The 113771-nt window shown below is 49.5% G+C and overlaps 1 protein-coding gene and 2 long non-coding RNA genes across 5 annotated transcripts; 1 reads left to right on the forward strand and 2 right to left on the reverse strand.

Moving 5' to 3' along the window:
• Positions 1-8631: 8631 nt before the first annotated feature.
• On the reverse strand, positions 8632-13701 carry LOC121139266. The gene is made up of 2 exons (XR_005876169.1): positions 13584-13701; positions 8632-10048 (listed from the first exon to the last, which is right to left on the reverse strand). It is a non-coding gene; the product is annotated as an uncharacterized LOC121139266 (long non-coding RNA).
• Positions 13702-28688: 14987 nt separating this feature from the next.
• LOC121139267 lies at positions 28689-43259 on the reverse strand. The gene is made up of 3 exons (XR_005876170.1): positions 43107-43259; positions 40389-40451; positions 28689-29696 (listed from the first exon to the last, which is right to left on the reverse strand). It is a non-coding gene; the product is annotated as an uncharacterized LOC121139267 (long non-coding RNA).
• Positions 43260-63449: 20190 nt separating this feature from the next.
• Positions 63450-113570, forward strand: Prima1 (proline rich membrane anchor 1). Of its 3 annotated transcripts, XR_001196356.3 has the most exons (6): positions 63450-63900; positions 64668-64791; positions 70217-70352; positions 106004-106133; positions 107864-108030; positions 110634-113570. XR_001196356.3 is itself a non-coding variant. In XM_013112068.3 (5 exons), the coding sequence occupies exons 2-5, from the start codon at positions 64699-64701 to the stop codon at positions 110734-110736; spliced, it is 462 nt and encodes a 153-aa protein (XP_012967522.1). In that variant the 5' UTR covers positions 63457-63900; positions 64668-64698; the 3' UTR covers positions 110737-113570. The 3 variants fall into 3 exon arrangements, 2 of the variants coding, with proteins under 2 accessions (XP_012967522.1, XP_005068429.1); XM_013112068.3 differs by lacking the exon at positions 107864-108030 and having other exon boundaries at positions 63457-63900; XM_005068372.4 differs by lacking the exons at positions 63450-63900; positions 107864-108030 and adding an exon at positions 63943-64058.
• The last annotated feature ends 201 nt before the right edge of the window (positions 113571-113771 follow it).

The raw sequence follows: 113771 nt of genomic DNA on the forward strand, positions 1-113771 counted from the left end.
TTCTTCCTTTTAGTGCGCTCGTCATCCACCACGCCTCCACCGCAGCCCCTTTCACACACGCTGTAGCTGTAAAGTAGGTCCAAAGGTCTCTCCACACTCCTTACTGTGGGAAGTGGAGACTAAGACCTTTCCCTTGGCGTGGATTGAGCGACTCCCTTCTACTGAAACTTTATTAGAAGGAAAAGCGATTGTGTGGGTGAGCGTGTAAGCGTGTGGAGATGGGCAGATGGGCAGACAGGTGAACGGGCAAATATATGTATGCATGTGTGGATGGATGGATGGATGGATGGATGCATGGATGGATGCATGGATGCATGGATGGATGGATGGATGGATGGATGGATGGATGGAGTGGGGTATGTGAATGGACGAATGAGCAGTTGGATGGATGGGTGGGCAGACATTTAAAACTTCTGGGTTCCTCAGAAGCAGCGAGTTTGGAATGACTAATTGAGTGGTGGAGGCTTTCTGTCTGTGAGGTTGCCACACACGGGGATGCCTCTTCAACCACCCTTTAGTTCCCATCTTGTCTTCTTACCTGCTCCCTACTGTGTACTGTAAACTCCTTTTTCAACGGACACTGTGGTCCACAGGTGGAGGGACCTGGGGGTTCATGACAAGCACCAAGGGTTGGGGAGGGGCTTCTGGAGTCACACACATGGTTGCGGGTCTTCCGAGCCTCTGCCAGGCTGTGGCTCCCTGCCCTGCCCTAAGAGGACATAAGGAAAGGTATACCAGTGCTTGTCCCGGGTTGGATTGGCTCTGCCGCCCACCAGAGCAATGCATCTCACCCCACCATTGATTTGATAAGGATGCGGGCCAGGGGATTGTGTGGTTAGCTCTAAGCAACTTGGAGGACTGACAGCTGGGATCTTAGCTCTAAGACCCACTCCTGCCTTCCCTCCCCCCAATTGAAAATAGATTTTTTCCATACAATATACTGTGATTACAGTTTCCTGACCCCCAAAACTCCAGCATCATCTCCACTTCCCTTCCCAAATCTGCACCCTTTCTGTCTCCCCCTAGAAAACAAGCGGGCATCGAAATAACAAAATGTGATAACCCCTTTCTTCTGAGCCCATCTTCAGCCTTCTCTTTTGTGCGCTCAGCCTTCACTAGCCACAAGGGGGCGCCAGGGACCCACTCGGGTTTTCTATCCATCCACCTGCAAGCTCAGGGCTTGCCAGGCCAGCAGCCAGTCAACCCCTTCTCAGAATCATGACAAGAGTCCCCTTCCCCTGAGCGCTTTCATGATACCTAAAGCTTGTCCCCCAATTTTCCTTCCTTACCTCAACTCTTGGTCCTTTAACACTCCCCCCCCCAATTCTTCTTCTTTTCCTGAGCACAATTGGGATCATTGAAAAGTCCTTTTTGTTTTGGTCAAGCATGTGGCTCACACTTGCATGCATAGCTACTTGCTCCAGGGCAACAGAATGTCGCTGAGTACCTACCTTTACTCCACCCATCTATTCCAAAAGCATGGGCTCCACCTCTGGAGACATGGAGAAGAGGGGAGGGGTTAAGGATGCATCAGACAGCCTTGCCTTTACAGAAAAGCGTGGTGTGGCAGGAGATGGCACGGCTATCACCGGCTAGGCTTGGTATTGCAGGGTGGCAATCCCAACTACTTGGAAGGCTGGGACAGGGGGATGGAAGATTCCAGGTCTGCCCGTCTCCGAATAAAAAGGAAGAAGCAGGGTATAACTCAGTGGGAGAGTTCCTGCCTAGCATGAGGGAAGCCCTAGGTTAGATCCCCAGCAACAGGACAAGATAACAACAAAATAATTAACCACTTATTTCTGTGTTGCTTGGAAGCAGGAAAAGGGCCTGAGAGTGGAAGGCTCAGGGCCTGTTCTGAAAGCTGTGGACCCTGAGTTGAGCCCTAAAGGATGCCAAGCGGCTGGCCAGGCAGGGAGGACCTGCAGTTTCTTCTAAGCAACCACAGGAGAGGGAGACCTTTGCTTACAGGTCCTCACCTCTAAACTCAACTCCTCCTGGCATCGCTGAGGTGACCAGACCTAGCCAGCAGCCAGTAGAGGGCACTGTGACCTTTCTAAGCATAGCCTTGAGGCTGCAGACTAAGGAGTTGGTCAAAGTCATTCTGGGTGACTCTGGGTAGGAGAGCCCCATTCTCCTGGCCCCAAGATGGAAAGGAAGACAAGGAGGGGAAGGACACAGCTCCTGGGGGAGTGAGACCAGGATGCAGTAGTAGGGGCTGGTACAGCAGAGGAGGAAGACCAAAGAAGATACCCAGGGATGGGTCAGCATCGGCTACGTAGACGAGATAGAGCATGGTCACCCTCTTCCCACAGAAGCCCAAACAGACTACAGTGTTGCTCTTGTGCAATCTCTACCCCGGTCCCCGGAGAGGGAGTTACACAGGGAACATGTTAAGCCCCTAGGCCACCTTGGGACTGTAGGGCAGCTCCAGCATTTCAGCGGCATGGCAGCACCCCGGTGTTCAAGGCCAGGGACAGAAAAACTGCTTGGTGAAAACCAGGTTCTTCAGATGCCACAGTGAGCACAGCGTGCTCGTCATGACTATAAGCAACTTAGGTCACTCTTCCTGTCCCCCTTGATTCACAGACAGGAAACTATGAGGTCCTAGCCTTGTCACCCAGGCAGATGGGGTGGTGTCTTCCTCTTGAGGCTATGCAAGGTCTGAGTTTGGCTCAGAGCTCAGAACTCAGATGACCATGGCCATAGCCACAGGGAGTCCAGAAACGTGCCTGGTTTTAGGCAGGCACTCAGTGACTTCTTGGTCATTATTGCTGTGAAGAGACACCATGGCCAAGGTAGCTCTTATAAAAGAAAGCGTTTAATTGGGGGTTTGCTTACAGTTGCAGAGGTTTAGTTCCCTGTCGTCGTGGCGGGAACATGGCAGCAGGCAGGCGTGGTGTTGGAGAAATAGCTGAGAGCTACATCCTGATTAGCAAGCAGAGTGAGGAACGAGGCTAGGCATGGGCTTTCAAGATCTCAACGCCCACCCCCAGCCACACATTTCCCCAGGCACACCTCTTATCCTTCTAATATTTCTAAATAGTGCCACTTCTTGGTGACTTCCTTCAAATACATCAGCCTATGGGGCCAATCCTGATTCAAGACAGCATAATGGCTCTTGGCTAGATTAACAACAACTCAAACTTACTGGGCACCTACTGTATGCCTCAGACTCAATATACAGGGTCCTAAGGTGGGCAACTTGGGCACCAGCTGGTTGTTCCTAGTGTCAGGTGGGTCCACCAGATGGGACAGCCTTTGGGAGGGTGTGGGGACACCAGACCTTGAGCAGAGACCCACTTCCCCTTTGGCCTGGGAGCAGGCAGCTGTGAGATAATGTTTACTGAAAACAATTCAGTGCTATAAAGCTCTTGATAGGGCTCAGATAAGGGCTCGCTCACTGAAACACCATGACTTTGACACCCCCTAAGGCTAGACTCTTCTTCCTGTTCCCCCTGCTGTTTCTCTCCGATTCTGGGGCCGGATTTTAAACCACCAGCCAGGAGGGTGAGAAGTCTGGGAAGAATTGTATGTAGATGGATGGCAGAAGTCCTTAAAAAGAGAAGCGGGGGTTTTTTTTTTCTTGGTGAGCTCCTCCTAAGCTGACTTGGGAAGCATAAAGTTTTCTTAAAGCAACCGACCGGTCTCTGTGTCATCTATCCCGACCACCTCGCTACATTCTCGGATGCAGGCTGCACAGCAGGTGCAACAGGAGGGTGTTGATTCTTCCAGGGTGGCCCCTCTTGAGAGAGCAGGGTAGGATGGTTTGTTTCAACTGACCTTAATATTAGAGCAACCTGGGTAGAATTCTATCATCAAAGGCAGGCAGGGGTGCTCGGTCACCTGGGAAGATTACATATTGAGTCTGGGCACCCTGGAAAGAGAACGGAGGGTGAGCCAGTAAGGGGGTTGGAGGGTGGGCTCTGAGGAGCAGGGCTGAGCACAGGTCTGGGTGGAATGGGATCTGTTAGAACTCGGAGGAGGCTCCTGGGTGACACAGGCACTAGCGGTGGGGAGGGTCCTGAGGTTGGTGGAGGGGCTGGGTCCTGCCTTCCCTCTTGCAAGCCCCGATGCTTCTGAGCTGCCTGGCCCTATCATTGGGCCTTTTTCCTGTAGCCTCAATATGGCGTGCATGAAACCCAGAATTTTCCCACCTGTCTGGATAGACAGGCCCCAAGCTAGGAGACTCTCCTAGGTGCGGACTGAAAAGGACACACAGTGGCTCAGGGACTGTCCTCAAAAGATGCAAGGGGCAGACCACTTGGGTACCTGCCTCCCCCATCAGACTCACAGCCATCTCCTTATCACAGCCTCCAGGGAAGATGTGTGTTCGGAGCCCAGGAGTGCCGGGGAGGCCCAAGACGGCCATCTGCTTCCAGCCAGGGTTGCCCAACTGAGGTCACACATGAGCTGGAGGCACACGGGGCTGCAAGCCATGCCTATCATGTGTTGTGGGTGACATGGGCCACTTTTATCTGCTTAATTAAGGACAATTTGCTCCTTTTGGTTGGCTTGGATTTGATCTCTTCACAGCAAGAAGGACCTGGGGGTTGGCAAAGACGCATGGAACCCAGGGGTCAGAGTCACTTCTGGGCTGGCCATTCACAGCGCCCCTGGCCTAAAGTATGAGCCCCACATAGAACTTGAAGACTGGACCCTCCAACAGTCTCTCTGGCCATGAGTCAGTCTCTGTCTGTCTCTGTCTCTCTGTCTTTCTGTCTCTCTCCCCCCTCACACATGAAGAGTTATTTTCTCTAGGTCCACTCACTTCTGCTCCTGCCTCCTGGTTCTTCCTCACAGTCAGTCCCTGATGCCAGCTCTGAGGCTTCTTCTAGGAAGACTGGGAAAGGCCCTGAAGGCTGGGATGTCTCTGACCACTTCCAGCTGGTACATGTTTGCACACACGTGGGACACACACCTCTGAGAACAGCTGTGTGACGGCTTCTGAGTTTGTTCCCACAATCAACCAGCCCATCGATGGTCTTTACTCGAAGAGACAGGCTCTTAGAGTGTCCGACTCAGGTCACTTTAAATGCCCACAAGTCTGTTTGTTCGGACTTGTATCATAACACTGAGGACAGCACTTTAACATCAAAGTCTGTGATGAGTCATCTTTTCCCCCTGAATGATTAACAAAAGATTTAAAGTTATTTTGATCCCAAGAACAAACATTTTAGGAATCTTCTTAATGTCATGTAAAAGAAACAGTCCAGGCTGTGGTGAAGAAAGGAAGGATCATATTGGTTCTTAAAAACCGAGATGTCCAGTATAGCATTGGTTGCAGGAGTGGCTGGCTCCGGAATTCAGTGTCTCCAGGACCAGCCTACTGCCTGACTCCCACATGCCAGCCCTCTGCAGGCTAAAGTCCCAGGGTTCACAGGGAACACTGATGGGGGAAGTCCTGTGTATATGTCAATAAAACATTGTTGGCCAATAGGGAAGCAAGATAGGTGGGACTAGGAGTCCAGGAGGACTCTGGGTAGGAGAAACACAGGGAGTCAAGATGTAACCGCCATAGGGATAAGGAGCCTGGAAACTTCTCCGGTAAGAGAAATATTTAGATTAACAATTATGGGATAAATACTTAAGTCAGAGCTAGCCAGTAAGAAACAAGCAAGGCCAACAGCTTCATAATTAATATAGCCTCCTGTGTATTATTTGGGGACTACAACGCGGCAGAGCCCAGGCTACTGGTGAGAAAAAAAAGCAGCCAGCAAGAAAAAGGTTCTCTCTACAGAACACCATGAGCCACCAGTTCTATTCCTAATATTTAGGTTTAGGGGATAAAGATGAGTTTCTTTCCCAGGATCCCAAGGGTAAACCTCCCTGTTAGTTCAGCCAGGCTAAGCTGCTGCGATGCCTAGTCTTCAAAATTATGTCTCTCTGGCTCAAACCCTAACCCTGAATTTTACAGCCAAGGGAAGTGCCATGTGAGTGTTCTTGCCACCTTCCCAGGAAGCTAGCTGTCCAAGGAGGGCTATCTGACAACCCTATGTGGGTCCACTGCTCTGGGCCCAGGGCCTGCACACTCTCTGTGGAGGCGACATGCTAAACATTTAGGGTTTTGAGACGACTTTCTCCTCCTCCCTTTCCTTCACCACCCTTTATTTTTGTTTGCTTGTTTTTTTGCTTTTGTTTGTTGTTGTTTTCCAACACAGGGTTTCTCAGTGTAGATTGTAGACCAGGCTGTCCTGGAACTCACAGAGATCCGCCTGCCTCTGCCTCCCAAGTGCTGGGATTAAAGGCGTGCACCACCAATGCACGACTCTCCTTCACCACCCCTTAAAAAGCATTCTTAGCCTGCAGGTCAGGGAAATAGCACTACAGGACTTAGCCTTGCTGCCCTTGCCTTGGGGTCTTGATACTGTCTATGGCACATGGAGTCTGGGGCAGGGAAAAGGAAAACAGGTCCCTCACCCACTCCTCAAGAGCCGTGCCCTTGCTGTGGCTACAGCACACCCACCCCTACGCCTTGAAGTGGGCTTCAGATCCATTGTATCCGGACTCCAGCCTGGGAAAGAAAGGTGCATGGGAACACACCGGAACGCTCTGTCACAGCTCAGAGCAGTGTGAACTGTCCTTTCCCGTCCAGCCCTCTCTGTAGTCGCCAAGTTCCCCTGAAAATAAGGAGGAAAACCAGACAGAACTCAGAGTAGCAGCTGCCCGGCATTCCTGGCATTTGAGAGGAGTCTGAGTCTTGCCTTTGCCTGAGTGGCTCAGTGTGGGAAAGTTTATTGACTTCTTCTGGGGCACCCCTGAGTGAGGTTTCCTGCCTTCAACTCTTAGGAGCCTCTGTGCCGACCTCACCCCCGAGAACATCTTTGGGGCTGAGCTACTGAGCGGGTTACAGGTTACAGGTAACATAACTGTGTTACCACAGGAGCCAAGACACGGGGTCTGACTGGGGTGTATGCAGCATGCCCACCACCTCTTATTTGGGTCCAGTATGATTTAGGCCCATGGAAGATGCCAGAATCAACTCGCCTCCACCACCTGTTTGTGCCCTGTGAAGCAGGAGACAAGATCGGTATCAGGGGTCTTTCCCCAAGTGACAAAGCTCGGACATGCAAAAGAGTGATCTTAGCCGTGTGGAGTTGTTTGTCCCTGTTGTGAAATGAAAGGTTTTCAGAACCGAGAGGGTTCTCAGAGACTCAGTCCCTCTACTACCTAGAAGCGTGGAAACAAAGATCAGCAAAGCCCTAAGTTGCTTGGAGCCAAACCAGCCTTGATTGGACAATTCTAGATTTCTAAACATTGATCACATGGAACGGGCCCCTAAAATTGTTAACCTCTCTGTGAATCTGCGTCTACCATAAATAAAGTGGGTTTACCTTTGCCCACAGACTGCTGTGCCAGGGGTCTCACGGTTTGGCCTTCTGCCTGTAGTTCCCAGCACATCCACCAGGTGGCCCAGACATCTCTTCCAGATGTGAGGAAATGGAGAGAGCGCTTGTCTCATGCCCACTCATTTCCCACTCAAAGTGGAGAACAGCACAGGAGTCCTAGGTCCCAGCCTGGCAGGATCCTGCTTCTCTCGGCTGCCTATCCTGGGAGGGCCAGAGCAATGTCTCTGTGACACCCACCCCAGGGGCCCCATTGTCTACCGTCAGGTACACCCCTGCCTAGGAAGAGGGGCACAGCACCCACTGGGGCAGTGGCTGTGGTGGGGTGTGTGATGAGGCACTTTTTACCGATGCTGACGGCTGGAGGACGGTACACAAGCATGGTTCACCCATAGAAGAACAGATTTCAGGCCATTCCCGTATAAACATCCTTTTCATCCAGTCGACAGTCTTTCTAGGATGTTCTGGGCTGGGGTTGGGACAACCCCAGAAAGAGCTGCGAGCAGATGTCCCCACGGAACTCCTTAGGGCAGCAGAGAGGGCTGTGGGTTTTTTCTCTGTATTAAGACCACTCTGAGTGCCAGGAGCAATTCCTGGATGGGGCACCGGTGCCTCCTCAAGGACGAGGAAAGGGCAGCAGGTGGAGGTGGAGGGAGAAGAGGCTGCAGAGCTGAGACAAGCACATCTGTGCACAGCTGGCAGAACAGGTGTCACACTGGGCCAAACACAGGAGTTCGTCAGGGGCCTGGAAGTCCAAGGACTTTCCAAACCACTCTAAATGGGTGAGATTGTCCACAGAGATCCACAGGGGCCATCCTTGCCAGGGCAGGAACCAGGAACAAGTGACCATTGCTGCCACCCGGGGGAGACTGGGAGTCCCTAGCAGAGAGAATGACCACAGAGGTAGGAATAATGCCAGATGCCTGATGTGTCTGGGGTGTGGGATCCTCGGGACACGGAGTCACAGTGGCAGGTGGGCAGGCTCTGCAGGCGTGGGCTGAGTGCACAGAACTCTGGAACACACTCTTGGAAGGCGAATTGGGATGTGTGGGTAGAGCATGTGGCTCACGGGGAACCCTAGGTATTGACCTGTGGTGTGACTGGAAGGGGTGAGGTACAGGTGGGGGTGACAGTCCACGAGTGGAGGTGATGGCTGGACCATGTGATTGACATCACAGGCAGATCATGAATGCCTCCAGGCCACAGAGGGTACCCATAGGCCTTCCACAATGACATCACCATTACAAAGCTAATAAGGACTACTTCTGACTTCCGGATACGCCCAGGACAGTGTTTGAGAGTTCATGTTATGCCATTTTCAGCCAGGAGTGCGTACTACCCACTGTAAGACCCCTCCTCTAGTCTAGAGTGTGACGGAACTGTACAAAGCTACTGTTCTACCAAAATCTTCCTGGCTCCTCCAGGACGCAGAGCACCTGGATGGCCTTTTTCCCTGAAGGTGACGGGGAGAATGGCAAGCCATGTGCCAGAGCTCCAGGATGCTCAACTGTGCAACCTTCCTGTTCCCCAGGCTCCTCCTGGCTTCCCCCTCCGTGTGGTAAAACTGAGAAGCAGCTGAGATGGTCCAGTCCTCCCAGCATCCAGCTGAGATGGTCCACATCCTCCCAGCATCCAGCTGAGATGATCCAGTCCTCCCAGCATCCCCAGGAGACTCATTCCCAGCACCAACCACTTCCTCTTGACCATGGCCATGACCCAAGCTTTGTGGCAAACTCAGGTGCTAGGTCAACATTAAGTGTCTGGGCTGGGCTGACCCCCCCACCCCGCCATGCACCTGACAGCAGCATGGTTCATGTTCAAAGCATCCAGTCTTTTTAAATCCCACTAGGATAAAGCTGGATTTGTCTCCAGGGTGGCAGACAGGACAGTCTTCATCTGTCCGATCTCCTGGCAGTTGGAGAGGTCTGGCGAGGGTCATCACCTTGGAAAGGATAGGTCCCCCACACTGGACACTTAACAAAATAAGCAGCAGGTCCTCTGCAGTCTATGTAGCCCTTTCCATGCTCACTGAGTCATTCAACAAACCCTGAGAGCAAGCACTGAGCTGGTCATCAGGGAGATGGATTTGATCCTGCTCTAGGTTTCCGCAAAATTTCTTCCTGAGGGTGTGGGGAGATGGCTCGATGGGCCAAATGCCCGCTGTATACACACAAGGGCCTGAGCTCAGATCCTCCATACACATGTCAAAAGCTAGCTGTGGAGGCAAGTGTAGCTAACACTCCAGCACACCGCATACCCCTGGAGTTTTGTGTCTTCTCTGCCCACCATGGACAGCAATGGTGACAGCATGGTTTCCCAGTGGGCATAACCCACACGCTCCCAAGTCTTCCCTTCCAGTGCCTCAGTTTCCCCTTGTACATCCAGAACACCCCCCTCTAACATAGACATGGACCAATCTGATGACTCCAGATCTGCTGTGGACTCAGTAAACTGAAGAGTTCAGCCCCCAGCTCCAGTAGGCAGGTCCAGAGCCCTGAATCAGGATGGACACAGCTAGACTGGCTGACCAGGCATGAGGCACTGGACCAAGGTTGAGATACATACACAGCTCATCCAGCACACACTATTGCAACCCGAGCTCTTGCTGTCCATCACCGGTGATGTCTGCATCCTGGAGCCCAGTCCCGGCTGTAACTGAGGTTTCATCTCTCCCCATGCAGAGCCCGTTATTGTAAATCAGGTGCCTGTGGGTGAGAGGAGGGCAGGAGGGCAGTGACAGGCTGAACCCCAGCATCAGCACTCAGATGGCAGGACCACTGACCTCTTACACAACGGCAGGACTCCAGGTCCTGTCCATGTGCTCCATGACCCTCACTCAGACCCTCCACACATTGCATGAGGATGAGCCGGACGCAAAGGGATCCCGGCTCTGCTCAAGTAGTTTCCGTTTGTCCTCCAACCCTATCTGGCTTCCCATATTGCTCTGTGTCCCAGAAGGAAGGTCTCCGGATGGGTACTCAAGGAAACCTTGGCTCTGGCTCTCCTGGGCTGTCACAGGGAGACCTGGGTGCAAAGCTGGAGGGTGAGGGGAGGCTAAGCTGGGGTCTCATCCCTGCTCTCTTTCCTTTTTGGATGGCAGCCCCACAAGTCTGTGCTCTTCTGGACCTCGAGGGTTGACGGCCACTCCTGCTCTTGTTCTGAGAGCTGTCATCAGCCTGCATCCTAACACCTGACACCCAATGCTATGGCAGTCCTTTTGTAATGCCATAAATACTCCAGTCTGTGGGTGGATGTCTGTATTAGAAAGCCCCACTGTCCCGTGTCCCGAGGAAGAATAAGTCACTGCCACAACAGATCCATAAGCTGTGATGTGATGATTCCTGTCGCTTTCAACCCTTTTCAGGGTGTGTGAGTATTGAGGGGGTTGCATGTGTGTAGTTTCCTCTGTGTGTGTGTGTGTGTGTGCATGCACGCATGTGTGTGTGCGTATGTGTGTGTAAAACTGAAAGCTGAGGCCAGTTGGTGTCAGGAATCATTCTCAATCATTCTCCCACCTTATTCTTTGAGGCAGGGTCTTGCAAGCAAACCAGAGCACACTAATATGGATAGCCTTGCTAGCCAGTTCACCTTATCTCTACCTTGTGAGACCAGAATTACAGGTGGCCCGCCATGTCTACCCAGAACTTACAGGGGGGCTGGTGGATCTGCACTCTGGTCCTCACACTTTGCTGAGCAAGCACTTAACTGGTGCGCTGTCTCCTCAGAACCCCATGGCGTTCCCTTCTTATTTTGTGTTTATCAAGAGAGAGTCTTCGAGCATGTTTATATTCAGTTTAGTTTTGTTTTGTTTTTAATTGCATGCTACCTCTATGCACAAAAAAGGGAACTATGAGCAAAATAAATGAGTAAGGATCTTCCCCAAATGTCTTCACAGTCGGAGTTCATCTTTTCCAAACTCTTATCTTTGGGGCCATTCATTTCCATGTTGATTTGAGAGGAGTTGTGTCCAGATCACCTTCAGCATTACTGCAGGAGGTCCTCTGTTGGCTCCAGATGGTGCCATGTTTTATATATATATATATATATCAACTTTATCATTACTATCACCTGTAACCACTAACCATAAGGCACACCACCAAGTTAGAGATGACACAGCAAAATCATCATCATCATCATCATCATCATCTAGACACTGACTTCATGCCTTTAAGGAAAAGTAACTCAAAAGACACCAAGTAGGTCTGTGAAAGGGCTCAGCAAGTAGCACATTGAACCTAATGACAGTGCCCCTCCCCCATAGGCTCATATATATAAATACTTGGTTTCCATTCCGTGGACCTGTATGGGAAGGATTTGGAGGTGTGGCCTCGATGGAGGAGGCGTGTCAGTTTTGAGGTTTCAACAACTCATGCAGTTCCCGGTTCACTCACTGCCTTGTGTTTGGGGATCAAGATATGAGTCTCAGTTACTGCTCCAGATGCCTAGTTCTGTGCCCTTGCTCTGCTGCCATCACAAACCCTAACCTCTAGAACTATAAACCCAACTAAATTCTTTCTTTTATAAGTTGGCTTGGTCATGATGTCTTATCATAGCAATAGAAAAAATATAGATAAGACACAGTATGAAGTATAAATGTGCTCTTACAACCTAGCATATAAAAGTGTCCCTTTCTATCTCACCTGTCCCTTATTATCACTGGCAGAAATGAAGCTATTTTAAAGAGAGTCCTGTATCCCTCAATTTAAATATCAGATGATTAAAACAATGATTCCCAAAGAAATGGAATTTTTCTCAAAGAAACTTGGGCTGCGAGAAGGAAATGCCCCAGCCAGAGGGGAAAGTTGTCTCCTAGAAAGAGATTTCACACCATTTGGAAGATTCATGAGACCATCTCATGAGACAAGACAAGCCCAGACAATGAGAGGTCAGTGGTGGGTGGGGCTATACCTAGACAGGATTGCTGAGATGCGCATAACCTTGGTCCTCTGTTTAAACCTCAGTCTCAGTTCAGAACCCCAAGGCAGATTTGGGGGGAGTGCCACTGGGTCTCTTTGTCTCTTCTCAATGTGGTCACATTGAATAGATTTCCTTTTTCTGATTTCCACTTTTAATTTTGTGTCGTTGATTGGCTTACTGAGCACAGGTAGCTGAACTTGGCTTGGGGTACAATATCTGACCCCCCAATGCCTTAGTCACTGTTCTATGGCTGTGAAGAGACCCCATGACCAAGGCAACTCTTATAATAGAAAGTATTTATCTAAGGGCTTGCTTACAGATTCAGAGGTTGGTCCATGATCATCATGGTGGGAAGCAGACAGGCATAGCTGGAGCAGTAGCTAAGAGCTCTACATCCTGATCCCCTGGCAGCAGGCAGAGAGAAGCCTGCTTGGGTTGGGTTTTTGAAACCTCAAAGTCCACTCCCCCCCAGTGACACACTTCCTCTAACAAGGCCACACCTCCCAGTTCTTCCCAAACAGTTCCACTAACTGGGGACCAAACATTAAAACATGAGCCTATAGAGACCATTCTCACTTGAATCACCACACCCAAGTTTGGCAATATCATCAGGAGGAATATTATTGAGCATCTACTGTGTGCTAAGTCCAGCAGGGAACAAGAGGAAGACCCCTCCTGAGATCTGCATGCTAATCACACAGTTACTCCTAAGTAAGTCAGTGAGTTAGTGTAACACATTATGGTTGACCAACAATATGTGCTGTAAAGACACTGCATGGGGTTCTTATGATAGATTAGAGATGGGGTTCAGACCAGTGGTACCTAGAACAGCGGCGGTGTAGGAGGGCTCTCTCTAAGGGTCACCTGAGCCAGGGCATTCAATAAAGAACCGGGAGAAAGGGGCACCTTAGCCCCGCCCATGCTTCCGTTTAGGGTCAGAGCATAGCAAGCAGGGGTGGGAGCGGATGAGGGTGGAGGGGCAGGCGGGACCAGGTAGGTGCTGGAGGATTAGGAAGCCTTAGAAAAGAGGTTGCAAACCTAGTGCAGGTGCACAGAACAAGCGCAGATGAAAGAGAGAGCGATCGTGCTCTTAAGACCACAGAAGCTTAGAAGCTGCAGAAAGAGTTCGAATCCCAGGTCCGTGAAGCCCTCGGTGATCGCCAGGGCCCAGCCACAAAACAGGAAACCCATAGGCGGTAAGCGGTCTGTTCCCAGAGGTAGGCAAGTATCTTAGCTGAGGAGAGGCCGAGCCTGGGAGGGAGGTTAGAGATTATTCTGTGAAATCCGCAGAGAAAAACATCCAAACTTGCTAATAATGCTTACCAGTGTTCCCAGTGGCGAAGGACCCACTTCAAACATTTTAGCAGCAACCTGCTGGGATCCCGGCAATCTCTGGAAATGATTTATTTACATATAAAACTGAGACAGCCCCTGGGGCGAGGCTCTCATTGGTCAGCGCCTCTCAGGGCTCAGGCCGTCCTCCCCACAGTCTAGGCAGGGGGCTGATTGCTCTCCCAGGGGAGGTGGGGGGCCTGCCAGCCAGCAGCCCTCAGGAGCATTTTAATGTGTGTCTGAACCTGAAGTGCAGTCAACATTTCATTCCAAGAATGCAAATGAGCTCCCGAAGGGCTCGCAAGAGGCAAACGCGCTGGCCCAGAACACCCTTCGGAAAGACTTGAGTTTGGCCCAGAAAAGTGTCACTTTCTCAGTCCAGACTTGGGAAACCGAGGCTGGGGACTTGGGACCCAAAGTCTCACTAGGAGGAAAGGGCAAGGCTGCCCTCTTTTAATCCTGTGGAATCCTCAGGGTTTCCTCTGTTGTTTGAAACACGGTCATCCTTCTGGGCGAGGATCCCTGGGAAGGAGAATGAAGGCTCATCTTTCTCACATGACCTGGGGGGAGGCGGGGGGGGGGGGGGAGGGGGAACACGGACGGACGGACGGGGACGGACGGGGACGGGGACGGGGGACGGGGACGGGGGACGGGGACACGCTCTGTCACAAGAGTCTGCTGAAGCTGTGCTGGCCTCGAATTGGTGGCCCACCAGAGAGGAAGAGGTCCAGTTCTGAGGGGCGCCATCAGGGCCAGTCAACCTGCTGTAGGGATGAGGGTTACTTTTATGAACACAAATCCCTGCAAAGACCCAGGCCGTCTTCTGGCCCACCCCACTGTGAGGCCAATTAACTGATCAGAGTTTTAATGACTATGGAGAGGTTGGGATGTTGCAGGTCCAAATCCTAATTTCAATTTATCCTGAACTATCTTCAGTCCCTGATAACCATTCTTGCTCACCTCTGTATTGAACCTAAAGTTCAGTGACTAACACTTGAGGCCTTTTGGATTTCACTAACTCCAGGCTAAGAGCTTCTGAGGCCTCGAACATAAAACCTGAAAATCAGGAGGAGAGAAGACCAAATACCATTGTCCAGTTGAAGCAAGCAGTATCTTGGGATGCACCTGGGACTGGCCAGCCGGGTGTCTCACCCTAAATCAGGATCTGAGAGAGCAGTCCCTGCCAGCATCCTAAGGTCCCTTTTATACAAGTGACAAGGTGTTGGCTGTTATACATTGTTAGAAATCTGCAATTTAAAAAAAAATGAAAGAAAGAAAGCTACGATTAAAGGAAAGGAACAAGGGTAAGGATATACATCTTGTAAATGGGGTCACAGGGTTAGTGCAGGTTGAAAAACATGTTTTGCAGTTTACATCAGATCTAAGAAATAGGAACTTATTCTTAATTACAAATAGAAACCTTAATTTGCAAGGATTCACAGAGGACAAGCAGGAACTTACTCTTAACTGTCTTGACTGCAAACAGAAACCTTAACCTGCAAGATAGCTTTTTCCTGTTTTGGTCTCCCATTAACTTGCAAGACAGCATTTGGTCTCACAAGAGCTGAAACTTCTCAGCTTTTCTAGAAACTGCCTGCCCAATGTTTTGAGCCACAGACTTGAAAACTATCTTGATTTATACTTTTCTTTGTTCCGCAAAAGCTCATAGATCGTTACCGCAGAGAAATATGGAATTTGGAACAGCCTAAACCTGTGTTTCCAAGCCCCAATCACTCACATTTGGCTGCAGAATAAACCATCGCTTGTCTCTTTCTGAAATGAGAGTTGCCTTTCTGAGCCAACACCCAGGACTCTGAGAGCAATCCTGAAGCTGTGCACAGCATCTCCACAGTTCTGGGGGATTAAAGACAATGGCTCTGCAAAGACTGAGTCCCCAAAGGTCAGAACAGGGGGCACAGAATGGTAGGTCACATCTGTCCGCCTCCTCCCTCCATCCCAACCACAGGAACACCATGTGACCCAATGCTAAACCAATGGGTCTGATCCCATCTTCAACTCAAACAAGCCACATCTCAGCGCCGAGCATCAGTTCCCTCAACTATGAAATACGGAAAACAAATTTCTGTCCTGCCCTCCTCCTGTTACCTGACTGAGGCCATCTGTTCACCACCCAAAGGCCAGTCAATATGCAGGAGGGAAGAGCCAGTGAGAAGGAAGGTGAGAAGATGGGAGTGGGGGTCACTGACACTCCAGAAACATCCTTGAGGATTCAGGTACGTCACAGGGCTTGTACAGGTTGGGAGGAAGCAGGGGGCACTGGACACAGACCTCTTTATGGGGGAGGGGCAGTATCATCCCGGGCATATGTCCTTTCCATTTTCTTTTTGTTTATAAAGATTTTTTTTATTTTTGTTTGTGTACACACAGCTGCCCTCAGAGGCCAAGAGAAAATATTAGATGCCCTGGGGCCAGAGTTAGAGGAGGTTGTGAGATCCCAGATGTGGGTGCTGGGAACCAACTCTGGTCTCCTGCAGGAGGAAGAAGTGTTCCTAACCACTAAGCCATCTCTCCAGCCTGTCTTTTCTTTTTCTATTCCTGACCTGGACATCAGTTCATTCTGACTTTCTGAGGCTAGGTCTTATAGGTCCTCCAACACATCAGTTTTCTACAAGTTAAACCTCACAGCAGCTTGCATGTTTTATATTAGATAATACTCAGTACTAAATAATAGGAGGGACATCACACCCATGATAATTATCTGAAAATTATTGGATGTTTTGGATTCTGGAAAATGAAGATTATTTCGCAACTAGCATCTTAGCATCTTTGGACAAGTTCCCATGTAGTCCACACTGTCTCAGATTCATTATGTAGCCGGGAATGACCTGGTACTCCTGCCTCCATCTCCCTAGTGTCAGGTCCAAATTCTGGAGTCAAAACAAAAGCCAGCACTCCTCTGGAACTTGTGAAGTCAGTTCTCCTCTCCCAAAGGAGCCTTTTCTTCCCTCTAGCAGAAGGGGTACATGGCTATCTGTGGTGCCCATTAGCATACTGTGCACGCTGGCCTCCAGGCTCCTTCATTATCTCAAGTACCTGTTACACACTTCAGAGTCCATGCTGGCATCCTGGCTCTTCTCACCTGACCTTTACCCTAAATTCCTCCAGCTCATGGGCTTCCCCCCCCCCCCGCATCAACTTCTCATTTGTCCTTATAACCCTATTATTTCAGCTATGCCCTCTTACCCCCATCTCAGTTGTAGTAGCTTGAATGTAATTGGATCCCATAATCTCATAGGGAGTGGCACTATTAGGAGGTGTGGCTTTGCTGGAGTAGTTGTGGCCTTGTTGGAGGAAGTGTGTCACTGTGGGGGCAGGCTTTGAGTTTTCCTATGCTCAGGATACTGCCCAGTGTCTCAGTCAACTTCCTGTTGCCTGCATGGTGTAACACTCTCAGCTCCAGCACCGCCTCTGCCTGCACACAGCCACGCTCCCTACCATAATGATAATGGACTGAACCTCTGAAACTGTAAGCGAGGTGCCCTGATTAAATGCTTCCTTTATAAGAGTTGCTGTGGTCATGGTGTGTTTTCACAGTGATAGAAACCCTAACTAAGACAGAAGTTGGTACCAGGGACTGGGGTATTGTTGTCATGGGCATGACCATGTTTTTGTTTGGAGTAACGTGGGCTTTGGGAGTTTGGGTTAGGAAAGCAGTGGAATGACGTAAGCAATGCTCATTGGGCCATTCTAGTAGGAGCATGGGTGACAGCGGTGCTGAATATGATTTGATGGACTGTGGGGATCAAGAGGTTTCAGAGGACAAGAAAGTATGTGGCCTAGAAACTGGTCTTGTGATATTTTGGTGAAGTAGCTGCTTTTTGCCCTTGTCTGGAGTCTACCTGAGGCTAAAGTGAAGCATTTTAGATTAATTCCATTGGCAGAGGAAACCTCAAAATAGCCTAGTATAGACTCTGTTAGGTGGATATTAGTGGTAACCCTAATGAAGATTTATAATGAAAAGGAGCAGGCTGAGCAGGGGTAAATTATAAAATGTGAATTTGTGGGGGGAAAGAGAACCGGGAAATGGAATGGGGGCTAATCCTGTGTTCTAGGAGATACACAGATTAAGAATTGGAATATAGGGAGTGATGACCTCAGGGCAAGAACCCACCCAGCTAAATTTCCAACTCGTGAAAAGGAATGAAATAGCTTAGAGCAGGTGTGGTGGCACACACCTTTGATTCCTGCACTGGGAAGGCAGAGGCAGATCTCTGAGTTTGAGGCTAGTTTGGTCTACAGAGCAAGTCGTAGGAAAGTCAAGCTTAAGCAGAGAAGGACAGAAAGCTGGTGAAGATGTAATTGAATGAAGTGGACATGTTTCATCCCCAGGAAGCAGCAGAACTTGGCAGCTTCAGCCGCTTGGTTCTGGCTTCAGAGTTAAGGACAGAAGAAACCGGATTATGGAATTTTCCTCCATGCCTGAAGAGAGCCGCTGAGGCCAGGCATGTGTCAATGGAGGCCATGGTGTGGAGCTGTGAAGGTGAAACTTAGATTGCCTTGTAGAACCCAAGATGTTAGAAATGCCAGCCCTGTGGATACCTGCCAAGGAGAGCTGCTACCCGGGATAGAACCAGCCCAAGAGAAAGAAGTGTGTTGCAGTCAACAAAGCTGGGTGGAGTTGAAGATATGGAGAGTATTTTGACATCAGACATAAAAATGCAGAGTTTGGAGTTTGCCCAGCTGGTTTTCAGTCTTGCTTTGGTTCAGTATTTCCTCACCATGCTCTCTTCTCTACACTTTGGAATAGTAATGTATATCCTATGCCGTTATATGTTGGAAGTATGTGATCTGTTTTTTTTATTTTTTATTTTTATTTTATTTTCCAGTTTAAATTTAGATAAGAAACAAGGTTGCTTCACAAGTCAATTCCAGGTCCCTCTCCCTTTCCCTCCCCTCCTCCCGTGCCCTCCCCCCAACCCCCCCCTTATCCCCTCATTCCCCCAGGGAGGGTGAGGCCCTCCATGGGGGTGTCCATAGTCTGTCATTTCATATAGGGCAGGGCCCAGACCCTTCCCCAAGAGTTCAGGGTGAGAGTGCACCTCACATTGTTCTCTGGGAGTCCAAAGTCCGTGTGTATACTTGGGATGGGTACTGATCTGCTGCCCAAGGCTCAATAGATTACCTAGGCCTCCTCACTGACACCCAGATTCAGGGGGTCTTGATCAATCTCATGCTGGATTCCCAGGCTGATGCCTGGGATTCAAGAGTTAACCTTTGTCTGGTCAGCTGTTTCTGGGGGTTAAACCAGCCCAGTCTTAATCCCTTTGATCATCAATCCTCCCTCTCTGTTACTGGCTTTCTTGAGTTCAGCTCAGTACTTAACCAAGGGAGTCTGCCTCTTCTTCGATTAGCCACTAAATGAAGTTTCTGTTTCCCAGACTCTCTGGCCATAGGATTGTAGGCTGGCACTCCCCAGATCTATGTCTAAAATCCATATATGAGAGAGTACATGCCATGTTTCTCTTTTTGTGACTGGGTTACCTCACTCAGGATGGTTTCTTCTAGTGTCATCCATTTGCCTGCGAATCTCATGATTCCATTACTTTTTTCTGCTGAATAGTACTCCATTGTGTAGATGTACCACATTTTCTCTATCCACTCTTCGGTTGAGGGACATCTAGGTTGCTTCCAAGTTCTGGCTATTACAAATAAATCTGCTATGAACATAGTGGAACAGACATCTTTGTTGTATGAATGGGCATCTTTTGGATATATGCCTAAGAGTGGAGTTGCTGTGTCTTGTGGTAGGTTTATTCCCATTTTTCTGAGGAATCTCCATACTGATTTCCAAAGTGGCTGAACCAGTTGGCACTCCCACCAGCAATGGAGGAGTGTCCCCCTTTCACCACATCCTCTCCAGCATAAATTGTCATTGGTGTTTTTGATTTTAGCCATTCTGACTGTGATCTGTTTTTTATAATTTGGTTTGTCCAGGTGATTACAGTTAAGAGATTGAATGAATCTAGGAAGAAACTTTGGACTTTGGACTTTAAAACATCCTTGAGACTGTGATAGGCTATGGGAACTTTTTAAGTTGGACTGAAAGTCGTTTTCATTATGATATTATTAACAAGCTTATGGGGCCAGGGAGTGGAATGTGGTAGCTTGAATGTAATTGGCCCCCATAATCTCATAGGGAGTGGCACTATTAGGAGGTGTGGCTTTGTTGGAGTGGGTATGGCCTTGTTGCAGGAAGTGTGTCACTGTGGGGGTGGGCTTTGAGGTTTCCTGTGCTCAGTGTCTCAGTCAACTTCCTGTTGCCTGCATGGTGTAACACTCTCAGCTCCAGCACCGCCTCTGTCTGCACACAGCCATGCTCCCACCATGATGACAATGGACTGAACCTCTGGAACTGTAAGCGAGGCGCCCCAACTAAATGCTTCCTTTCTAAGGGTTGCCATGGTCACGATGTCTCTTCAAAGCAGTAGAAATCACAACTAAGACACTCTTGGTTGATTCTTTCTCTTCCTTTCACGCTTTCTCCCTCCCTCTCCTCTCATGGCCAAGTCTAGTCCGCTGGCCGTGTTCAGTCTACCTTTCTTTCTCTACTCTGGACTCTTCCAGATGCCTCCAGCAGTTATTTCCCTCATATTTACGATAAAAAAAACCTCCCACTGAACCATGACTTTGAGCAGCCATGTCCTCGGTTTATGTATCTGGTGCCGAAACTCTCGGTTTATTTACCTGGGCCCGTAACTCTTTAAATGCTGCTTTTCTCAGAATTTAGACAGCTGGGCAAAGGGAGGGAGGCAATTCTGCCTACAGTGGATCACAAAGGCGCAGCCACTCTCCAGTCCCTGAGACTCTGTTAAGACTGAGGGAAAACACTCTCCAAAAATAAGCAACTATTTTTCTTTTTCTATTCCCAGCCTGGTGATGAAGGCCTGGGAAATCACTCAGGTAAAGTCCACACTCCCTCAGGAAGAATCTATGAAGGCAGACTGACACATAGGTTTTGTCTCAAACCTACTGTCCACGTCAAAGGTTTGTTCCCTCCGTTAGTTAAACGGAGTTAGTTGCCTCCCTCCAACCCGACAATGGAACCTACCAGACACTGGGAGTCTTGACATGGAGGGGTGGGACTCACCCGGCATAGCCTGTTGTACTGGGGCCCCCAAAGACTACCGTGGGGATGAGGGGAAAGGTAACAGGATAAAAGTCCATACACCCTAGAGAGATAAGGTGGCTGCATAGAGCAAAACAAGAAGCAGCTATAGGTCTTTCGTCCACCTTGCCTTTTATTGGGGTGTGATCAAAAACTGCATTCTGCCCAGGATGATGCAATCCTTGGATGGCGAACTAATGTTTTTCTTCACTTGGTCTAGGAGACAGGGTGCAGTTTTGAACCCAAAGATTGCACCAACCTGGTAAGAATTCAGTTTTCCAGCCTTACCTCACACCCTCTAGTCTGGGGCACCCACACCTACAGCTCTGTATCCCACAGCTCTGTGCTGTCTCCACAGTCGTCTGCCCTCAGACAGGGCATCTTCCTGTCTAGACACAGGCATTTATTGGCAGCACTGAGGGAGCCACCTGCTTCCTGCCCCACCTGCACCCCTGACAGATCAGATAAAGGCTTTAAACTGATTTAAGGTGAGCAGATGCAAGGACTAAGATTCAAGGCCAGGGCTGGATGAGCACAGATGTCTCAGGAACTCCTTGCTGGAGCAGTAAGGTGAAAGCTCCTGAGACTCCATGTTTTGTGTGTGTGTGTGTGTGTGTGTGTGTGTGTGTGTGTGTGTGTGTGTGACCCTTGTTTTTTAACCTTTCTGAGCAGCCATACGCTGCTGGACCAGGTGGCAGGGATCCAGGGTGGCTAAATAAAGCCACAGGGTTGAGTTTAGTTCTAGAAGAGGCGTCCAGCTCTAAATATATCAATAGTGTGAAAGGATTCAGTGGTGACACATGGTTGAGCCCCCAGCCTCAAGAACATGAGTCAGCTCTCCTCACTGGTCTCAGCATCCTTGTATTAAAACGAGACGAGGGCAGTTCCAAATGGAGGCATGGAATATCCTTTCTCCACTTCCTACCGCGTCTTCTTCCAGCGATCCCCTAGGTGTGGGGTGCTCTCCCGGTGCCTTCTGCTCTGTCAACCCACAGGGGCTGGCTTAAGGGACTGGTAGCAGCCATCAAGGACCAGCAACAACTCCACCTGGAACGTCCTTCTCTTGCAAGGCCCTTTCTCTGGGTCACCAGCGCTACTCTGAAAACAAATGTCCCACTCTATGCTCCCCTGAAGGCTCTGTCATAGTTGATCTGTTTGCAGACTCATGCCTAGGGTAGCTGCAGGGAAGAGGCTGAGACAGAAACCGAGGGGCAGGAACAGAGCACATGTTCAGCAATGTGTGCCTGTAAACTGCATGGCTGAGCTGGGAAGATGCCACTCTGTGATTGCTGTCATCTCGTCACCATCACATCCACGTGAGGCTGGGAACTGTTTCCCAGGATTCTTTTCTGTTGTGGGTTATATTTTGACCATTTAAAACGCAAGCCAAGCCTTCAGAATGAAGCCTTGTTTGGAAGAGGGTCTGTTTAGGAACAATGTTGTTATAAGGCAATGGTGTGGGTCCCACATGTAACCCATGTCCTTATATCTTAGTTAGGGTTTCTACTGCTGTGAAGAAAGTCTTATAAAGAAAAACATTTAATTGTGGGTATCTTGCAATTTAGAGGTTCAGTTCATTATCATCCTGATGGGACATAGAGGCATGCTAGCCTCCATGGAGAGGAGTTAAGAGATCTACATCTTGATCCACAGGCAACAGGAAGTTAATTGTGTCACTGAGCATAGCTTGAGCATAGGATACCTCAAAGCCCACCCCCACAGTGACACACTTTCTCCAACAAGGCCACACCTCTTAATAGTGCCACTCCCTATGGGAGTCATTTTCTTTCAAACCACCACACTTCATATGAAGGAGGTTTTAATATATAGGCACACATGCACCAAGATACAGGCAAAGGTCCAAGGATAGCCCAAGATTGTGGACAGACAGCAGAAGCTAGTTCTCTGATAGACCATTGACATCAAAAGTATGAGATGAAGTCTTAGTCTGAGTTCTGCTGCTGTAACAAAATATTTGGTACAGGGTAATTCATAAAGAACAGAAATTTATTTCTCACAACTCTGGACAGAGGCAAGAAATTCAATACAAAAGTTCTACAGGGTAATTCATAAAGAACAGATATTTATTTCTCACAACTCTGGACAGAGGCAAGAAATTCAATACAAAAGTTCTACAGGTTGGCCTGTGGTATAACGAGTGTTCCCCTCCTAAGGTGGCACCTTGAAGTTGTATCCCATGGGAGGGGGAGAGTGTTGTGGACCAGAGACAGAGAACAAGAGGGATTAATGCCCTCCTTCAGGCTCTTTGACAAGGACACTTAGTAATGCTCTACCCTCATTCTACCCCCATGACAGGATAACCTCCTGGGGACCTCAACTTCCAGCCCTTTGGAAATTAGGTTTCCATGTGACTTTTGGAGAGGTTGAGCATTCAAGGACCCCTCCCCCCACCCATGTGTGTGCAAACCACTAAGTCTGGAGTGCTTTCTAAGGACAGCTCTAGTTTAGGTCTTGTCTGTTTGAGAAACTCCTGCAAGGGTTAGAAGGCAGCTTCCTTGTCACCAGCCTCTGTGATGTTCTGCGGCAGGGCTCCCAAGACTTGTGACCTTCTGTTTACCTGGCATGTTGCTCGACTTTCCCAGAGGCCTCTGAAGCTGATTCATCCTTCAGTCTGCTGTTCCCCACCCTGGCCACCCCGTTCCTCCGGTGCTACAACACTGACAGCAGCCTTGTCACCTCAGCCTAGACAGATTCACTTCAAACATCATGCCGAAGGCCTTGCTGGGCCAGACACCTTCCAAGCATTGCCCCCATCCACTCTTAGTCTAAAAGCCAGTTGCTGCCAGCTGTAATGACTGACAGATCCGTGAAGTGGTTCACTCACAGTGACAATCACAGTGACAAGCGTGTGGGTGGATAGATTTTTGTCCTCTCAGCCGTTACAGTGACCCTTGTTTATACCCACCCAGGAGAGCCCAGCAGGAGGAGCAGAGGCTGTGTCCTGACACAGTGGCTTGATCTGCTGTTTACAAAGCCAGAGGGAACAATGACTTTTCTGGGATGCGTATGGCAGGTTGGCTTCTCCAGGGATCAGATGAAAATGCCACTTGAGCTTGAGGGCAGCATGTATGGCTGGTGCGCTCATCAGATAACAAGAGGACTCTGATGAAGAATGTTCCTAAGAAAGCACTGGGATAGTCTCCTGGTTCAGGAAGGCTGAGTGTTTTCAGTTTCCCAGTCAGATTCCAAGGCATGTCGATGAAGCATTTCATCCTGCAGAAACAACTCAGAATAGTTTCAGGAAGTCCCTGAAACTGACCAAGTTCACTAGGCGCCTCCCTGCCAAAGTAAGCAATAAAAGCTGAGAGTCCCTCTCAGACAAAAGGAAGCTCAGTTGCAAGGACTCTGAGAGCAGACCAGCTACTTGGGAGAAGCAGAAATCAGCCACGCTGCTTGGAACAGCTGAGGCACCTGGAAAAGACACTCTCCAGCTCACTGAGCTGCTTGCAGGCTATGCAGTGTGCTCTAGGTTCCCAGCTTTCTGAGCTGGGGCAGCTTTGGTGATGCAGTTGTCTGAGTCATTTCCACTCCTGAATGTGACCCATCACTCAGTAAGTAATTCCAATAAGAACTCATTGGCTTACCAAATTGGACTTTGGTAGTATCCGCATTTTGATCTGTTGTGGGTTCCCTATCTGGAGTGAATAGACGTGTATGTTGCATCTCCCCAGGAAAAACAACCACAAAGGACCAAATACCAGATGCACAAGGCATACAGACATCCTCAGAGTCTGAAGACATAGGCGTCCCCTGAACTGAGGACAGGCAAAGACCAAGCGCACTGGTGTCACCTCATCCTATTGTACCAAGAGGAACCTAGCACCGTTCCCACATTCTAGAGAGACACTGAGCCCTGCATGGGAGAGTGATGTGTCTCATATCCCACATGGAGGAGGAGGTGACTTGAGCATAGCCATCTGCTTTCAACTGAGGGCTGCAAGCTGAGTGGTAACAGATGGGGGTGTAGGATGCTGCCCCAGGGGCTTTGATGGATGCAGTGTGTCTCTCTTGAGGACTTAAGGGTGGGTGCATGCATCTGTTGTAGTGGCTCCATGACCCGTATCTGGTGGGTAGCCCCACTGGTTACTCCTCTTCACAGGCAAGTCATTTCCCCACTGTTCATCCTCTCCTGAGCCCACCCTCAGGAGTTTTTCCGTAATGCAAATCCCAAATCCCAGTTACTCCATGTGCCAGCTCTTCAACGTTAACTGTTTTTTCATCTGTAAAGTGGGAAAAAATGAAGGTTGCCTAGAGTTGTTATTCGTATAGATAGACATTTGCACAACCAACACCTGCACAAAAGCACTCAGTAAATATCTGTGAGCATTGTGGCCACATTGATGGTTATTGATGCTGCCGAGCCATTTCAAACATGTCTCATCTACATCATAAAATTCTCAACTCCTGAAGATCATAGAGCTTATTAGCACAGGCTGGAGTATGCAGTAGATACCCAATAAAGATTCATTAATGCATGCATAAATTATTAAGTCTGTAAGCAAGCAAGTCTCATAAGTAGTATCTAAAGAAATGATGATAATGATCACAGCACCAATACTAGAAGCTATAATGCTATTGATCACTTGTGGAGTGTTTAACATATTCAGGATTTGGGCTAAGCACTTTACAGAAATCATCTCACTTAACTGTCACAACAGTTAACCATGAAGTAGCCTGAGATCCAGTAGCTTGTCCCTGGTCCCAAAGGGCTGAAGAATGAAGTTGTTACACTGGAAATGTCTCCAGAGGAGGGACTCAGTGTGGCTCCTGAGTGTATTCCTGGTGCCAGGAAAAGGATGTCACATAAAGTGGATCCTCAAATGTGATTCACGGACGACTGGATGGGATGGACAGATGGATATAGGAGTGGGCGGGTGGAAGAATGGATGGGTGATGATTTGAGGAGATGGGTAGTATGATAAAGAGGTGGATGGACAGATGGGTGATAGAATGGAATGAAGATATGGACAGATGGAGGGTACATGGGTTGGTGAGTGGAGGGATGTTGGAGTGGCTGTGTCTTTGGAGGGTCACTGAATAAATGAATGACTATTTACATGGACATAGGTAGGTGGGTATTCGTGTGTGTAGACAGGAGAAAGAATGGGAAGATGTGCAGAAGATGAAGACCCGCTCCTTGTTACACTCCAGAGTATCATGTGAGGGATCCTCACACAGAGAAATGTTGGAACCGGATGTGCATGAGATAAAAGATTTGAGAAGATAGTTGTGGGCAGCCCTGTTCCTGGAAGGGAAGCAGAAGCAGGGGAGGTGCATCTGAGTTCCAGGAAGAGGCGGCCCCTTGTTCACATCTCTCTTCTGGAAGGGCTCAGGGCTGCACAGGGACGACACTAATTGGATCTTGTTAAAGTAAAATTGATGTCTTAGCACTGGAGGAGCTGGCGTGTTAACACGTGCTCTGCCAGCAGGTGGTAGAAAGGGGCTGCCAGGCTCATCCCACCTGGCTCAGGACCAGAGTACCCAGCCTGATGCAACGCTATCATCCTAGTGTCTGGTTCTCTGCCTCCAGAAACTCAGACTCGCAGCCTCAGTGGCTCAGAACCCCACAGCCTTGGGGCCCTCGATACCACACTGACAAAAAGCCGCTTCACCTGACCCATGGGAGTTCTGCATAGCATTCCTGTGCATCAGGCTAGGTATAGGGTCAGAGGCAGTCATGGCATGTCAGACCAAACCTGATGTATACACCCAGGACAGGACTAGCATCTCCTCTGCAGCACAGAAAGCTGCAGAATATCCCGGGAGTTCCTTGGCAAAGCATGAGAAAGGAAAATGGAGCTTGGGGGGGGGGGGGGGATTGGGGGGAGGTGGCATGTCTGGAAGAGAAAACTAAACCCTGCTTGTTGACTTCAGACTTCACATCTGAACCTGAGAGCGACCTGCCCCCCCCCCACCAACTCCTGGCTGATTCACAGGTCTTTCATAACCCACAGCCCTACAGAAGCACCTACTCGCCCCCTCCCCTGCCACTCCCCAACAGCCCCATCCTCCCTAGAAGATGGTCAAAGAGGTTTGATGGAGACCTCTGGATGTGACAGGTTGAACTCAGACATCTTTTAAATGCATCTTTTCAGTTGAGGCATCTGGCTCAGCTTCTAAGACCTGAATCTAAATCTTTTCCTTTTGGCTTCCTGGTCCAGGAAACACATTTCCAAGCATCCTGATCCTACTTGATCTTCAGGGTGACCCTGGAAGTTTGGCCGGGTAGGAGTGACTCCCCATCCCCCACTTCCGGACAGGCAGTAGGGTTAGGAGATTATATGACATGCAGGATGTAGATTAGAACCCATGTCTTCACTCAGGCCCACCCAGGTGTGTTATTCCTGGAGGAGGGGGAGCTGGGTGGGAAGACACGGACACAGCCCAGTCCTGATGGCTCTGGATTCTGCTGCCACTTGGCATCTGCTCGTGTTGTTTTTCTCTGTCAGGAACACTCCCTATCTTTTCATCAGACTATGCCCTCCCTAGATGACCTAGGCAAAAATCACAGGGTACTTGCAAGCAATCTAGGTATATGATTCCCCGGGTAGTTGCATTTCGTAGATTGTCTTTCTATGTTTCTGTTCACCTTTCTGTTTGGATCTTGAGCTTCTTGGGAGCAGAACCTCTGTCTTTTGTCTTCACCTCCTAGCAGGAAGCTCGTCCCACAAACGTACAAACTCTTTGACATTTGTGGGCTCAGTCAGCCAATCAGACGGTGATGCCGCACATGCTTATTATTCACAAAGCCCATCTGCATGGTCTTACCTACTCACCTAATTGTTTGCTGCTGCTCACAAAACACATTTGGGCTGTGATCAAGTCAAACTCCTTGACCCCAGTCCTTCCTGGAGCCCTACTGTTCCTCCCCATTCTTCCTCTGGAGGGAGTCACGTTGCCAGTTAGTGTGTCTTCTCCAGATCGTTAGCTATGTATGTGTCCATCCCGGTTTCTATCTACAAAGGAAGTGGAAGGCATGGCATCTCCAGTGCTCTTTTCCCACAACTGAGCCCCTTTAACAGCTGGTTGTTCACGACATGGCCGGGGCCAGGCTCCCTCTGCCTCTGAGAGATTATCACGTCTTTGTCTTCGCAGCTGAGCAGCTTTTATTCCTCACTGAGACTCATCTTGACTGATGTGTGTGTGGGGGGGTCCCCTTTCTTCTCCAACAAGTGATGAGGCAAAGCCCTCATCCAGACATTCGGTTTTCATGATTCTTGCAGGGCTCCAAGCGGTTTCTACCCTTTCCCCATACCCTACAGCCCATGTTCCCAGCAGGCACCTGAGCTCTGACCACACTGTCTGATCTGAGAGTGCTTTGGAGTCTTCAAGTTCTTAAGAACAGAGACACTAAACCCACCCCATCTGTGCCTTGCTGATGAGTCCCTGAGTCCCGGGAAGTGTGTCAGTCACTTTTGCAGCAAGCAAGCATAGGGAGTAGCTCAGCAGTCTGGGACTCCACTTGGACTGGATTATGAACAGCCCTTTCTTCTAATAACATATTTTGCAGCCTGAGTATGTACATGTATGTACATGCACCCCTCTCCAAACAATGTGCCTTGTAACTTTAGACCCCTGCCAGTACCTATCTATGCGCACGACTCTCTGAGCAGCGGGATAAATTTCTCCTCCTCTTGATGACTATCAAACTTGGACAGTTTCTGCTCAAACATGTTTCCCAATACATCCTGATCCAAGCATAGAAGGGTTTGGGGAACATACAATGAGACAACACTGTACTCAAATGAAGTTTTAGGGAAGACTTCCCTATTTATCATCTTATGCCTATGCATATAGTTGGGCATGCATATAACTAAAGCCAGATGCATTGTGGGGAAGGATATATACAGTGAGAAGATGGTTCTATATGAACTAACCTACCAACCGAAACAGAGAACCCCCCCCCTTTAGTAACAAAACTCTTTATGTCCCCTGAGGGAGGCCTCCACAGGGGTGGGCTCTTGAGTAGATTTTCTCCTGTGGCGATGCTCCCTCCCTAGTAGAGCATTCTGATCTTTTCTATCACATCTATGTATGCTTTTTACTTCAAGAACATGGGGCTGGAGAGATCGCTTAGTAGCTAAGAGCACTTGTTGCTCTTGCAGAGGATCCAAGTTTGGTTTCCACACCCACATTCGATGACCTCCAAACTGTCTGTAATCTGAGCTCTAGGGAATCCGATGCCCTCTTCTGAATTCTGTAAGTACTTTCACTCAGTAATAGCAAAATAAAACAACAACAGCAACAATAACAAGCATGAGGCCAGGAACCCAGAAACACTTGACCCTGCCTAGAATAGAGCTGGCTCCGCCCACAGGCCCGGCCACCAGAATCCATCCCAGCCTCACCACTGGTCAGCCCTTGCAAACTTAGCCCATCCTCCAGTCCTGCCTGCTTCATTTGCTGCCCTCATTCTGCCCTTTCTGATGACAGCTGAGAAGTGGTCTTTCAGTGTGTTTTGAAATATGAACTTAGTGGGTCCTTATGTAAGACGGGACTGGAAATCCTCCTGCCACTAAAGTTGCTGACAGTCTGTTCCAGAATCCAGAAGGCCTCAGAGCCTCCTCCCTCCCTCCAGCCTCCTGGCACTGTGGAGCAGAGGGTAGAGGAAAAGAAGACAGGTCAGCGAAGGATTTGCCAGGAATGAGGCACACAGGCGCTCGCCGTGGTGACAATGCAGTGTGGGCTCTTGGAAGCATTCACCAGGAGTCTCAAGACACCAAGGGATCTGACGCCCTGGCCAGAATTATAGGATCAGTGTCTTGAGCTAGGGTGGCAGCTGTGCCACTGAGGATCTCATGGCTCCACGGGGTGGTCAAGAGGGAGCCCTGGCATTGGTTGGCTTCAGCTTGTTGACCGTGGGATGTTGAGCGGTCCGTTTGCTTCTCCCTGGGTCTTGGTTTGTGCACTTGACACGGTAACAAGGCTGCTCCCCTTGCAGGTCGTTGCAGCCATGACTGTGAGAGAGGCAGAACAAATGTCAGGCTTCTCTAACAGGATCCTCGCAAACAGCCCACTCTAAAGGTCAAGGTGAGAGAAGGGATGTGCCCCAGGCTGGTCCCTGGCAGTGTTTGGTGAAGTCAGCGGGGCTCCGCACGTCCTTCATTCTGTGGCAGGCTGGCCCTGTCCCTCTGACTGCACCTCCCACCGGGACTTGGAAGAACATCCAGGAGCGACAGCACAGTCTTCCTCCTGCTTGCTGAGGAAGTACAGTCCCTGCACAGTACCCAGCCCTCAGATGCCCAAGGACTCCATCCATCCATGGCCCCCACTGGCATTATCCTGAGGAGCAGGGAGACAATGGCAAGAGGGGTTGGGGGGCAGAGAAACAAGAGGTGATGGAGAGAGCAGAGTAGGGGAGGGGATTGGGATGCTCAGAGATGCAGAAAAAAAACCTAGGAAGACAGAGAGGGGAGCAGGGCCATGACCAAAGCAGAATCCCCAGCATGGCCTTCCTCTGCAGGCCATTCCACAAGAAGTGAAGCAGAGGCCGGGAGTGTGGGAAGATACTTGGGTGGTGACAGAGGAGGGGAGAGATTAGGGTGCCAAACAAGAACCTCCCAGCATCCCCACAGGGTCAGGCCAGCACTGGAGGGGAGGCTGCTGCAGGAGACAAAAGGGAGAATCCAAACTCTGGGGCTCTAAAGGAAGCTGGGAGGTGGAAGTAGCTTATGGTGAAGGGGCAAGGACAAGGAGACAGATGGCTTACGGGAAGAGAGGGGCAGAAGAGAGGCCATGACAGAGCTAGGAGAGAGAAGCAGACAGATACCAGAAGGAAATGAGAGATGAGAGACACGAGCGGTCTCCACAGAGAGGAACTCAGAGGTGAGACAAGAGACAGAAGGATTGATTGGAGAAAGAGACAGGAGACTGGAGAGAGACTAGAGAGAGTTGGAGATGATAAAGACTCAGTGAAAAGAACGAGGCCAGGCAAGGGCCAGTCCAGAGGCAGAGGCAGGCAGTGAGAGGTGGAACAGCCTAGGCACTGAGACCCCTCAAGAAGAGAGTTTTGGGGCGGTGTGTCCTGAGTCAACACCCATGATGCTGGCCCAGGCCTGTGGTGGAATGCAGGATGAGCACTTGGCTCAGACACACCTCCTGTCTCAGCAGGCACAGGCGCCTGCCAAAGCCAGAGGACAAAGTCCCTGGGGAGACACACTCAATCTGCAGTACAAACAAATTAAGCAACCCTCAGAGGAAGGCTGGAAATCTGTCACCAAGAAGCAGACCCAAGTCCCCGTCATGTCCCCCCGACCCCCCCAAAGAAGCCAAGCGTCTACTTCTGGAGTACTCAAGACATACATCAGAGATTGCTACCCAGCCGCTGCTCGCCTTCTGGGGACAAGGCTAGAACTAAGCTCTTGGAGCCGCCGAGCTGTTTTTAAATGATTTGCCATTAATTCTACAGCTTAGCAAGAGCTTTCCAGATGAAAGGTCGGTTGGGGGACCCTGAGGCTGTATTTCATCAGTGTTAATGCTGACTCAATCCCACAGCCTGACACCTTCCTCAAATCCCTTGGACCAGACAGAGCCTTGACGCTTTCAGGGTCCTAGGGGACTTCTTCCGAAAAGCCTAAGTCTCCTCCCTGGCGGATCTATTTATATTTTATTGTTGTTGTTGTTGTTGTTCTTTGTGGTTCAAGCTGTCTGCAGTTCTGCTCCTGGAGTGATATGCTAGAAGATTCATGGTGGTCAAACATCTGTTGTATCCTTAGTTCCAGACTGACTGACTCAACTGGATGTCACCATCCATGGGGATCTCGCCAGAGCGCGGATATGAGGACTTCACCACTGTTCAAATGCCCCCCATGGCTCCTGCTTGCCACCCGACCCTACCCACCCGTCTCAGCCCTGGGGAGACATTCATGCAGGGTTCTTTATGGCCCCATCTGTGCTCTCAGACCAATTCACTGGGCCGGGGTCTCCCTGTTCCCAGCAAACTATGGATCTTTCCCCCGCGTTGGCGCGGCACTCTGCCTGGGCAGCTCGGCTCTGTGAATCACAGCTGGGTTGTCTCTGCTCCGCACCTTTCACTATGGTCTGTTTACACTCCGTTTTATCCGACATCCCCTTGATGTGACCAGCTGCCGTCCTGTTCACATGGCCTTCAGTACAGGGAGGCTCCTCCAGAAGATTGCTTGCCTTTTATCCCCCCTCCCTTGCTCCCACTTTGGAGAAAATGGGACTCAAGCTCCAAGATGAACCCCAAATCCCCAGATGCCTTCCTAGGATACCTTCTCCCTGCAACCCAGCATCCTACAGGGGTCTGTTTAACTTGCTACACTCAAAATCAAACTCATTAGCTCCTTCCCTCCTCAGCTCAGTCCCCTGCCCCCAGATCTGTACCAATGGAGTCCCACCTCCAGCTCAGAGAGCTGAGAGTCTCCTGGTTCCCCTGTCCCTCACTCCTCACACTGAGGTCACCAGTACCAGTCCCTTTTGCTTCAGACATGGCTCTCATGTCTTTCGTCTTCTTTCTTCCTCATGTAGGGACTCCCTACCTCCTGCTTGGCATGCTTCCAAAGCTCCTCCCTGCTGCTCTCCACCCATGTCCAAGCTATACCCTTCCTCTGAAAGCAACCACACCACGAACTCTACGCGGTCAGTTGGCCCAGAGTACCCTTTATGGCTGAATCCTTATCTCTGTAGTATTACTCCTCCTCTGCCAGATCAGGCCCTTTCTCGCCTCTAGACCTTTGCATGAGCAGTTCCCTCTGCCCACAACTGTGCTTTTGACTCACTGGGTTTCTAATTCCGTGTTAGTATTCATAGCGTTATACCCAAACATATCTGTGGGTTTCTCTTTCAACAATCTGGAACCTGTTTGAGATGGTAGCCCAGAGCCCAAATCATCATAATCATTCTCAATATTTTGTTGAATGAACACAAGGATGGATGGTGGACGGATAGATGAATTTAATGGTGTGTGTGTGTGTGTGTGTGTGTGTGTGTGTGTGTGTGTGTGTAGGTGGATGAGTGAGTGGGTGCATGGGTGAATAGAATGATATGTAGATAGGTGGATGGATGAATGGGTGGGAGAATGGATGAGTGGGCTCATAGATGGATGGGTAGGTGCTTGGATGGATGGGTGGGTTGGTAGATAGATGGGTGGGTGGATAGATGGATGGATGGACGAATGAGTAAATGGGTGGGTGTTAGCAAGTAGGGAGATTACCTGCCTTCCTTTTTCCTTAATTACCTAAGTGCCCAGTTTCCAAATATAGCCATATTCTGAGGCACTAGGCATTAGGATTTCAACATGCAGATTTGGAGGAACACTCTTTAGTCTCTAATGAGCCTGTATTTCTCAGCTTCCCCTGCAGCTAGGTATGACCAAGTCCAGTCCTTTCAAACATGCTGTGTGCATCTTCCAGGTCATCTCCCTACAGCACAGCTCTGCACTACCTTGACTTCCCTTCTTAGTGACTGGCCTGCTGCCTTGGGTAAGATGACAGAGTTGAAAGCTAAGCTAGGTCTTCAGGGAGTAGAGCTGTTTGCCCTCCTTTATTGTCCTGATCACGGTAACAAATCTCCATGGCATGAGACCATAGAACATGTAGCCTTAGAGACAAGGTGGAGGGTTTCACACCTTCTTTTCCTATCTTTCTAGACCATTAAGGCCAATCATGGGAGCCTCACCGTGACTGTTAATCTTGTCACCTTTATGGCATTTAAAGCCACCATGGAAACAAACCTCTGGGCTTATTATACACAAGGGACTAGCTTAGATGTGGGATGACCTGCCCTAAATGAAGGGAGCACCGTCCCATGGTCTGGGGGCTCACACTGAAGAAAAAGGAAAAAGTGAACTGAGTGCCAGCATTCAATGACTGGGGATGCCATGTGACTAGCCAGGTTCCAGCAGCCATACCTGCCTGGCCCATATGAACCTGTATCTCCTGGAACTGCTCCTAAACATGCCCCACCCACTTTAAGTTGCTTTTGTCGGGGATTTGTTGCAGCAAGGAGGCAAGTAACTAAGCCACTCATCTTTGTAACCTCATGGCATCTGAAAGGCCAGACTTAACAGTTCTCAGTAACTGTCATTAGTGATCAAGTTGCCAACTCAAGACAGACGTTCACCTGTGGTCTTCATACTAGTATCTGTTCTTGAACCCACAGGTATTTCAAGGCCAGTTTTTGCCATCTCAGAGGTCACCTGCCACAGGTGCTGGGCTTCTGAGCAAGGGATCTGCACTGGTCTCCAAGGCAGGACAAAGGATACTGCCTGTACTGCTGTGGGCAGAGGTAGACCCTGGGTGGAAGTTGCAGGATGTCCTTTCTCTGCTTTGAAACTCTTCAGTCTCTGCTCTGACTAACTTCCCACAGAAGGGTGTCTTAAAAAAAAGCAATTTGCAGACTTCTAGCTAGCGTTATAAAACAGAAGGTGGGGAGGGGGGTAGTGGAGGACGCAGAATAAGCAGTGGACCATTCTTCTGGAGATGTTTGATACACATTACCCCTATGTCTTACAGAAAACCGCAGTCAGCTGATGCTGCTTCCTGTAGGGCCTGGTCACGCTTCGTCCCCAAAGAGCCTGTTGACAACCCATTCTCAGTTTACAAGAAAAGAGACACCTTACTTCCTCTGCCCCTCGTTGATCTTCAGCTATGGTCAATGAGTGTATGCATGGTTTTTGGCCTCTGAGCTCCCGCTTATTTTGTGAGTTGTTGAAATGCAACGCTAAAATAATTAAAATGTCAGATTTTATGTCCTTTGCCCATTTTTATTACAACATTTGCCTTTTTCATATCAATTCACAGCACTGCTTTATACATTAAGGATATTAATCCTTGTAGTACAACACAGGCTTCAGGTACTATTTCCTCATTGTGCCTCGACATTTGGTTTTATTTATTGTGTTTTTGGTGTCAGGCTGTTCAATTTATAAGTGGTCAAATCTATTAATATTTTCTTTTATGTATTTGCTTTTGGTTTCATACTTAGAAAGTTTCTTCCCCAGGCCAAAATTAAACAAACCTTTATATTTTATTTATTCTCTGATTTTTTTTATATTCCCCAAAGTAACTTTTGCACTGAAATAAGGAATTTATTTGGTGATATAGTATAAAGTTAGAAATTATGGGATAATTTGATTTTACTTTGTAATTTATGGGGCCCCACTTTAACCTTTATTAAATTCAGATGGTAGTTAATAGGTAGATAAGATAGATAATACATTAGACAGACAGACAAACGGATAGAGATCTAGACTGTCTCTTTTATTCCATTAGCCTGTCTGATACATAGATTTATCATATCTTCTTAAAAATGAAAATTTCCCAGGGCCATCAGGACTTAGATTAGGGTGTGGCACAACATAATTAATTAACAAATATGTATTGAGCTGGTGACTGCTGGCACAGACCTCTCACTCCAGGAAGCTGAGCAGGATTGTAAATTCAAAGGCAACATTGTCTACAAGTGAGTTCACTGTTGGTCTGGGCAACCTTGTGAGACATTGTCTCAAATTAAAAAAAGAAGGTTGAGCATACAGCTCAATGGTGGAGCACTTGCCTGGCTCTGCACAGGGCGTTTTGCCCACAGCCCTGCAAACAAAAGAATTAAAGGAAAGGAATACACACCAAATGACTGAGTGGGCCTTTTCTGTACCAGAATATGTTCGGGTTTGGGTTTTCCTAAGTTGGTTGATTGTGGTCTGTGATTTACACGCAGCCAATTCTCCCTGCTTTTAGAGTCCAGTGTGGTGGTCACACAGTGGGAAAGTCATCCACGCAATTACTCTGGATACACAACAGTTTCTTTGCCCCAGGAAAGCTTTGTCTACTCAACTACTTTTATTTTAAACCAAACTTTTAAGAAACTTCATAAAATTTATCATCTTCACTACTTTTGTTTTCTTTTTTTGAAACAGAATTTCACATAGCCCAGGCTTGCCTGAACCTTGATAGGCAGCTGAGGTTGACCTTGAACTCTTGATCCTCCCAAAAAGTGGATTAGGCCTAGGCGACCATAGGACATTTAGACTGGGGATTGAACCTGGACCTCTGTGCGTGCCAGACGTCTTTGCCACCTCCACCTTATCCTTAGTTCCCCTTCTCCGCGTACAGCCGTGTTGGGTCCATCCGCAGGCTGATGCAGCAGCGGGGCAAGGCTTTCCATCTCGTAGATTGGACACTTCTAACTCTTCACAGTTCTCCACCCCCTTCCTGCAACCCCTGTAAAATGCCATTTATCTTCCAGTTTTGACAAATTTTGCTCCTTGAGGTACTGGGTATAAGAGCAATTGGTTATACTGTATGGTTGGCATTCCGCGGCTGAAATTATTGAGAGAAAAAGCAAAACTGCATCTGTGCTGAGATTTGCAGACTTTCCCTTGTCATTCTCTGAATACTGCAGGGGAAGTACTGATGTGTCATTGGCATGGTGCCAGGTATGGCAGCACAGAGAGAGATAGTTTAGAGTATGTAGCAGGGTACGGGTAAGTCATACAAGAATGCTTGTTTTCCTCAGAGGAAGCCAGCACCACAGAGAGTTCAGGTACTTGGGTCTTGGAACTTCAGGTGCTAGAGATCAAAATCCTTTGACTACAACCCCAAGACTCACCACACTGCAATGCTGAAAGATTTCTTTGGGGGGGGTGGTTATGTGCTTGTGTGCATGCACACGTGTGCACATGCAGATACACATGTGTGGGCACACTTGTACTTTCATGTTTGTGCATGTGGAGGCCAGAGATCAGCTTCAGGTGTCACGCCTCAGGAGTCAGCCACTGTGTTTTTTGAGACAGGTTCTCTCACTGGCTTGAGGCTCACCAATTAGGCTAGCTTGGCTGCCTGAGAGATGGGATCCTTCTGTCTCCACTTTCCCAGGACTGGGATTACAACTGTGTGCACAAAGCCTGGCTTTCTGTGTGGATTCTGGGGCTCAGGCGCAGGTTCCCAGGCTTATGTGGTTAACACTTTCAACAAATGAGCTGTTCCCCGTCCCTTCCTTTCCTCTTAAATGCTCCATTGTACCTGGCAGGCCCTTAGGTGTCCCCACTCCTACCTGCACTGGTCCTGATTGGTTTGCACTCTCTCTAGCTTTCCATCCTCGGAGGGCCGTGTGCACAACCAGCCCCTCCCATTGTGCAGGCTTCCAAGACTGGCTTTCACTTCCTGTACCGCATCAGAAGCTCATCCATGAAGTGGAGATGCGGTGTCCTTTCTTCTTGGGTCACATTTCATCGTACAGACACATCAGAGTTGATTTCTCCATTTCTCAGCTGGATATAAATTTGGGCTGTTCATGCTTTTGCCATTACTGCCTCATAATGCACTTTTTTCTTATAGTGAAACCATCTAATTCCAACCATAATAGCTCATCTTCCACTGCTGGGATAAAATTCTGAGGTTGGAGGATTTATTAAGACATGGAGTTTATTTAGATCTTGGGTTTAGGGACTAAATGTCCAAACAGCATGGCACTAGCTCTCCACAGGCTGCATTGCACTTGGCAAATGGTCTCACAGTAGGCATGTGCAACACCAGGAGATCCCATGTCTAGGCAGGAAACCAGAGAGAGGGAGAGGCCTGGCAGGCTTTTATAACAACTGGCTCTATGGAGCCAACCAAGTGCCCACCATGGACAGCACCTTCAATCACCCAGTTAACTTCCTATCAGGTCTCATCTCTTAAAGGCCCCACTACATCCCCACACAGTACAGGAGTCCTGGGGGCACAATCACACAATATGCAAACCACAGCAGTTTGCCATGCAGGTGCCAATTGCAGCCAGGGTTAGAGGAGAAGCAGACACCCCTAGAACATGGAGGACAGAGGGGAGGGACAACCTTCAGGCATGTCTGAGGAACCAGGTCTTACCAACAAAGCCAACCAACTAAACACCCCACCCGCCAGTCCCAGCCCCCACTATCACATACCCCTATCCCCACCCAACAAAAAACAAGTAAAACAGGGCTGGGGAGATGTCTCTGCTGATACAATGTTTGCTTCAAAGGCAGAGGGACCTGAGTTCAAGGCTGAGCACCCATGCTCTTAAACAAAGCTGTGCATGGTAGAACCCTCTTAGAATTCCAGTGCTGGAGAGGTGGAGATAGGCACACACTCACACACACACACACACACACACACACACACACACAGAGTCTCCTGTGACTTGGAAATATGTGAGTCAGACCCCAAGCTTCTTTGATGCCTCCACAGCACAGTAGAAAGCCCAGGGTCCACATCCCAGGCCCACTTCTTGCTCTCTGTGTAACTTTAGACAAGACCTTTGGCCCCTGAGAGTCCCAGTCCCCTTGTGTATAAAATGGAGCCAGGAATGTCTTCTTCATTAAGCTATGGAAGTGAATAAGATGCCATCTGTAAAGGGTCTAGCATGGTCTGTGATTAATACAAACCCTCAGTGGGTGTTATTCTTAGTGGCCCACTGAGGTGGCTTGACAGAAAATGGCCTCCAAAGGGAGTGGCCTATTAAGAGGTGTGGCTTTGTTGACATAGGTGTGGCCTTGTCTTAGGGTTTCTATTGCTGTGAAGAGACACCACAACCACAGCATGTCTTATAAAGGAAAAACATTTAATTGGGGTGGCTTACATTTTCACAGGTTTAGTCCATTGTCATCTTGGTGTGACATGGTGTCATGCCGGCAGACATGGCGCTGGAGAAGGAACTGAGGGTTCTACCTTGTGACCTGCAGGCAGCAGGAAGTGGTCTGAACTAGGAGTAGTGATGTGGGGATAATGTTCTTGTTCACTGTAAAGATTTGTCACTCGTATTGGTTGAATAAGATGCTGATTGGCCAGTAGCCAGGCAGGAAGCATAGCTGGGGCTACCAGACTAGGAGAATTCTGGGAAGAGGAAAGGCAGAGACATAATCTCCAGCCAGACACAGAGGAAGCAAGATGAGAGTGTCTTACTGAGAAAAGGTGCCAAGTCATGTGGCTAAACATGGATAAGAATTATGGGTTAATTTAAGTTGTAAGAGCTGGTTAGTAATAAGCCTGAGCAACAGGCCAAACAGTTTATATAACCTGTGTATTATTTGGGACTGCATAGCTACAAGACCGGGCAGAACAGAAACTTCTGTCTACAAGTAGACCTCAAAGCCCACGACCACAGTGACACACTACATTCTACAAGGCCACGCCTACTTCAAAAAAGCCACACCTCCTAAGAGTGCCACCCCCTTTAGGAACCATTTTCTTTCAGGCCACCAGAGGCCTTTTTGGAGGAAATGTGTCACTGTGGGGGTGAGCTTTGAGGTTTCCTATGCTCAAGCTATGCTCAGTGTAGAAAACAGTTTACTTCTTGTTGCCTGTGGATCAAGATGTAGAATTCTCAGCTCCTTCTCCAGTACCTCTGAACTGTATGCCAGCCTCAACTAAATATTTTCGTTTATAAGAGTTGTGTGGTCATGGTCTCTTTACAGCAATAGAAACCCTAACTAAGACACCCATCTTTGGCAAAACTGAGGTGCAGATTGCTGACCACCTGCTCCACACTGTTCCTGCTTCCCATGTAGGGGACACTGTGGTCCTGGCTGTGGCACCAGGATGGCTTCCTCTGCACCCCACCCCACCCTGGACATCTCTTGACTTCATCCTGCACATCCAGACATCCTACCTGAGCAGCTGGTGAAGAAATTACCAGGGAGTCACAGGAGTCCTCAGCCCCAGCGTATAGTTCCCACAGGGCCCAGCTCTGGCCCATCAATTTGCAGGAGCAGAGAGAAGACAAGCACCTGGGAAATTACAGCCCCATCAGGCCGCCATCAACTGCACTCTTAAAAGTGATCAACGGCCCTTTGGCTCTCATCTTAAAGATTGAGGGGAGGGATGACTCCTCCGAACTCCAGCCTGCGCAGCTGGCCACCTGGGAGCCAGAAACCATGATGGATGGAGTGCCTGGAACACAGCAAGAAAGCAAGCAAGCAAGCAAGCAAGCAAGCAAGCAAGAAAGAAAGAAAGAAAGAAAGAAAGAAAGAAAGAAAGAAAGAATCTCTACACATGGCAAGAGGAGGTTCTCGTGGGACGCAGGGAGGCACACGGTCACGTGTCTCCCAGACCCAACCACCAGAGCTCTAGTTGCAGGAGAGTGAGGGCCACAGCTGTTTGCTTCCACACATAGTAGATCCCAGGTAATAGGAGGTAGATGAATGAATGAAGGAATGAAGGAACCCATGTTCTAGCTTTCCTGCTGTTAGAGGAGCTTTGGCTTCCTTTGCTGTAAAATAGGACTGTGGGAAGCACTGAGTCTGTAGTCCAAGATGGTTGGAAGATGAAATATCAGTAAAGCAAAAGAGAGGTGGCAGGAAAAGACAGATCACAAGTTCAAGTCTGACAGGCAGCGGATTCACAGTGTAGCTGCCCCCCCCCACGCTGTCCGGTGACCTCTTTTGCCTGGCTTCCATCTGCCTTGGAGCAACCACCCAGAGTCAGGGCTCAGAGAGCAAGCCTTTTGTGTCCTTCCAGCATGTGGCATTCCTGTGGGAAGGGGGGATATTTAGTCAGGATGAAGGGACATCTGTGCTTTCCTGTGGCAGGTGCCCAGGGTGGGGTTGTGGGAACCTGGCCTTTGTGTGGGTGTGGTTCTCCAGAGACTAAAGTGAGGATGAAACATTTCATGAACAGGACAGTGGGAGCTATGGGAGTTCTGGAGCAGCAAACTGGTCACTCAGTCCTTACCTTTGTTAGACAGTTGGTGTTTTAATGTCTCCCCAGAAGGGATCTGCAGTTGGACACTGGTGCCTGGAGCAAAGGAACAAAGGAAATGGTAGGTCACTGTCCCATAAAGGAACAAAGGAAATGGTAGGTCACTGTCCCATAAAGGAACAAAGGAAATGGTAGGTCACTGTCCCACAAAGCAGCAGCCCTCTCCAGGCATGGGTGCAGGGAGTCCTTCAGTCCTTCAGTCCTTCAAGCCTTAGTCTGAATCCTGAGATGACATGGAAGGCTCCTGCTGGGAACCGCAGGGAGTAAGGCCAGGCTTGGGCTATAAGGCATCCACATGGTGAGACTTGGAAAGAGAAGCCACTGAGAAAAGGCCTTTGGGATCTGAAGTTAGGTCTCCATGACAGGCTCCGGTGCTGTTGAGATGACATGGATACTGTTTCTAATCCAGACACGAATGGGAGTTTCCTCACTTTCCCCCAGGATTCTCCTTCTCTGTCACCTTCCCCAAGCCACCGGGGTCCTGAGATGTGCACCCACAGGGCAATCATGAGGGAGAGAAGGGGTATCTTCTATGAAATGCAGGTGGGGGGTCCCAGAGTCCACGCACACTGCCACCCAAAAAACACATAACTCAGTCGTAGGGTCTACGTGTGTGTGAGGGCTGGAGTGACGACATACCAGGACATCCAGGTTTGTAAATTTATAGTTTATCCAGATCTAAGGCCATGCAGTCAAGTCCATGCATAAGCACATCAGTTCAGAGAGAGGCTTAGAGTAGATTTCCAAACAGAGATCAAGGAAGCCACTATTTAGTTTATTCAATTCTTCGGTTATTTGTTCTTGTGGTCAAAGCCTTCCTAAGGCCTTGTTGGGTTCCAGGACTTAGGCCCAACATGGCTCACATTGCTGAGGAAGACAGCCCTGGCACCATGAGGATATGGGGGAGATAGTGCCAAGTTGAGGGTAGGATGGAGGTCCTACTCCAGAGGGCAATAGTAGGTGGGTGGACAGGAGGTCACCCTAGAGGGCTCCCTAGAGGAAATGCTGTCTAGTGTGGCCATGACAGATAAGTAGGAGTTAGGAATTCCTGGGCTTTGGTGCGTATAGGGTCATTTTCAAATAAGGAAACTCAACCATTGCCGGGAAAGCGCAGGCAACCAGCCAGCAGGGTGGAAAGTAAAGCCACTTTCTCAGATCCCAGGCCAGTGTGCCTGGGGGTAACCTGGGAGACACATTAGTCAAAGAAAACAGTTTATTCCGTATAGAAGTCTGCCAGCATCAATGTCTTCATAAAACAGCACAGACAAAGACAGTCTATGCAGGACTAAATACAGATGTTTACTGCGGAAGGAGCTGTCCATCACTCCACTCAACCATCCATCCGTTTTCCCTTCCTTCCATCCATCAATCTATCATCCTTCCTTGTATACATCCATTCATCTCTCTACCTGGCCTCCCCCATACCCTTGATAGCATCTCCTGAACACCCCATGGGCATTTTTCTGGAGCAAACAAGAGGCTAAGCTGTTCTCATGGGAGCTTTGCAGAGAGTTTCCTGGAAAGTCACCATCTATGTTTGGGAGAAGACAATAGAATAGTTTGAAGATATGATAAAATTTATATTCCTACCTCCCTGAAATCCATTCTCATCATATCTTCACCTCCATCACCTCTGCAAGAAGGAAGAAGAGGGGCAGCAGCAGGAGGAGGGGGAGGAGGAAGGAGAAGGCATCTGATGGGAAGCTTGCTGGCAGCAGTATCAAACCATCTTTTCTATTGTAGCTAATCACTGCGTTGTGAAAGGAGGTACCCTACTCCTCAGTCCTCTGCAGGCAGGGGCAGCAGAGCCCACACAGTGATGAATCCTCCTAGCAGAGCCACAGTGGAGTCATCACTGATGAAGATCCTCTGGGCCCTACCCCCGGTGTGAAGTTAGGACAGCCTGTCATAACTGTTCTGGGCAGTTATAGGTCTCCATTCTTGGGCTCTCAGGAATGGAGCACCATCTGATCTGTAGATCTCCTTTCCAGGAAAGACAGTCTGGACCCAGGAGAGTGAGCAGCTTGAATGCAAGGTAACAACATTCACAACAGACACAGCAAGACAGACCACAGATCCTGACCCATTGATCCCCCACTCCAGGATGGGGAGCTATGACTCAGGATCAGGGCAGAAGTAACATCCAAATGAAGACTTCCTTTTATAGCCAGAGTGAGCACAGCCCAGTGAGGTTGAGATGCAAGGAAGGAGCAAGCCGAACCCAGGCTTGCATGGGGTAGGAGCTGGGAACGCCTCTCCTAACTCACAAAGTCTGAGAGTCTCCCTTAGTAGCAGCCTCGATCATCAGTTCAAAGAAGAAAGCATTCGTTCCAGCAGGCTGCCACCACCATTTCGTAATGAACTTTGTTTTTACAACCCCAAGCTTCTAATGACTAAGTGAAGAGAACTGCGGGAGGAGGGGGAGGAGGAGGAGGAGGCCCAGGCAAGTGGGCGGGGCATGCCTAGAGACCTATCACTCAGAGTAGGCTGATTCGTGACTGAGATGTGCATACATACCACACCCACATGAGCACGCACACACCTGCAGATATCACACGCACGTACACACACACACACACACACACACACACACACACACACACACCAGATTACCTCAAGTCCTCAGTACTAAAGATATAAGTTCCAATCGCAATTTCCTAAGCCTGTAAAGTGCATGGTTTCAATACTTACTCTCAGGTCCCTGGGGCAGAACCGAATCTCAGAGAAGGCCTCTGGTTCCACTTGAGATGAGTGAGACTCCTGTTCTTGGAGGTATGCAAGAAGCTGTGGCCAGTGCTCCCTGGGAATAAGTTCAGGGTCCCTTGGTCTTAGTAAAGGTTTCTACTGCTGTGATTAAACACCATGACCAAAAGTAGCTTGGGGAAGAAAGGGTTTCTTTAATCTTACAACTTACAATTCATCTGAGGGAAGGCAAGGCAAGTTCCTGGCACTCAAGCAGGCCAGGAGCCTGGAGACAGGAGCTGATGCAGAGGCCATGAAGGAGTGCTGCTTACTGGCCTGTTCTTATATCAAAGGATGGTACCACCCAGAGTGGGCTTGTCTCTCCTACATCGGCCGTCAATCAAGAAAATGCCCCCACAGACTTGCCCACAGATCAACTTTCTGGAGGCATTTTCTCAGTTGAGGCTCCCTCCTCAACTGAGACGGTAGCTGTGACAAAAACAACAGCAACAACAAAACAAAACAAGAACCAGCCCCCACACTATTGGTTCCCACTTCTAAAGCACTTCAGACTCCAAAGATCTGGGTCACATTCATGCACCCAAATGCTGAGGAGGAGACCAAGGCCTTACCCACCACCCACCTCAGGCTGCTCTGGAAGTAGGAGTCCTGCCCCCTCAGGCTTTCCTGGGGCCCCTTCCCAGGGGGTTCTCACTCACCAGGCTGAGTCAGGATCCATTTAGCCCTTCACTGTCACTGTTCCTGGAGAGGTAACCCCGCCCACAGCAGCCAACAGCCCCAGTAGCTCTGGAGGAGTAATTGCCTGCCCTGCCCACCTCCCCCTTCCCCCCCCCCCCGCCCCCAAGTGTCACATGCCACCATGGTGTGGAGGCACTGTTTCTTGGAGATTCCGAAGAAGAGAATGGCTCCCCAAGCCCTTCTGAGGTGGACTGCACCCCTGTCCTCTGAGTTAATCCTCCCTGCAGCCCCGTAGGAAGGACGATGAAATCCCCGCTTTAACACACAGGGAAACGAAGCCTGGGAGAGTTAAAACCACTCTTCCAAGATGCCTCAGCCTTCAGATGTCAGGGGCAAGATCCAAGTCCAAGAGGGTCTGACACAAAGTCTGGGCCCGCTTGCAACTCTGGCTCTTGATGACCAGCCTCTGGCTGCCAATGATCTAACCACACACCCCCTGCCTGAACTCTATGCTTTGGATTTCACTTGGCCATTGCTGGCAGCACTTGTAGGGGGGTGTGCAGGGTCATGGCCTCCAGCACAGGGCTCAGCCATCTGGTTATGTCAGGCCTCTCAATGAAAGACCAGTGTGCGTAGAGGGTCGGGGCAGGGTAACAATCAGAGAGCTGTCGCTGTGACCAGGAGGCAGGGCCTAAACCTTGCAGCTGAGAAGAAAAGGGTCTGGGTAGGGGAAGGCTGTACACCTCAGGCCAAGGAAGAAGCTGTGGCTGCCCTTGGCCTCAGGGAGCATCTAGGTACTCCTTCCGGGGCACAGGTTCATAGCTGGAAACAAACAACGATGAGGGTCTTGGGCAAATAAGGAACTTAGCTGCAGAGACGCAGGCTGCCCAGAGAGGGTGGGAACCAGTGCCAGCACGGGTTCACACTCCCGAGTAGCACTTCAGTCACTGGGGCACAGACGAGGGGGACAAGCAGAACTGTGGACTCGGGAATCAGCGGGAGTGTGGCTGTTAAGGTCCGGTCCCCCACACCCCAGACTCTTTACCTTGGACTCTGAGGTGCCTCCGGGAGACAAATACCCAGGTCTACCAGTTATTACCACAGGCTTGCTCATCTGCAGAGCTGTCCCAGTCCTTCTTTGTAGATGTGGGTCCCAACCCAGTCCACAGGGACCCCTGAGGTAGGGCAGTCTCGTTCTAGCTGAGGTGTGTTCTCAGTGGGGTGCCCCAGCTACCCCCAGAATGTAATAAAGGCAAGAGTTGTGTGGACTGTCTGTGGGTGTCCTGGAGAGCCCAAATATCAGGGGCTTGACCATACTGGGGTAGTCGTTTCCAGGGTTGCAGGGTTTTCTCCCCAGGCGACAGGTTGGAAGTGGCCTTTTCTCAGCTGTGTGGTCTTGAGCAACTCCTGGCCCTGCCCAGTTCACTTTTCTCTGGGAGTACAAAGGACAGAGGGTGACGTTATCCACTTGGGGAACCAAGATGAGTAGGGTGGTTAGGGCACCCTGCAGCTGGGGCGTGATTGGGCTGCGGTGAACACTTTCCCACATGGTCTTTCTACAGTAAGCACTATTTCCTCCGCATTGAGTCCCCAGAGGGAATGTGGGACTAGGCATCTGAGCATGTAAAGGACTTGAGGAGGGCACTGACAGCACACCGTCCAGCCACTTCCCAGGGATGATGGCTCCATTTGAGCCACCAGGCATCTAAGTCCTAGGCCCCTTGTCTCTGGGCATGTTACCATGCTACTATTTTTAAACTCACTCCTAATTTGACAGTAATGTCATTCTTGGAGTGACATTTTTTTTCATAAGCACATTAGTGAGTTGCTTTTTTTCATGTTGACTGACTTCTCTGGTGTATTTATAGCACCTCAGAGGTAAGTCTCATGAAATGATGGGCATAGGGCCCTCTGAGAACAAATGTGGAGTCAGTTTGCCCGACAGTTGGAATGACACAAAGAAGCAACAAGCCAGTAGGGGCTGGAGACATGACCCAGTTAGGAGAGCTCTTGCCTGGTATACATGGAGCCATGGGCTGCATCCCCAGCTAGCATAGACTGGAGTTAACGGCACATGCTTACAATCCAAACACTTGGGAGGCAGAGGCAGAAGGATCAGAGGCTCAAGATCATCCTTGGCTACAAAGTGAGTCCCAGGCTAGCCTGGGCTACATGAGACTTTATCTTTAAATGATAACAGTATCAACAAACAAACAAACAAAAGCCAATGCAGTGAGTTAGTGTTGTAAGCAGGGTATTGCTTCTTACACTTTAGTGGTTTTCCTTAGATTACACATTTTAAAGCCGACTTGACATAGGAATGGGCCATCGCCTCACACTTACATGCGCTCACACACGCGTGCACACACAAATGGCAATGAGGAACGGTACACAGTTATATCTCCACAGAGCTTGGTGGTGGCACCTATGAATTATTGAGTAATTTGATAACTAATTCATGACTTTCCTGCTACAAATGGTGTCATCAGAAAGTCATTGAGTAAAAATCTGATGAACCCTAGGCTTTCCTAAGCTGGAATATCCCAACTGTTTCCACAAATGTACATGTGTGTGAAAGACAGCGTGTGTGCTATGTATGTGTGTGTGCATGCCTGTGTATGTGTGTCTATGTGCTCTGTGTATGTGTGCATGCCTGTGTATGTGTGCCTATATGCTCTGTATATGTGTCTGTGTCTCAAAATGTTGTGTGTGTGTATGTGTGTGTGAATGCCTGTGTCTGGATGTGTACATGCCTCTGTGTGTTTGTATTTGTGCCCAAGCACACCCCTGACTGTTAGCCATGTTCACAAGCAACCCCATTATGTAACTGAGGATGTTCTTGAACTATTTATTTAGTTAATTTAATGTGTATGAGTGTTTTTCATGCATGTATGTATATGCACTATGTGTGCGCAGTACCTATAGAGGCCAAAAGACCCCTGCACCTGGAGTTACAGACTGTTATGACTGCCGTATGGGAGCTGGGAACTGAACTCAGCAAGTGTGCTTATCTGCTGAGCCATCTCTGCAGCCCCTTCTATCTTTTAGTTTACATATTCATCTGTTGATAGGCTCCCGGGCTGTTTTTATCTTTTGACTACAGTAAACAAGGTGTCCAAGGGTCTGAGTCCTTGCTGTCAATTCCATTAAATTAACTTGTTCTTTTAAAAGCATGAATTCTATGCTGCCTACCCATTTACTATGTTCTAAATATCTTATTGCACTGTGATAGCTTGGATGAGAGATGTCCTCCTCCGCTTTCAGGGAAACCCATCTAAAACAGCAAGCTTCTCCTTGGATCTGTTTTCAGCCCCTCATCTTCTCTGAGGCTTCTTTTTTATTCCACAGACACTTTAGAAGTGCTTGCAGCTGACACAGGGAAGCGAAGGAGGTCAGACATGACCTCAGCTCTCAAAGACCTTCAGCGACCTGCGAGACCAGACCAGACATAGGCGGGAGCCACCAGGGCCCTGTGTCCCAATGTGGGCCGTGACTGGAGACCAGAGCAAGGATCTTGAAACCAGACAGTGCTCTGGGAACATCTTAGATGCTGCTGCTACAGCCAAATCACCAAGGATGAAAAGTCACCCAAGAGACCAGGGACCAAGGTTGGTTTGGGTCAAGGAAGTGCATATCAACTCTTTTCTTCCCTCGTCCTCCCTCCCTCCCTGCTTCCCTCCCTCCCCCGTCTTCCCTCCCTCCCTCCTTCCCTCCCTCTCTCCCTCCCTCCCTCCCTCTTGTATTTGTGCATGTTCCTGGGGATGCACACGCCATGCACACTTGCGGAGGTCAGAGGAAAACTTTGGGTTTCTGCCCTTTGGGTGTCTTCCATCTTTTGATTTTTGAGACACAGTCTCTCACTGGCTTGCTATTTTGTCATGGTGATCACACTATTTGGGCCCCAAGCTTCCAGGGATCTCTCTGTCTCCTGTCTCATCGTTGCTGGGATTATAGACACAAAACACCTCACTCAGCTTTTTACGTGGGTTCTGGGGAGCTGAACTCAGGGATCCTCAACTGGGGGACTGCCCACCTCACACTAGCCTATGGGTGTGTCTGTAGAGAGATGAACTTCAGCGCTGACTGATGCACGAGGCCCCAGCCCATGGTGGGCCGTGCTATCCCTGTGGAATCGGGCATGGGCTGTGTGAGGTTGCTAGCTGACCATGCTCCAACAAACAGCACTTTCTGCTTTAAGTCCCCGCCTGAGCTCTTGCCACCACGTCCCTCCATGATGAGCTGTAGCCTGCAAGCTGAAACAAACCTTTCCTTCACTAAGTTGTTTTGGTCATGGGGTTTGCCAGAGGAAACCAAAACAGTACTATTCCGATTTCACAGGTGAGAAATGGCAGGACTCCTATTCAGCTATGGGTCAACTTGATTCCAGACCCTTAGGTCTGAGCTTCAGGAATTCATTTCCCTCCATAGGGCTCAGACACTGACAATGACAAATGACAGGAGACTCAATAAGGTGACAACTAGCTCAGATTTGGTATTTTCCAAACATAATTCTGACCATTGCTACAGCAGTCCCTTCGGTATCCCACAGTGGGAGAAGAAAAGACCTTGCTAGCTGTGTGGCCTGTGGGGTAAAGAGCAAGCAGCGCCCCCTTGAGGCTGGCATGGGAGTGGCATCAGGGATCTCACTACCATTTCCCTGCCTGGCTCTACACTCTGGTGAAGAAACTGTCCTCTGTTGCTAACTTTCAGGGGCTGAGGTTTCATTAAAGAAAGTAACGTTTCCTCTTGCTTCTCTCACTTGGAAACCCTAATAAGCATGGAGGGCTCTCAGGGCACAGTAATACCCACTACAACTAGTTTAGACTCATCCTGCTCTCATCCGGAACAATCTTAATTAAGTGGAAGGTACCAGTAACTACGAGAACTTACCAACTGTCTCCCAAAGTAACTCTGATTAATAGCAGAGGCACAAAAATGTCTCTATAACCAGGTCACATGATAGAATACAAATGACTGTCTGTTGCTATTTTTAAGTAATGTTTATTAGAATCCCTTGGCGCGTAATAAATTTAATTTACAGCTGCTTGCAGTCCAACTTACACACGGCCTCCTGTGGCTCATCTCATTAACACACTTGGGAAGAAATGAGTTTTCTCGTGAATTCTCCCATTCCGTTTCTCCTTCCTTATGAGGCCAGATTGCCAGACTCTTCAAGAGTGAACACCTGCCCTTGTCTCCAGCACAAATTGTCTTAAATGCTCAGAGTTTGCTAATTATCACACAGACACACAACACAAATTTGTGTTAGATAGCCTGAGGCAGAGAGTTGGAGAAAGACTGGGTGGGTGAGTCAGCCTTGTTCCTTCCAGCCATCATCCTCAGGAAGGATGAGACCGGGGAGGCCTGAAGACAACTTAGCTCCAATAACATTCCAGCTGGAGATTTGGAGGCCTCTGAAGGAATTCGTCACCAGATGCTTGGAGAATAGAAGTGTTCTAGCTTAGGAGACTAAAGACCTGAGTTCTAATCCCACTTCTGAGTTGGAGTTGGAAGATATCAGAGGACATTTGTCTTATGTCTTCCATTTGTTGGCCAGAGAGCCAACTCCAAAGATCAGACATTTCGATTGTACAGCTTGCTCTGTGGGGGTCCAGAGAGAATGCATTTAGAGTTATGCACACCAAGAGGTATTAATGAGAGATGATACGCATATCACATAATCTCCTAAGAACTTTGTGGGGCAGAGTGACTCCTAGTTCGTCGTGGGGTAGAACAAATTTCCACTCGTTCTTATTAAAGAAACTCAACATGTAATAGGAAGTTCAGAATTGGGTGGTTTGGGTTTGCTAATGAGAAGAAGATACAGCTTTTCGTTGTTGTTGTTCGGTTTTTCAAGACAGGGTTTTTCTGTGTAGCCTTGGCTATCCTGGAACTCACTCTATAGGCCAGGGCAGCCTCAAATTCACATAGATCCGCCTGCCTCTGCCCCCCAAGTGCTGGGGCTGAAGGTGTGCGCCACAACGCCCAACTGAAGACTATACATCTTTTGATGAGATACCATAGTCCCTTCCTTTGGGCTCAAAGGTATTTTTCTCCCAATCAGAATGAGAAAATAATGCCCTATGTTCTACCCATTCATAGCTCACGGACTGTGCAAGAGCAGGTAGGTGGTGGCTACACTTGGCCATGGGTCATAATTCAACAACAAGCATGAACTAGCTCTTGCAATATGGGGTGGGCTACTCTACCAGGCTTAGGATGCCGCAGCACACCAATGGTTATCTGAGTGAATGGGGGTCTTTTTTTTTTCAGCATTTAAAAAAGTTACTTATGTGAAAGGCATGAATATGCCTTGCCATAGGTGTGTGTGTGTGTGTGTGTGTGTGTGTGTGTGTGTACATCTTAGGGAAACAGTTTCCTCCTTCTTCCAGGAACCAAACTCAGGTCCCCAGGCTTGGCTGAAAGTGCCCCTCCCTGCTCAGCCATCTCACCAGCCAATCCCTTTCCATGTTCTCTTTGGTGAGCATTCTAAGGTTGCAAGCATGCTGTAGAGCCCCAGTGGTTGACAAGAAGAAATGCTCACTCTGACCTTGAGTCCATGAGATGACCTTGATTTTAACCAAGCTCCACGGGTCCCGGCAGGTTTGCTCATGACCAACAGTGGTTGCAGATCGCCTAAGAGGTTTTGAAGGTGCTGTCTGGGCTTGCTCACAGCTCATAGTTGCCTGGCTTCCATGGCCCTTTCGCCTCTGGCGGGCTAGCCAACATATTCTTCATCTGGTCACAGGCAGAGAAGCAGGAGCTAACAAGGCCAGCCACACAACACCCAGCACTAACTGGTTAAGTTCGAAGCAGGGGCATAGATTGTAAGTTGGAGTGAGGGTGGTCCTGGGCCACATGGCTCAACAGGTGGATATGGTGCAGGGGCTGCAGTAGTCCGTTCTGTGTTGCCATGAGACACCAGGAGCTTGGAAATGCAGAGAGAGGATATTTGGCCCACAGAACTGGTGGCTGGAAAGTCCAGGGAGCCCAGTGCCTGCGTCTGGCAAGGACCACTTTGCCCGCCTTACATGGGGGAAAACAAGCCAAACACATGGACTTCTTTGTCACAGCCTGCTCTGCTGAGGATCATTCATTCCTTCAGAATCTAATGCATCTGGGACTACGGAAACTGGTTCTTGAACCAATCGCCTTCTACCAGGCCCCGCCTCTTAAAGTCATAGTATCTCCATATTTACCTTACTGGGCTCCAAGCTTCTAGCAGATGAACCTCTGAGAGACACATCAGACACAGCAGGACACATGTAGGGCCACTGATTCAACCCCATCTATTTTATAGATCTGTGTAGTAACAGTCACTACCTATATCAGTGCCATGCCCCATATCCCATTAACAGCAAGTGCTGGCCATTGTTGTCTTGTGCACTGGCCCTGGACACTGGTGTCTTCTCTCTCATTGCCTAGATGGCACCCAAGGTTCACAAAGAAAGGTTTATTTCAGAGCTCTCTGTCACCTCACCAACTACCTGAGAACCATCTTATAACGAGGGAGGGTTCTCTTGGACTCGGCGTTTCCAAGCCTGATTGGCAGTTACTGTGACTCAGAAGCACATCATGGCAGGACTGTGTGGCGAAGCCATTCTACTTACAGCGGGATATAAGGGAGGAACAGAAGGAGGCTGTGGGTCCAGCGTCCCTTCAAGAGTATGAACCCAGAAGACTTCCTGGGAGGCCATACCTCTTGTAGAGTCCCTACACTTTATGGAAACCGACCTACAACACTCGATAGTACAAACGACTAGAATCTCTGATGGAAAATTTAGCCACCTGCTAGTCCCTCAATACCCACTTCTCCATTGCTCATTAGTGCTGACTCCCTGAATGCATGGCTGTGCTGATTAAGAAGTGTGCCTCACAGCCTCCCTTGCAGCTAGGTGTAGTCATGTGATTATGTCCAGGGCAATAGAGTGCAAGCAGAAATATCATGCGAGACTTCCAAAAGTGGCTTTTAGAAGGAAGAATGTATCTTTCTCTTTCTCTTCCTGATGTCAGGATTGGGGATGTGATGGCTCGAGTTCGAGCAGTCATCTTAAACCACAAGGTAAGAAGACTCCTACATCTAAAGACAGCTGCTCTTCCAGTTAAGAAGATGGATCTTGTTTCACGAGAAACTGTACTAATCCCTGCCCCCCCATGCCGTATTTCTTTTTCAGAGAGAAAATGAAATTCTACTGTGCTCAGGCTTCTCTGGACTTGCTGATCATATCTGGTATTTACATAGTACTTTTACATTTATAAAACCTATTCTCATTTATTTTTCTTATGATATTCTGAGGCAAAACAAATTACATTCTCATTTTACAGAATAAGAAACGGTGGCATAGGGGAGTTTAATCAGCTGCCCAAGATCAGTGTGTCAGGCAAAAACCTGAACTATGCGACTCGTGGGCTTAGCAGGATGCTGAGGACCTTGCTAGGCAGCATAGGGCAAAATCTTCATGGTATGAATACAGGACACATGTAAGGCAGAAACTGGAGCAGAATGTGAACAGGGAGCCATTGCGGACCAGGCCAGGGAGATGCGGAGAGTGCCAGGCTCTTCCCGTGCTTTGCTGCCTGTGTTCAGATGTGGACACACCATGCTATAGCCACCACTTTCTCTCCCGTTCTTTCTCACCCACTTGAGGCTCGTGGAGGGAAGGCAGGAACCCTGAGTCCAGCCATTCTGATTCCCAGGACTCAAGGCCTGATACAGAGCCTGCAATCCAGACATGCTTTTAGGAAGGCCTGAACAAGCGAAGGAGGCGGCAACAGGGTGTAAGGAACTGTGAGCTCAAACTTCATCAGACTCTGAGAAAAAGGCGCTCTTCAGAGAATCATCGGGAACAGCTGTGTGCCCTGCTGGCTGGCCAGGGCTCCTGTGAGCTGCGGGTCTCTGAGCTCTTGGGTGTTTCTGACATTTCTAAGTAAAGTAAATGGCAAAGCCCTCCCTCCCTGAAAGATCTACAAAGCCCGGAGCCAGACAGGTTTCCAGGCAGAAGCCATTCCCAGAAAATCCCACTGTAAACAAGAAGCTGTAGAATTCAGCGAGTTCCCCTTAGAGGAAAAGTTACCCAAACCTTTCCTCACAAAGCAAGACTCGAGTTACAGAACTTTGCGAATTGTCTCTTTCCAGTCATTCCCTCAGCAAACACAGGTGGGGCTGTGGTGAGTGAGCACCCTGAATCTGGAACCACTCCTGATGGGGAACATGGCGGCTGGCCTCCCAGTCCAAGGTCTCTCAAAGCAGAATGGAGGATAAGTCAAGGTGCCCGTGGTTCACATGGGAAGTGAGCCAGAAGGCAAGAGAGATGGGGTGAGCAGGCAGGAAGGGAAGTTGTGAGCCTCCACACAAGGGTCCTTGCAAAGAGCAGCACTTGCTCTCTCTCCTGCTAAAACCATTCATTTCTCTAGCCTGAGGCTGAGATTTTAAAAATTAAGATTGGTGAGGACCAAACAATAGACATCATCACATTGGGCTCTTGTATGAAACTCAGGAAGTCAGAACAGTGGGGGAAAAATCTTCATTTTGCATAATAACTTATTTTCACATAAGGCATCCCAGAATCCCTTTCAAGGGCAATGCTTGCAATGACCTAACTACCTCCCACTAGGCCCTGCCCCTTAAAGGCCCCACTGAGAGGTGAGCCCTGCACATGAGCCTGCATCAAACCCAAGTCACTTTTGCATGACTTGACTCCAATATGAAGTGTACCGTGCTAAGTCTGAGAAGGAGGGAAGAGGGGCGGGGGATGCTATCGGAATTAGCCGAGTTCCCAGGAAAAGAAGGGATTGTGGGCAGCAAGAGCAAAGACAAGGAGGTATACACCAGCAGACATGTGCTGGGAGCAGAAGAAACTTGTGGAGTGCATGTACAGTGAGCCTGAAGGGGAGGAGTCCTCCGGTGGAGGATCGTCAAAGGCTAGGATAGGGTGGCTTCTGGGCCATTGTAAGCAGGAAGGAAACATGGTCCCATTTGCAGTTTGGTGTTGCCCATGTTTTTCTTCTGTGAGAACAAGAGGATGCTGAGAGTAGGACTCTCTTTCTTTCTGTCTTCTAACTACTCCAGCTCACATTGGTGCCCAGCTCAACCCAGGCGATCGAGCTGGCTCGGTCTGTGGGTCTGGCATTTGGGCTCAACTGTCCCGGCCAAAGGAGTGGTCAGCCAAGTGGCCACGACCAAATGTTCTCTGGATCCCTTCTCTGTTTGGACTCTCTTTTGATGTAGAGATATGCTTCTGGGCCAGAGTGACAATCAACCATGCCCAGACATGAGAACTTTTCCAACTCTTGGCTCCTCCTCAGGGGTAAGAAAGGGCAATGAGAAGTCTGGAAATGTGACTTCATGGAAGAGAGTTTGTCTAGCACTCTTGAAGACCTGGGCTTGATGTCCAGCACTTCCACAAAAGTGTGTGTGTATGTCTGTTTGTCTGTCTCTCTGTGTGTATATGTATCTCTGTGTCTGTCTCTGTGTGTGTTTAGCTCCCTCCCTCCCTCCCTCCCTCCCTCCCTCTCCCTCTCTCTCTCTCTCTCTCTCTCTCTCTCTCTCTCTCTCTCTCTCTGTGTGTGTGTGTACAGGGAAGATATGGATAATTTTTTAATCAAGACTAAAAGTCTGGTATTCCTATTTCTTTATTCCCACTTCCACGTGTAAACATTTAATGTCAAAGATTTAGATTAAAGGTGGTATTGGAAAAAGAACAAAACTGCATTTTGAGATTGAGCAAACATGTGCACCACACACTACTAAGAACAGATTGCTTCTTAGCTTTTAGGTCATTGGCAGAGGATGGGGCAAGCCTCACAAGGACCAGTGATGTCTTTGGCAAAGCCCAAGAGAAACATGGGCCTCCCTTCCCTCATACCCAGTTAACTATTGAAACATCCTCTCTCCAGAGGCAGCACTGTCTTGTGAAATGTGCCATTGGCAGTCACACAGCTAATTGAACCGGAGGTAGTGAACAATTGGGATAATGTCAGTATCTTTGTAAATAACCGTGTTTATTTGCAGCATTTCAAAATGAAATGGAATTGCCTCATTTCCAAGTTCAATGATGAGCATCTCTTTGCCGGTCAAATGGGTTTCCATTGTTTTCTTTGTATTTTGCTCAAGAATATTCCTTATGCCAATTTACACTCTTGTAACACGTTTCCCTTTACCACTCAAAAATCATTACAGATAGTGTTTTCCCCTCCAACCAGCTGCTATTTGATAAGCTTCAAGAAGCATCTGTGTTAGCCGGGCGATGGTGGCGCACGCCTTTAATCTCAGCACTCAGGAGGCAGAGGCAGGCAGATCTCTGTGAGTTCAAGGCTGGGCTGGACCGACAGCCTCGAAAACAATACAGAGAAACCCTGTCTTGTAAAAACCAAAAAAAAAAAAAAAAGAACCATCTGTGTTAATTTTTCCAAAAACTCTGTGACTTAATTATGCCTAAATACTATTATAGTCCATAATGGAGAGAGGGGCCAGGTGTCAAGTTTTAGGAAATTCTTCAAAGATTGAGGTAGTGAAAATCAAGGTGCCTAATTTAAGAGCCTAGACATATGTGTTTGTCAGCCTGTTTGTTTTTTAGACAGTCTTGCTATGTAGCCCAGGCTAGCCTCAAACTCATGATCTTCGTATACACCACAATGCCTGGTGAGGGCCTAAAGAAAGCCATCTGCATACTTAAGAAGCCATTTCACGTGAGTCTATGCAGCCACACAGATGGTCCAGATATACAGTATCCTTGGTACTATTGTGTCTCACTTCATTTGATGTACATGACCATAACCTCTGCGACCCATCAAACCCCTTACTTTGGGGGCCTCAGAAGCTGTGGTCATATACATCAAAGCCAAGGAGGCTAAAGGAGAAGCTTCTTGTAACAGCCCATCATGGGTGTGCAGGCCAGGGAAGAGAGGAGAAAGAGCAAGAGGGGCAGGATAGAGAAGAGGACAACTTTGGATGTTGCTGAGCCAGCTGCAGTCTTGCCAGGGAACACAGCCAGCTGTTCAGTTGCACAAGACATTTTGGACTAAACCATAAGAAGCTGCAGATGAAGAAATGGAGATAAATCATCCATAGATCTTCCTGGACCTGGTCATTGATCAAAGTCTATCCCCTAGAGAGTTGACTCTCCAACACCTTTAAGTATATTCCTCAACCCATATTGACAGCTGGAGGGGAAAGCTGCTGCTGTTTCTAGTGGTGTAAGGTTGGTAAGACAAAGGTTCTGTGATTCCAGCCCATGTGGGGTTAGACATCTTTCCTGCAATTGCGTCTCCCATAGTAGGAGCCATGGCAGCCATGCTCAAGGTCAGCTGTCCATCTGCGAGACAGTGGGAGACGTCTGGTGATGGAACAATGGTGGCAACTTCTGCTCTCCCGGGAGAGAAAGTAGATCTGCCTTGCTTAAGCAGTCTGATATGGTCTAGCTAACATCCTTTTCCAAGTTTGCCTGGCTTGAATGCGGTTTGTCCCCACCAAAACACACCCTGAAGCTTACGGCCTCAATGCAGAGGTGTCAAGATGGTGAGACCTTTATGAGTGAATCAGGAAGTCTCCACCCACAGAGGTGCTCCTGAGTTCCCATGTGTGGCTTCCTATGAAAGCAAATTACCTTTGTCTAGCTGCCTTTCCTGATGCGTGGCTTTGCATAGAAGCCAGGAAGGTATTGGTGCCATGTTCTTGGGCTTCCAGAACCAGGAGCTAAGATCAGCTTCTTCCATTATGAATTCTTTAGACTTAAGGGTTCAGTGACATGAAATGGACTGAGACAGATGCGGCTCCTATCCTATGATATTTACATCTCATTTAAGGACAAAATTACCATCAATCTGAAAGTGAATCTTTGATGTGTTCAATTACGACTTCCTAAAAGAGATGGAAAAGATTAGTAGGCTAGGCTGGAGTTGTCCTCCTGCAGCTGTCCAGAGGCCATTATGACATCCACTATCTTTCCCTTACCCCCTCTCCCATTCTAGGCTTTCCCTCTGAGGTTCTTAACTTCAGGGTGTCTGGGTTTTGCAGTTGCCTGTAATAAAGATCTCAGGCTGCCAGGTGCCATAACAAAAACACCATGAGTTGGCTAGCTTGAGCAACAGGGATTGATTTTCTTACAGTGCCAAACGCTGAAAGTTCCAAATCAAAATTCAGCAGTCAGTCTCTGATGAAGTCGACAGCTTCTACCACTTTGTCCCAACCATGACCTTTCCTCTAGAGTGGAGGACAGTACTAGCTAGCTCTGGTTTTTCTTACTTTTTAAAAATGAGGTGGGATTGCCCCTACCCCCAACCATAGCCTTAGTTAAACTTAATCACTCCTGAATACACTGTCTCCAAATACAGCCACACTGAGAGTTAAAGCCTCCATGTATGCATTTGAGGAAACCAAATTCAGTTCATAGTACCAGGCACATTCTTCCTGTCCACACTGTGAGATAGTAACCCTCGATCCCATCCTTTCTAAAAGTCCCTCTTTCTCCTAGTCCATTGACCAGGTCACAGTCAGTGTCTAATTTAGTGGGACCCCTGCACTGATGGATGTTTCACGCTCTGGGATCCAGGACCAATAATTCTTTGAAGTTCAAGATTTCCGGGACAGGAGGCATAGCTACAGATTTTCCTCTCAGTAGCTGGACTCACAGGCCAAGCTGTCTCCTTTGCACATTCATTCCTAGACTTGCACATCTTAGTTGTTGGAAACACATCTGCTGGTTCTTACTACATCCTATGGAACAGTTCTCTAGTCCAGGAATGCTCATCTCTAAGCTGGATGACACAATTCCCTTTTCAATGGATTATTTCATTGCCCATGGAAGCACAGGGTAATCAATGAGAGAGGCTCTGCCATTCTGCCCAACTGATTGCTGACAGTCACATTGGCAATGGATGACCTCAAGTGAGAGATGTTCCTGCTTTTATGCTCTCTTCATGAATCTATCCATTCATTGTCTATAGACTCCCTACACCACTTGATTTTTAGTTGTGCTATTTCCACATTCTTAAACTATTATCCCAGTCATTTACCTCCCTCATAGGAAGCATCTCAAATCTACACATCAGGCTATCTCTCCCGTATTGCATCCCCACCCATGAACAGAGATGGTATGCAATGATAGTCTATGCCCAGCTAGCACCAATCTGTATCATCTGTATGTGGTTGAAGCTCTGGCTCTTTTTACTGCTATTGGACTTTCAGATGAACCTTCTGCTTAAGGTCTGAGATGCAAATAGAGGAAGAGCTCCAACAGATATTCCTGACAAGAGAATCTGCGCCAGTAGTCTAGCCGCTAAAGTGTTGTTTCTGAAGACACTCAAGACTGACCTTAAGTCACCCATTGTTGGGTTGCTGTTATTGTTGGTCATTAGGATGCTCAGCTGAATGGTTCTTTTTGTGTATGTGTAGGTATGTGTTCATATATGTGTAAATGTGCATGCATGTGGGTGTACATGTACACATGTGCATACACATAGGAATCTAACTCAGGTTCTTATGCCCCACAAGGCAAGCTCTTTACTGACTGAACCTTGTGTGTGTGTGTGTGTGTGTGTGTGTGTGTGTGTGTGTGTGTATGTGTAAAAGCAGGAAGATGACATGAGCTACTCTGGGGAGAAATCTAAGTCATTCAGAATACAAAAGGGAGGCGGAGCTTCTTTGAAGAAGGATCACGTGGGTGTGGGAGACAGCGCCATGACAATATGTCTGTTACATAAGCTCAATCTTCAACACTCATGAAAATAAAATCCAGGTGTGGAGGGTGCACTTACAAACCTAGCACTGGGGAGGCAGAGACAGGACGGTCCCTGGGGCTCAGTGACTCTATAGCCAGCCTAGCTGAAGCAGTGAGCCCCAGGTCTAAAACAGGGGAGGAGAGGGGAGCTGCAGGAGGGGGGAGGGAGAGGGGAAGGAGAGAAGGAGGGAGAGAGACTGCCTCAAAACTCAAAGTTGAAGGCATCAGAGGAACGCCCAAGATTGACCACTGAACTCCACAAACGTGTGCACACACCAACACATGCACACCTTCATGTACACTCCTGCACACATACATGAACACACACATACACAAATGTCTATACATCAGTCAACACTTTCTGTCTCACCTCTAGTTACATGGTGATCTATTGGTCATTGACATGAATCTCATAGCTAAACCTCATAGCCATGCCAGACTTGATGCCAATTGTGAAAATTATGCCATGTTGTGTCTTGTGACTCGGTGTGTCCCTGTCCTTTGTCATCATACTGGCCTCCATTGATGCAAGCAAATTGATTTCCATCTCTCATCGCGGAATCCAGCTTCCTGCTTTCAGATGACAGCCATTGTCAAACTTCCCAAAGAAGTGGACTCTGCCTTCCTAGACCTTTCCCTTATGCCTCAGAGAACGGAATGCTTACCAAAACTAAGGCTATGAGAACAACAATCATCTTGCTCCAGTGAGATTGCTGCTCCAGTGAGGTTACTGTCGTGCCCAGGGCAAATGGTGCTGTTCTATTTTAACAAGGGGAAAAAGTCGATCTGCCTGCCAGACAAGTTAGCGGGAGTTTGGCTGTTGTCAAACATTTTCAGGCTTATGTACTCAGATGTTTCTATGCCACATCACAAGGCCCAACCTTTTCCCTACAACAGCCCTAATTTAGATTGAGACACCTGCATGGCTATGCATTTGGCCTCCTTTCTGTCGTCTTCCCTTCTAACCAGATCCTGGGCTCGACTTTCAGTCTGTTACATGGGTGGGTGTTCCTCAAGCTTTTACAAAGCTTGGCTTAAGTGAGCCATCAGTTTTCTGAGCTGATTGTTTTGTTCTTACAGTGTTCGATGATGCCAGAAAAAGTGAATTAACCAACCCCGTATCCTTACAGCTGCCATCGCTCTCACCCTGAGCCACTTGATCCCATAGAGCCTTGCTTACTGGCAATTCCTACTTCCTGTGAGCTTGGGACGGAGCTTTGGGAGCTACCATGCTGGGGCTCCTAAAGTTCAGTTTTCAGCAGCCATGTCGGGTGGCTCACAACTACTTGTGTCTCCATTTCCAGGGCACCTGATGCTGTCTTCTGAAAGTACCTATGCTCCTGTGCACCCCCTCCCCGTACGTGTAATTAAATATTAAAAAAAAAGAATCAATCTAGCTGAGTTGACAACCAAGATCAGCTGTCACTGTAAGGAAGCATCACTTCCCGATGTCTCCTAAGGAGCAGTGACAAATTACACAGACTGCAAGTAGTGCTACCAAATAGACTTTCTGGATGGGATGTCGGACTTGGCTCTCCTGTCAATTTGTTGCAGTAATCAAAGCCATGCCTGGCAGGTCTATGAGGTAGACTAGATGGGGATGTATAGAAGATAGGTAAAGCACACTTTAGGGGTTTTGTGAGAGTTCCTCCAGAGACAACTGGCAAAAATCGAGAATTGAGCCGAGAAGACACATCCTGAATGTGAGAAGTGTTATCCGATGGACTGTGAGCCGCCTCCAGAGAAAAAGCCAAGGGGGTCGCTCAGGCCAGCGGGCACAAGTTACTCCTCTTAAACAGCAAGTGTTTGTTTGGGGTTTGCTGTTACCATCACCTGCAGATATCAGACCCCGGGTTCTTTACTCTTGGACTGTGGATTTGCATCAGTGATGCTCCAGGCTTCCAAGATGCCTGCTTTCATCTGGGGCTGGGCTGTTGTCTTTCTTCTGAGGTTCCTAGCTTCTTGCTCTTTGTAATTTATTTCCTGGTTCTTAAGCCTGCAGCCAGACACTGTGGAACTAAGCAGCCTCTGATTGTGTATACCCAGCTAATAAATCAGCTCTTATTAGTCCATTCTGTTTGTTCATTCCTCTGGATAAATATGACATACATTTTAGTGAGGATCTAAATCCGAGAGCAACAGGAATAAGATAAAACGAGACAGATAGAGGCAAACACAAGATAGGGTGTTGTCAAACTGGCCACAGCTTCAGAAGATATCGCCAGGTGATCTGTCACTCCTATTGGGCATCTCCTGATAGGCCAAATGGACCCAGTAGACTCCATGTCCAGGTCTCCTTCCATCCTTCATCTGTTGTCCTTCACTGACCGATGTTCTTCAAGGGCTATGGGTAGTGGTCTCCTGGTAAAGTTGTTCCATGACTTTTGTGATTAGACACCATAAGTCACAGGAGTCTGGAAAGGCTGAAGGAAGCTAGGAACTCCCTCGGTCCTTCAATGTCATGTAAGACCTATTTCAGAGGAGGTCTTCATTAGAAGGGAGGTTGTGGCATTCCCTGGTGTCAGTTGAGGACAAGGTGATTGATTCTCCAGAGGTACATAAGTAAATGAATACCAACATACAAACCTACCTAGACTTGCCTCCAACTTGCTATATAGCTAAGGATGACCTTGAACTTCTTATATTCTTGGCTCTGCCTCTACCTCCTGAGTACTAGGACTTGAAGTATGCACCACTGTGCCGGATCTATGCTCTACCCAGGATCTTATCCAGGGCCTTGTGCATGGTAGGCAAGTGCCCCAACAACTGAGCTACACCCCAGCCTAGAATGTCTTGACTCTGTAATCAGAATCTGTATGTGTGAATCTTAGGGCAAGAGCTGTGTGATTCTGGCTAGGAAACATTTCTAGATTGTTTTAAGATATGTTGCATTCATTTATGCTATGGAATATTTAATGATGCAAAGTTGTCTTCCATTCTTTTACATTGCATTTGTTTAACTCTGTAAAGCTGTGTTACTTTGCCTTCTTAAAACACCTGATTGGTCTAATAAAGAGCTGAACGGCTAATAGCTAGGCAAGAGAGAGAAATAGGCATGGCTGCCAGGCAGAGAGAATAAATAGGAGGAGAAATCTTGGGAAAAGAAAAGCAAAGAGTGAGGAGTGAGTAAAGGAGATGGAGAGGAGGATGCCATGGGCCAGTCACCCAGCCAGCCACAGAACAAGAAGAAAAGAATAAAGAAGGGTAACAAGCCCAGAGGCAAAATGTAGTTAAAGAGAAATGGGATAATTTAAGCTAGAAAAGCTGGCTAGAAACAAGCTAAGTCCAGTCACTGGTAAGTAAGAATAAGTCTCCGTGTATTTATTTAGGAACTGGGTGGCAGGCCCCCAAAGAGTTAAACAAACAAAAAGTATACTGGACTTTCCAAGCAGAACAATAACCTTAGCCTTCCAGGACTATGAGAAGGGAACTTCAAATATTTTCAAGTAGCAAAGGTCTCCAGGTATCTGGTGCTGTTGTCTTAGCTAAAGACTGGAGTCCTGTCCTGGGCAAAATTCTCCGGTTGGTTTAACCTACATTTACAAAGACACGAGACCATCCAGTGTCATTTAATCCCGGCTGATTCACAGGTTTCATTCAATCCTGGCTGATTCACAGGCTTCATTCAATGCTTCATTCCATGTTTTCCACACTGTCCTGGGAAGCGCCTTACTCATTAATCATTTCTCCCTGACTGTCAAAGTATGTGATTTGCTACATACCTTTGTAACTGCTGTACTGTGTCTGGCTCCCACTAAGTGCTTGTGGATAGTGCATGGAATGAATGACTGAAATAATGAAGGGCCAAACGTGTCCATATTTTTACCCAAGAGTTCCCTAGGTCACTTTATCCTGGAAGTCTTTTCCCCAGCTTCCATTCCTCTGCTCTCATCGTGTTCAGGCCCCTGTCTCGGTGACAGTGGAAAATCAAAGTAGGGGCAATGACTGACTGATGTTATTGGCTCCCTTACCTGCCCCTCCCCACTTCATGGAAGGGACAAGGCCTCACTCACATCTGTTGAATAGAACTGGGCGTCCGTGGGGCACGCCAGTCAGGCATGCACTGAGAAGGAAAGGCTCCGATAAAAGAAGTTGCTGGAAAATCGGTCTGAAGCCTGGCTTGCAGAGCGTTTATACTTAAGTGTGGTTTACCTGTGTCTTGGACACAGACAAGAGGAACTAAGCAACTTTTGTTTTAAGCCAGTGAGCTATCATATCTACCCTCCACTTTAAGCCACCGGTTCTCTCACCCAACCCCCCAAGCAGGATTGTCCAGCTCTTGGGGACTTCAGCACGAATTGTCACACCCCCACCTCCAGAGACCATCCATCAGAGTGCTTGTAGAGCACTATCACCAGATGATCAGGGCGCCTCTGTGGCGCCCACAAAGGTTCCTGTGAGGTAGGAGCAACCAGCTCCTTCCTGAAGAACCGACTTGTTGATAATTTTGCCTCAAACCAGAGTTTGCGAGTGGTGGAGGAAAAGGTTCTTTCTCCCTGGGGTGTCGCGCGACTTCCCCCCAAGACTCAGCGGAGTAATGGAGGAGAGTCCTGAAGTCATGACTGCCGAGTGGTGGGAGGTCAGACACATTGCCCTGGAGAGCTAGCTTGTATCCTCCCAGGCCTGCATCCACAGAGACTGCTGGAAAGGGGGGCATCCAGGAGGATGGCGCACAAACCCAGGCCCACTAGTCAGCCTGGGGATGAACTTGAGAGAAGGGCAAGCCAGGAGCAGGATGTCACTGTCGCTGGGAGTCCTCGGCCTCTAGGGTGAATAAATAAATTATTTAGCGCCCAATACACAATAGCCTCGCTAGATGGAGACGAGGAATCACTGCAGCGGCGCTGGCGGCCGCGGTAGCGGGGAGCGCGGGCGGGAGCGCAGCCCGGGAGGGAGGCGGGCGAGGCTCTGGCTCCGCTCACGTCTGTTTTCCTTTTTCGTGCATTATTTATTTCGCCTCCGCCCGCGGCCCTGCTGCCGGAGCGGGCGCTCCGGGCCGGCGCCTCTCGCCCGCTGCCTCCCGAGGGCCCCGGGCATCCCGCGCCCCGGTCAGCCGCGCGGCGCCACCGGGAAGGGCGGGGACCCGGCCGGCGCTGCGACCCGCGGCAGGGCTGGAGAAGGGCTCGCGTGGCCGGCTCCCCAAGGATCCGAGGACACTTTCCCCGCCCTCTGCCTGGGCAGTTCAACCCGGGCCCCGGGCTCGGGGGTGACCGCCTTTCCCGGCCCGCGCGCGGCCAAGCGCAGCCCGGAGCCCCGTGCGAGCGCGCCGCGCCCCGGGTCCCCAGACTAGCTGCCCTGGAGGCCCAAGCGGCGCGCAAACTTTTGCTCCAGCGCCCCGCGCTCTTCCTCTGCGTGTGAAGCCCCCAAGCACCCGCGCAGCCGCCAGGGTGAGCTTGGAGGCCCCGCCTAGAGGGCGGGGGACTGGGGAGGCGGCTGGCTTTAAATGGGGGCCGTCCTGCCGTTGAGAAACAGAGCTGTTGTGTGTGGGGGAACCCTGAGCTCCCTTCCCCGTGTCGAGGATCGGTGGGGGTCGCCGCCAGAAAAGGTGGCGTGAGGCATCGGAGGGGTGCGAGCGGGAATGGGAGCGTTCAGGAAACCTACGCCCACCGGGGAGCAGGAGCTGGAGCTTGGGCGGCCAAGGGGGCGCGTACGGAGGTGCCTAAGTGGCAGTATGCGCAGTGAAGTCCCTGGGGTAGAGAGATTGCACGCAGCGAGTGCTTTGGTGGTACTGTGCATGCAGAGTCTAGGAATGTGCGGGCGGGAGTCGGTGACAGCGCATGGGGGTCACAGTGTGTGCGCGTACAGAGTGGTTTGTAGCCGGGTTTGAAGCTTACTCTTTGTCAGAGTTGTACATGGCGGTTTCTGGGGGCTGTGTGAGGCTCAGTAAGTGTGTTTGAATGTTTCTGGAGGCGGGTATGGGATCAAGGTGTGCACGCAGTATTCTGAGGAGGAGGGGGATGTGCGACAAGATAGGGTGTCAGTTCTGGGATGCACTGAGACTCAGCAAGTGTGCACGCTGGAACGAAGATGAAGGCTTGCTTTGCGCTGGTGCCCCAAAGTGCGGGGCAAGTGAGTTCTCGCCGCGTTCGTACATGAATCGATGCTACTGTGCCTGCATCGTGTCCGTCTGACTCAAGCCTTGCTCCCTTGACAGTTGAGCCCACCAGTGGGCGCCTTGGGTCGAGATGCTCCTCCGGGACCTGGTGCTGCGCCGTGGCTGCTGCTGGCCCTCACTCCTGCTGCACTGTGCGCTGCACCCACTCTGGGGCTTAGTTCAGGTGAGTTGGGTAGAGACCTCCTGGGAAGGAGGTGGGGTCACTTCAGAGTGCATCCCGTAGCCACCTACTGACTGGTCCTGAGGGACAGTTGGGGAGAAAAAAAACTGGTCAACTACTGCATGCTCTGACTCCAAAAAGACAAACTTCATAAGGAGCCTCAGTTTTGGCCTAACAGCCTGCAGGACCGAACTGGCACAGAAAGGTTCTGAGATCTCATAGTATCCTCTACTGCAGCATTTGGGGAAAGAAACAAACTTAAAAAGAAAAAGGATCCCCCTATGGTTCCTTGTTTCCTACTACAGATCCCACCCCTAAACTTCCAATTAGCCTTCCTACTGGGGTGGGGGCTGTGCTCCTTGTAAGTTGTGGCCAGGGAGGTGGATGAATTAACACATACCAAACATCTGTCAAGACGACCTGAGGACAAATCCCTCACCTTTGGTCCCCTGGTCTCCCAGGCAGAGACTAAGCACCAACTGCAGTTACTCCTTAAGGCAGGGAGAGGGTTGGATGGGGAGAAGGATGCTCTCTCGTCCTGCCCAAGTTCCCATGCCCAGCTCTGTCCTTCACCAGCTAAGTGACTGAACGACATGCAGAAGCTCTCAGAGTCTGGATTTCTCCTTTCTTACTGCTGTGGATTCAGAACTTGTTTGCTGGGTACATCTCCTAGACCATAGGAAACATGGTTAGAAGCTGACCTTGCTGTTACTGGGATGTAAGGTGCTACCAATCTTGCCATCCACTGGGCAGACACCTCCATCTCCATCACCTTCTAGAGGCACCCCACACCCAGCACAGTTCAACGCTTCTGCTTTCTCTGCTCTGGTCTGCCTCTGGCTTATGATTGCTTTGTTTAAACTTGCTGTGTCCTCAGGACTCAGAGTTGTCAGTTCTCAACATTGAGACTAGGTCCCTCGGCTCAATTTCTATCCGGGCTCTGTTGCTGAATTCACCTGTCTGTGCATGTGTATGCCTCCTTCCTTGTCTTCCCAAAGACCTTTCAGTTAGGACCGAGAGAACACTAGTAATATTGCTAGCTGCCCTGTGTGTTAGAGACGGTCTAAAGAGAAGAGTTACAACCACCTGCCCTACCCATTAGGACTAATGCAACAAAACAAAACAAAACAAAACGTAGCTCTGTGTGTCCTGCAGGCAGGCAGTTTTTTACAAAAGCAATTGTGCGAGTGTGTTTCGGATTCTCAAACTCAATACAAATCAATTCTCATGAAAATCAATTAGAAAAGAGTCCTCCAGTTAAATAGAATGGGCAAGATCTTGGCTTGAAGCTCTGGAAAATTAATCTACAAATGATAGGGGCAGAGAGAGCAGGGGAAAGGAAGGGGGCCTGGGAATGAATGGGTTTTGTTTTTAGCAGGAGATTCGGGAAGGAACACAGGATGGAGGAGGAAGCTCACAAGGCCATGCGTTCCTATTTAAGTGGAGAGGATGAACTTGTCAGGTCACAGGAGTTTTCCTGACTTAGAGAAAGAGCTCGGAGCCATTGCTGCTTCCACGAGCATTCTTCCTAAGAATCCTCTAGAGGGTTAAAGGATAGGCCTGATACAACTGTCTTCTGATTAATGGACCAGTTGATGAAGGAAGAAACCTGGGTCCCTCGTGTGGCGGGTTCCTCCCTTGAAACTGTCGGAAACCTCAGGCTGTGGCAGGATGATAAGACACAGAGTCGCTTAAGTCCAATGGCACTTTAATTGCCAAAGGTTGGTGGGAGTGTTCCTTAACCCTCCTCCCCGTTTAATGTGTCTGCAATGGAGCTTTTGTGATTTCGGGTTCTTCCAAGTTCACTTCAGTTGATTCTTTTTTTCTTGTAAGGGAAGAGGATGACAGGCTGGCAGATTTATTAGGTGTGACAGGAGTGTGTCTCATCAAGTTACTGTGGTGCTGGCCCATCTCCTTAAAAGATGCCAGAAGCCATCATCCTTGTGGGTTACTTGTCTACAGCCAGTGCCAGAGAGACAGGCTTGGATCTGGCCCTTATGCGCCTCTGTGTGCTAGCATGAAGCAAAGCTCTCCCAGACCCAGTAGAAGCTGCTGAGTCCTCCACTTAACTCCCCCGGCTTGCGTTTTCCAGCATAGCGTTTACCAGGTGCCTCCTGGATGACAGGTTGTGTGTCAAGTGGTTTAGTGAGTGGTCCCTGTCCTTGTGGCACTGACAGACTGTGCTGGTGAGGTCATCAAACAAGTTACTGCCGACAAAAGCTCTCAGGAGGAGCAAATGGCTTAGACCTGGAAAGGGAGATCAAGAAACCTCCCACTGAGGTGTCACCACTAGATGGTAAAGCACCTTGACAGAGGGGACAGGCTGAAGCCAAGGGCAAGAATGAGACATGGAAAGACCCAGGGAGAAGAGGAGCAGGCAAGCCTCTGACCACTTTCAAGTTGAGATTTGATCCCTGGACTCCTAAGAACAATGGAGCGATCAAAGTCAGACATGACAGCATCTCAGATTGTCACTTTAGACATTCTGATTCCAGGGCACAAGACCCTAAGGGGCAAAGAGGCCTACGGTGAGAGCAGGGTTACCATATTGAGCAGATACAAAGCCTGTTTTCACTTTTAGCATGAGTATATTCTGTACAATACTGGGGGCATTTGTCAGCTGCAATGTAGTTTAGTGTATATCCACCATTCAAATTTAACCAGGCAGTTTCCCTAGCAATATTAGGTAAAACGCATGGATACCTGGTGTAGGGCAGTAACAGAGGAAATGGAGAGAGGCAGGTAAATTCTGGACATGTTTAGGAGGCAGCATCCACACTGGATGTGAGAGCCACACAAATTGGCCTTGAATCTAACTCCAATTTCGGGACATGGGCAAAATGCAGCCAAATTCTCAGCCAGAATATCCCATGAATGACCTCTAGACCTGTTCCCAATAAAGTCCCTATTTGCCTCTGTCCACATTTCTGTCCCCTTGCTTCCTGATAGTAGGCACAATGTGACCAGTAACATCAACCTCCTGCTGCTGGGCATTTCCTACCATGAACTGTCCCTGGGGCTGTGAATCAAACTGAACTCTTCCCAACAAATGAGAAAAGTACCTAAGACAAGCATCAGAGGGTCACAGGGCTCTGGAGAGTGTTGGGTTAGATGCTGAGCCCATTATTTAGGCTGACCCCTCTCTCACCTATTGTATGGCTAATAAGCTTCCCATATCTGTCCTCCTTGTGAAGGGAAGACAGCGTGTTGCTAACAGGGCTTAGCATGCGTGCCACTTGCTCAGTATGAATACAACACAGGACACTTGTCTTCCCCGAGACACCTGTAGTTTCTTGTGAGGAGACAGACAGTATAAAACAGCAGGGGGACTTGCCCCAAAGAGGAATGTTTACAAGCTGAAGGGAAAGCAGGGATCAGGGAGGCCCAAGTTGGGCTACAGGGACAGCTTGTCCCAGACAGTTGTGATTGTGTAAGAAAGGGTTTTGAAAGGTGAAGAGAACCCTGTTGGTGGACAAAGGGCCCAATGGATGGAGACTTATCAGTCTTAGGCCCATGCAGAAGAACCTATGGAGGGCTGGAGATTGCTCTTCCAGGGGTCCTGAGTTCAATTCCCAGCAACCACATGGCGGCTCACAACCATCTACAATTCAATCTGGTGTCTTCTTCTGGCATGTAGGCAGAACACTGTATATGTAATAAATAAATCTTTAAAAAAAAAGAACCTATGGAAACTCCAGTGGGGCCCAGCTAGAGCCCACCCCATGGCAAGAAGGACAGCCAGCTCAGACTTGACCCTTCTGTGAGCACAGGTTGTTGAGCGGTTGTTCACTTGGGTCTTAGTGGAGTCTTCACACGAGAGACGAGGATCCACTGATTTTTCCAATGTAACGAGCGAGCGCCTTCATTTCTTCCTCCTTCAGTCTTGAAAAATTGGTCTCAATTTTCTTGCCTGTCATTTGATCACATTAAACACCCTCATAGATCTGTACCCTTATATCCTCTCATAAAAAAAAAAGAAAAAAAAAGAATAGGTTATTGTGTCAGGCCAGGTCTTTCTGAACTTGCCTGCATGGAGATTGGGATAATAATTGCTTTGCCTGGGCATGGTATGAAGTTGCCACGCTCAAGCTCCAGTCTTAGACCATGATGATCTAGAGCAGGGCAGGGGTCAGGCTGCTTGGGGGAGGGACTCAGACATTGAGTCATGTCAATGCAGGAATGAAGGAAGTGCATACTCTAAGAATACTCCCTTCCCGTGGAGACAGGGCTGCCTTCCAGTGTCAGAAACATAGTCAGTAGCCCTTTAAAATACCAAGAGGTGATCTGTAGAAGCCTGTTGGCCTCTTAGATATATTGAGTCGCATCCACCCTGACATCCATTATGCAGCTGCTGTGCCTCCAAGTACAAAGGGAGTATCCAGTCCTGTGCCTCCTCTCACACAACTGAGGGACTCCAGGGGACCCACCTGTCTAACCCGGGGTTCTCAGGCTGGCTCTCTCTGTGATTGACTGGAAGACTAAAGTAAAACACCTCAGGCTCCTCTTCCCTGCAAAAGTCTCAGTTCACAGGTCCTAAGGCTAAGACAGGAATGTACCGGAGCTGACTGGGAGTTTCAGGACACAGCTAGCATGAGGAGCCACGGTTGATCACAACCTTCCGTAGCCGACATCAAGAAGCAGAGACCCATCCTAGGAAGATCCCAGGCCCAGACCTGTGAGGCACAGGTTCTGGTCCAGTCTTTGATGTTTGTTCATTCAATGGCCAGCTCTCTGGGAATTCTGGACCCTTCCCTTGGGTGTTGGTTTAAATCGTGAGAGGGAAGTCAAGGCCTAGCCCTGTCCTGGCATAGCTTACAGTCCCACAGCGAAGACAGCTGGAACTAAGTAGCAGAAATGAGACCTGATACCAAGGAACCTCTGAGAAGGAGATTCAGCCTGGCCAGGGAGTGGTGACACCGTGGGCCAGGTGGGTAGCATTCCAGCCATCAGGACAATATATGCAATGGCCAGGGATGGCAGGAGGATATAGGAGGGAGAGACGGATGCATAGAGGTTGCCAAGTAATAAGGAAGCACTTGGGAGGGGCGCCGGGGGAACTGGATGATTTGGTAGATGTGTCCCCACAAACTACTCAAATGCTACCAGAGAACACCAGAAGATTATCCTGTCCTTTGATCATATAGGATGTAGACCAAGGACCAGACAGGTGGTTCCCTCCCCAGATGGGGGACCCTGCTCTACACAGATATAGAAAAGTTGGATGAGCTGTGACTAGAAACAGGGTCTAGCCTATGCTGTCTAGCTGCCACTCTCTGGGTATAAACCCTTTGACTCCTGTCTATTCTACATGCTTTGGTCTTAATGAAGAATCCCACGTTGTGGCCTGGAAAGGACTTGGGCCAGGCTCAGTTCAGCTTCTAGCTGCCTCGTGGCCTCCTATGTCTCCTTGCTGTGTCTGTATCTGCAGGTGACACATGCTGAGCCCCAGAAGTCTTGTTCTAAGGTGACTGACAGCTGCCAACACATCTGCCAGTGCCGGCCCCCACCCCCTCTGCCCCCTCCGCCTCCACCTCCGCCACCTCCCAGACTCCTCTCCGCCCCAGGTAAGTGAAGGCTCATTCATTGGTTTTATTGGGAGGGTACTCTGTATGTTTTTCTGTGCCTGGGAAGAGCTGATGAGCAAGATGAGATGGAGGACAGCTCTGTCTTCTTTGTAATTTTCCACTGGCCGAGCGGGAGGGAAGCCAAGGCCCAACTTTCCCCTGCAGTCTGCAGAGCGATGCTCCCCCAGAATGCTCCTGTGAGATGGAGAAGGGCGCTTCTCCATCCGTTAATCGGATAAAAGTCAATCTCCATTTGATAAGTGACCCAGCCTGGAATGTTCCGAAGGCCAGATCTTTAAAGGGGTCAGCTGCTGGGTATGATCTTAAATACCCCAGCCATACAGTTTTAATTTTCAAATCTGATGCCTGTTTAAGGAGGCAGCTAGGCTAGCACCAAAGACAAAGACCTGGGAGCCTCTTGGGCTGGCCTCCTCCCTGGGTGACTGCATCTCTGAACAATTCAACTGCTGGGTCATGCAAACAAAGGAACACTTCTTCAGCCAGAAATGGCCTCAGCCCCGACTTCGGCACAGTTAAGTTTCCTGCTTCAAGTGGTGGTTCCTGAGATCTCTAGAGAAGATTCTGAGCTGTAGATGGGTCCCTCCAGGCTTGCCCTGTAGCGTGTCTATGCTCATTTTGTGTCTCCACTGAATTAGCTTTGGGTGTATTTTAAATAACCCCGATGAGGTTTCATCCCTGCCAGGCTGCATGTCCAGCCTCTTGGTATCCAGTTGGCAATACAGTGTTCAGGGCCATCTTTGCAGTTTGTATGTATGTATAGATTCCTTCCTTTTTATGGGTACCCTGTGACCTCGTGCTTCTAGGAGTGTAACCCCAAATAACATATTTACAGCCTCTCTAGCTTACTTTACATCTATGAGTCAGAGCTTTTGGGGTGGGGCTTAGCATGATCTGAAGTCACTCAGCTGCAGGTTTGAGTGAGAACCGAATCCCATCAGGTCCTCTGCTCAGTTCTCTTTCTATCCCCGGATGCTCTCTGACTTGACAATCCTGAGAGACCCCGTCTGCTTGTGCCCAGGGCTGGCCTTCGATACTTGTCCCTGGAGATGTCACCTTCCTTTCCAGAGACATCCTCTCCACCCAGTCTCTGGTCCCCAGGCCTGAGGGGATCTAATAGCTTCACACATTCAGCCAGGGTCCCTTCAACTCCTTGTGTTGCCACCTGCAATGGACACAGGGGAGGCTTGTCTTGTCTTTTTGTGATCACCCAGCTCTACAGAGGGCATCACATCAGCAACCCACAGGATGGCCTATGAAAATATGGAAATGGTTCTCCAGGGACACTGGAAATTCCCAAGCAGGATTCTACCCCTAAAATTCAAATTAGCCTTCCTACTGTCTTCAATCTGGGATGGGGGCTGTGCTTTTTGTAAGTAGTGGCTGGAGAAGTGGATAAATTATTCCCACATGGTCCACATTCATGCAGGACCTGGTCTTTGTAAGATAAGTGGAACTGTCCTGGGTTGATGGGGGTTGTGTGGAGAAGACATCCAACCAGACGACAGCATGGACAAAGGCTGGGCAAAGTCTTGGAGACAGGACTGTGCGAGACCCATCTTCCTTCAGTGTAAGCATCTTCATCCATTTTCCATTACTATAAGACCGTACCTGAGGCCTGGTGGTTTACACAGGAAAAGCTTTATGTTGGCTGGAAGCAGTGTCTGGTAAGGAAGAGCCGCCTGCTGTTTCATGCCATGGTGGACCAAAGGGCAGACAGACGTGTGCAAATGTGAGCAGAACAAAGTCAGAACTAGCTGCTTTTGGGGCTTATCCATTCCAGAGAGAATCCATCTAGTGTCTCAATCCATCATTAGTCCCTCTTTAAGGCACCACCTTCACGTGTCACTGTGTTGACAGCCAACCAAGTCTTAACACAAGTTTTGCTGGGGCAAATGACCCCAAATCACAGCAGGGGTGGCCGAGGGACAGATCTTCTGTGTCTGTGGGCCTCCAAGGCTTGGGTGAGCAAGTCACATCCCATCCTGTGAATCATGGCTCACCAGTTTCCCTACATCCAAGCATCACCTCTCATCTGCCTGCGTTTTCCTGGGAACATTCACCCCTGCTTCCATAGACGGGCTTTGTAAAGGTCATAAAGGAGAAACCAGGACCACTTGCTTAGACAGAAGGCGCCCATAGAAACAAGTCCAGGGGAAACAAAGCGGTGCTTTGTGCTGTTAATCAGAGGGCTTGTAAGAGAATCAGAAAGCGCATGTTATGTTGGCAGTGGTCCGGCCATTACAGATTGTGTGTTAGCCCCTGTCACGGTAACAAAACACCTGAGATAATCACCTTACTAACCAGACTCGGTGTCAGAGGGTTCAGGGTATGGTTGCTTGACCCTGGGCGTCAGCACACAGTCTATTATGGTAGGAGTGAACAGTGGAGGAGACCTGTTCATATTCTGACTACCAACGGGGTAAGCAAGGAAAGGCCTGGGACTATAGAATCCCCTTAAAGGTCACAGCTCTAATGACTTAACTTCTTCCTACAAGGCCCCACCTCCTAAATGTCCCTCTCTTCCCAGCTGTGCCACAGACTGGGCACCCAGCCTTCAACATGTGGCCCTTGGAGGGCATTCAGGATCCAAACTGTAAGACCTTCAGTGTGTTGGAGCCTGCATGCTTTCTAAAGCCTACAGTACTGCAGGGACAGGGACCCATCTTTTGGGACACTGCCTGGACAGCAGTGAGCCAACAGAGATGTTAGGTAGGCGAATGGCGGGCCACCGCACCCTCTGCTCAGAGACATCAACAACCCAGAGTATGTGTTAGCATTTATCTGTCAGACAAGAGTGTGGGGTGTCTTGAGATTATTTGATGCTCGACGCATTAAAGCAGGCTGGGTGCTGCAGAAAAGGGAGTTGAGGGCAGCGAGGGAGCTGAGCTGTGGGAGGGAAGAGGCTTCTGGATGAGAAGATAGTCGTGTGGTTGTAACAACAGCAGGGTGCTTAGCAGCAGCAGGAATGACTCTTGTCTGTAATGGATTTTGATTGTAATTGCCCTCCTTCACCCTCTCATGTTCTATCCAGTTCTCGCTGGGTTCCACGACCAGCTGGTCACTTTCTGCCTTTCACACCTTTGGTCGGTATTTGTTGGTGTCCCAGTGAGTTTCGTGATGGTCACTTGCAGAAGCATGGGTGAGAGGTTATTCCCAGGAGCATAGGCAACTTGTCAGGGACTACATCACTTTCTCCCTCAACAAATATTAACTGCCGATAGATCCTTGGGGAAAGAGTGGGACTGCGTAAGCCCTTTCCTCCTCTTTGACAGAATATTGAAAAGCCCAGTCTTGTGCAGACAATCATAGGTGCTGGGAGCTCAAGAATGCCACAGCCACGTCGTGCCCAGAAGATAGCATTCCACAGCACTCCACTCCTCCGTTGGCACTTACGTTATTTCTACCCCACATGAACCTTAGAGGAAGCCATAAAAATGGTTCACCCAGGGCCAAACACTCAATGCTTATTCTCATTGCAATAATTGCTACTGATAGCAACAAAAAAGCTTCTCCCATTGTCATTTACATAAATATTTAGAAGGCACTTGTGCTGATACATAGTATCTATTTAGCAAAAAAAACCCAAACAAACAAACAAACAAACAAACAAAAAACCAATAGCAGTAGCTTGTGGCTGCCTCATGATGGTCTAAGACATGGGCTTTTGACCTCGTTTACAGCACCAAACCCTGTTTCCTTCCAGTGGGCAGTCCTCAGTTCCAAGCAGAAAGTGGTGGTTACCCCTGTAACAGTCATGCCACTGTCACACTAGTAGGCACTTGTGGCATTTTCACACATATGTGTCATTGCACTTTGTCCTTATTGTCTCTATCCCCACGGCCATCTCTCTTCCTCTTCTTTCCAGAGACACTTCTGGGAGTGACCTCTGCAATACGAAAGTTAGAGAGAAAGGTGATAGAGCCTTTTAGCCCATGAATCAGAAAGTGGCAGCATTCGATCTGCTGTATCTGTGGATTCAAACAATGACAGTCTGGGATTCTCTTTATCTCTCTCCTGTCTTTCAGTCCTGGTCTCTCTCTATCCCTCTGTTGTCCCGATGGCTCTAAGCTCCAGGATCCCCTCCACACCTCAGGTTCTAGGCATCTGTGGCTGCAGCGCATCCCTGGGAAATCATTTTAGAAAGAAGAAGCTGGAGAGACCAGCTGGACTCAGAGGCTAACGGGATGCTACTGAGGAAAGACCGTCCAGTCCCCATAGGGGATTTAAGTCAAGAGAACTTTCCTCAGGCCTCAGCCCTGACCGGAAAGCTCCTGGCTTACGGCTGCTAGTTGACAGGATCTCTGAAGGAGACTCTGCCTTAGAGATGGGTTGGTCTAGTTTCACCCGTGAAATGTCTGTGATGGTGTCTCCATCTTCTACCACATGGGAGGGAGAGAGGACTTAAGAAGGAAGTGGGGAGGCTTGGGGCTGACAGGACAGGGAGCAGCTGTCTCAGAGGCACAAAGGCTGCCTAGAGTAGACAGCACAGGGAGAGAGACAAGCCTTGGTGCAGACCCAGTGGAAGTAATGATCAGAAGCCCTGGCGGGGATCCGTGGGTGGCCCTCATGTGACTGAGAAGACCTCCTTCACCATCCAAACATCGCTCAGCCACTACCTTGTTGCTCAGGGTGACACGTTCATCCCAGTTTACCCAAGACTCTCCTGGGCCCCAAAAGTCTCCTGCTGTGGAAACTCCTCAGTCATGGGTCCCTGGCAAAGGCAAGGTGAATTTAAAAACTGTCTTCTGTTATGTTCATTTGGGGGTACTTATTTCATATGGTCCTAAGAATGGGCTTGCCCTGTATTCTGCAGGGCCCAGCTCTGTGCCACTGTCAAAACACCCGTCACCCTTCTGCCACTAGGAAGGTGTCTAGACATAGTTCTTGTGATACAGAGGGTTGTGTGTGGGAGAGCGAGTGCGTGAGCAAGTGGATGAGTGAGGAGGGAGGGAGGGAGGGAGAGAGGGAGGGAGGGAGAGAGGGAGGGAGGGAGGGAGGGAGAGAGGGAGGGAGAGAGGGAGGGAGGGAGGGAGGGAGGGAGAGAGGGAGGGAGAGAGGGAGGGAGGGAGGGAAGGAATTTGTTGAGACAGTATGTAGTCCAGGCTAGCCTCAAATTTGAGATCTTCTGCCTCCACTTTCTGTGTTTCTGTGTGCTGGGATTACAAACGTGTACCCCATGCCTGGCATGCCATGGAGGATTCTTGAACAGCTTCTTTATTTGTTGCCAACTTGTTCTTTGTGCTCCATGTGTAACATAGGTCGAAGGGCACCTCCCTGGGGGCTCACCCTTAGTGAGTTTGTGAGCTATAGCCACAGCGGGTCCAGAGCAGGGTCCTCAGAAGCCCCTGGGAAGCTGTCTCAGAAGATGCTGAACTTTATCCCCAGGATCCCTCACTCAGTAGGTCAGCATGGGGCCTAAAACCTGGATTCCTCACTCACTTTCACATGAGGCTGATTCTTAGCCCTGGGGGAGGGCACTTTGAGAAGCAGAGCCCGAAGGATGAGTTAAATCTAAGGACTTTGGAGACCCACCAGGCCCTGTCCCTCAGCTCTGTGCTGTCAGGCCAGCTGAAGACTGGAGACACTACAGGCCACCCTGGGCAAGCTCCATGCCACGCCAAAGGTGGTGTCACAGAGCTGTGACTCAGAGCCTGGCTTTACTGCCCTCTAGACCTTGGTTCACTAGCCACATGAGTGGCTGGGGCTCCTTAGCTTCTGTGAACCAGGAGAAGTAGCTGACCCTGTCACACATGGGTGGTAACATGGTCTCTGTGTAACATGAACTCCATGGAGAGTCTGGAACCCAGTTACCACTCAGCAAGCAGCAGCCAACAAATGTGAGGGCGAGGCTGGGGGATGGTAAGGAGCTTGCTGCCAAGTCTGACAGCCTGAGTTTGATTCACAAGGCAGAAAGAGAAACTGGCTCTGTGAGATGGCCTCTGACCTCTACACATACATCACTCACACACTCACTCACACATACATTCTCACACTCACACTCACATACACATACTCAACTCACACACACATATACACACTCACACATACTCACACACTCACATACACACACTCACATATACACACACACTCATACATACACACACTCACACACTCACATACACACACACTCACTCATACACTCTCATTCACACACATACTCACTGACACACTCACATACACATATCAACTCACCCACACTCACACACTCACACATATACTCACACTCACACACATACTCACATACACACTCACACACACTCACACATATACTCTCACACTCACATACACACTCACACTCACATACATATTCAATACACACTCACACACTCACACTCACTCACACTCACACTCACACACACATACTCACTAACACACTCACATACACATACTCAACTCACACTCACACCTATACTCATACTCACATACACACTCACACATACACTCACACTCACTGACACACACTCACACACTTACACTCACTCACACTCACACACACATACTCACCAACACACTCACATACACATACTCAACTCACACTCATACATACACTCACACTCACATACTCACATACACACTCATACACATTCACTCACACTCACGGACACACATTTACACACTCACACACTCACTCACAATACACTCTCACACTCTCACACACTCATACACACTCACACATACACTCACACACTCACACATGCTCACACTCACTCACACTCACACTCACTCATACACACTCACACATACACTCACACTCACACACTCACACATACTCAACTCACACATACACACTCACACACATACTCACACACTCACACACACATACTCAACTCACACATACACACTCACTCACAACTCACACACATGTAATATAACTTTCATTAAGGTTAAACTGGGAATAATTGTTCACACACCTGCAATTCCAGTCCCTGGGAGGCACAGGCAGAAACATCAGAAGTTCCGGGTCATCCTTAACTATACAGTGAGTTCAAGGCCAGCCTGGGCTATGAGAGAACCTCTCTCAAAAAGGAATTATTAAGGCTGACAATTGTAGTAATCTTAGGCCACTAACCATCAGATTGGCAGTGGTCTAAATAGGATTCTGGAACCTGACTGAGGATTAACTTGAGATGGAGTGGGCTCATAACATCCCACAAGTGTTAAGATTCCACAAGTCTTCAGCATAAAGGAAAAAGGGCTCTGAGAGGTCCATTTCCTACCCTTCTAGGATAGTCCTTTCCAGCCTACCATCCTCAGAGTCAAGTGGGGTCCCCGCCCTCCATGATGGTATTTCCAGTAGGTGTTGGGGGACAATAGCCAGGCAAAGCCCATGGCAGCCACCAGAACTGAGAACCTGAGTTTGCTTTGAAAATGTGTACCAGCCCTCAAGGAAAAGCATGCCCAACCCCTCTATGAGCCGGCCTTCAAGGCAGACAGGCCAGAAATAGCTATGGTAGAGCAGAGGCGTGAGCCGACGTGTCCACAGAGCCCAATGACTTCAAAGCACTGGGATAGATTTTATTTCTGCATTTATCTTATTCTTACACAAATCAGAAGAGAGGTTAAATGACTCCCCAAAGGCCACATAGTGGTGATGGATCTGGGAATGGCGTCGCTTGAGTCCCTTATGCGCCAAGAGCCATGTATTAACAGAAAGATTCCAGTTAAGCTGTGAAAGTTCTAGAATGTTTTATTTTTGAGGCAAGGTCTCACAATGCAGGCAATGTTGTTCACGAACTGTAGGTCCTCCTCCTTCCAGTTTTCCAGGTAATGAGTTTGCATGCATGTACCACCATGCTTAGCTAGAATGCCCCCATCCTGCCTTAAACACTGGAAAGAAGATGACATTTACTCCCCTGGTCCTGCAGGCAGGAGCTCTGCCAGCCCTCAGACACTCCTTTGTAGTAGCAGCATTTTCTTCACAATGTCATTATCTTCACTTTGTCTGAACAGACCAGAGCTTCAGAAGGGGAGAGCTGCCTGTTCCAGGCTGCCCAGCTGGAAGGGCCAGCCTGCCTTTGAGGGGTTCACATTAATTCATGCATACCTCACCCCACCCCAGTCCTATCCCCGCTTCAAATGGCTGCAGAACAAGCTACCTCAGTAGATGACCCACAGACGGGTTGTTACCTCCCTCCCCAGATTACAGGGACCACTGATCCCTCCAGGATGCTCTCCCTGTGTGCCTTCTATGAAGTTGTAGTTAACTGCCCGGGGCTGGGTCATTCCAAAGACTTGCTCTCTCAGGTCTCACTGTTGATGGTGGCTTGGGTCACTTGGACAGGTCCTCAGCTGGGCCATCCTCTAGAACACCTGCACATGAGGTCACCAGGTGGTCCAGGCTTCCTCACCACATGGAGGCCAAGATGAAGGTTGCAAGGCAGGCAGGAGGCACATCGTTTTTGATGGTGTGGCTGAGAAAGACATACACACTGTGCCTGTTGTGTCCTGTTCCATAGAGCTGGCTTATCTTACTAAGGAGGGTCAGAGGGTTCACTTACTTCTTTTTCTCTTCTCTTCTCTCTCTCTCTCTCTCTCTCTCTCTCTCTCTCTCTCTCTCTCTCTCTCTCTCTCTCTCTCTCTCTCTCTCTCTTTCTCTTTCTCTTTCTCTCTCTCTTTCTCAGGACCTTGCACATGCCAGGCAAATGACCTCACCCAGCTACATCCCGAGCCCTTGTTTTTTTTTTTTGTTTGTTTGTTTTATTTTTTTTTAGATAGGTTCAGACTGGTCTTGAACTCTCTCTGTATCCCAGGCTAACCCTGAATGGTGTTTCCCTCTCCTGACAATCTTCCTAATACTGGCATCATGCCACAATTATGTTTGGCAGTCATTAACAACATGCACATACAGACATATACTCTTTGGCCTTTCATTTTCCTTTATAGCAATCATCCCAGCTTTTAAATATGTTATAACTGATTGACTAGTGCTTGGATCCTTGCCTAGGTAGCCACAATTGCTCAGTATCCTGCTGGATCCTTAGTGACAACTCCAGCTTTTTAGGCCATGGTCCTCAGTAGTTTATTTGATATATACATATATAAATCAGGCATAGGCTGGGTTCTGAGAATGCAATGACCAGTCAGAAGGGTCCCCACAGTTGTAGCACTTACAGTTTACTTTGCATATTCATGGGGTGGGAGTTGAGCTGTGTAAGAGGCACAGTGCAGGAAAATGGAAGACAGTATGTGCTGTGCTCTGAAGGCATGCCAGGATGGCCACTGATGCTAATGGACCTGAGATCCCATGTAAGCTGAGATCCCGGGGCTGCAAAGCTAGATTTCTGGGACTTTTGCTGGAGGCACCGTTTTCATCTCAGCACTGGTCCACGTTCCTGATCTTGGAGGCAGGACCTGGAGATCAGCTGGGCTCCAGCTCTTTACAGCTGTATCCTGGTCACTCAGGGTTCCTGTTTCCTCCGTCTCAAAGGTAGTTGTGGAAAATTTAAAAAATATGAATGATGCCTGGTAATGATGATAGTCAATACAATAGGGAATATAATATATTTATTTACCAGAGAGAGAGAATCACACAAGCTGGGAGTCAGAAGCGTGGCTGGCTTCCAAAAGAGGAGGTCCTTTTTCCTTTTGCTTCCTTTTATCTCTACCTGTGCTAATTTACTTGTCCCCGCCCTCATGGGCAGATAACTTTGTGGGGTTCACTCCTACAGCCTGGCACTGCCTCTGATGAGTGGCCAACTCTCCATAATTAGGATTTTTGTTGGTATTAATCTTACTTTAGCAAATGTCTTATCTAGGTCAGCCTCTATTCCTCCATCTGTAAAGCGGGCCAACTCTCACATTCTAGTGCACACTAAGCCCAGGGCATCCCCAGCCTGATGCTGTACCCAGACAAGGATCTGAGATCTTTAATAGCCCCCAGGGCTTCTAGTTATTAAATGGTTTTTTAAACTGAATTTCTTTTCCCTACTCAATAAAGAAATTATTTCAGCCTTCCATTCATTAATTTGCATCTAGCAACTTAGAAAACATTACAAAGTTCTGTGTAGATTAATTTGCTCATAAGATGGTTAGTCTTGACTTGTCTGTGTTTAGAGTCACTTAGGAGACCCACCTCTGGGCATGTCTGAGAAGGCATTTCTGGACAGGTTTAACTGATGAGTATGGGTGACACCATTCAATGGGCTGGGCTCCTGGACTGTGTAACAAGGAAAACCTAAGCTGAGCACCAGTGTTTGTCTCTCACTGCTTCCTGGCTGTAACGTGACCAGACATGTCAAACTCCTACTGTCGATTCTTCTTAACCATGATGCACTATGCCATAAAACCAGAAGCCCAAACAGACCCTTCCTTCAGTAAGTTGCTTCTTGTTAGGTGTGTGTGTGTGTGTGCGTGCGTGCGTGCGTGCGTGTGTGTGTGTGTGTGTGTGTGTGTGTGTGTGTGTGTGTGTGATCACAGGAAAAGTCACTGATCTTTAATCCTTGATTTGTTGAACACATTCTTATCAAGAGTTGGTGTTATGACACGCTGTAGGGTTACATCTCCACCCAAGCTTCTAAGGAACTGCCAGCTGCCTGAGTCCGGCACGACACGTTACACCAACTTTCCAAACACCCTAATCCCACTCTGCATGAGCTCCTTGTAAAGCTGCCCAGCTGACTCTTGAGACACAAGGCAGGACAGACCTACGCCCACAAGCCCACAAGGGAAAACAAGGGTTTGATAGGGTTGGCTTCCCTCTGCCTCTGGCTTCGGGGATATGTGATACTGACTGTGTTGAAGGAACAGAATCAGATTCAACTTGGTAGAGTCTGCCTGAATTCAGCTGAGCTGTTGCTCCTGCCTGGAGCTCCGTTCTACTCTCGAGGCTGGGAGCCTGGGCTGCAGGGCATCTCTTAGACCATTCTTTCTCGGGTCCACTTTTCTTCCACCGTGGGGTGGAGCCGGGGCTCTCTGCCCTGGCTGGAATCATATGATTCTGAACAAGTCTCCTCAAGTCCTTGATCTCAATTTCCAGATGTGAAATGAGACCACACCTGCTGCTAAATGCTGACAAATTACTGCGGAGATGAGGGAGATAGTGATGAGTTAGGGCCCAGGCTCCACCTGCATTAATTCTTATGGCAACTGTTTGTTCCTTTGTGTGTGTATGTGTACGCATGTGTGCGCTCATGTGAGTGGCTATGCATGTATACTCCAGTGTACATGTGCGTATGTATACTTATGGAGGCCAGAGGTGAGGTCAATCTCAGGTGTTCTTTCTTGGGGACCACACACTTGGATTTTTGAGACAGGGTCTCTCTGAGCTGGCACCCACTAATTAAGATCTGTGGACTAGCCAGCAAGTCCCAGGGATCCACCTGTCTCTGTTCTGCGTCCTCAACGCTAGGATGACAAGTGTATATCACATAGGCTGACTTTTTAAAGTATGGGTTCTGGGGATCAATTTCAGGTCAGTCCTGCTTCTCGTGCGTCAAGCGCTGTACCAACTGTCTCCCAGCCCATGTCAGCTGTTCATTTCTGATCAGTGTATGCTTGCTGAGCCCGCTCCCTGCAACGGTCACTGCTGGGAGGGTCTTGCCAATCCTGCAGACGTGAGCTACAGCAACAAGATGATGGGTCAAGCCTCATGTGCATGCTATGCATCATTGGACTTGATGTCCATTATTTCTTCCTTCGTTTCTCCCTTGAGCTTACCTGATGAGGTGTAGGCACCAGGCAGTGACAAGCACACACCACCGTGAACCTTCTCCTTAATCAAGTTTCCCCTTATATCTCCTTCATGGGCCCCAGAGCATGATGAGCCATCCACACTGTGGCCAGCAGACCACTCCCAGATTTCCTCTGCTCAGCTCTGAAAGGGGAAAACAGACTTAAGATTTCTACCAGGGTTCCCACTGAACATAAATGGAATCCGTCCCCTTTTCCTTGAGACCTGAGCCACCCTACAATCTGTTCATCAAACATCTGTTAAACCTCTTGTACCAACGCTCCACATACCACACTCTGCGGTGTCTCCAAGGCATCAAGCCTGTAAGCACTCTGTGTTTGCTGTGGAATACCCTCTGGAGCAGGGAGGGGGTGTGCACAGCCTTGGATCTGAAGTGCCAATTCTTGGGTATCATCTGTCACTGGCACCCTAGTAGCGAGAGGCTAGCTAGCTACTGTCATGTCACCAAAACATCTGTTGGTCCCTCTTCTTCCCCAACAAACCTGGCCCTAAGAAAACATATCCTCAGAAGACCCAAGTGATCCTCCCAAAGTTACTATCAATGAGGTACCTGGGACCAAAACCCAGGCCTCTCAAGTCTGGAACCTTCCCAAGCACAGCAGACATCAGGTGCTGTGAGTATCTGGCTCGTTTTCACTCCACCTCCAGGACTGTCGCCTTCCCAGCTTAGCACCAAGACAGATGAGCAGTCATTGCAAACTGTCATCTTAAAATCTGTAGCAACTGTGGCTAAGAAAATGACCATGGAGGAAAACACGTGGTCCCAGATGCAAATGACTTTTAACGTCTTGTTTTATTTGCTTCATTCTGTGTTCCATTTTATGTCTCTACCCTCATTTTACGTTATAAGCGAAGGCAAATTAGAAACCAATTAATTAGAATACATTGCTTAGGGAGAATGCTTGCAGGAAAGAAGCTGTGATCTGGCTTCTGCAGATGGCTAAGATGTAGCAGAGGGTGCTAGGAAGCAAGGGGTGCTGGAGTTGGAAACTTGGGTGCTGACTTGGTTTCCCAGAAGTGATGGATAATTGAGAAAGGAGATGCGTGAAGGGCCACGTGTAAAGAAAGAACACATCTGCTTACTACCTCCAAGCCATTCCCAGGATAGATTCTGCAAGCCAGGACCTGACTCTACTGGCCAGGTGGCACATCATAGCTGCAAGCCCACCCCCTTGCATGGACCTCATTTTTACTCACAGGACAGTTGGGGGAGTCAAGACAATGCTTAGGATGGTACCCATCATGGGCGATGAGAGAAGGGGTCCTGTTACCTAGGATGTCCCAGTGATGTCCAGGACAAAGCCACTAGTGTAGCCTGTTGAGTGTCTGTTCCTATCCCCAAGCCCAGGGACTGTTTGTGTATCCTGTCCCATCTGGTGGTACTGGACTTGACATGTGACAAGTGCATGCCAGGTGCTTACACAAATGCCTGCCTGAGTGACAGGATGATGAACACAGGCTGTCCGGGAGAGAGGAGCAGAGAGGGGACTCAGGTTTGATCAGGTCCTGCTTGTCACTTGCTACCAGTTCTTGAGATCTGTCCGATTTAGGTTTCTCCAGATGCTGAGCAAGGAGTCAAGCGCAAGAGGCCACTTTGGAGGTGATCCCAGGAAACACACATAGGGAGGTGAGGGAGAGAAGAGAAAGGACTGCAGCCAGTCATGGTGACTACTACACCTGACCCCGGAGCTCAGGGCAGTAGCACATACTGGCATCTAGAGTCTCAAACTGAGGCAGATACTTTCACTAGCGCTAAGGATGGGACTGTGGGTACCATTCACAATGGTACTGGAGTCACAGAGAGGACTGGGGGAGAGTGCAGAGGCGAAGGGGGCGGGGGACAGAGCTTGAGGTTCATGAGGACCAGGAGCCTGGGGAGAGTCTGAGGAATGACCCAGACATGTGGAGAGGAGGAGCCAGAGGCCAGGAAGGAGTTGAGGCCAGAAGCAGCTAGAGCAGCAACAAGCCATGTATACACCGCCCTTTATCAGTTTACCCCCAGACACCTGAATTCAGAGATCCCAGACACTGTGGATGGAGAGCATGAAGGAGATGAAGGATTTGGAGTGGGTGTTTCCACTCAGGGTCCAGCCATGGAAAGCAGTCGGTGACAGGAACTTACAGAATCCAGGGACTTCAAGGAGAAGGCAGAGCGCTGTGGGCATGCAAGGTGGGGAGAGATGCTCGTGGTCTTAGGGAGACATTTGGGCCCTGGGAGATGTACTGGCCTAGAGGGGGGAAAACACGAGCCAAGCAGAAAAAGCCAGCATGGGTGTGGTCGGGACCACTCAAGCCCACCGCATCTTGCTCCAAGAAGCCCAAGGGAGGACATTTGGAAGTAAGGCAACTTTCACTCATTCAAACGTTTTATTAAACATGTCTGCAGAACCTGAGATGTGCTCTAGGACAAAATGGGTGTGGAGTTGACATTCTGGCAGGGGATTAAGACCAGAAGCAGTCAATGTGTGGATTCTTTGGGCCAGACTGCAGCAGGTGTGCTAGCAAGGGTTGTGGTGGGGGTGGAGGTAGCTGGGGAAGGCCAGGTCACAGGAAGAGAAGACAGTGTCTGAGAGAAAGCTTGGAGAGACCTGGGGGGAGTACTGTGGATGGAGAGGGCAGCCAGGGTTAAAACCTGAGTTTGGAGACTCATCAGAGCAGCTGAACAGCAGCCTGAAGCCCTGTGGGACTAGAGCAAGGTAAGAAATGATGGATGGAGAGGGCAGAGAAAGTGGATCCGAGAGTCCACTGTGATGTCATGGGACTGGAGCCCAAGGGTAACACTGTCTTACCTGCTCCCAGTGGGGTTCCTCTAGCCGTTCTGCTGTAGAGATGATGGACAGAATCAGAAAGACCAGTCAATTGCAATGATCCAGGGGAGAGGGGGTGGCCCTGGCACCAGGTGATGCCAGCAGGGTTCAGATTCTAAAGAGGCGCCTGCTGTATGTATTTTTGGTAAGTCAGGTGCTGATGGGGAGTGTCCTGGGAAAGGGCAAGGACAGGACGAAGAGCAGAGAGAAAGGCTGCAGCATTGAGAAGGAATGTCAGGGTGGTCCATGTGGACGGTAGTTTCTGTTCTGCCTGGTCCTACAGACATTTAGCCCCAAATAGAAACACAGACGCTATATTAAATATTAAACTGTTGGGTCAATGACTTAGGCTTCTTGTTGGCTAGCTCTCTCTTAATTATTAACCCATTTCTATTAATCTATGTGTTGCCACAAGGCCGTGGCTTACCCATAATGTGGCATGTTACTCCTTCAGCAGCATGGCATCTCTTGGCAGCCTCTCTCTCTCTCCTTTCCCCCTGCATTATCCTGGTCGGGTAGCCTCACCTCTAACCTGCCTGGCTACTGGCCAATCAGTGTTTTATTCATCAACCAATAAGAGAAATATATATACAGAAGGGCATCCCCCATTCGCTCCATGATGGTGGAACTAAGCAGTCCATGTGTGAGTTAGTGGTGATTCAGTCCAACGGGGGAAGTTGCTTCCACATCTGCTAGGTGGGAACATCAGGGATCCCAAGTGAGCCTAAGAATCTGTCACCACTGTTAAATACTGCAATCAGGTAGCACAGTCTGGGTTGGCTCCAACCACATCCCTGGGGCCCAGGGACTAGCATCCTCAGATCTACCTCCCAGGCCTGGCTCAGGGCAGGGTCCCATGTCACCTCAGATGGTAGTAGTTTCAGATGACACAAGAAGAGATTCAAGAATGTCTGTGCATTGGCTACTTTTCTTTCCAAGCGCCCTACAAGAAGAGAGAGAAAGAGCTTATTTGGACTCAGACTTTCCCCATCAGGGTGGGGAAAACGCAGGGTCTGGACCATGAAACAGCTGTCAAGAAGTAGGGACGTAGTATCAATACTTGGCACATCTTTCTTGATGTTCCGGACCCCCAGCCCATGGGATGATGCCTGGCCGCATTTAGGGTGGGTCTAACCTCTTCAGTCAACCCTTTTTAGAAACAACTTCCTAGACACACCCAGAGTTATGTTTCCATGGTGACTCTAAGTCCAGTCAAGTTGACAGTGAAGATGAACCACCACAGCTTGGAAGCATCAAAGCCAGGGTGTGGCCCATAGTGAGCCAACAGTGAGCAATGAATGGAACATGTCGTCGAGGCAGGGGAGAGGACAGCAGTGAGAAGGCTGCTAAGAAGGATGGAGAGAGGAAGAGAAGGAAAACCCATAACCCCGAATCCTTTTAAGTTTCCTTGGCCACGTTTCAAATAAAAATAAGACCTGGATGTCCTGCGGGAGGCCATCACAGATGTAGAAGGGTCCCTTTCACCTTTTCTCTCCCAATAAACATCCACTGAACACCTACTATGGGCCAGATGCTGTGTAGGAGGTGGGGGTCTAGGGGGCGGGTATGAGTTCTAGAGTTAAAATGGAGACAGGGGCAGGGAACATCTCCAAGCAGGCTGGTCTTTGACAGAACTTGGAATAAGGAGAGGATGAGGAAGGAACTAAGAACAGGAGTGAGGAAGGAGAGGCCTAGGGGCCTGGCCTCCTTCCATCCCAGAGACACGGGTCGTCTCCATGTAGTGCCAGGCAGAAGGGGACATATGCAAAATTGACAGATCATGCCACTGGGCACTGTAAGCCATGGGGGAGGGTGGCTCGCAGGAGAGGGTGGCAGAGAGTGAGACAGGAGGGCCAGCACCAACTCACTCAGGGTCCACAAGCCATAGTTCACTTTGCGCAGAGCTGGGTCCTCTTCAAGGTGCTGTGGAGACCACTACAGAGCCTCGGGGCCATGAGGATGACCTGAAGGGACCCGCCTCTTTAGATGATCATTGGAAGTGAGTGGGGGCTGGAGAGGGGAACAGGCTGGTGAGGAAGCTACTGCTTCATCCAGGTGGTAGACCAGAGCTGGACTTGGATGACAAAGCAAAGGGACAGTTCCAAGATGAATTTTGGAAAGAATCGTGGAGCTAGGCGCTGCACGGAGATGATCCATCTCTCCAGGATGGAAGGACGCCAAGCCCCTGGCCGTTTGTGTGTCTGTGTTGGGGGCCTCACTGTGGTAACCATCTCTTTCTAAGATTATGCCGAGATGTTGGCCTGGTTTGTAGCCCTGTTTCTCGGGGCTTGATTTATTCTGCCCTCCCGTTCTTCTCTCTAAATATGGCTAAGCTGCATGCAGGGATGTCATCTGCTAGGCCCTGGGGCCATGCTGGAGTTTACTTGTGTCCTGGCAATGGCATCTGTGCCCCTCTCTGTCCCTTCCAGGAGGAGCCCAGTGAAGGCTCACAGGTCTTGGGCCAGACTGTCTGGGAAGTTCCTGGCATGCAATATCTAAACTGTAGTCTCCCAGGGGCAGAGAGAGGTGGTGAACACAGTCCTTTCTGGATGCTTCTCTGCCAGAACACCTCCCACCCCCCATGTTGGGAAGCCGGCACTGGGCACAGCAGACCAGCTAGAAATAAATGCCTTACATGGGTGCCTGGGCAGGGGAGTGGAGTTCTTGTTCTTCTAACCAGGTCCTCTCCTTCCTCATCTTCTCCGTATTTCAAGTTTACCTAAAGCCGAGCTTCAGGAGCAGTGCGCTCAGGGAGCTGACTCTCCTACAGTGGTTCTCCATCAGGGTGACAAGGCACTGTCTAGGTGTGTGTGGATCTGCAGGGGTAGCTAGTTCCTGGTACTTGAGCTGGAGGGTGAGTGCCCTGGCAGAGTGGGCAGGAGCCAGAGATAGAGTAAGTGCCATTCATCACAAAGTGAGGGTCCCCTACCTACCCAGCTCAGCTGTGTGTGTTGACTTTAGCTTGGCTGGAGGACAGGAAGGTGTCTAGCAGCTTCCTGTTCCAGTCTGTGACTATGGGCTCTGTCTCACACTGGACTCATATAGTCCTATATGGCCCATCTGATGCTTTTATGGGTGATGTTGTTTTTTACCAGTCATCCTGTTTGGTTCATCGTAGAGACAGAGCGGAGATGAATGGCTCCGGTGTCTGTGGGGACAGCGGGAATGCTCCCACGAGGAAGCAGTAAGGAAGTGAGAAATAGACCAGAACAGGGTTGGAACCTGTGGAGCCAGGATGTGGTTTCAGCAGGATGCTCCAAGGGAGCACACAGGAAGTGTGATGGGGAACACGTGGGAGGTCTGTCATTGGCTGCCTGAGATCAGGGAACTGGGGCCCCATCGTGTGTACCCCCACATTCTTCTGGGAGTGAAGACCCTCCATTGAGCACAGTGTCTTCTTCCAGTTCTTGGCTCAGACATGGCAGGATCCAATGGCACAAAGACCTGCCAAATTCTTCTTACTATTTTTGAGATTTAAAAAAATGCCCCCCCACCCCCGTCTATTTTCCATTTTCATTCTTTTTTCCTCCATGCTGCTGAACTCCTGCTCCCACCTAGATGGAGCCCATTGCTCTTATATGCCACCCCCTCCACCAGAGTCCCTGAGAGCAGGAAGCATGACAACTCCCCAGGGGGCCTTAACACAGACAAACAGCTGAATGATGTCCCATCCCCACCTCCCTCCCTGAAGCCAGGACCTGGATTCCTTCACAGTCAGAAATACACAAAGGATTTTCTTCTCATCTCTGAGAACATTCTAGGCCTTGTAGCAGCAAAGCAGTTTATCTTCCCAGTCACCTCGGAGATGCTTTTGCAGCCTGTAAGCCCTGTAGGATTAACCAGCTCTGACATTTTCACCCAACTGCACATCTTTCCGTGGAAGGGAGTGAGGGCGAGGCCTGATGGGAATGAATGTTGCCGTTTCTGAGGCACAGCCCTCATCTGACCAGACTAACTGTCTCCCCTTCCTTTCCCTCCTAACACACATCCCATAAACAATCCCACATTCATCTTCCCCTCCGGAGTTCTCACACTGTGTGCTAGCGGTGGGAGTTCTCTTACTGTTCAGGAAGTTTCTAGAGACTTTTCTACAAGGGAAGTGACTTAAATGGAAGCAATATTTAGCAAAACCACGATTAAAAAGATTAGGGTTCAGGCTGTTTTTTGGCAAGGGGCCTCTGGAAGATAAGCAGGGCAGAGGTGTAATATGTCTAATTTAGGCTGCTGTGTGAGGAAGAGACCAGAAGGGGAGACAAGGGACAAGAGGAGGCCAGGTGGGAGGCTGTTGAGGCAGAGACAAATGTTAGGAGGAAGTGCATGGCTTACTGTTGGATCACATGGAGGGAGGCGTCAGGAAGGTCCTGCCCCCTTTCTGGAATGCAGCAACTAGTGAGTTCATTGTCTTGTGTGAAATGAGAGCCCCCCTCCCCCCTGCATCCATGGAAGTGGAGATGCCAAGTCACAGTTGAGCACAGGCCAGGAGCTGGGTATCGGTTGGGTCTGGAGCTATAAGTGTGGAGTTGGCTTCAAGCCAGAATTAAAAGAGCTGGGCTGCATTGGTGTTTGAGGGAGAATGGATAGGGACAGACCCAGAACTGAAGCCAAGGCAACAGGTTCAGGATCTGAAGATAAAGTGCACTCTCTCCTTCCCATCTTCCTTTACTCCCCAAGAGATGGGTTCAAGTTTATCAGTCCCAAAGTCTGTGGCTGGGTCCTGGCCCCTAAGAAATACTGTTTGGCGTCCATGTTAGAAACAACACCAAATGTCTAACCTGTCACATCCAGTGTTTCAAAACAGAAAAGAACGTCTTGAACAGTCAGGGATATTTTACAATTTAAATCCTGTTCCTCCATTCTCTGTACAAAGACTGCAGTTCATGACACACCTGGAACTGTGAGCTGTGGCCCAGAGCAGAGCTGGACAAGGAGACAGAGTGTCTGAGGAATGAGGGTCACGATGAGCTTGGGGTGAGGAGGGCAAGGAGGCATAGAAAAGTTAGGAGGCATCTCACCGGAAACGGGACGGCTTTGGATTTTAGGAAAAGCAATGCCATGTGTATACTGTAAGTGAAATGGCAGTGCCAGGCTCTCCAACGTCCAGTAATATCCCTGTCTCAAGATCTGTGGAGTTCCACGGGAGGGAAGGGGAGTTGAGAATACAGACAACCCAACTCCTGCTTGACTGAGGGTACCAAGCTACCCTGTGAAATTACAGGTGACAGGCTGAGGTGCCCTCCATCTGAAAATAGCCCCAAAAGAAGAATGCAGATGAATTGTGGTGCATCTGTGGTCCCGTAGTCAGCTCTTACAAAACAAAAGACAACAGAAAGTGGCTCTATTCGTACTGATTCAGAAGTATGTTCTGCAGAGTGGATGTTGTAACACGCAATCACCAGCATCCCTGGTGTGTGTCTTGGGTGCTCCCATGTAGAGTGGCTATAAACATGCATCTGGAAGGATTCGTAGGAAAGGGGCAACCTTTCTGGACTAGAAAGTTCTAGAAACATCCACAAGCTGGCCAATAAGGGGAAAAGGGTTGGGTTATAACAGAGGATGCCCTAATGGTGGGAAACTTGATACTAAGCTAGTAGTCATGGGGCAATACCTTGCTTATGCCTGGCAACTGGTTTTAAGTTAAAAAAATGTATTCTTTCGCAATTTCATCCAGCATATAACATATTTCAATCACACCCCCATTTCCTTCTTATCCTTCTCTCACTCCCCCTAACACCCCTCCCCCACCTTTGTGTCTGTCTGTCTTGATGACCCCCTGAGCTCCTTGCATGAGCATGGGTGTGGGGTATAGTTATTTGCCACGGGCAATGCAGAAGCCAGATTTCTACAGCTGGTGGACACATCTGGCCTCTGAAGCATCACCCTGCCTTCAGGAGACAGTCTTCACCTCTGAGGCCCCGTTAATGTCCCTGTCAAAGGAAAATGATGGAGCAGTAGATCATGGTGACCTGTGAGGCCAGCTGTCAGCGAAAATAAAGAGCAGATGGCATGACTGGGCTGGTCAGGGGCTCAGTGTCATTTGGATTTTAGACTGAGGTGCTTGGGGGAGTTCGTGAGGACACTGAATTTCAGGGGAAGAATTCCTTGTATCCTCCCAACAGGGCTGGCGGTATAGCTTAGTAGGAGACTGCTGAGCATACACAAGACCGTGAGTTCAATCCCTACTACCGGAAAGGAAAAGAGAAGCTTTGAGCAGAGTGTGATGGCAAGCAGCTGTGATCCCAGCACTTGGGAGGCAGGGACAGGAGGATCAGCAGCCCAAGGCCATCCTCGGCTACATGATGAGTTGGAGACTAGCCTGGGGAACAGGAGATTCTGTAAAAAGTCGCCTCTCCGTTCCTCTCTTGCTGAGCATGTCAGTTGTCTTTGCTGTCACTCTTGAGGTATACAGAGTATGAATGAAGCCGACTTTGCCCTCCTAGGGACCTGTCAACTGCTGTCGGTGCCGGCAGAGGCCAGAAGAGAGCTACAGATCCGGAGCTAGGGTCGTAGGCCATTGTGAGTCACCTGACCGGGTGCTAGGAACCGGATTCATGTCCTCTGCAAGGTTGGCTGGTGCTCTTAACTGCCGAGCTACCTCTCCAACCCTCATCTGCTCTTGGATGGAGGGCGGGATTGGAGGTCAGGGGCAGTCCTCACGAGTGTCAGAAGCCTGAGACCAGGGTCCTGTAGGTAGCATTTGAATCTGTTCTTTAAGCTGGGCAGGGTACCTACTAAAGCTCAGTACCTATGGTCATGTCTGGTTCCTGGCATGTGTGGGAGAGAGCAGGGACTTGGGGGTCAGATGCCTAGAGTTCTAACTCTGCCGGTGACTTGGTGACTTTTCTCATTAGCTTGCTCTCACCCCTGCAGATGGGAACAACGAGGGGGACCTCTCCTATAGTGTCAGGAGAATTGAATCAGGTGATGATTCTGCAGTGATGCATGACATACAGCAGTCAAGGGAATAACAGCTACTTCTATAGCGTGTGTGTGTGTGTGTGTGTGTGTGTGTGTGTGTAACAGATATCAACTTCAGGTGTTGTTCCTCAAGTACTGTTCACCTTTTTTTTTTTTTTGAGAGAGAGAGAGGGTCTTTCACTGACTTGGAGCATGTCAAGTAGACAAGGCTGACTGACCAATAAGTCCTGGGATCCTCCTGTCTCTGCCTCCCCAGCACTGGGATTATAAGCACTCGCCACCTCGCCTGGCTTCTTCACACGGGTGCTGGGGATGAACCTCTGAACCGCTGCCAAGCACTCGGGCGCTTTGCAACTGAGCCATGCTCTCAGCTCCCCGTCCATCTATCCTTATTCAGCAAGTGGAAACTGTCAGCGTTCCTCTGTAGCATTTTCTGAAACCTTAGGTATTGGCTTGCTTTTCAGTGCACGACAGGAAACAAACAAACACTTGTGACAGCACAGAGACAGCCTGGTCCATCCCAACCTTGGCACTCCTTGGCCTGTCATATGAACATAAGCAGTGTTGCCCGAGACTTTGTATACACTGCAGTCATTACTTCTTTATATGACGGGAAAGCATCCATTCATGTTATAGAACTGAATTACCCTGGAGGTTGGTTGGTGTGATCCAATTTAGAATTGCACTGTCTGGGAGAGGTCCGAGTACCTCTATGCCTATAGTTATCAGGGAGGTCCTGTTGGGAAGAGTAGGGCTACCTGTCTGTTAGGTGAGGCCCGGTCTCAGCAACCTTTATGAAGACTCACTTGACGGACCTTCTGCTGGGAAGGTGGAAAGGTTTTGGTGGGTCAAGGAAAAGCATGCCTTGGTTAATGTCCCCTACCCCACCTTCTGTCAGAGACAAAGGCACATGTGACTACCATCTGTTCCCTGCTCCCAAGTTTCTGTGTGACCTCTTGTCAATACTCAGAAGAGGCCAGAGGCCACTATTTCCTGCCTCCTACCCTAGGCCCCCTGGCCCAGAATGAATGAGTTTCTTGTTCTCAGATTTAGAATGAATTAGTCCATGGGTAGCAAAGGCACACCACCCCCGGCCTTGGCAGAGAGGACTATGGGTATTGTGGAAAGAGTGCCAGGCTTCTTTCCGAATCCTGTTATGGACAGTCCCACTGTGCATCCTCTCTGAAGGCAATGGGTTCAGAACCTCAGAATGTCCCGTGGGAAGGCGATCAAGCTGACCTCCTTCGATTAGCCAGGTCTGGTGCAGTGCACACCAGGAGCCTAAATCTGACTTTCTGGTCTGCTGCTGACTGTTGGATGCACCAGCCACTGTGCTGAACTCAGGAATCAGGACAGAGGCCTGGAAGAGTTCCCCAAAACAGACAGTTGTTCATCATAGTTGGGGATAGCTGCCATTGTCATCTAGTGAGCAGAGGCCAGAGAATCCTCCAAACACGGAAACACCACAAGGCAGTCTGAGCTGCCAGTTGTGACGAAGTTGTGGGTGTTCCTAGCCCATATTGCCACTCTCATTGGGCTGCTGAGAGTCAGGGAGATGAGGTGACACGCAAAAGTTCAGAGAGTTCCGATAACAGCACCAGAACCCCGGTAGCTGGGTGGTTGACCTTGGTCTTCAGAAGAAACTGCATGTCTAGGTAGGGGAAAGGCCCGGGATTGTGCTTGTTGCCAGGGAGACCTTCCACACAGTCTCAGCATCACCATGCTTTGGACAAGCCAGGGGCAGAGGAATCATCCATGGGTGTTGGTCTTGGCCCTAGCCAATGCCATGCCAATGGTCTGTCTGCCCACAGTGAAAGACTTCACCATTGTCTCAAAGGCATAATGACTGCTTTTTAGGTTCTGGCCCCCTGCACACCCTGCCACGTGTGTGCCACATGTAGGGTTGGAAGGTCCATGACTCTTACCTGGCTCATCAGAGCCGACTCGCTGGGAGGGATGGCTCACACCACTATACCCTGCCCCAGTGGTGATAGCAGAAGTCTTCCCACTTAGAAGCTCTGACTGTCACTTTCCTCATGGTTCTGTGACTTTGTCTCCCTGACCCTTTGGAGGTTTCCATTTCCTTATCTGGAAAGTGGAGCTGATTGCCATCTGTGCTGCCCTTCTGATGGAGGAAGAATCTAAGAATGAAAGGAAAATGGAAGAAACACATGCTTTAACCACAGTGGGCTGTGTTGTTTTTACTTTTTAGCTCTTTGATCTTTTGCTCTTTTGAGGGACCTGTCACCCGGCTCCCAAATAAATACACATGGAGTCTTATTCTTTCTTATGCACGCCTGACCTTAGCTTGGCTTGTTTCTAGCCAGCTTTTCTTAAATTATCCTATCTACCTTTTACCTCTGGCCTTTTATCTTTATCCTATATACCTTTCTTTACGTCTTACTCCGCGGCTTGCTGCGTAGCTGTGTGGCTATGTTGCTGGCCCCTGATGTCCTCCTCTCCTCCTTTTCTCCCTCCTCGATCCTCTCTTCTCAGATTTCTCCTCCTCTTCATTCTCTCTGCCTGCCAGCCCTGCCTATCCTTTCCCTGCCTAGTTATTGACAGTTCAACTCCTTATTAGATCAATCAGGTGTTTAGACAGGCAAAGTAGCACAGCTTCACAGAGTTACACAAATGCAGCGTAACAGACTGCAACACATCCTTGCGTCATTACACAAATGCTCCGCAGCATAAGCACATGTAACACACCTTACAATAATTTCTGCTACAGTGGACCCATTTTGTTCCTTTCCTTTTGCTTTTGGTAGGGTAAGTAAAGTAGCTATGGTGGCATTTAGAAAGGGGCCTCCTGTCCTCATGACTCTGGCCCAGTGCCAGCCAAGCATCCAACAACCCTCCTCCCTGATAATGGTCATGGTGGTGCCTGTGGAACATGGTAGTCATCTCCCACCCTACCCCCACACCGTGGTACTGGGCACTCGACAAAAGGCAAGTGCCACTGAGAAACTAAATGCCAGGTTTTATGTGTGTGTGTGTGTGTGTGAAGGCACCATCCACCTGTGTTTTTTTGGGGGGGAGTGATTATTTGCTTGTTTTGATAGGGGCCCTTAACTGTAGGCTAGACAGACTGCCTGGGAGCCCCAAATATCCACTTGTCTCTGTCCCCTTAGGGCTGGGGTTATGAGTTTGTGCTACCATCAGCAGCTTTTTATGCAGGCTCTGGGCATCAGACCTGGGTCTTCACACTTGCACGGCAGGCTCTTTATTGACTGAGTCGTCTCTCTAGCCATTACAATACTGATGGTTTAGATCAAGCTTGAGTAGTCGTATATGGATGACAGTGACTGTATGGAGAGCGTGCCCTTGAACAACCAGCATGGATACTTGTACCTTTAAGTATGGTTTTGTCTCAAAGCCACATACATGCCAGTTTTCTTCCTTTCATTAAACAAAGGCCTGATGAGCATCAGGGACTTCCTCAGCATGTTGTGCCTATGTGGCCTCAGCCAGGACAGAACTGATCCTAGCATCGCCCAACAGAGACTTTTACACAAGACCTCGGCTTTGGCCAGAGAACCAGGGAAGGGTAGCAGGTTCTGGGAGTGAATCTTCCAGAACATAGAGTTCATATGCTCCTCCCTGGTATAGAATTTCATCCTCTACGGCTGCCAGGGACTGTCAGCCCTTGGTGATCTCATATCTGGTGTCTTGATGTGGACCTTGTCCTTGGAACCTCCCATGAGGACTTTATAAAGCAGGTGTTTCCAGGGGAGACTGTGGGGCCATGGAGGAGATGGGAAGGCATGAGAAGAAGCCTGGCCACATGTCCCCAAGAGGTGGCACCTGCCAGGCAGAGGGCTGAGGTCCCCCCGGCTCGCTGCTTTGTGCCTTGTTTCTCTAACAGCCCAGCTCAACGCCACCAAGAAGGGCTGCAGTTCTGGGCCAGCGACATCCAAAGCAGAGCCCCTGCATCCGTGCCCACACTGGGAGCACTTTCCTCCAGCTCCCAGGGAAGGCTGTCACGGCTTCTGTGGATGAGAACTTGAGGGAGGGCTGTAAAATTTAGTGCTCTGACTGAGGGGCGACTTAGCGGGTATGGTTTTCTAAGTCAAGATGCAAACTTAAGTCCGCTGTCTGTCTGTCTGTCTGTCTGTCTGTCTGTCTGTCTGTCCGCTGTGCTTGACTGCTTCTCACATTGTCACTCCTAAGCTTTCTAGAAAAGAGAGCCCTGTGCCACAAGCCCAGAGATTACCCTAGGGAATTGGTGTTACATTTGGGAAAATAATAAAACTGAAGAACCAGAATGCTCACACTTAACAATACAAATGAGATATAATTTCAGTGCAAGCCCAAATTCTGTGAAGACGTATGAAGAATCTGAGGTAAAAACAGTATGCCTTAGAGGTGAGCAAACTTTTGTCAAAGGCCACACAGTAGATATTTCAGTCTTTGTAGGCACATAGTCCTTGGCACAGCTATTCAGCCCACTAAATGTATGTGTCTATGTTCCATTAAACCTTGTATATAAAACAAGCAATGGGCCAGCCAGCCTTCAGACCAGAGTCACTCAAGGTGACCCTGAAACTTTCTTTTCAATAATTAACTGTTTAGACAGAACTGCTTCTACCAACCTGGGTATTCACAAGGCATCCTCCATCATGGGTTAAAGGCCTTCATGAAGGGGCAAAGCCATCTAACAGCTGTTGATGCTGATAAGCACAGAGGTTCTGCAGGGCTTTCACTGTAGACAGCAAGAACATGTCCCCATCCTTAGACCTCAAGCTTCTCTCAAGCAAAAATGAGTTCACTGTGCCCAGTCAAGTCCCACTGGCCCCCTGTCATGCCACCACTACCTGTTTGCTTAGTGATGTGTCTGGGTGAGGCTGGAGTCCTAGCCTGCACTTTTGATGACTGTTGAATTCATGCCTCGTCTCCTGTAGGTCGCTGGTGCTATAAGAGCTGGGTCCATCCTGTGCCTAGCATCTATCCCAGTGCACTGTGGGAGTGGGTGGGTGGACTCACATCAGAGCGGAGAGGGCATGGCAAGGAGATCAGCTCAGTCGTCACCCAGGGCTTGCTAGATACGGGACCGACCTCGCTGTCACTTCTGGACAGGGCTGTGATGTCCTAGAGCTGGCAAACGGGGACCTTCGGTGCTGTGTTGCTCCTGTGCCTTGTTGGGGACAGCGGGCATGGCAGATTTGAGAAGGGGACCAGAGCAGACAGGAAAACGTTGGGCCAGGCTCCCGGAGTAACAAATCTTCACTTTTGAGAACCCAACAAAGAGGGCTATTTGAGAGAAACAAGAGAGGTCATGTTTCTCAGTCCCACAGAAGCAAAATTAATTATACCAGCTTGTGGCCCACTGTTCCCAGCTTTTGCCCAGGCCTCCTGTGATCTTTTCCTCACCCAGGAAAAGCTGTTGCTGCACCCCACCAGAGAGACATGAACCTGATTCATAATTTGCCGTCCCTAATTAGGCCCAGGGATGAAGGAGACAATTATTAATAATGTATCCGGGTTTTTAAGTGCCCCACAGGAGCCGAGCCTTGAGAAATGGCACTCTTGATGATAAACAGCCATACCGCCACCACACTGGGCTCTGTGCCCAGACACAGGGCAGAAAGACATTGGAGGGGAGAGTGGTCCATGGAGCGAGGGCTGCTAGCTGAAGTCACAGATGAGAGAGTCTACAGCTCTTTGCCTGGATGTGTGTGTGTGTGTGTGTGTGTGTGTGTGTGTGTGTATGGTGTGTATGTGTGTATGTGTATGTGTGTGTATGTGTATCTGTGTATGTGTGTATGTGTATCTGTGTGTATCTGTGTGTATGTGTGTGTATGTTTATCTGTGTGTATGTGTGCATGTGTATGGTGTGTATGTGTGTGTGTATGTGTGTGTATGTGTGTGTGTATGTGTATGTATGTGTATGTGTGTATGTGTGTATGTGTATGTATGTGTATCTGTGTGTATCTGTGTATGTGTATGTGTGTTTATGTGTGTGTGTATCTGTGTGTATGTGTGCATGTGTATGGTGTGTGTGTGTGTGTGTGTGTGTGTGTGTGTGTGTGTTGCGGGTGGGAGTGTCAAGCCTGCCTTTGCCACCCTAAGTCCATCCAGATAGGGCTCTTTCTTTAGATAGTTCCTTGGCCTTCCATGTAGGACTAAGATTCAGTATTCCCTGAGAGAGGGGACCCCAATTTACAGTGACAGCAGCTTCCCTTTCCACATAGCATTGACTCCCGTCTCCCTGTCTCAGTTTCTCTAAAACATCTCCCAGCAGTCTCTGTACCTGTGGGCTTGCTTGCTTGTGTTCTATTTAGGGGTCACGTGTTCAGATCTGTCTACGTCCCAATTCTGGGATAATGTCACTGGGTTCTGCGCCATGGTTTCCTCGGCTGTCACATCTTGTCCTTGCTCCCTGCAAACATCCACACTCAGCACCCACGTCACCATACCCTGCTGGACACAGCCAGCCTTGGCTTCTCTGCATTCCCACCTGTCCTATGCAGGGAAGGGTACCCTGAGCATGGCACACAACTTTGAACTTTGGGTTCATGACCTCAGGTCTCTGGGGTCTTTCTCACTCCCCCTTTCACTACATCATCAGTCACTCACTCTCCTGGACAACCGGTTTACAACCTGCCACGGCCCCTTGGTACACTCAGTTCTTGACCTGGCTTCACACCTGTTCCTTGAAATGATTGACACATCCAGAAAGAGACACCCAGGCTCTGGAGACGCCCACCCCCTGCAGTATAAACTTCCAGCCCACCTCAACTACAGGGCAGGGCTCCATCTGAGACCTAGGCAGGGGCTCCTGATCTTGGAAGTGGCGGGGGCGGGGGTCTTCCTCTGCCTGGCTCAGGGTCCTTAATCTTCTCCCTCTCTCCTAGACCCTACCCAGTGAATTCTCTTTCTCCCTCACCCACACACACATGTGCACACACATATGCTCTACCACACACCTGAAAATCCTTCTCTGGTCATCGCTTGCCCACTGTCTATGGCTCCATGGGGCCGTTTCCTTTGGCAGCAAAGCTCTGTGTCCCTCCTGCCTGCCTCTCCTCCTGCACAGTCCCTCTTACAGAGCCCCCAACAGGCTTCCCCCTTCCGTCCCTCCAAAGCCTTCTGGAAGGACACCATTCTCAGAGACCCCCAGCTGACTTTTCCTCTCCTGTCATTGGCCAGGCCTGCAGGACCCAGAAGCCACTTAAAGTAGAAGCTAAGGACTAGACCAGCCCAGCCTGAGACCACGAAAACCCACCTCTGCTAGGCTCTGAAGGAAAATCTACAGGAAGAGAACTAGGCTCCTGCTAGGGAGATGGGAAGGAGGCAGGTATCTGTGTTAGCTGCCTGTCTTCGGATCTTCTCTAATCCTGGTACCTCCTTGGAGGGGCTCTACGGCTTCTCCCAAGTTACAGTGGGTGACACAGACAAAAATCTAACAAACCCAATGGCTTGACCACTCAGAGCCTGGACTTCAATGCCAGCTCCTGACTCAAGGCCACTGTGGAAAATCACTGCACTAAAGTGAGCAATGGGCTCCCAGGGAGGCTGAGCCTCTGGATGTGAGGAGGATGGGATCACCCGAGCAGGTCAGAGGTCAGGAGGGGGCAAAGCAGGGGACGGGAAGGGAGGGGGGTTGGCTGATGACTGAGAAACTCGGGGAAAGAAATCCAGAAGAGGGTATGTCTGGGGTGGGGCTGAATCCAGATGAAGGCATAGTTCCTGGCGACACTGAGGAGGACTCCTTTCAGTTAGATGTCTCCAGCCTGGACCAGGTCAGTGGAGCACATCTGGGAGATGCTCTGTGCACAGGGAAGCTGAGAGTCACTGGATGCAGAGACATGGCTTTTAGGGCTACAGTGAGTGTAGGGTTCTGAGCATCCCAGCAAGGGCCTAGGCCGTCATCCCTTGTGTTTTGCCCATATAGTCCTGGAGGCACACTGACGCCCACCCCTTCAGAGCCTGAGCAAGTCTTTATTCATGTCATAGTGTGGCTGCCCTGCTGGAGAGTTGTCTGCAGCAAGCAGGGGCACCTTGGCGGCTGGGGATGTAGAGGGGGACTTCCATCGGGGCTTCAGGAGGGCTGGTGAGCACAAGACAGAATAGGCATGGCATTACCTGTCTACATATTGCCCGCCCCCAACATGGGTAGGAACCTAGGATCCTAATACGGTGTTCTCTTTGTTGGGTATATCCCTAGCAACTGTAGATATGAGGCCTGGGTTCCAGAAGACACAAGTACCAAAGCCTTGTGATTTATCTGTGGTTTCAAGTCTAGGCCGACCCATGGTCTCTGGTGAGAAATGAAGAACAGCCCCACCCCCACACTGACCCTGAGGCCTCCATGGGTGGTGGACACCCTGGCACAGGCCTCCCCATGGATGCCCAGTGCCTGTGAATGGCTAGCAGCTGCTGAGAGTCAGTCCCTTGTGTTCATAGACAACGGGCCTCTGTGTGGGGCAGGCCATGAGAGAGAAGTGGTGTCCCTCCCCCACACCTCCTTCCTTAGTGGACATTGGGTCAATGTCCAGCAGCCCAGCAGTGCCAGGGCTTCAGGCACTGAGGCAGGAGGAGAGCTGGAAACTTGAGAAGGAACTTCTGAGCGGGCATTCTCTGTGTTTGCTACAAGTCACAGAGTGAACTCGGACTGTGAGGCCACTGCACAGCCCTGGGCCAATTCCCCGACCACTCCAAGCCTTAGTTTCCTCCCTGGTCCCTAGGGGATTGTGAAACAAATCCTGCCACCACTCAAATCTTTACCATAACTCCTAGCTCCTCATTCCCCTTGGAAACCACACGGGACCAGGGCGTGTCCTAGATCACTGGCTGGGGCAGGAATAGGTTGTTCACTTGTTAACGTGCTCTGTGCCCTGTGCCCTCAAATCTTTCTTCGAGGAGCAAGACAGGAGGGAGAGCACAGAGAGAAGCACCATGCCAAAGACCAATAAATGCCATAAAATTGCCCCTTGAAACTAGATTTGTCATCTGTACCTGTTGGTGCTGCCAAGACCATGTAAACCCAAGACGTAATGATTTGGGGCCCAGCCTAACCCGTGCCTGAGGTACCTCTAGGAAGCAGGTTCAGGGTCCTCACCCCTGGAGGGAGCAGGGAACTGACCTCCTCAGTACCCAGATAAGCCAGTGCTGGCCTGATTTGTCACTGCTTGTGAGCCACCCGTAGACTGTTCTGGAGGCTGGAAGCAGGAGAACCAGGAAGGGAGGCCCTCCTCCCCTGAGCATAGCAGTGTAACGATGGCCAATTAGGCCTACAACCCTTTCAGTTCCCAGGGAGTCAGCCGCAAACCACTGGGGCAGCTTGCACATGAGTCACCAAAGACTTTGAAGCCAAGGAGAGGCGTCTAATGATGTCTCCGAAGCCTGCGGTGTCCCAGTAGTGCCTGGCATTCAGGCTGGGCCTAAGAGCAGGGTTGAGGGGCAGAGCACCAGATAAAGCTGTGACTCAAGGTGGAAAATGACCGTGCAACCCCCCTACCATGTGTGCATGTGTGCGTGCATGCGTGCATGCGTGCGTGCGTGCGTGCGTGCGTGCGTGTGTGTGTGTGTGTGTGTGTGTGTGTGTGTGTGTGTGTGTTCTGCTTTCCATTGACTCAGAACATCCTAGGGCAGGGACCACCTCTGTCCTAGTCGCTGCCTGTATTCCTTCCCTCCTATGCTGCTCTAGAAATTCCTTGAGGCAGAAAGCTGGGGATTACTGTCCATCATCGTTGTCATCGTCCTCTTCCTTGCCACTGTCATGATAATCATAATCGTTGTGTCGGCGTCTTTAGTTAGCATGCAAGACCACAGGCTCCACTGTGTCTTCTTCATGATCTGTTCTCATTCATCCTCTCTCCCTCCCCTCACTCTCTCCATCCCCTTCCTGCCCCCTAGCCTTGCCTCCTGCTTTCACAACACATGCGCTCCAGAGCCTCTCCTTTGCCCCACCCCTCCCTTCTGAGCAATCTCTTCCTCTCCTCTCATCCTCTACTCTACCAGACTACATCCATGTGCATGTGTGGGTGCATGCATACACACACACACACACACACACACACACACACACACTTAAGGTTTAATTGTGCATCCGAGAGAGAACTGTTTGTCTTTCTGAATCTGGCTTATTTCACTTAATAATCTCTGATTTCATTCACCCCCCCCCCCCGTAAACATTGTGTAATGGATCATATTTTCTTTATCCGTTCATCTGTAGATAGACGTCTAGGCTGGCTCCATTTCTTAGCTAATGTGAACAGTGTAGCGCTGAACATGGATGTGTAAGTGTGTCCGTGGCAGGAGTAGATTCCCCCATGTGTGTACCCAGTGATACAGCTGAGTTAGATGATATTTCTAGTCTCGGGTTTCTGAGAAGCATCCATGCTGATCCCCACAGTGGCTGCCCCCATTCACACTCTGCCTCTTTCCCCACATCTTCCCTGGAATTTGCTGTCATTTGTTTTCTTAGGGATAACCATTCAGATGGGTGTGAGAAAGAATCTCAAAGTCATTTTAATTTGCTTTTCCTTGGTGGCTCAGGATGTTGGACACCTTTTAAAGTATGTATTACCCCCTTGTGTTTCTTTTGAGAACTCTGTTTAGCTCATTGGCTCGTTTATTGATCAGGTGGATTGCCTGTCTTTTTTGTTCAGTTCTTTATACAGTTTAGATATTAATCCTGTCTGCTATGTAGCAGGTGAAGATTTTCAGCAGGACATCTCTTTGCTCTGATGATTGCTTCCTTTGCTGTGCGAAAAGATTCTTAATGCCACACAGTCGCAGCAGTCAACCCTTGGGATTGTCATCTGGGCTCGGAGTCCCTTTCGGAAAGTCTCAAAGCATCTTCCTCTAATGGCTTCAGAGCTCCAGATCTTAAATTATTTAAGGACTACCATCTTGTTGCCATTGCCCATTGTTTCAGATATTTGGAAAGTTCTGGATGTTCGGGGAGAGTCAGCCAAATCCACTTCATTACCTCTTGTTACCTGGAAGCAGAAGTCCCAAAACCTTTAACCATGGTGTCCAGGGCCTGGCCCAGGCGGAGTATTCCCAGCCCTTTAATGCAGCATGGGCTGACTAAAAAGAATGAGACTCCCTTGACCCAGAAGACTTGAGCCTGGGCCTTTTCCAGTATCCTCATGGCTGCCTGTCCCATCGTCTGCACGGGATCAGGAGAGTTGTCTGATACGTCAACTTCTGAGGTTCAAGAACTGGTGACATGACCCCTGAGGTTTCAGATCAGCTCCTGCCTTTCTGTCATGTTCAAAGGGAGTGACAGAGACAACAGGACAGAGGCAGCTCTTTCCTGGTGCCTGACGCTCCCCGTCTGGCCACCTGCCTGTCACCCAGGATTGCCAACTCAATGTGCAGGTATTGGCAGTCAGCGCATGCCACTTCTTTTGGAGACTGCTGGCTCCTCATGCAAGAAGATCAGGTTTTAGTCAGCTTTATAACCATCCCTGGGCAGCTGGCGCCAGGTCTGGCAGAGGACAGCTTGCGTCTGATTCATCTCTGTACCCCCAGCACCTAGCAGTGGGCTCCGAGCATGCTCAGTACATGTCCAGGGGAATGCATGCATGAATGAGCACTGTCAGGAAGCAGCCTCTAAAGATGAGCCTCTAGCCTGCCCTTGTGGTGAGCTTTTACCATCTCTTCAGGAGTACCGAAGGGAATGGAGGCAGTAACCAGGCTAATGGGCAGCTCCAAGGTCTTGTGGTCCTCACTCTAGCCCTCATGTAAGTTGCTCCAATGTTTATTCTGTTTTCTGAAATGACAATATCCAGGCTCCCTCAAGCTCTGGCATTCTTTAATCAACTCAAGCAAATGCGAACGCCATCTTCAACTCCACCTCTGGTTTTGTGACCAAAAGCTGTCCTATGCCACCAGGTCTCTTGAAATACCTTCTCTCTGCAGATGCAGGGTTTCTGCCTTGGGTTGGGTTGTTGCCTTCCACACATACAGCATTCATCTGCACCTTCTGAGTCCCTCAAGGTCTCAGACAGAAGGGCACACAACCAGAGCTAGCTGCTTCCACTACCAATGCCATGAAGAATGACCATAAAAGGACAATCCCCACCCCACCAGCAGGGTGTAAGGGAAGGTAGCCCTGCCAAATTCCAAACTGAGCTTTGCAGCCTGCAGTGTGGATGGACTTTCTAAGGAGGGCCTTGCTAGCACCTTTAAGGGACAATTCTAACTTTAGTGCATCATTATTAACATACCTATGTGGTGCCTGTGCCATGAGCAAGTCTAATGTATCAGGCAAAATCCTGGAGATTTAAATGAAAGACAAGAAGTCCGGCTGTTTTTGCTAAGAGAATGTGTGTGTGTGTGTGTGTGTGTGTGTGTGTGTGTGTGTGTGTGTGTGTGTGTGTGTGCACTTGACTTTTTATTGGGAAGGAGAAGCCTTATATACAGACTTACAGCACAGTGGAAAAACCCCAGGTGTAAGAGTTCGTTTTTTTTTTTCATAATGAGAGGTTGATGCCAGTGGGGCAAGGCTAGGGCTGTAAGACAGGACTAGAAAACAGGATGCACCTGTGGTTATTGGCTGACAAGCAACTCATAGAAACCCCGTGAGGGCTGGGGCCCAACACCCCTAGCTGATGGATTCATTTGTTGTGATGACCAAAGAGATCACTTTCTCCTTCCTGTGCTTCCAAATGCTGTGTAACCACTCCCAGGTGTAACCACTTGCTGAGACCACACACACACATTTACGTATGCCATGCACACACCAGGGCCATCCTATAACATGTGTTTACCCAAGAGGAATATGAGGAATATGAAACTGTCTATACAAAAGATTCCTTCACAGATGTTTATGACAGCTTTTCCTAGAGACCAAAAATCTTCAAACAGCCTAGGAGCCCATCCGCAGGTAAATGGACAAAAGGTTGTAGCTAGCACAGGAACATGGGGCTGGGGGCGGGGATATTATTCATCAACAATAAAAGGAAGACCTACTGAACTACATAGCTACCTGGGTGAATCCCCAACACTGCTAAATAGATAAAGCGGTGTGAAAGAGACAAGAATGTGCTTATCACATGATTTCTATGAATGCCAGGAACAAACACGTCTTGCCTATATTTTAGCAATCATTAGGATAGGTGTCCCCAATTAGGGGTTATTGAGGAAGAGACTCGAGGGTACTTTGGAAGTACTGGGAATACTGGGTGTGGCTTCTGCTGGTATAGAGATCTGACACAGCTGTCAGGTGCTGTACTGACAGGAGGGAATCCCCCCCTGGACACATCCTGGTGTCCTCCAGTCATCTTCAACTGCTGTTGTCTACTTCCAAGTGACTAGTACTGAGGGGACAGAGCTGGGGACATAGTTGTGACTCTCGCACAGATCTTCACAAACCCTGAGGACTTGTCTAGCCCTGTCCACCTGTGTGGTCTGTCTACTCCTCTCCCCCCCCCCCCACACTCCCTCTGCTCTCTGCCTCTTCGCCCCCTCCCTGCCCTCCCCTCCCCCAGTCCTTTTATAACACCAGCACTTCCTTTTCTTTGTGGCATCTGGTTCTTTCCAAGCCTGTGCTATGGGGCTGGGCTGTCTATGCCTTACTCACAGGGTAGTAACAGTCTCTGAGACAGTATTAGACCAGGTGAACACCAATACTGCCCAGACCCACCAGGGAACAGGCTTACCCTAAGGATGGGTAGGATGAGGACAGGAGGTGGAGTCAGGTGTCAGATGCTGTGATGCTCACACACCTTCCCATGCTCTGGCCCCTTCCAGGCACACTGAGAAAGCCACTGGTAGCATCACCTGGACCTAATCCAGGCTGGTAGAGCGAGCCTCACAAGAAGCTCAGTTCCAAAACACATCCAGGGTGTTTCCTTTCTCCTCCTAAGTTCCCTGAGAGCCCGCCACCCCACCCCCAACCACGGTCGCACCGGATTTAATGCCTTGACTTCGAGAATGAGATGTTCTGTTATTTTTCATGGGAAATTAAACCCGACCCTGCTGTCAGTTAGCTCATGCCTGGGAGGACGGAGGCCTGCTTAGCCAGGCACTGGAGCTCAATCCGGCTCTGAGCTTGCCAAGGAGGACGGAGGCGCTGAATGGGGGAGGGGCTGGCTGGGGTCCAGGCATGATGTCACCTGCTGGGGTGGGGGTAGGGAAAGCAGGAAAGGTCAGAGGGCCTTCCTCAGGGTGATGGATGGATGGCTCTGCATGCCACTCCCTCACCGCTGTCCCACAGGCCCACCTCGCTCACTCAGAGAGACTCAGACTCTAGTGTCTTTCAGCTCCCAACTCTACCTCGTGCCCTGCTGAGGACAGCTGGTGGTCGGGGCTGGTGATCATCGTCGCTGTGGTGTGTGCCTCCCTGGTGTTTCTGACTGTGCTGGTCATCATTTGCTACAAAGCCATAAAGAGGTGAGTGTCCAGCCACAGTGCAGGCTGGAGCCCCCCCTCAGGAGCCCAGCTGGGCTGGGATGTCTTCAACTGCCTGGCCGTTTTGCAGATGATAGATGATCACACTGGACGGGGGGAGGGGGGGGGCGGAAGGCTAGGCAGGGGATCATCTCCCTCCCTGCCCCGTTTAATGCCTGCCGTGAGTTCGCTGTAATGGCTACAGCGGTTTCCTCTTTGCTCTTATATATTTAACATTTTAGAGTCGATCTCAGACATATCTTCCCAGCCTTAGGACGTTTGATTCTGTAAGTAACACATCTGTTTCAGCATAGTACAAGAACCATGCAAGGACATTGCCAAAAACACCAAAAGGGCAACAAGTCATTAATAATATTTCTGAGCAAGGGTTTTTCTTCCTGGATTCCTGTGCTCCATAAGTTACTTCAAGTTATTATTAGAGTAGTTGTTAACATCTAAAATCTTTACTTTTTCCTTCTGAGCCTACTCTTCTGTGTAATTTTGGTTTAATAATTAAAAAACAAAAAAAATGACAAATGCACACATAAAATGAGGGTGTGGTCAGACACACAGGCCAAGCTGGAACACCGGGCAGGAGAAGGACATGAAATGCAGAACAGACCTGGGCATGCGCATGGAGGGGGTGGGCTGTGAGTTTTACTCCTGTCACTCTGGTTGTAGGATGACCTTCACAAGTGAAACCAATAGGGAGGAACTGACTGGTCTCCTGGAGTTTCCAGACTAGGCTTTGGGTTCATCTCTCTCCCCTGTGTTCTTAGTCTGTCTCCTCCATTTTGGGCCAATGCGCTGTATTTTTCAGATCAGGAAACTGAGTCTCCAAGGAGCTAGGAAGCTGCCTTGATGTCAGAATTTGAATTCTTGCCTTTTGTTGGGGCTCTCACCATGTTGGGGTGCTCTCACCATGTTGGGGTGCTCTCACCATATTGGGGTGCTCTCTCACCATATTGGGGTGCTCACACCACATTGGGTGTTCTCTTACCCTACTGGGGTGCTCTCACCATGTTGGGGTGCTCCCTTACCCTATTGGGGTATTCTCCCAGTATGTTGGGGTGCTCTGTTCCACCTTTCCTGTCCACCATACCCTCCGCTGCTCCCCACTCTGAGCATGCACAAAGCCTCCTGGAGCCAATCCAGAGAGCTGAAGGATGGTGTGAGGATGCCCATCTGGGACTCACCTTCTCCTGGATGTGGAGAGGTACCCATGTACCACCGGCTTCTCCTAGTGACACCTTGGTGGCTGGGGAAAGCTTTTTCTGGCTCTCATCCTAAGGCTGGAGAAGTCTGTACTCTATAGAGGAGGCTCATGCTGGGCCTCTGTGTGTGTGTGTGTGTGTGTGTGTGTGTGTGTGTGTGTGTGTGTGTGTGTGTGTGTGTCTATGCGTGCGTGCGTGCGTGCGTGCGTGCACACAAAGGATGAATTCGTCTTTCCCCCACTGTGGGCTGTTGCTCAGCAGAATAGCAGTTGAGGATGGCAGCGCCTGCCCCTTGCCAGCAGAGCCCCAGAGCCCAGGCAAAGAGACAGCAGTGGAGGCAGGTTCCGCAGAGGCCCTTCTGGGCTGGGCAGCTGGAGCCTTGATGATGCTCCCTGTGGAGGTGGAGAGCACCTAGTAGGTGGAGAAAGGTCTCCAAATGGTAAGGCCACGCCCCCCATCCCTTTTTGCCCAGAAGCCAAAGCACATGGAGATGCTCACAACCCTTCCTTTTGGTTTTAGGAACCAGGCCATTTAAAGGAGTTCTCTGTGGCCTCTGCCCGGCTTAGTGGGACCAGCCCAGATTGGCCCACAGATTGGAGGATCAGGAGTCCTAGAAATGACTGCTAGCCCTTCCAGATCCTCAGAAGGTGCATGCTAAATAGGAAGCCTGGGCAGACTGGAGCACGGTATGATGGCCACCGCTGGCCAGCCAAGCAGCTCCCATGACACCTCTGTGACATCAGTGCTGAGCACTAACAGACACTTACAGAGCAATTACTGTATGCTAGACACTCATCCACATGCTTGATGTGCACTAACATGTCTAATCCTTCCAACAAGCCTATGAAGGGGACACTGATATTATACCCATTTTATAGATAAGGAAACAGAGGCTCAGAAAAGTTACCTACATTGCCTGAGTTCACACAGGCAGAGAGTGGTGGAAAGGCTGGAGAGATGCCTCAGCCATTAAAGGTTGGGCTCACAAACAAAAATATAATAGAGTGGTGGAAAGTCGAGGTTCTTGAGGGTGTGGCCTCTGCCCCTTAACATGGCCAGTGTCACCCATGAATGACATGTTTGGTAGGAGAATGGAGTTCCAGAGCTAGCTTCTTCTTTGGGGACAGTTCAGCTTTCACTGGCATCAGTGATAACCCAGAAGGCTTTGGGAACAGCTAGGACCAGAGTATGGGCAGCAGAACAGAGAGGGTCTTGGCTCTGGTGCCAGGAGGTGGAGAGGCTAAGTGTACTTACCATGTGGGCCATTTATGCCACCATCACCGTGAGCTGGCATCTGGGAGCTCTTGGGCCCCATGAAGCGGGTCATCCTGGATTAAAGCTAGGCAAGGGAGACTTCCTAGAAAGCTCAACAAGACTTTGAAGGATCTCTGGGAGGAGGTATAAGGAGGCTTTCCCAAGCAGCTGGACTGCAGAGCCTGTTCTTAGGAAAACGCCTCCTGGGGATGATTACCTAAGGGTACATCCCCAGGAGTGTACCAAGGATGACACTCCAGGTCCCTTGCAATGCAGCTGGGGCCCTTGGCAAGTCAAAACTTTCGCTCAGCCTCAGTTTCTCCCCATAAAACGACTGTCTTAACTCTAGCCTAACTTCTTCAGGAGGCCCTAAGGAGGGACAAGAGTTTCTCTGCCTGAGAAGACTCTGTACAAAGCATGCCACACCGGGGATTTGATCTTGCCTTTCTGAAAGCCGCAGTGACTAGACTCAGCCACCCAGAGTGAATTCCTCTGTGAACAACTTCCTCTACAAGAAAAAGGATCACGAATAGACTTGACTTTAATGTGTCGTGTGAGAAGGCCTGGTTGTCTCATGACTCTACTGACCATCCCCCTGCCTTCTGAGACTTTGAAGAGGACCTCCAAAGGTCTTTGAGCCAATCACAGCCTGCTCATCCTGTCTTTGTGGAGGCTCTGAGGGTGCTAAAGAAGGCAGAATCAATCAATCCCTGAGCGTTTGGAAGATGGCCTTGAATGTCTAGTTTAGATAATACTTAGCAAGAGGCCTTCATCTGGGTACCTTCAGGGACATAGGAGGTGCCTTAGCCATGTGTGACTGGAGCCGTCTTCACCTAAGAGACAGCCGTATAGTGGTGTGAAACACAGATTGCACAGCCCAGTCCAGGAGGTTGTAGGTACTCAGGGTGGAGGTCAGAGACCTCCCCCTTCCCCATGAGCGACTCAGAGGAGGAAAGAGGACTTCAGTCAGGTGGGGAATAGCACTGTGATTTTACACTCTCAGGGAGTGCCTCCCTCCTAGCCTTCCTGATCCCTTGTATACATAAGAGGAATAGACCTAGGGTTCATTGGTCTCTAATATGAGCTTCAGGTGGTTCAGTGAAAAATGATGAAGAACTACGGGTGTGTGCCAGCTCAGCTTGGGAATTCATCATTATCACCGCCATAACCGTCATCACAGTCGGTGTCGCCACCACTATCAACCCAACCGTGACCACTGCTATTATAACCCACTGTCACTACCATCCCTCATCTGCCCCACCATCATTGCTACCACAGCTGTCACCACCATCGTCCCCTCTGCTGCCACCACCAGCATCTCCACCACCTTCTCCACCATCATCACCACCGTCACTATCATCACCACCAACGCCTCTGCCATTATCCCTTCAACCATCACCACCAGCATCTCCACCACCTTCTCCATCATCACCACACAGTAACTACCACCACCATTACCTCTACCATCACTGCCTTCTCCACACTGTCACTACTACCATAGCCTCCAAAATCTCCGCCATCTCCTTCACCACCGTCATCACAATTACCATCAGCATCATCTCTCCACTAACACCTCCTCTACCACAATCACCACCATAACCACCAGCAGTCACATCACCTGGACATCACTGCCGTCACCTGTCAGCAGTACTAATGCTACCCACCACCCTCCATTCACTCATCGCATTTACCATTATTGTGATCGCCCAGAGGCAGGACGCACGATCCTAGTACTAATGCCGCTCCTTGTGAACCAATTGCGCCCAGAGGGATCAACCAGAGCTTGATCCTGCTAGGTTGACCATACATTTTGGGTTGTCCAGAACAGTTCCAACTCGGACTTGTCCCTGTGTCCTCTTTCCTTCTCAGTAGACCCTGGTTTGCATCCTAAATGATATGGTCACCCTAGTTAAGATTCTGCTTGGCTTCTGATTGACTCCACAGAAGCACTCACTTGGACTCTGGCTCGGAGGTTACATCATCACTGTCCCTTGCAGCTAACGATGTCCTTGTTCCCCTCCCTCATCCTTTCTAGGAAACCCCTGAGAAAAGATGAAAATGGCACCAGTGTTGCTGAATATCCCATGAGCTCATCCCAGAGCAGCAAAGGGGTGGATGTGAACACTGCGGTGGTGTGACTTGCAGGCCCTGGACCCACTGGCTGGAAGGAAACCTTGGTGACACTGGTGGACATGGGGTGACGGGTGGACATGAGCTGACCCTGCGCCTGTCCAGGACTTCATGCTTTATAGGGCTCGGGCCTCCTGAAAGAGAAAGCATCCTCTTCCCAGGCTAGCCCTGGTCAATCCCCGGGGTGCAGCACAGACACTAGGCTTGAGCCAGGCTCCCCTGCATGTGGCCCCGAGCAGCAGCCCCACCCAAGGCTCTCCATACCCTCCTTCTTGTCTTGTGTTGGGTGCACTGACCGTCAACCAGTTGCCACTGAAAGCAGCGTACTCCAATGAAAGTAGAGGGTCTGTCATCTGTCTGTCTGTCTACCTGGGGTAGAAAGACATCCCACTTTAGCCAGAAGAAAGGAGACCCAGGGATTTCTCCCATTCTGGAAGCTTACTCTCATGCAGGAAGCCCACCTGCTTCTCTATGGACATTCTAACAAAAGCCATCACATAGCCATGAGACAAATGTCCCCTTCCAAAGGTGCTTCCCACACATCTGTCCATAACTGTACCTGCCATGGTCTTCCATCTCCAGAGCCTATGTCACCCTCCTTTGCCTACCCACAGCCTAGCCTGTGGCTCCTGACTGCATGCCTGTCCCGGGAAGCAGTGAGCCAAGCCTACATAGTCCCCTGGGAATGGACTCGGTATCTCCCAGAAGCCCAGGCTGGGAGTGTCCCAAGAAAATCAGAGGTTCCCTTTGCCCCTGCTCTGACAGCCCACACCTGGTTCTTCAGGAAGCGTCAGTGTGAGCCAGGCCCTGCCTCACTGGGCAGAGGTCACAACTTGTGCCAAACTCATCTGGTCACTCTGTGCCAGGCCAGTGCTGGTCTGGTGCTATGTGCACCCTCCCTCACTTTCCTCCACCAGTCCCCCAAAACCTTAATTTGGTACTCAGAAAGTTCCTAGGAGAAGGTGGCTTCTGGAAGTGGCTTTCTGCGGGTCATGGCTCTAAAGGAGCCGGAGTGTGGGAGGAAGGGGGAATGGGGAAGAACCATCTAGCCTTGCTAACCCTCTGCCCATGGGCTTGTTTCCCTGGAGGCCACCCACACAGCAAGGAGCATCCCTTGACCCCTATGATTTTATAGCCCTTGGCTCTTCGTCCATCGTTCCTCACCAGCCACATGTACTTGCTTAGGAAGCCGGCCTACTGGAGGGCCACACCCCCACAATGCAGAGATGTAATGAGTGCATTGGCCTCTTCCGCAGCCACCAGAGATCTTCTCAGGCGGGTGGGTGTGCCACATGAGATTTTCAAAGCCAGGGAAAAGTGAGGTGCATGAAAATCAGTACATTGTAGACAGATGCCCTGAAGGTGCCACTATCCTGCTCCTGAATGATAGGTGCAGGCTAAGGGGAGGTCCAGGGCTTGTCTCATGTAAATGACATTTGCTCTCCTTTGCTTGAGGACATGGTTTGGGGTTGGGTGTGAATTTCACCTTCACAACTTGGCTCTGGCACGTTGCCAAGAGCAGGTTGCCAAGAGCCTTCTGTGGGGCTGTCCCCATCTCACACAGGGGGACACCTGGCAGTCCTCTCTGAATGTGTTTGCAAGTGATGAAGAAGCCAGAGGAGATGGATCAGGGACAGGCAGATGGGGTGGGAAGCCTGGCAGGCTCCACCCCAGTACCCTGTGTCTCAACTTCACACACACACACACACACACACACACACACACACACACACACACACACACGCCACCGCCACCACCACCATCACCTTGATCTAAATTGAGACTAGGGCCACAGTCTCCTGGTGCCTGTACCTGCAGCAGAGACTGGGCAGATAGGAAGGTTGGGACCTAGTTGTAAACAAACACACTCCGGAGCCTTATGGGAGAGCATAACATCCCCAACTTCCAACCTGGACTCTCAGGGCCCTGGAGTGAGGAAGGGACACCCATAGCTTGAGGGGCGCTCTCTGCCAGGGGACACGAAGGGCTGGGCAGAGCCTGAGATGTCCATGCACCCACATCCTGTCCTTGGCTTAAACCTAGGAAGCCCACAGTGTGTGTGCTATTAGTCAGCAGGGGCCATTGCTGAGTTTCCACTGTAGTTGGCTGGTATGCATGTAAATTCTCTCTAGTGGGCTTGTATTATCCTACGACACACTTGGGGAAAACCAAAGGAAGAGCTTAGGTTTTTAAAGGGTGTGGGTGTCCCAAGGGAACAGCATCCCCAAGCCTAGGACTGGACAACTAGAGGGCACATATCACATCATAATAAAACCACACAATCATGTCAACCAAGAGTGTGAACTTAGATCATCATTTCAAGGGGCCCCATGGCAACTCCACTATGACCCGTTTGCCAAGCAGCCTGAATGCAGTCAGGTGAAGGGTCCATGTCCACGTGTTTCCCCAAGTGTTTTCCACTGTGGTCAAGTCGTGTCAGAACTCAGCATCATTTAGGCTCTCCCAGTTACCGGGTGTTTCCACAAGCCTTCTAGAGGACATTTTGGATGAAAGAATAATAGATGTACAAAAATAGGCATATTATATATAGTTATATATATATTTAAAGAGATAACTATCTATACAAAAATATATATATATAAATACTGTACTCCAATCTGTACAAATATGACCTAAACAGCCCAGGTAGTGTGAGACCTGCATTGCATGAATGTAAATATCTGAACTCTGCCTTCTTAGCAATGCGTGTGTATGGGAGGTAAGCGCGCCACTGGCATTCTGTCTTGGTGGGCAAATGCACACGTCAAGACTCAGCAGCTCCTTCCTTGCAAAGAAGGAAGCACTGAGATTTTTTTATTGTCAATAAAAATATCCTTATAAAGATGGCTGTCACTGTTGTCTGTGGTGGGTGCTTGGTCCTGGACAGGCATGAGAAGGAGCAGATATGTTGCTGTGAATCCAGGGAGGGCTGGACACTTTGAAGGTACTTTATTTCTGTTGCTTTATCCTAAAGTCACAGGGATGTGTTTTTATTTATTTCATTTTGAAGATTTAGTGTGTGTGTGTGTGTGTGTGTTTTGCA

This window comes from Mesocricetus auratus, unplaced genomic scaffold, assembly GCF_017639785.1.
Source record: "Mesocricetus auratus isolate SY011 unplaced genomic scaffold, BCM_Maur_2.0 Super-Scaffold_15014, whole genome shotgun sequence".
Taxonomy (NCBI): Eukaryota; Metazoa; Chordata; class Mammalia; order Rodentia; family Cricetidae; genus Mesocricetus; species Mesocricetus auratus.

Coding starts and splice junctions, on each gene's coding strand:
- Prima1 (XM_013112068.3), top strand. CDS start 64,699: ATGCTCCTCCGGGACCTGGTGCTGCGCCGTGGCTGCTGCTGGCCCTCA. Junction 64,792..70,216: donor CACTCTGGGGCTTAGTTCAG/GTGAGTTGGGTA, acceptor CTGTATCTGCAG/GTGACACATGCTGAGCCCCA. Junction 70,353..106,003: donor CAGACTCCTCTCCGCCCCAG/GTAAGTGAAGGC, acceptor AGTGTCTTTCAG/CTCCCAACTCTACCTCGTGC.